This window comes from Syngnathoides biaculeatus, chromosome 9 (genome assembly GCF_019802595.1).
Source record: "Syngnathoides biaculeatus isolate LvHL_M chromosome 9, ASM1980259v1, whole genome shotgun sequence".
Lineage (NCBI taxonomy): Eukaryota > Metazoa > Chordata > Actinopteri > Syngnathiformes > Syngnathidae > Syngnathoides > Syngnathoides biaculeatus.
Genome location: NC_084648.1, coordinates 1,423,357 through 1,540,959, shown reverse-complemented (window position 1 = coordinate 1,540,959; position 117,603 = coordinate 1,423,357). Strand labels below are relative to the sequence as shown.

Here is a 117,603-nt window from a genome sequence, read left to right as displayed (position 1 = left end):
AGGCAGACGTATTCAGAACCGCTCCGCTCAGCTGAGTATATTGAACCAATATTTCTGTCTTTTATGCACTGTATTCCAGCCTCCCTAGTGGTTGTGCCCTTTCTATTTTCATAGTGTATAAAAACACCACTGAATTACAATCCATTCGGTATTGATCACAAATGTGACAGAGGAGCGCATGGCTTGTCTTTTAAGTTTGTTTTCAACTTGCTTTAAATAGCAACGTACAGAATACTGTAATCCTGCGGACAGACATTCATAAATACAAACCGAGGAAATTCATTACATACCATAGGTCAATGCAATTGAGATACAACAGAGAAGATCAAAATTACATGAGGCTCCATCTTCAACAAAATGCCTCTTCTCAATAATTAATGAATGCATAACCAAACATGCATTAGTGATTCATGAATAATTATATGATGGTTCAATCCATTTTATCCACAATGGGTTCTTCATCGAACACAGCTGAAATTGTGGTTTGTTCTGAATTCCCATTTCCATCTCTTTGTGTTGGTGCACAAGGGTTGATGTGGTTTGAGTCAAAGACGAAAAGGAACCCCGAGCACTCGCAGCACAAAGTCAGGAAGAGTTATTTTTGGAGCAGGAGAGCAACAATGACATAATGACACTGAAGCCATCTTGGGAAGACATCCATCACAATGTTAGCTTTACACTTCACAAAGAAGGAAAAAACACTTTACCGTGGTTTGTCTTGTGGGTGTGAGAGCCAGACTGAGTGAGAGGTGATCGCGTGTGTGTGTGTGTGTGTGTGTATGTGTGTTTAGTAACCTTCCAGTGGGTATTTTAAAGCATGAAGCTTTACTGCAATGGGCTGTAATGTTACAGCAGATTGAACCCTTAGAACTTCCCCAAAAGCTGTTCAACCTTCAGTTTGATTCGATTTCAAATCAAGTAAAAGAAATGGCCTGATTTACTAAGATCCCAAATAGCAGGTGCTTCATTGCTTATTGCATATTAAATCTATCAGACTGTGTGTATTATTAGGGGCCAGTGGAGTCATCTCATGGATTTCAAATTGTAACATTGGGGAGAGCACTGTAAATTCAAAAAGAAATTGGCAGTGATGGAACAGGAAGTGATCTTAAAAGAAGCAAAAACAAATTACTGAGTGACAAAAAAGAAATCTATCACGCAGATAAATTTGGGGAAGCCAGCAACTGCATCACAAAGCCATGTTCTGTGTGATTTTTCAAGCGTCCGGTTGGATACCGTGCATGTGCCATTCTGCAAAACATTGCATTTAGACTGTGAGACGCCACACTCTGAAAATTGCTCTGGGAGACCCTAGCCAATTGTCAAAGCGTGCTGAAATGACCCGTATGTGAGCCAATCCAGAGCGTTGTTTGTCTGAATATTTCTTCAACCCCGAGGAATGGAGGGTACTGGACTGTGGCTTTAGCGGACGGACGTACTCTCGCAATGTGAGGTGCCGCATAAACTCTTCTACAACTTGATGACCTTCATTCTCTCAAGCCGCCACTCTGTGGGAGACGGTCAGAAATATGTCAAGTGGACCCTAAATTAATGAGCAGGTCCCCTCAAAATCTTGGTTTACAGTCATCAAGACTCATTTTCTTCATTTGAACTGTCGAAGCACCCAAATGGTGGGACGATGCTCTACCCAAATAGGAATAATTGCCATTTTGGAGTTATTGCAATGTGGACTGAATGGATTTCTTTTATTAACTGAAGATAAAAATGCCCGTTGTGATATTGGAGAAACCACGCAGACATTCTAAATCCATGCATAGATGTCTGTTTCATCGTGTCAACTTACAGGTCCAGTTTAAGATTTGGAGACCTTATCTTGATTTGAAGCCAAACAGCATGAAATGTGATTGAACGATAAGCAATCGATCTGCCATGAGTAAAATTTAAATAAACATTCTATGTGCTATAAATAGGAGTAAGAGTACAAGGCTTGGAATGTTTTGGATTCATGATTTTTTAAACCATTTTATGGATCGAACTTGAAGAGTAAAAGTGATCTGTGTGGACTTCCTCCAATCTCTACGTCCCTTAGAAACAGCCCTGGGTAGTTAACTTTGGCATCCCACCTCTTCTGGTGCTCTTGTTTTTTTTTTCTTTTTTTTTTTGCTGCTTCTCTGCTGTCCTGGCCGGCTCATCCCGCCAGTCATGACACGGTTTCGGACCTTCCTTTTCCGTTGTCCTCTGGTGCCACCACGTACCCGAGCAAGCTCAAACCTAGCAAACAGAGCTATTGATCAAAGAAGCTTGCTGTGAGGACTTCGATCACTTTTGCTAGCTGCGATCAGTTGACGGAGCCTCTGCAAGCGATAGGGGGCTCCCATACTGATCGGTGGGAAACTTACGAGGGCATCTGGATGGAAGAACTTCTTTACTTTTTTCCAGCTGTTTTAACTTTATTGTTTGTGCATATTCTTCTTCTTTAACCAAAACCCGCGTCATTTTCCTCCTAAGGAGATGGACCACGCCAAAGACCAGCTGATCTATAGTCGTCAGTAGGATATTGCAAGTGTTGACGGCATGTGCAAAATGAGTGCCTAATAATTTGATTAGACACAAAATCCCAACTTTGTTCTCTATCACTCTGACTCAATAAACCAGCAACTTTAGCCCCATAACACATGATGTCCTGTCTTCATTTTTGTACGCCTGTTTTTCTTTCTTTCCCCATTATTCATGACAGTTACGGGTCAAATCACACCAAACCAGCAATGCAGGCGTCACCCTTTTGATTAATTTGTTTCTTAGATAAATTACGTTTCTCCAAAATGGATGAATATTCCAAATAACAGAATTCACATTATTCAGAAAAAGGAACACAATTTTTTAAAAGAAATCTGAAGGGTATTATTTTGAACAAATGCAATAATCTTGAATACTTTTTCAACGGTGTTCTTTTTTTTAGTTTGATCATTTCTAAATGTTGATTACCATATATTTTTGCATGGTTATTACCCTCCTGGACAGCAACGTGAGAAGGCGGCGCCATCGCCGCCCCCTCCTGGACAGCAACGTGAGAAGGCGGCGCCATCGCCGCCCCCTCCTGGACAGCAACGTGAGAAGGCAGCGCCATCGCCGCCCCCTCCTGGACAGGAACGTGAGAAGGCGGCGCCATCGCCGCCCCCTCCTGGACAGGAACGTGAGAAGGCGGCGCCATCGCTGCCCCCTCCTGGACAGGAACGTGAGGGCGTGCCCGTCGCCGACAGAGCAGGAGTGTGGAGCGTCCGCGGGCCGGTCGCCACTGCCACTCCAGAGCACGGACGAGAAGCGGCTGTGGAGACGTCGCCACCTTCTGGACAGCAACGTGAGGCGGCATCGGGTCGGTCCCCACTGTCACGTGAGCTTGCAGTGCATCCGTAGAAACAGCAACGTGGGCGTGGCGCGGTGGCGAATCCGTTTCCAGGGCAACGTGAACCTGAGTAGGCGGAGAGTCAGTCGAAACTGACACGTGGGCGTGTCTTGGGAGCGGGTCAGTTCCAACTGCCGCGTGAGCTCTGCTCGGAACCGCCAACACTGCGACGTGCACTTGAGGTGGCGAGTCTGTTCCCACTGTGGCGTGCACTTGGCAAGGGGACGAGTCGGTTTCCACGGCAACGTGAACCTGAGCAGGCTGAGAGTCAGTCGAAACTGACACGTGGGCGTGTCTCGGGAGTGGGTCAGTTCCAACTGCCACGTGAACCTGAGTCAGCAGCGAGTCCGTCGCCGTTGCGACGTCAGCGTAGGTCGGCTGGTTCGCCAATCCTTGCCGGACCTGGGCCGTGAGAGCCGCCAATTCAGCGCTCTGCCTCTCTAACTGCGCCCGCATTTCGCGACAGAACGCCTCGTGGTTTGGCGGCTCCTCCTCCCTCTGGGCTTGAGGCTTCGCCACCAGCTGCGGGTCTGCCGGTCTCACCGTTGCCGGCGAGGAGTGGGAGGACGGTGTCTTCGTTGCCGCGCAGCGAGAGACACCAGGGAGCGCCCGGCCGGGGCGTCTCCTCTGTCCGCCAGGCGGAGGTCCCGGGTAGATGGCCAATCGGGTTCCCTCGTACCGATTAGTGTACTTGGATCTACCGGGCGAAGTCGCTCGGGTGCTGGAAACGCGGGGAGGCGGCGCAAACTGACTGGGGTGAAAGATCGGACGAGCAGATTCATATTCAAATTCGTCGGAGTCGTACTCGGGCAGCCGGTCATACAAATCGTGGTCCTCCTCATATTCCGAAAAGTCAGAGTCCAGAAGAATATGAGGAGCCGGACGGGTCGTGTTCGGGACGTATTCATACCTCGCTGGCGGAGCGTAAGACACGGAAGTGGAGGACATCAGGGAGCCTACCCGGATTGGGCAGGCTTGGTCCTCCGGCAGACGGTCTACCTTGCGTCGGTCCCGGCGACGCCGGGTCTTTCCTGCTGGGTCCTGTGATGGCCAGTTCGTTCTGTCACGTCCCATCGGAACGAGAGGTAGGACCCAAATGCAGGAACTCGGAAGACGCAAGGTAGTTCAAGAAGAGACACGTTTATTATATGCCGAGGTCGGGGATCGAGCAGGCAGTCCGGTGCAGCAGCGGTTGTTGGGGCGTCGGGCGAAGAGAGCAGATGAGTGGGCAGGCAGTAGTCGGTACACGAGGAAACAATCAACGCAGGCAGGAGTGTCAAGGATTCAGGCTTACAGGGTTGGTCGGAGAACGGACGAAGGTCGATACACACAGGTTCAGTCAGGAATACGAGGGTGCTGGAACGGGACATAAAGCTCAACGAACTGGCGCCGGCCAGTCGTCACCGGGTCCTATATATACGGGGGATGATCAGGCCGCATGAGGCACAGGTGTGTGCCTCCCAATCACCACAGCCGCACAGCTCGCGCTGAAGCGGCAGGATCATGACAGTTACGGGTCAAATCACACCAAACCAGCAATGCAGGCGTCACCCTTTTGATTAATTTGTTTCTTAGATAAATTACGTTTCTCCAAAATGGATGAATATTCCAAATAACAGAATACACATTATTCAGAAAAAGGAACACCATTTTTTAAAAGAAATCTGAAGGGTATTATTTTGAACAAATGCAATAATCTTGAATACTTTTTCAACGGTGTTCTTTTTTTTAGTTTGATCATTTCTAAATGTTGATTACCATATATTTTTGCATGGTTATTACATATGTAGTTTTTCAAACGATTGTGATCTGTGGGATTTTTTAAACTTTCTTTACTTTCACAGAATTAGTTGAATCAAGTTGTTCGGCCATTAATGCTTTGAATATATGATTGATGTTGTGTAGAACCAAAAATCTAAATGAAAGGTAGCTTTGACTTTCAACATATATCTGAGATGGCATGCGAAACATGTTGAAGCACAAATAAAGAGGCCCGATGATTACTATACATTGGCCGAGTGCACGTGTTTGCTCAATATTTGTATTGGAAATAATTTTAATCTCTATTATTCATCAGGGATCCTTAAGGCAATTGCCATCTTGCGGTTTCCAGATCAAGTGCTTCTCCTCTGTGGGCAAATCTACCAGCTGTGCATATTTTGTGATTAGATTAATTCAACTCATCTGTATTCAAAGCAACTGTGTATGCGTGCATGTGTGCAGTGATCTGGGCTGCAAACCGACACCATTCTTGTAAAACTAGGACATTTTCAATCGCTGTCCTGTTAATTTTGTGAGTTTCCAATGTCACGAGAATGTTAGCATTGATGCAACGAGTTCAGGAATCTGCAGAAATGAGGCGGGCCTGACTGAATAGGAAAGGGGAACGAAAAGGGACGAGTGAGTGCTGCTTCAAGACGTGGTTGCCTACACTTGCAGAGGTCTGCTCCTCGTCATCAGGTCTACATCCTCACTTTCATGTTTTGAACACATCAGCTCGCAGTGTGGAAAAGAAAAACAAAAATTTTCGATTGTGGTAGAGTGTTAACAAAAACAGTACAGTGAACGTCGTGGTTAGCACTGTTGTGGCTTGCAGCAAGGAGGTGGAGGATGCCAATCACTTTTTGTGTGGAGTTTGCATCCCTCTACTTAAACTTGTGTGTGTTCTCCCCACTTTAGTATGGAAAGCCATTTGAGCATTTACTTGATGTCATCGACAACCACTTGAAGGTCTGTACACTATGTTCTTTGTTCTTTCACTTTTTGTACTCACAAGAATGACAATTTTGGCCGTGACATTTTAACAGTTAACATCGAGGACTTCACAGGTATTACAAGGAGCTTGGTGTCAGCTAGAGTACACTTTTTACTTACTTGAGTATAATATTTGGCTACATTACCCAACTCTGTTACTTGTGAGATACAGTCATTGTATTTGTACATTGAATTGTCTTACGTATGAGGCAAATAAAAGCATAGTAGTACTGTAAATGGAACTTAACTTGGAAATCAAAGACATCAAATATTGGTAGATACTTAACGAGCTTTCCATCCTCACGCTTCCAGGCCCTTTTAACACCTCAACCTCAAAATTTACAATTTTTGCTGATTTTGATGATGAAAAGGTCAGAAAATGTCCTGTGAAAAATTGCTTTTGCCCCTTCCCCAGAAAATTTGGGTTAGTTAATATCTAGCAGTAATTCGCAATTCACTAAGTCACAAGAGTTTAATGATAGTTTAAAATGAAGAAAAACAGAAAATGTAAATTTGATTTTCAAGTGTTCCTAGGAAAAAGCAATGCAATTGAACATGGACAAACTGGTTGACCCTCAGTGGGAGAGCGACTCCATCATCAGGCTCTCCATCCGTCTTCTGCCATATTAGGACATTCATTCACTTATATTTATTTATTTTTTATTTTATAGCCCGCACGATTCATCACTTTAAAGTGCTCGCTTTGCACAATTGTCATTCCACTATAACGGGAACCGCAAACGGGTAACTCTGTTCAAGCTTTACGCAATGTGGAACCTGAACAGACTTGTCTCTTACCTCTTAAATGAAGAGGTTTTTCCATCTTGCACGTCTTTTAAGGAATGGTTCATATAAGTAGAAATGTCTCTTGTTCTATGTTCTGAATGTCTTACCAGGGCAACACCGACTGCCGGAGAAAAATTCCTTGTGTGTTTTTACACACTTGGCCATTAAAGTTGATTCTGATTCTGATTCGACGTTCAGTCTCTGAACACATTACCAAAAGCTCCAGCATAACCACATCCCTCCACCACTATATAAAAACTTGCCTATGTTCATATCGAGCACAATTGTGTGCATCCTTTTTTAACGTATTATTTACTAACACTGTGCACCAACTAAAGAAAATGCATCCATCCATTTCCAAGACCACTTAAACTGCTCAGGGTCATGGATGGCTGGAGCCTATCCAAGCTGACTTTGGGCGAAAGCCGAACTGCACCCTGAACTGGTCGCCAATCAGTCGCAGGGCACATGCGGACACGAACAACCACTCTCACTCACATTCCAAACATCACCAAGTGGGAAAAGTCAACTGAGTGTATCACTGCAGCATTAGTGACACAAAATGAAATGAAAATTATATAATCCATTAAAACTAAGAGCAACGGGTTTGAGTTACTCTTGTGAGGCTGCTCCAGGTTCAACTACTGGTCAATGACATAGTAATTACAGTGGCACTGGAAATAATAATTTTCCCAACGGATTAAAATAATGATTATTCTTTTCCAAAAGAAAAAGACATGCAAACTGCTCTACTGAACCACACCAATCACCTCGGTGAAAATAGGCTCGACTACATTGAGCAATGAAAAACATATTTTAGAAATTCAAAATAGAAACTTTTTCTTTTGATGTATGAACTTTTTGGAGCTTTGTTGAAAGTAGCAAACGCAGGCCAAGTCATAGCTCACTGCTAAGGATTATTGAAAAGAGATGCTCCCATCTTTAAAGTCACTCCTTCTCATCTTTTTTTGCTGTTGTTGTTTTTGCTTCTAGCCTTGATTCTTTGTTTCCATAAACGCAATTGACTGAAAAAACAATCACATTGAGGAGAGGAAAGAATTCAGTGCACAATACAGCCTTTCAAGACAATTTCATGAAATAGTGACACGCTTCTTCACGGAGACAGGAAAGATGCCATCACTATTAATGATGGGAACAGCTTGGGAGGAGAATGCAGGAAAGAGAACATTTACAGTAGTACATACTTTGTCATAAGGATGTGAACAGACGGTAGTTTCATTAAGACCCCTAACATTGTAAAAAGAATCCATTGTGAGCAAACAACATCTGCTTAGATTTTTCTCCCTGCCGGTGTCAAGGGCCATAAGAAGAAATTTCTTTCTTCCCTTCCCTTTCTTGGGGGAGGCAAGCTCATTATAAATTCAATGTGTCTTGATTAAAGGCCCCCGTTTATAAACTGGCCTGTTCAATCAAAATTGCAAGGGTGTTTTTCAACATGTGGGTCGTGTGCTGTTCAGTGGGTGCTATTAGCAGACAAATTAAGAACAACAAAACCGCAGAAGAAGCACAATTGTCCAGTGTATGTTGTGTTTGTGTCAAATCTTACCTCCAGGTTACAAACGGTTGCTTTTGTCTCTCCCACCCATTGATTTGTTCTGATCTTTTTTCTAAAATCTTGTTACTGTGCACAACTTAAAATTCTACCAATGGCTTAGTACATTGCGACATTTCACTCTGTTTTCTATTAACCCTAGAGAACCCAAGACATTTAAATCATCTTTTAAATATGTGACTCCACGGGTTCTCTAGGGTTAATGGAAACAGAAGAGCATCATTTTGTATTTTAACAGTAATGTAACAGATCATGATCTGTGTTTTTCTTTTTGTTTTAATTTATATATATATATTGATGTTGTGTCGTGATTGGCTGACAACCAGTTCGGGGTGTACACTGCCCCTCACTGAAGAAAGGTAGGATAGGCTCCAGTGTCTCTATCTAGTCTGGAGAACCAGTAGAGAAAATGGATGGATGGATGTTATGTCACATTTTCCTGTGTCCCTTTTTCATGTCATGTCTTGTGAGGCGTTTGTCTCCAACTTCTCATTAGGCCTGCTTCTTGTGTCTTGTCCAAGTGTGCCTGGTTGTCACTTTGCTTGTATCAATTGATTAACCTGGTTTCTGTCAATCCCAGTGTTTGTTTTTTCTGACTTTGAAATGTTATTTCTTTATTTTTTTTGACTTTGTTAATTAACTATCTTGGTTATGAAACCTGGCTTCTTTGCCTTTATTGTTTTTTTTTTTTTTTTTTGTGGTAATAACACAGACTCAACTCGTATTGTTTCACTGCATTTTGGTCCATTTTTTGCCACCATCACCACAATTCAAATGCTTGAAACAGGTTCACGTTTAGTCATTTTCATAACTGCTGGTGAAAAAGAATAGGTTTAAACAAATTCATTGGATTTAAGGTTGAGTTTGGAGGGACCAGGTTAGAGTGCCTCACAGTTCTGAGGACCGAGGTTCAAATCCCGGCCCCGCCTGTGTGGAGTTTGCATGCTCTCCCTGTGCCTGGGTGGGTTTTCTCCAAGTACTCGAGTTTCCTCCCGCATCCCAAAAACATGCATGGTAGGTTAATTTACGATTCTAATTGGCCCCCAAATGGTTGTTTGTTTATATGTGCTTTGCAATTGGCTGGCAATGAGTTCAGGTTGTGCCCCACCTCCTGGCTGAAGATATCTGGCAAAGGTTCCAGTTCTCCCGTGACCCTCGTGAGAATAATCGGGTGAGATAATGGATGGAGGGATGAATAAGATCCGGATGTGGTTAATATTTGATTATTTGATGCAAACAATGGGAAATTTAGTATTCAATTAACCTACCCTGCATGTTTTTCGAATATGGAAGAAAGCCGGAGTGCCTGGAGAAAACCTATGCAGGCCTGCAAACTCCACACAGGCGGGGCTGGGATTTGAACTCTAGCCCTCAGAACTATGAGGCAGACGGTCCACCGTGCCGGCTGACGCAAACCAGTGTGATGAAATTTGATAATATAACATCCATCCATCCATTTTTACTGCTTAGCCTCACGAGGGTCGCGGGGAGTGCTGGAGCCTATCCCAGCTGTCAACGGGCAGGAGGCGGAGTAGACCCTGAACTGGAGACCAGCCAATTGCAGAGCACATCAAGAAAAAAATATTGACTCACATGCTCATTAGGTCAATCTATGTGACCTCAAGCAAACGCGTACATGTATGACATTAAGTTGTCTATCCCATCCATTTTCTTAGCCTCTTATCCTGACAAGGGTCGCAGAAGTGCTGGAGCCTATCCCAGCTGTCAACGGGCAGGAGGCAGGGTACACCCTCAACTGGTTGCCAGCCAATCACAGGGCATGTAGAGACAAACAGCCATGCTCACAATCACACGTAGGGGCCATTTAGACTGTCCAGTTATGTTTTTGGAATGTGGGAGGAAACCGGAGTGCCCGGAGGAAACCCATGCAGGCACAGGGAGAACTTGCAAACTCCACATAGGCGGGTCCGGGATTGAACCCGGTACCAACGCTTTACCTGCTGCCCCACCGTGCCGCCCCCTACTATAACATTTGCTAATTAATCTTAGCAAATACAAATGTATCATGTTTTGAAATTTATAGTAAAATACTTAATATTTCAGGAAATGCAATACATAACAACTCACCTGAGAAGCTATTGCTTCAGATGAAACTGTTTTGCAGCTAAGCATGTGTTCTTATCGGTGGCCAAAAATTGACCTTTTGTCCACACGTTAAACTGCATCTACGTTGTGACCATAATTCATTTGTTCTCGATGACATGTCTGGGCCTCTGTAGTTAACACAATAATGTAAAAAAAAAGAAAGAAAAAAAGAAAAAAAAAACAACTAACAGGCAACGACAAAATAAGAAATACAATCCATCAGGTGACCCATTTGTCCGGGTGTTCGGTGTCAGGGAATCAGCTACTTATTGATTTTGTCTGTGCGTGCGTGTGTGTATGTGAATAATTTATGTCATATAAAAAAAAAAAAACATTTTAATGCTATTTTTATGCATGACTAATGGACATGTTCACATCTGTCCTCAGCAATTCCAGGTACAGATTTCTTTCATTTCTAAGCTCAAGAAGCTATGCATCCTCGGTTTTAGACTTTCCTGTGGGAACAGAAACTATGCCATAGTGCAGTTGTAAGGTTTATAGATTACCCTGTGACCTTAGATGTACACCATATTGCAGTTTTGTGTCCGTTATGCCTCAATGAAACATGGGAGAGTCATACTTTGTCTAATTAGATGATGAGATTAGACTTCGTTTGGTCTTACACTTTAATTTGTGTGTTTTTTACTCTGGGGCCCTTGAAATGTTTTGGTGCGTTAACATGTGCTGGATCTGGAGGCATAAGACCTCCTCTTGGGCAGATATAGCTACAATGCTTGACAATGATAAGCTGGCATCTTTGCAAATAAAACCGAGATGTTTATTATTGGTTTTCTCCCTGTTCCAATGTCTTGTTTTCAATATTCCATTATTATTCTCCATAATAATCAGAAATCACCTACTCCTGCCTCGTAGTCCAGAAATACATCTCATAATTTGAACTCTTTGTTTATACTTTGTAACTCTCCAATAGCTATAATTATGATAATGGGCTAAAAGAAGATGATCTCGAGATCTTTCGGGGGTTTCCTTGGTGGTTTGCCATTATCCATCCATCCACTTTCAGAGCCGCTTATCCTCACTAAGGGTCACAGGAGTGCTGGATCCTATCCCAGCTGTCATCAGGCAGGAGGCAGGGTACACCCTGACCTGGTTGCCAGCCAATCGCAGGGCACGTGGAGACGGACAACAGCCACATTCACAATCACACCTAGGGGCAATTTAGAGTCTTCAATAAATGGATGTTTTCGGCATGTGGGAGAAAGCAGAGCACCTGGAAAAATCGTACGCATGCACGGAGACAACTTGCAAACTCCACACAGGTGGGACCAGGATTGACCCCTCCATACAGGGCACTTAACCACGCCTCCTGAAGTTACCTCACTCCACGTGTGCTAACCTCAGACAAACAATTAGCAAAAATATCAGCGCAGCAAGAAAAGAATAGAGCGAAACTGTCCGATTTACCAGCTGATTTCTCACTCGCATTCTTAGCTAACAGTAAAATATCGTTGAAAAGCAGACAGCAGGGCTTCAAGTATTTCAGCGAGCGGTATTTCAATGATATTTACATGCACATCGACGGAGAAACCATTGATATTAGCGCGAGATCTTTCCAGAGTCAGAGGAAGACTATATAACATATATAATATATTATAACCCAAAGACGAATTCGTCATTGACAGTTTCCTATTTTCGTGTTACCTATCACACTTGTGTGCAGAATCTGTATGTGTATCTGTATAGCCGTTTGTGAACCGCCGTATGAAGGAAAAGAAGGCGAGGCTTGATTTACGAGTTGTTTCTCTCGTTTTCTTTGTGTAACGTCATGCGCTCCCCTCAATAATTATTCTTGAATTAGTGCTGAACCTCCGTAAGTCCCGACCGAGTACGACAATCACTACTTTAGTGTCCTCACACATCCTTCCTTCAGTCTTGGTGTCTCGGTGCACGTCGAAGGCTTTTAGGACTGCTAGTCCGGTTTAGCTTAGCTCACCCCCAACAAAGAGACACGTTTGTGGAGTCAGATCATCGCAAAATATCGCTCAACACAGATCAAGTGTGTCAATCATTCACACGTACCTATGTTATGCAAGCGAAGAACTGCTAATTCATTTATATGAGACATGTATTGAAAATCAAATATACGGCATACCTTCGTGCAAACAAAGTCCGGTTTAGTTTAACTCGGGAGCGCCGAACAGAGACACGTTTGTGCAGTCAGATCATCGCAAAATATCGCTCAACACAGATCAAGTGTGTCAATCATTCACACGTAGCTATGTTATGCAAGCGAAGAACTTCTAATTCATTTATATGAGACATGTATTGAAAATCAAATATAGGGCTTACATTCGTGAAAACATATCTGTTCCGGTTGATGGATTCAGTTGATCATGCGGTCTTTTTTTTTTTTTTTCTTTTGGAAAGGGTACGAATTGAACTCCACCAACTAACCTTTCAGGATACCTGTCGTCATTATTATAAAGTCCGTGACTACACCTCTTAACCATATCTATTTTTAAAGAACCAAAATACGTGATAAAACGCCAATAGAAGCTATACTGGACCATCCAGCGTTGTCTGAGGGAACTGCGGGTCCAAAAAGGGGCGTGGTTTATGCAGATCTCTGGCCTCTGATTGATCAGCGACGCGGATTACGCAATTTCTACGGAGGGGTCAATTGAATCCTGGTCCTCGGAACTGTGAGGGCAATGCTTTACAGCTGTTCCAACGTGCCACCCATTTACCATTGGCATGATTATTGTAACTCAACTGTGCATTGACGTTCCCACTTTGAGACTTTGAGAGGCTTTGCACTTATGGTTTGTTCTTTCCCATGCCATGTTGTTTGTCCCGTTTGTTCGTGATGCACGACTTCACTGTTCAGTTTCTGATGCACTCTTTCCTGACCTCTTCTCTTGATCTGATTGCCTGGATGTTATTGGCAACTCCAGGGCCGCTTCTTCACTCAGTCATTTAAAGCTCAAGTGTCGTCGAACGGATGATTTTTGGTATATTATTAATGAAAAACCCACAGCCAATATGGTCCCATCTGTTTTTTCACCACAAAACATGATTTTGACGGATACAGCTTTTTGTAACTCCCGCCATGAAAATCCTCTCGAGGGATTTGTTTTCGAGAAGAAGCAGGAAGTGACATACAGGACAGAGGAGCCCCCTAATGGACTCGTTTGTTTCCATTAGTTTTACCTCCGGGAAGGTAGCTCGTTGTTCCTTCGTGTTAGCCAAAATGCCGGCTCATTGCATTGCTGGACATTGCTTGAACACTCGGGAGAATGAAATTACCCTTCATAAGTTTGAAAGAGACCCTGTTCGTTGTGAAAAATGGATTTCACAGGTGAAGAGGACGAGAGCTTCGTGGGTTCCAAATAACAGGTAGCTGTGTATACAGCTCAAAAAAAATGAAAATTAGTGTGGGGCGGACGACGTAATCGGTCGCTCTCATAAGGTAACAAAAGATCCGCGTATAAAATGTGTCGATGTGCACATCGCCCAGCCAACAATGTCTCGATAGTGTTCATCGAGTACTGCGGTGACTTTGAACCTACCCCTAAAAGCAACATAGCTAGGCTCCACCTCATCCTTATATGCCACCACTGGCACCGAAACCCAGCCACACCAGCTGAGGCGCTGCATTTGGCGGTCACAGCTTCTGCGAAGGCTGCGCGTCGGGCTTTGCGACGGCGGCGGCTCTGAAGAACCCATCCGAGAATGCGTTACTCAGTCGCATGCGCGCATAAATCGCCCCGGCTTGACTCTGACTATAGCAGCACCGCTCGGCTCTGTCATAAGCCGCACCGGCCGGCTGCGATGAGCCGGAATGGCTCATCTCTGCCGCGGGAGTGGATCGGTCGGGATCTGGTCTGGCCGTGATCGGATAACATCTGAATATGGCTCAAAACAATAGTGTAATATTGCCCTGAGGGCTCGAAACAATAGTGTAAAATTGCCCCGGTTACTTCATTCGGTTGTGTGGTGTTGTCCTTTTTGAAAAGAACTTCGGTGTCAGAAGAGGCGTCGGAAAAATGCGAATATCTCTGTTGTTCGGCTTCCATAGTAGCAGGCACTGCGCGTTTTCAATGGAGGAAGAGACGATGACGTCAAGGACAGATGACGCGACTAATATGGCAACCACTTGGATGTCGAGGGACACTCAATTGCGCAACTTTGTGCATGGATGACGCTCTCTCCCCTCACTTTTTTTTTCCGTATAGACATTGAAGTGAATACTTTTATATGTATTATTCATTACAATATCTATTTTAGAATGTTTATAGGGATGACACCCAGGCTTTAAGCAAACAATGTACATGTAAGCCCCACTGCATGTGCTGTTGGTTTTTGGGCAGTTAAAAATGTAAATGTTTGTAAGTGTGTGTTGACTGCTACATAATTATTATCAGCATGTTTAAAACTGGACAAGGACAGGAGAAGAAGCACGCAAAACAAGAATCGTGAACCTGGTTGTACCACTGAAGGGTGGTGGGATTCATTAAATGGATTATAGAAGTCCGCTAAAAAAAACTTTTCTCTGCAGCTCCATTTTCAATGAAGAGAATCATTAAAAAATTGAAATTAAGCAGAGGGAGTATTTCAAACTCCCGCTGCACAGCAAAACTGTTCCAGCACAAAAGGCATACAGAGTTACCATTCTGCAAGGCCATGCACCTGAAAAGGAGAGGTTAAAAAAAGAAGGAAAAAATGAGATGTAGCAAAGGAGAGAACATTACACAGTTGTGCTCAAATGTCTCATTACCCGGGCAGGATATGTCAGATGTGCACAGTTCTTTAAAGAAAATTTGAAGGATCAGGTGGAATGCCTTTAATTGTATTTTTAATTTTTAAATTTAATTCAAATTAAACGATCAGGCATGGCAGCACGATGGCGCAGCTGTTAAGCATTGGCTGGAAACCAGTTCAGGGTGCCCCCCACCTCCTGCCTGTTGACAGCTGGGCTACAGCACACCTGTGACCCTTGTAAGGATAAGTGGCTAAGAAAATGCATGGATGGCTAAATAAATAAATAAGAAGAATACAGATAGAAATGTGTTGCCTGGTGCCAGTAATGTGCGAAATAGATGAAAAGAATACTTTGACAAGTTGATGATTGAAGAAAATGAGAGAGAAGGAAGAGTATAAGAGGCAAATGTGAAGGACCAGGAAGTGACAATTATTAGTAAGGGGGAAGTTAGAAAGGCACTGAACAGAATGAAAAATGGAAAGACAGTTGGCTGTGGAGATTTTGACCAACTTATTCAACAGAATACTAGGAGGAGAGAAGATGCCAGAACAAAGGCGGAAAAGTGTGCTACTCCCCATTTATAAGAACAAAGGCGATGTGCAGAGCTCTGGGAACTATAGAGAAATAAAGTTGATGAGCCACACAATGAAGTTATGGGAAAGAGTAGTGGAGGCTAGACTCAGGACAGAAGTAAGCATCTGGAAGCAACAGTATGGTTTCATGCCTAGAAAGAGTACCAATGATGCATTATTTGCCTTGAGGATGCTAATTGAAAAGTACAGAGAAGGTCAGAAGGAGCTACATTGCGTCTTTGTGGATCTAGAGAAAGCCTATGACAGAGTACCAAGAGAGGAACTGTGGTCATGCATGCGTAAGTCTGGTGTGGCAGAGAAGTATGTTAAAATAGTACAGGACATGTATGATGGCAGCAGAACAATGGTGAGGTGTGCCTTAGGTGTGACAGAGGAATTTAAGGTGGAGGTGGGACTGCATCAGGGATTAGCTCTGAATACCTTCCTCTTTGCTGTGGTAATGGATAGGCTGACAGATGAGGTTGGACTAGAATCCCCTTGGACCATTGCAGATGATATCACAATATGCAGTGAAAGCAGGGAGAAAGTGGAGGAACAATTAAAAAGATGGAGGCATGCACTGGAAAGGAGAGGAATGAAGATTAGTCAAAGTAAAACAGAGTATATGTGCGTGAATGAGGTGGTGGGGAGTGGGGAGTGGGGAGTGAGGCTCCAGGCAGAAGAGATGGTGAGGGTGGACTGCATGAAATACTTTGGGGTCAATAATCCAGAGCAATGGTGAGTGTGGTAAGGAAGTGAAGAAACGGGTCCAAGCAGGTTATAACAGCTGGCAGAAGGTGTCTCGTGTGTTATGTGACAGAAGAGTCTCCGCTAGGATTAAGGCCAAGTTTATGAAACAGTGGTGGGGCCGGGCATGATGTATGAATTAGAGACGGTGGCACTGAAGGAACAACAGGGAACAGAACTGGAAGTGGCAGAAATGAAGATGCTGGTAGTGAGCTGGTTGGATAGGATTAGAAATGAGCTCATTAGAGGAAAGCCAAAGTCAATGTTTTGGAGACAAGGGAAGAGAGAGCAGACTTCAATGGTTTGGACAATTCCAAAGGCAAGAGAGTGAGTACATTGTTACAGTGGTGCTGAAGATGAAGCTGTCGAGTATATTGGTAGAAGGGTGCTGAGAATGGAGCTGGCAGGCAAAAGAGCGAGAGGAAGACCAAAGAAAAGGTTTATGGATGTGGTGAGGGAAGACATGAGGGCAGTTGGTATTAGAGAGGAAGGTGAAGGAGATAGGCTTAGATGGAAAAAGATGATACGCTGTGGCGATCCCTAACAGGACAAGCCAAAAAGAAAAGCAAAAGACTCCTGGCCTACATGAAGACACACACTAAACTAATAAATACTGTAACTGTCATGGTCCTGCCGGTCACAGCCCTGGCTGTGCAGGTCCCCTACCCACCTGGGTTGATTAGGAGGTGCACACCTACGCCTCATCGTTGATAATTAACCCCAGTATATATCAAAACCAGCAGACGGTCTGTCTTTGCGAGATCGTTGCCATCCATGCCTCGTTCCCCCACTTCCTCGTTTCCTGATCCTGAACCCTTGTGTACCGACCGCCGCCTGTCCTCCGACCAACCCCGTAAGCTTGGCATCCTTGAGAATGCTGCTCTCTCCGACTGATCTCCGGTGTACCGATCCCTGCTTGCCCGCTGACCTGCCTTCTACAACTGACGTCCTGGTTACCGGTGCTCCAGTTGACTGTCTGCCTGATCCCCGACCTTGGAACAAATAAACGCTTTTCCCAAACTGCCTCTGCATCTCCGGAGTCCTGCATTTGCGTACTCTCCCGCATCGATGGGTCGTGACAGTAACAATGTAAATGTTTATCAGACACTCAAAAAGAGTAATCCCTCATATATTGTTGAAGCTTACAGTTTTACGACAATTCCACTGAACTGGTTTGCGTCCACAAGAAATAAAACATTCTGTATAAATCCACCTCACAATTCCATGAAAATATTATCAAGTATATTGCACATTGATCTACAATTTACTTATTGTTTCATTTAATTTCATTTCACTTATTTACTAAGATTATGTATATGGCCGACAAGGCTGGTAGCCTGTGCTGGACTCCATGAGGATATATTTGACCTTTTGTGACACAGAGTTCTGGAACTTCTCTAATACGTTTACTTTCTACTGCATAGTACTGTCTAAATCCATCAAACATCATACTGACTGGAGGAACAATGCGCACAACCAAATTCACGCATATAATCCTTTTCAGCCATTTAAAACAATAACAAGATACTTCTAAGGGCTTCTAACTCAGTAAAGTCATCAATTCTGAATTGGAAGAATCTAAATTACCCCAGTAAAACCCCCATTGATTTTTATGATACTGTTTGAATAAATCACAATTTTTTATCACTACCAAGAGAACCTATTGAAATTGTTTCATTTTGTCTTTATAGTGCCTTATTTTTAATTCAACGTTTTCTGTAATGCAATCTGTTGGTCATTCTGTTCCTCAGTAAGTAAGTACAGTACTGCATATGTATGTCATTGTGATACACCAACGCTCCTCTTCAATGATCACTGTTTTTACAAGCCTTGCGGTTTTTTTTTTTCTCATTAATGTAAAGGAGTCGATCCGCTTGTGCATAAATACACAGGCACTGGTCCATAGCTCATCTTACCACAACTCAATGCCTGTAAAATGAAAATTGGTAGGAACTGTAAAGTCTTGCTTTTGTCACTAATTGGAAAAAGTTGAGCTGCAGGACAATGATGACAGTCCCAGTGGTGAAGTGGGAAGCTAAGATCCAAACAATGGCACGTTCCCACTGGGACCACCAGTTTATTGTTGTTGTTCTTAGTGGACTCAATACTGTATGTGATGGGTCACCAACCTTTTTGAAAGTGAGAGCTTGTTCTGGGTTACAGATTAATGCAAAAGGGTAACAGTTTGATGCACACATTTGAGATAACAAATTGGCTCAAATTACCTTTCAGCACACAATAATATGTCATTACAGTCTGCGATTGGCTGGCAACCAGTTCAGGGTGTACACTGCCTCCTGCCTGTTGACAGCTGGGATTGGCTCCAGCACTTTCGTGACCCTCGTGAGGGTAAGCAGCTAAGAAAATGGATGGATTTCATTTCAGTATATGCATCTAGACTACAGCTCAAAAATGTAACTAGAATGCATTAGAAAGTGTGTTCAAATTTTTTTATCAAAGACTATGATTACTATTTTATTATCAACAAGTGTTCTGCAATTGTTTCAAGTTTGCAAAGATTACTTCAACTACATTCTGAGGAAACCACAATGTCCCGTCACTGCTTACCTAAATATAGAACAGGCCCATGGGGAACGTGGTCCTTCTGGGTTACTTCGTGCCAGCAGGTACCATGTTGGCGCTTGGTACGTTTTACGTTGAACAGGCTTGGTTCATGTCTTTCCTGTTTCTGGGTAGTTCTTCTTTCCGTGCTTTAAGTACTTTGTCAAATTCCTTTTATTCATTCTTGTATGACTTGCCAATTACCTTTGTCCCTTACTCCTGTCGTACAGTACTTGTGTATTATCAAGTAATTGATGTAGGTTTAACTTCAGATGAATTTTGTCACTTTTATTGTTGTCAGAGGTCCCACTTGATTGTATTGTATTAAGTTACAGTCAAATCATGTAAAATTCATATTATTTTTCATTTTCTTGGTTACACCCCTAACTAAACGGGCAAATGTAATAAAACTGTGATATGTACGGTGGCATGGCACATGAAAAAGTATTTGCCTTTTAGTCACTGCTGCATTTTGTATGTTTTAATCATCTGTTTTCCATACCACTTATCCTCACTAGGGTTGCAGGCTTGCTGTAGTCTATCCCAGCTAACTTCGGGCAAGGGCAGGGTACACCCTGAACTGGTCACCAGCGAAGGGCAGGGTACAAACAAGCCGTCGCACTCACAGTCCTACCTAGGGGCAATTTAGAGTTCCTAATTAACCTACCGTGCATGTTTTTCGGAAGGTGGGAGGAAACCCGAGTGCCCGGAGAAAACTCATGCAGATAGGGGGAGAACATGCAAACTCCACACAGGTGGAGGCAGCCTTTGAACCACAGTCCTCAGAAATGTGAGGCAGAGGTAAAAACAGTCATCCACCATGCCACCCTTTTTGCCCAGTTATGCAACTTAAATATTTCATCTCATCACACCAATTTCAGCAGCACACAAAGACAACCAAAGCCCTCAAAATCTAAGTGAAATATGATTGCCACCATCCCCACTGAACAAGTTGTTGTGTTTCCGTTTGCTTGGTAGAAATGACAGAACGTAGCATTTGGGTTTGACAAAGCATGTAAGTTTCGTCCGTCCAACTATTTCTTCAAAACTCTCGACGATCGTTATAATTGTTTTGGGGTTTTGGTTCTTTTGAGGGCAAATCTGAGATGTAGTTTCTTGCCACAAAACTCTCCCATAGATCCTATTTCCCCCAGTCTCTCTCTTTTTTTTAATGGTTGAATGACCAATTAGATATCGCAATTTCAGGCTATTGTTCAGAGGCGATTCTGAACAACTCCTCCTGGGAAGGTTCACCACCCTTTCTATTTTTAAATACACTATTATAGGAGACTAACACATTAATTCTACTTTGAGACTGAGACAGACAGTCATACCGATCCTCTGCCCAAACGTATTTAAAATACAGTACAGTTCAAATGTAATGGTTGAGATAAGTTCATTTCTTTCCAATGTTCTTGGATGGAGGGAAGACGCTACTCCTCATATTCTTTCAGTCCTCCACACCACAAGGTAATGGCAGTTCTGGAGAATGTAGTGAGGATGCGTAGAGGCAGGTGGGCTTTCCTCATCTTTTCCAGGACATTCATCTTGATATCGTCACAGTGTTCACTGACCAGGTGAGGTTGTTTGTGATGTGCTACTCTCAGAAGTTTTTGCTACCGACCACATCCCCAGCCAAGCTGCCGATGAGAAAACTGGCACGTCTGGGCTAGTTCTTCCTGAAGCTTGAAGCAATTATCTCCAAACCCAAACTTCTCATGTTCAAAATATGTGTAATACAAAGGGAAAAAAAAGAAAATGTAATTAGAATTGTTTTCACTCTTTTACGGTTAGCTAATGCCATGTTTTGTGACTGATTTCCCAATGAAAGCAAAGCTATGGGTTTTTTTCATTTGTTTTGCATAAATGTTTGTCCAACGGTAGCTCGCTCTTAAACAACAACATGCAACATGTAATGTAATTCCCACTTCCCGTCATTTTAATATTGTATAAAATTGACAATAAAAAAATAATTATAACTCTTGAGTTACCTTAAGCACGGGAGTTCAACCAGTACTTGAATTTTTATTTTTGAAGTCTTTATTTGTTACATGTTACTTGTCAATTATTTTTTTGTAAAATAAAGTCACATTCCACACCATTTTCTTGTTTCATCTTTATCTTATTTTACATTTGCTTATTAAATCTATTTAGTTTATTTCACACTGTAACACATTCAACCGGGGATCTTTGCATCTCTAGGACTAAACAATTGAAAAAATATTGATAGGAGCCCAGCAACATACTTGTGGTAGTCCTCGCTATTGCTTTGGAACATGGAAATGGATCTTTGTTGCCTCTTTCTGGTCACACAAGGTATTATAATGTTGGCTTGAAAATATACTGCACAGCTTTAGACACCAAACTGCATCACTATGCTTGGTTGGCATAATTGAGATGAAGAACACATGTAAAAAAAAGAAAACATGGTCAATTTCTTTATTGAAACCTTTATAAAAGTCATTGTGTTCGATCAGTACTATAAATGCAATGCAGCTCTGGGAGTGCTGTTTACATCATACATACATACAATTCATTGTCAGATGGATATATCATTATCCATGTATATTTTTAATCTCAGGTTCCACATTCCATCTCCAAGAGGGTGCTGGGCTCGAGTTACACAACATTCCATAAAACATGATGTGGTATACAGAATAATCTAGCATCAGTGATAAGCAACAAGAGTGCATTGGCACCATAGTGTGTCATGAGAAAAATGATCAAGTGTGCTGTCGGAAATGATCAGTGGTGTGACAATAAAGGACAAGCGAAAATAACATCGCTTATAATTCCAATTGTACCAAATCAGTCTATTATTAAAATAAACAACCAGTTCAGGGTGTAGTTACGCTCAATGTTAGCTGGTATAGGCCCTGCCACTCCTGCAACCTTTGTGAGGATAAGTGACTTGGTCATGGACTATAACTGTCTGTAAACTTCTGACTCTGAAGTAATGAGAAATAGTCTAGAAAAATTTCTTTCATTATTCTGGTATTTAGCAAATACATAAACTGTTGCTATGTACCTTCTGCAATCTAGTGGGAGGGTATTCAACTGTATCACAGGTGAATATATGGCACTGGCATAGATATTTGGGAAAAATACATGTTACACATCATTAATAAATCATTTTGAGACCAATTTAGCAACATTGGACAATTTCCCGCTGCACCTCTGATCATCTGTCGCAGAAACCTGAATGGGAATCACTGGTATATACAGCTGCACCCCAAATCCTATCTTACTGTCAAATTCAGTTTGTGTAACACTAAAAAGTGCATGAAGTGCATTTTTATGGATTCTTCTTCATGTATGAATCCAGGACATAAGTCTGTGCCATGTTACAAAATAAAAATAACAATAAAAATAAGTCATACAAGTCCTGTCCAGCAAGTTCTTGATCCATCCTCCTTTGGGCAGGTACCCAGGTAATCATCCAGTTGTGCCAGGTTGTTGTTTCAGAAAAGATAGACGTTGCACAATCCAGGAAGTAGGAAAGTAGGACAAAGTGGGAAGGGCAGGTTGAGGCTGGAAACTAATCCACAGTCCTACGCCTTTTGTCCAACACACGGTGCACGGCACACAACCTCCAGTCGCCACTAAAGAGCAGCTCCTGGTGGACGCAGCATCCAACACAGCAACATGCGTGAGATTGTTCACCTTCAGGCCGGGCAATGTGGGAACCAGATTGGTGCAAAGGTACGCTCATGATACTTTGATTAGCAACCTGTCTTCTGTTGCTTGGCAGTCTGTGGACATGATTATGAAAAATAGTAAGTGTCTTGCACTGTTTGCAAACAGATGTGACTGATTTTCTTTTATGACTATCTTTTTGCCGTAGGTGTATATGCTGTTTCTTAGTCTTTCATGTGTTTTACATGGGTTTCTAAACCACTGGGAGCTGGTGAAAAAGAATATTGTAGTTTTCTCAAGAGGTTGTGTGGTTGTTTAAAACTATAAAAAGATGTGTTTAAAACTAATTGATCGCCATGTCTGCTGATTGAGACATAGTTCAATTCGATTTCCTGAAGCACTGGACAGGTTGTTCTGAAGATTTTGAAGATATCACGCTCGGTTGTATCAATGGACCCTACCTGTTTAAATCAGATTTTGTAACGTTTGTATAATCCTCGGTTAAACTTGCAACACACGCCACGCATCTTGTGTGTTACACCGGTGTGTTTGGATTCTTTTGCTGGGCGTAATTGTTCTATGATGGTAAATGTGATAAGGCCTAGTTCATACATTCAAATCTCAAAATTTTTTTTTTTTTTGTATCTGTGACATACCCCTCAAAGTAAAGATCAATCACAAATTAGTCATTTCACTGTTTTGGTGGTACTGCGTGTGGTGTTATTGGAAAATGTCCACACAGAAGACCACACAACAATTCTGTTCTACTGCCACTCACAAAATCTCGCATGACACAGATGAGCTCACAAAAACGAAGCTGGGAAGCCACTTCTGGTTATGCCCCGATCTTTGCCAAGTGTTGCAAGTTGTTGTTGTTGACTGTTTGGGATCAATTTGCTTCAAATTGGGAAGAGAAAAAAACAGATGGGAAATTCCTTTGTCCATTGGTTAGTGCGTTGGTCTCACAGTTCTGAGGAACCGGGTTCAATCTCGGCCCCGCCTGTGTGGAGTTTGCATGTTCTCCCTGTGCCTGTGTGGGTTATCTCTGGGTCCTCGGGTTTCCTGCCACATTCCAAAATCATGCATTAGTTGGAGGCTCAAAATTTCCCTTAGATGGGATTGAGAGTGCAGATGGTTGTTTGTTTCTATGTGCCCTGCGATTGGCCGGCAACCAGTTCAGGGTATACTGGACCTCCTCCCTGAAGATAGTCGAGATAGGCTCCAGTACTCACTCCTGTGACCTTTATGAGGATATGCGGCTCAGACAATTGATGGATGTTCACTTCAAAAAGAAGCTAGGTTGGCACACTCCCAATTTTCCACTGGTCCAGGTGTGCAGGGTGTGGCAAAATATGAGTCCTTTTGCCTTCTGTACAACTTTAGCAACAAAAGCACTTTGCCATGAAATTTGCCTCAGTTGACTAGGAATAAAAGAACATACAGTGTTTTGCGATTGACACTGAGGACTCTATTCGTAAAAACATTGCAATGCGTGGTTTTCACTTATAGAATTGAAGCCAGTAAGATCCGCAAGCAATCAAAAAGTGAATGTGTTTGCTGTATAGGTCTGGCAAAGCTTCTCCGTGGAGGAAAGAAATAGCTATACATACAATTGTGAAAATTGTTCAAATAGTTTGACCCATAGAAAATTTAGGTGCTGAGTACAAAATGTTTCTAATATCTTATAGTAAATGTCAGTTTAGTGCAACTTATTTTTGTGATCTACTCTTCAATGTCATCTTGATTCTTTCATTTCAAGTTAATGTACAACTACATTCTAGGCAAAATCATAAACTATGTTGTTCAAAAGCTTCGGTGCCAAACATTGGACCGCATTGGTAACGTGTACAGTATGTTTCCTGCGTACTGTGAATTGCTTTGTCTGTCACAGTTTTGGGAGGTGATCAGTGACGAGCATGGTATCGACCCTACCGGTACCTACCACGGTGATGATAAGCTCCAACTGGAAAGAATCAATGTCTACTATAACGAGGCTACAGGTTCGGACACCTTGAACACAACTGTAATGACTTGCATTTGTTTTAATGGAATAAAAATCCAAGTTTTAGTTGAACAATTTGATATCCAGGAGGAAAATATGTCCCAAGGGCGATCTTGGTGGATTTGGAGCCAGGCACAATGGACTCTGTCCGGTCAGGCCCATTTGGCAGGATCTTTAGACCTGACAACTTTGTCTTCGGTAAGCTACACCTTTTCATGCTCCTTCTTCATGATTGCAAATAATATAAGAAAAGACATGACTGGTTGAAATTCAACTGTAGTCTAGAAGATCATAATTAGGTCTTTCTTTCCAGGCCAGAGTGGAGCGGGAAACAATTGGGCCAAGGGTCACTACACAGAAGGAGCCGAGTTGGTGGACTCGGTTTTGGATGTCGTGAGGAAGGAGGCCGAAGGCTGTGACTGCTTACAGGGGTTCCAGCTTACTCATTCTTTGGGTGGTGGCACCGGCTCTGGGATGGGAACTCTGCTCATCAGCAAGATCCGCGAGGAATACCCTGACCGCATCATGAACACCTTTAGTGTGGTGCCCTCTCCTAAGGTACAACTCATGTCACACACACCTTTTTGAAGGGTCAGTTCAGAATTGTAGGACAGTTTGATCACCAATATTTTTGAAAGTATGACCATGTATTTTAGTCACACATGAACACACATCCATTTAGTTGAAGCAATAATGATTTGATCCCCCAGTGATTTTGCATGTTTAGCCACTGACAAAGACATGAATGGTCATTATTTTAATGTCAGAAGTATGTTAACAGGGAGGGACTGAATAGCAAAACAAAATCTAGATTTAGGTGAAGAGACTGGTGAGATCACTCTGTGACCTTCATGTGATTCTTCTTTAGCTACTCCTTGATTTCTTTGGCTGTGTGCTTTGGCTCATCATCCTGCTTGGAGCCCCATCAATAACCCATTTTTTTCTGGCTGAAAGGAAGAAGTTGTCACCCAGGAAGTCACAGTACATGGCTCCAACCATAGTTGTCTTGATACGGTGAAGTTGACCTGTACTCTTTGCAGATCAACACCTCCAAAGCATAATGCTTAAACCTCCATTCTTAACAGTGGGTTTGGTGTTCTTAAGGTCATGCTCTCCATTCTTCTTCCTCCAAACATGGCGAGTCAAATTCAGTAAGATGAGGAAAATTTGGTTTCAGATATTTTTCTTTTGTTTCCTTTTTAATTCATTGGTTGAATTTGGAGTTACTGACGGTGTCGTGGTACAGACAGCTGACTTTGGACCTTGGTGTGGGCAGCATGGGATCAGTTCCTGCTCAGTGACATTGTTGATATCTTCCCACTGTTCACTGGCAACCAGTTCAGGGTGTACCCTGCCTCCAGCCCAATGACAGCTAGGATAGGCTCCAGCACTCCTGTGACCCTCGTGAGGATAAATGGCTCAGGAAGTGCATGGTTGATTTTGGAAAACCAAACCAATGCTAGGAAAGTTCTTTTCCTTGTCTGAAAAAAAAATCTGAAAGTGGGACATAACTTTATCATTTGAAAATGTGCTGCTCATTTCTTTTATTCACGTTAATCATTTTTTGATGTTCCACAGTACATATCCATGGATTTTTCATACCGTGAATCCTGACTCAGGTCTCAGCCGTGCTAGATTCCATTCCAGCAGACTCAAAGGGAGAGGCGGGGTGCACCCTAAACTGGTAGCCAGCCAATCACAGGGCGCTTAGAGACAAACAGACACACCTATGATCACTCCTCGGGGCAATTTAGAGTCTTCAATCACCCTACCGTGCATGTTTTGGGGATGTGGGAAAAAAGTCATGCAGCCACGGGGAGAATATGTAAACTTTTTAAAAGGTCTGTGATAAAAGAAAATGCTTTAAAACTTGCAAAGAAGACTTGTTAAGATATTAATATAGTAAAAGCTGTCTCGGAATTTATTGTATCTTTTACACTTAGTATGTAAGTTGATGATCAAGGAGGAGGGACAATAGCCAAAAAAAAGGCTAATATTTAGGAATTCCTTTTACCAAAGCTACAGTTACAATGTGTCTCAGAATACTTAATATTTACACAACAAGAGCATTTTTTTTTAATTTGGTGTATTTTACAGAGGGGAATTGGTGTGGGGACAGAAAATGTGCTCTGAATTTGGAATGACTCATTTGTGAAGTTATATACTGAGATGAGTGAAATTCTGCTTTTTAATTGGAATATTTTGTCTGCAGGTGTCTGACACAGTAGTGGAGCCCTACAATGCTACACTGTCGGTCCACCAGCTTGTCGAGAACACCGATGAGACCTACTGCATTGATAACGAAGCCTTGTATGACATCTGCTTCCGTACCCTCAAGCTGACCACGCCCACTTACGGAGATCTCAATCACCTGGTTTCTGCCACCATGAGTGGTGTGACAACCTGCTTGCGTTTTCCTGGTCAGCTGAATGCAGACCTACGCAAACTAGCTGTCAACATGGTCCCCTTCCCCCGTTTGCACTTCTTCATGCCGGGGTTTGCCCCGCTCACGAGCAGGGGGAGCACACAGTACAGAGCCCTCACCGTGCCTGAACTAACCCTGCAGATGTTTGATGCCAAAAATATGATGGCTGCTTGTGACCCCCGCCACGGACGTTACCTGACCGTGGCTGCCATATTTCGCGGCCGCATGTCCATGAAGGAAGTTGATGAGCAGATGCTGAACGTGCAAAACAAAAACAGCAGCTACTTTGTCGAGTGGATCCCCAACAACGTCAAAACAGCGGTATGCGACATCCCACCCCGGGGCCTTAAGATGTCTTCCACCTTCATTGGCAACAGCACTGCCATCCAGGAGCTGTTCAAGCGCATCTCTGACCAGTTCACTGCTATGTTCCGCCGCAAGGCTTTCCTCCACTGGTACACAGGAGAGGGGATGGATGAGATGGAGTTCACTGAGGCGGAGAGTAACATGAACGACTTGGTGTCAGAGTACCAGCAGTACCAGGATGCTACTGCTGAGGAGGGAGATTTTGAAGAGGAAGCAGAAGAGGAGGAGGAAGGTGCCTAAAACCTATGCAGTTCAATGTCTCTATGCACTTACTAACCACTCACTGGGTCTGCATTAGCTGTTCTATCATTCCCGCCTATATATATTTTTCAGGTAAAGGTGTGTTAGCTTTAATATGCCTGTGACCACATGGAGGTCTGTTTTCATCTTTCTGCAAAAGTAGATTAGGGTTAGGGTTCTGTTCACAACTACACAATTCTGCATCTGGCCCAAATGTAATATGTTGTGTTTGAATTAAGTTGTTTAATTTGGTACTTTAGTTCAATAAATGTATTGTAAACATATCAATGGTGTTTTCAAAGTTTTAATAAAGTAATTCACTGCCATGGATGTTTGTATATCTCTATCCAGCTGTTTACTGGATATTGTGAATTACTGTATATTTATCAAGTATGATTTTCAATGGGAAGCAGTGTGGAAGACGGACACACCAAGTTAGTTTGTGAAATTCAGGTTTGTAAACCATTGTAATGACTAACTGAGAAATCAGCAAAGCTTTTGAGTTGAAGGTAAAAATTAGGGGTTGAACCTCTGCATGTCACACCAATTGGGTTGGAACATGGGATGTTGGACAAGTTCAGCTACCTGACCCTCAAGCAGGGTATGCATATATATTTTACAGTATTAACACACTGTGTGGGATAGTTTGTAGAAAGCGTGTGTTGCAATCATGAGATAAGATGAACCTGTTCATTTTTGCCTATGCACCAAAAAAGAGATTAGACTACCCACCCTTTTTGGAATCCTTGGAGGGTGTTCAAGAGCACTCCGTGACTGGGGACTCCCTCGTTTTACTTAAGGACCTAAATGCTCACATGGGAAATGTGAAACCTGAGAGGTGCATGATTAGGAGGAACGCTTCCATTGCGAAGGTGGCTGACTGGCGCTTTGGCTGTCGTGGCATTAATCCCTAAACCTGTTAGTGGATACCAGCCGTAAAGGATGCTGCCGAGCTAATAGTGTCCAATAAAACTGTTTTTTTCCCCCTGTCCTACCCTCTTGGGGGCTTCAGAGGAAGTTTTCACATCAGCATGGTGCTTTGGTGCCATTGTGAACACGAGAGGTTATCACGCAGACAGTCAACAGCATAGAAAATGATGGTAAGGATGGACATAGAAGAGGATGGGACAGAAGTTGTTGGTGAGGCTTTGATGATGTGCAGCCAATGACCTCACGAGATAAATCCACACATGCTTTCATTGGTCCATGTTGCGCTGGGGACCAATTACGCACCTTGTATCAATGCGTCTTTCCACAATATGCCAATATGGCTGTATTTTTCCAAAGTTTTTGGGGTTGTTTTTTTTTGGGGGGGGGAGCACTGGAGCCACAAAAACTGAAGCACGAAGTAGCGAGGGAACCCTGTATCTCTGAATTGAAAGACATGGGAAGTGGTTCCCCTTTTGAAGATGCATGGAGGATGTGTTCTAACTACAGGGGATCACACTTCTGGAGGGTTCATGGAAGCTCGCCCAACTAGTTTATATGTGCTCCGTAGTCTTGGAGAAGGCATTCAACCTTTTCCCCGAGGGGAGTCCTTTGGTGGGTGCTCCAGAAGTACAGGTATAAGACTTTGGTTAACATTGCCAGCAGCAACCCATGTAAAATTCCAATGATGGTTGGATGCTGCTCAGTCTGCCCTTTGTCATCGATTGTGATTACATTTATGGACTCAAGAGTTAAGGAGGTCTAGTTGTGTTAATTCAGGGTTACAGTCTGGATTTTACGTATGAATGGGTTTTTATGGCATTAGTGATCTTGAACTCTCACTGAAGGAATTAGCAGCTTAGTGTGAAACAGCTGGAATGGAAACCAGCACATCCAAATCTGAAGCGATGGTGGTCAGTTTGAAAAGGATTGAGTTTCCGATCTATGAAGAGTCACTGCCCCAAGTGAATGTTTTCCGGTATCTGAGGGTCTTCTTCATGGATGAATGAAGAATGAAGTGGAAGACCAACAGATGGATTGGTGCAGTATCTTTGGTGATGTAGACATTGCGATGGTACATCGTGGAGAAGGAAAAACGATTTTATGTCCATGTAATTTGCAGTGGTGTATAATTGCCCAGTACCCCTATGAGAGAGCTAATATTTTTTTCCTCTCGTGTCACTACATGAAGTATACTAAATAAAGGAAATGTAATAATATTGTAATATATGTGTAATTATGCATCTCTAAAATGATCATTCTTATCTTTTTAATGTCGACATTTTTTAAACTGTTCTCATAGGATTGTCATTAGTGTATGCATTACATCATTCAAAATAATAAAATGGGGATTTGGATTTAGTCTAGTGCTGTTTCTTTAGCAGCCATTTTTTTCAGAAGAGCGAATCTTTATCGTGAATAAACTGGACCAAATCAGTTAATGAAATGCTTCATTCCTTTGCTATGCTGCCGCCTGCCGAGTTTCCTGGGAGCAGATATGGAAGTATTGAACCATTCTGTCACTCACTTCTGAATATTTTGTGAATACCCAATGAGAAGCAAGTGTGCAGGTGAGGGCAGGACTGATTTGCAATCCACCAGCGTTGCCACTCATTTCAGCGAGTGACCAGCAGCAGCGGCTGGCAGGGGGTGGGAACTTAAGTGAACTGAGAGATTCATTCAGTGAACTGGTGTACTGAGAAACTAAAAAGTGATTCGTTCATTTGTGATCCGCTGAGGAGTCATGTACTAGTTCAATGAGTGATTCGTTTGACAACTGGAAGTCCTGACGTCCTCGCAGTAATATCGTTCACTTTCAACCGTTTCTTCAAGCTAACAGCTAATTTTGAGACATTAACAGTGAGGTAAGTAAGCAGGAATGCCGGGTGATAGATACTGGTGCCAGCGATTTTGTTCACCGGAACGCAGAAAAGTCACGCCGGCATCAGAAGACCCCTAGAATCTTCGGTAGCTGAACTCACTGAACGCTTGGTCACGACTCACAACCGAAGGCGGGTGGGTGTTCGAGATTTTCTTTAGGGAAAGAAAGGTAGGTGATCATTTTGCCAAAAGTTTTTTTTTTGGGGGGGGGGTTTTAATGTCCCTGCCTTGCCTACTTTACAATACAGTACATCACAACAATTGATATAGCGCTTCAGTGAATGTGTTGTGTGAACATGAACCTCAGGGATGGATCATTAACGGAATGAGGAAGCACTTAAGTTATTTTATGAAAAAGAATTAACGATTCAGAGAACAAATCTTTCAAACGAGTCTTTTTCAAGAACTGATTTGAGTGATTCAGTGCACTCCAAAGAACTGCTGTCCCCATCATAATTTAGTGAACATCAATTTTTTTGATATATACATGCAGACAGACAGTGACACAACACTGACATCAAGCAGGAAGTGTTCAGTCACACGCAGACAGCGCTGATTGTGCAGACTTCCACTACTCTTTCTCTCTGTCTTTGTGTACGCCATCAGAGTTCACCTGCTGAAGTTCTCAGACACATGGGCCCAGTTCCACTAAGGCAGCATGGGCTCGAGACTCAGGTAAGTTAATCACGTTACTCTTCCATCTGACAATTTATGATGTGAAAACTTCTGTGGTTGTGTGTGTGTGTGTTTTTTTTTTTCACTTCCTCTCATATCTGAAAGTTTCCTGCAACGGGTAGCTACGTACATTGCACTCAACAAGTGACCCTAACTTTGAAACGAACAAAAAGGAAAAACGAAACTGTTTGTCACAGGCAACCATCCATCATCCTTGCCTGAGAAGTGTATTCGTAAGGACATAGTGTATTTGGTGTGATGGGTCCTCTCTTGTCTTTGTTTTCACAGACAAAACCCTGATAGAGCATTCAATGTATTCTTTGAGGCAACATGTCCTATAGCCAGAGACAGAGGTAAGTCCCTTTTGGCGATCTTGCACCAAGGTCTGCCAGTGTTTCAGTTTCCATTATATAACAGAGCAACTTTATCCAATCTGCAAACAAATTTACAAGTGGAATGGTTCTGCCACAGAAATTGCTCATTAGATACATCTGCTATATATACAATTAAGATTACAGTTTTTACATACTGTATTTACAGTATGCACTGGTGAGAGTAATACAAAGTGATCTAAGATGAACAACTGCTTTACACAGTTGATACAAACACAAACCACTGTAACAAAGGGTACTTCCTGTTCTCTGGTTTGAAAACCACCCGTCCTGTTGCTTTGAACCAGAAGGAAACACAAATGTGATCTGTCTGCAGGCATGACCCTAAACAAACATTTTATTAACAGGCCGCATTAATTTATGATAGCGAGCATTTATTGTCGTTGTTGTGGTTTTGAAAATATTAAAGGTGACAGGGCAGCATGGTGACAGCTGTAAAGCCTTGGCCTCACAGTTCTGAGGTTCAGGGTTCAATCCCGGTCCGCCTGTGTGGAGTTCGCATGTTCTCCACGTGCCCGTGTGGGTTTTCTCCAGGCACGCCGGTTTCCTCCCACTTCCCAAAAACATGCAACATTAATTGGACACTCTAAATTGCCCCAAGGTGTTATTGTGAGTGTCGCCATTTGTCTCTATGTGCCCTGTGATTGGCTGGCAACCCGTTCAGGGTGTACCCTGCCTCCTGCTGGGATAGTCTCCAGCACTCCTGCGACTTTTGTGAGGATAAGCGGCTCAGAAAATGGATGGTTGGATGATGGATTAGTGCCATGATATTTTTGTAGCGTAATATGGCTTGGTTTAATAAAGGATGGAGAACAGTATTATTCAGGTATTCCTGTGCTACAGATCCTGGTGTAGGTCTTCAGTTTCCAGATGACTTCAGAGATAAGGTAGACGCTTGTTTGCATCTGCTTGACATACCTCCCTGCATGCCATTATATACTGTCAATTTTAAATGATGCTTTGATCACTAAAAGCAATGACCTGCCTTGTAGGAATCTTGTCAAACATTATCTACATTCTGCTTCCCATATGACATACAAAGGTGAGGTTTTCATCATTATTTTGCCAAAAAGGGTGCAAACAAAAACTATCCTGCATGTGCCTGGTAAATGTGATTTGTTTTGCCCATACAGTACCTCATACAATAAAGCCACCTTCTTTATCATCTTTTGTCTTACACTTACCAGACTACATGATACTAAAAGCAGAAGTTGTAGCTTATCACAGCATGATTGAGCAAACATGACTGCATTTTTGTTGTGTTCTAGTTTTTAGTTCAAACTAGCGGTGGACTACACTCTATTTCCGACAACCTCTTTTATTCAGGGTGAGCGTAGGAGGGACCGTGCAGCACTTTACTTTTGTTCTGACTGATCTTGAGGGATTTCAACGCTTTGGCTTCTGTCGCCTCACCAACAGTGCTCGAACGTGCCTTTGCATCCTCAGGTTTGAATATTTCAGGGCAAAGGCTCACGCCTAATTAAATCCCTCCTGGAGTATGATACAATGATTGTTTTTACAGTTATCTTCCATGGTTTGAGGTCTTTTATAAATTCCTCAATACTCTAGCTGACTACATTGCAAAGGGGCAGGTGAGTTTTTCATGAAGTCTAGTATTTTCCAAATAAACATGATTACACTGAACACTTTTGTGTGCTTAACAGACCAATGAGATGAAAATGGTACTTGCTACATTGTACAGGCAGCACATACCACTGACAGCTGATTCCATCACACTGCAGATGGTAAATCTCAAATTATATACATCACACTTATAAACATGATCTAAAAATATTTGCTTATTTTATTATCATGGTTTGTGTGTGCGTGCGTGTGTCAGTGTGTGTGCATGTATTTGTAGGAGTCTGTTGTGTGTACCATGTGTGTCTACATGTGTTCGTACGTGCGTTTGTGTCTACACATACACACAAGGTTGCTTCCATCATCATAAATCTAAACCCTTCAGTGAATAAGTTGTGACCCCATGACAATTTCTGACCGCACACTGCTGTATGAATAATTAATTAGTTAGTTAACTAATTAACTAACACTTAACACAGCAGTAAAATTCTATTCTGAATCTTCTTTTCCTTTCAGCTTGTCCCGTTAGGGGTTGCCACAGCGTGTCATCTTTTTATATCTAAGCCTATCTCGAGCATCTTCCTCTCTAACACTCACTGTCCTCATGTCTTCCCTCACAACATCCATCAACCTTCTTTGAGTTGCAGTCTTCCTCTCACTTTTTGACTGAAATGTGTCAAAACCATCAAAGTCTGCTCACTCTAAACTTGTCTCCAAAACATCCAACTTTGGCTGTCCCTCTAATGATCTCATTTGTAATCCTATCCAACCTGTTCACTCAAAGCAAGAACCTCAGCATCTTGATTTATGCTACCTCCAGTTCTGTTTCCTGTTGTTTCTTCAGTGCCACCGTCTCTAATCCGTACATCATGGCCGGCCTCACCACTGTTTTGTAAACTTTGCCCTTCGTCCTAGCAGAGAGTCTTCTGTCACATAGAACACCAGACACCTTTCACCAGCTGTTCCACCCTCTTTGGAACCGTTTCTTCACTTCCTTACCACACTCACCATTGCTCTGTATTGTTGACCCCAAGTATTTGAACCTAACCACCCTCGCTATCTCTTCTCCCTGTAGCCTCACACTCCCCCCTCCACCCTTCTCATTCACGCAGATATATTCTGTTTTACTTTGGCTAATCTTCATTCCTCTCCTTTCCAATGCGTGCCTCCATCTTTCTAATTGTTCCTCCACCTGCTCTCTGCTTTCACTGCATATCACAATATCATCTGCGAACATGATAGTCCAAGGGGATTCCAGTCTAACCTCATCTGTCAGCCTATCCATTACCACTGCAAACAGGAAGGGGCTCAGAGCTGATCCCTGATGCAGTCCCACCTTCACCTTAAATTCTTCTGTTAGGCCTACGCCACACCTCACCACTGTTCTACTGCCCTCATACATGTCCTGTACTATTCTAACATATTTCTCTGCCACACCAGACTTACCCATGCAGTACCACAGTTCCTCTCTTGGTACTCAGTCATAGGACTCGATTCCATTCTGGAGTTGCCTACGGTGAGAGGCGGCAAGCAGATATGGGTGTATTTATTGGACCCCGGCTCAGCACCTGTATGTAGGGGTTCACCCCAGTGGATGATACGGTAGCCTCCTTCCACCTATATGTTGTTTGTGCCTCTGCACCAAACAAGAGTTCAGACTACCGTCCCTTTTTGGAGTTCCCATGGTGAGCGCCCTCCAGCACTTCCTCTAAGGTTCTGCTGGGTAACTTCAATGCTCACATGAGAAATGACAGTGGGACCTGTAAGGGCATGATTGGGGAAACCCCCAATCAGAACCTGACTGGTGTTCTGTTACTAGAGTTCCGTGCTCATCGCAGACTGTCCATAATAAATACCATATTCCAGTATAAGGATGTCCATATGTGCACTTGGAACCCAAGTTAAATTATTGACTTTATAATAGTGTCATTGAACTTCCGACCACATGTCTTGGAGACTCAGGTGAAGAGATAGGATTAGCCAGGTAGGATCGCCATCTGGTGGTGACTTGGCTCCGATGGTGGAGGAAGATGCTGGTTCAACATGGCAGGCCTAATTGTATTGTGAGGCCCGCTGAATACGCCTGGCAGAATCCCTTGTCAGAAAGAATTTTAACTCCCACCTCCGAAAGAACTTTGCTCATGTTCCGGGGAATGCGGGGGACATTGAGTTGTTCATTGCCTCCATCAATGAGGTGGTACACCAGAGCAGTGGCCGTAAGGTGGTCATTGTCTGTTATGATGGGAATCCTCAAACCGGTTGGTGGACACCAATGGTGAGGGATGTCGTTAAGCTAAAGAAGGAGCCCTATGGGGAATTTTTGGCCTTTGGAAACCCGTGAGGCAGCTGATGGGTACCAAATGGCCAGGCAGAATGCAGATTTGGTTGTCACTGAAGCAAAGAGTCGGGCATGGCAGGAATTCAGTGAGGTCATAGAGAAAGACTTCCAGATGTATTTGAAGAAATTCTGGTCCACTATCTGCTATCTCAAGAGGGAGAACCAGTGCACTGTCAACACTGTGTGTAGTGAGGATGGGGCACTGCTGACCTTGACTTGGGACGTTGTGAGTCAGTGGGGAGAATACTTCCAAGACCACCTCAATTCCACTGATACGCCTTCCTCAGAGCCTGGGTTTCCTGAGGCGGAAACCAGAGTACCTGGAACAAACCCACACAGGCAGAGGGAGAACCTGCAAATACAACAGAGGGAAGGCCACTTTCAAACCCTAGTTCTTCAGAACTGTGAGGCAGATGTTTTTACCAGAATCACTCCCGAAGTACATTTACAAGTACATTTACAAGTACATTTTAATTTTGAGCTAGAGGCTAGCTGTACCCTGAATGTGTACATTGTACTGAGCAGCATAGGGAATGTTGCAACAGGTTCCATTTTTGGTTTCAAGGGGACTGCACAGTAATGTTGAGATCATTTTTTTTTTTTTTTTTTTTTTTTTAGACTACTTTGACAGAGCTGGTCTTTCTCTAACCAGCAATCCTCATGTGTTATGACCATTGTGGTGTTTCAATGTACCTGTAACGTCAAACTGCACATGTTTACCTTGATCATTCCTTGATTATTACCCAAAATAATGTGGATTCTTTCTGATAAGGTTCCATACTTCATTGCTCCTGATCCTAGAGGTCTCCCATCCATTCCTGAAAATGTGAGTATCTGAGTTTAAATGTAGCGTCTCAAAGTTTCTTGCTAACAGCATGACTGTATTTGGATTTACATGTGTGTAAATACCAGAGGAACTTGACAGAATTGATCGTGGCGGTAGATGTGACGAACCTTCTGCATCTCTATGCCAGCATGCTGTTTGAGAGACGCATTTTAATATTTGCTCACAAACTCAGCACTGTATGTACTGTATTCATTTCATTAGATTGCATTACATTTCATGTAATCTTTCCACATACACATATTGTGTGGTAATGTGTTTTTTGTAGCTCACATCTTGTGTACACGCACTTGAGGCTTTGTTGTACCCGATGCACTGGCAACACATCTTCATCCCAGTCCTGCCACCTCACCTTCTGGACTATTGTTGGTAAATCTGGCAGTTTGTCGTCTGCATTTCTACGAGTATATGTCACATATGTTCATACCTCTTACAGTGCACCCATGCCATACCTTATTGGGGTACACAGCAGCTTAGCTGAGGTAAGAAACTACATAAAAGTAAACTCACAATAATACTAACAAATCAATGAACACCCAACCTTAATCACAGTGTGGATTTGGCAGAAGGTGAGGAGTCAAGGGATGGAGGAAGTTGTCATTTTGAATGTGGATACAAACACATTGGAAACTCCCTTCAATGACCTGAAGAAGATACCTTCAGATGTGGTACCAGAGCATGTGTGTGTGCATACGTGTGTAATACAGTGTGTATTTTGGAAAAAATATGCACCCTACCTTGCTAGTGTAGTGGTTTACACAGGTGTCCTTCAGATGGTGGGGGGGTCATCTCTGTCATTGACTGACAACCAGTCCGGAGGGTACCTGTAGTCTGACAAAATCATCTGTCAAAGGTTTTAGTCTTTCCTGTGACCATGAACACGGCTATGGGTGTATACTGCCATCCAAAAGTCTTTGAACCGTGAGGCCAAAACTCTTGAGCTTAATATGCAAACATTTATTTAAGATAAAAGATCAACGGTTCAGCTTTTATTTGCTGGTACAAGAAGATGCCATTGTTTGTAAGGAAACCCATCCATCCATCCATGCATCCAATTTTTAAGCCGCTTACACTTACAAGGGTCGCGGGAGTGCTGGAGCCCATCCCAGATATCTACAGATAGGAGACGGAGTACACCCTGAATTGTTTTCCAGCGAATCGCAAATAACCACTCGTACTCACGATCACAAATAAGGGCAATTTAAGGTCTCCACTGAATGTGTGTTTTTGGGATGTGGGGGTAAACCAGATTCCCCAGGGAAAACCCATGCAGGCACATGGAGAACATGCAAACGCCGCACAGGTGGGGCCAGGATTTGAATCCCGGTCCTCAGAACTGCGAGGCCAGTGCTTCGCAGCTCCCCCAGCATGCCGCCTATTATTCCATCCATCCATCAATTTTCTTAGCTTCTTATCCTCACAAGCATCGTGGGAGTGCTGGTGCCTATCCCAGCTGTCTTCGGGCAGAAGGCAGGGTATACCCTGAGCTGGTTGCCAGTCAATTGCAGGGGACATCAAGACAGACAAGAGTCGCACTCACAATCACACTGTGAGGCAATTTAGAGTGTTCAATTAATGTTGCATATTTTTGGGATGGGAGGAAACTGGAGTGCCCAGAGAAAATCCATGCAGGCACAAGGAGAACATGAAACCCGCCTATTATTATTATTATAACCTGCACAACTCAATTGATTTTGTTTTAAGCTTTTCAAAAGGGTAAGTAAAAATGAACAATTGAAATGATGTGATATGAAGTGTACCCACCCTCCTAGAACTGGTGAGGGGCAGCATTGAAAATTAACCAACCACATTTACATTCTGAACACAACCTCATACCAATTATAAGAGTCTGGGCATATTTATGCAACCCCAACAAACCATCCATCCATTTTTTTAACCATACATCCTCACTTGGGTCATGGGCATGTTGGAACCAATCCCAGCTATCTTCGGGCGAGAGTCGGGTTGCACCCATAACTGATACACGGACAATTGCAGGACACTTACAAACAAACAAATATTCGTTTTCACATTCACACCTAAGGGCAATTTAGTCTTCAACTAACCTACCGTTCATGTTTTGGGGAATTGGAAGGAAAACGGAGTACCGAGAGATAACGCACGGGGAGAAGATCACAACTCCACATGGGTGAGGACAGATTTGAACCCAGGTCATTAGAATTGTGAGGCAAATGTGGTAACCAACCGGCCACCACCTCATCATTTCAGTCATTTATTTTCACTTCCCGTCTCAAATTTTTATTTTACTTTTTTTATTATTCCAATCAGTTGTTCAGGTTATACTGTGGGTCACAGTAAAAAGATTTGAAGTACACAAATACACTTTATCTATTTTTTTATTAGATCACAATTCTCTGGCATTTGAACAATTGGCTATAGCCTTATTATATCCCCTCATATAACCAGTTCTAAATTTAGTGTGTCTCTCCCCAGATGTCTGGGCTGAAGTTGTGTTTGAAGCGTCAGGCGGTGTCTTCTGGTTGTGGGGTCTCACGGGCCTTCCTCAAAGCCCAGTCTGTCCTCTTTGGAGGGTACAATGACGCGCTCCAGATTCTTAAGGTTGGTTTCTCAATAACGTGGCTTGGAATGGACTCAAATGTCTTTGGTATTTGTATCTTTTTTTTTGTTTGTTTTTTCTTTACAGTTCTGACAATGTTCTCATTCGTATTATTTTACTTTCTGCTACTTTAAATAATTGGATCCACATGTTTCTCAAGCTTAAATTCATCATTTTCATGTGCATTTTATATTACTCATATTATATATTTGTTTGTATGCTTGTTTACAGGGGGGTGAAGTATACTTCAATAAGGATCTTTTTTTAGATCACAAGTCGCCCAGTATGAGGCAGTTTCTTCAGAGTGCCATTCATTTACAGTTTTTCAAACAGGTACAAGTCTCAGTTTGCTACTCTCTATTGCACAAAATCCAATTAGACCTGTGATGGATATAATCATTGGAAAAAAAATGGAGGGGTGGGGCTGTGGGGGGACATAAAAAAATAATTACAGACCATTCTACTTATGTGACTTGCTCTGCCTGACATTTCTGAGGATTGTGTTTCAAATCCCGACCCTCCCTGTATGGAGTTTGCATGTTTTCCCCATGCCTGCGTGGCTTTTCTCCGGGCACTCTGGTTTACTCCCAGACCACAAAAACAGTCACGGTAGGTTAAATGAAGACTCTAAATTGGCCTGACAGTGAAGAAAATAAGTATTTCAACACCCTGCTATATTGCGAGTTCTCACTTAAAAATCATGGAGGGGTCTGAAATTTTCATCATAAGTGCATATCCACTGGGAGAGAGATCATCTAAAAAGAAAAATGCAGAAATCACAATGCATGATTTTTTAACGATTTATTTGTGTGATACAGATGCAAATCAGTATTTGAACACCTGTCATTCAGCTAGAATTCTGACCCTCAAAGACCTGTTTGTTCGCCATCAAAAGTCCACCTCCACTCCATGTACTATCCTAAATCAGATGCACTTGCGTGAGGTCGTTAGCTGCATAAAGACACCTGTCCACCTCAAATAATCAGTAAAACTCAAACTTGTAACATGGCCACGAAGCAAAGAGCTGTCCAAAGACACCAGAGACAAAAGTGTACAACGCCACACGGCTAGAAAGGGCTATGGAGAAATTCCCAAGCAGCTTGGTGAAAAAAAGGTCCTCTTTTGGTGCAATCGTTAGAAAATGGAAGAAGCTAAACATGACGGTCAATCTCAATCGGAGTGGAGCCCCATGCAAGATATCAGCTCGTGGGGTCTCAATGATCCGCCCAGGACAACACAACAGGACTTGGTCAATGACCTGAAAAGAGTTGGGACCACCGTTTCCAAGGTGACTGTTGGTAATACACCAAGACGTCATGGTTTGAAATCAAGCATGGCACGGAAGGTTCCCTGCTTAAACCAGCGCATGTCAAGGCCTGTCTTAAGTTTGCCAATGACCATTTGTTTTGTGGTCAGATGAGACCAAAATGGAGGTTTTTGGTCATAATTCCACTAACTGTGTTTGGAGGAAGACGAATGATGAGTTCCATCCCAAGAACACCATCCCTACTGTGAAGCATGGGGGTGGTAGCATCATGCTTTGGGGGTGTTTTTCTACACATGGGATAGGACGACTGCACTGTATTAAGAAGAGGATGACCGCAGCCACATATTGTGACAATTTAGGAACAACCTCTTTCCCTCAGTTAGGGCATTGAAGATGGGTCGTGGCTGGGTCTAAGCACACAGCCAGGGAAACCAATGAGTGACTCTCTCAGAAGCATATCCATGTTCTGGCGTGGCCTTGCCAGTCTCCAGACCTAAACCCAATAGAAAATCTTTGGAGGGAGCTGAAACTCCGTGTTTCTCAGCGACAGCCCAGAAACCTCTCTGATCTAGAGAAGATCTGTGTGGAGGAGTGAGCCAAAATCCCTCCTGCAGTGTGAGTAAACCTGGTGAACAACTACGGGAAACGTTTGACCTCTGTAAGTGAAAACAAAGGCTACTGTACCAAATATTTACATTGGTTTTCTCAGGTGTTCACATACTTATTTGTAGCTGTATCACACATATAAATGGTTAAAATAAACAATCAATTGTGATTTCTGGATTTTTCCTTTTAGATTATCTCTCTCACAGTGGACATGCACCTACGCTGAAAATTTCAGGCCCCTCCGTGATTTCTAAGTGGGAGAACTTGCAATATAGCAGGGTGTTCAAATACTTATTTTCTTCACATTAGGTGTGAATGTGAGTATGTGACTGATTGTTGATTTGTGCCCTGCAATTTCCTAAGAACCAGTTTGGAGAGTACCCCGCCTCTTGCCCGAAGATAACTGGGATAAGCTCCTGCACTCAATGACACTTGTAGGGATAAGCGGATCAAAAAATGGATGGATGAACTTGCTCATTTTTTTAATTATTTCACTGCCGTTGTTACAATATATCATTTTCACTACAATTTATATTTTGTCTTTCTTGGGCAGCACAGTGGACGAGTTGCTAGCACTTCCGAATGAGTAGTTCTTTGACTCGATCATTTTTTCAGTGTGGATATTGTTACCCACCCTCCCACCCCCGTTCTTGCAGGGGTTTTCTGTAGGTACTCTGCCTTCCTTCTCCCACAGTCCGAAGACTAATTCGTATGGTTATTTTTCTAGTCATGCCCAGGGATTGATTGAAGACCAGTCCAGGGTTCTCCAGCTGACCTTAATAAGGACAAGCAATTTCAAAATGAATAGATGCTTGCACATCTCATTTAGTGCTGCAGTATATGGATTATTACTAGTAAAAATGTGTAAAAATCTTCTGTCGGAACACCAATTGGAGTGACCAAATACTGTGATAACATTATCAGTTTTGTAGGCAAGATTTTGCTTTCAGTTGTGTTCTGCTGCTTTCTGTAAGTTACTGCCTGACACACATTGACTTACCATACCTGTTCATTTGGTTGGTTTACTGAGCAGGACAAAGGCCATGCATGTGCCCCATCTGTATCAGTAGATATTGAACATCAATATGGTAATAGAGTGTGTTTTTATTGAGGTGAACAGGTGCAAGGCAACACCAGCTCAGCACCTCGGACAAGTACATGCATGTACTTGAACAATGAACGGGCTTATTTTGTGGAGGGGCAGTCATCATATGAAATTGCTTTGAAGACAGTGCCATCCCCGAAATGATGATATATTAGTATTCATTACTATTTTGTGAAATACTTTCAGTTTATTGATGGACGCGTGGATATTCTGAACACAGGGAATTTACCCCACGACCTCTTTGAAGAGGTGATCCTTGAGTGTGAAACAACAGGTATAGTATATACTGTGTGTTACAGTGGAGAGCCATTGTGGAGGGTGGACTGTCACCTACGGTATCTCTTTGTTTGTCTTTTTTTGCAGGAAAGAGTAAAGTTTATCAACAGGCAGTTGATAATTTAAAGAAGGTAAGTTGTAATGATCCAAAAGAAAAAAATGTTGCCCTATTGTTGTGGAATTCAGAATCCCACTGTACTGTACCTTTGACAGAAAGGGAGAGGGGCCCTGATCTTCAACATAAAGTCCAAAACAAATAATATATGGGTGAGTGGAAGCTGCGGAGTGTTTACTGAAAGGAGTGTCTGCTTTAGTGGAATAACTGTGTTTACTCTGTTTTTAACCAGGCAAAAGGCATCGCAAGTTCAGGTTTGAAAAGCAGGTTGAAACATAAGGTGAGAGTTAGCAGAATGACTGCGGTGATACTTGCCTGATACATTTGTGGCTCCACCAACAAGTGTATTCTGGGTGTACTTGTGTGCAAGACAGGCCTACAATCAAACACAGGGCTTTCAAAGAGGTGGATCTGTGTCGTACCATTGTGCTCAGTCTGACTGCCTGCAAAATCGTCTACCAATTACCCAACACTTTGGAATGGTAAAAAAAAAAAAAAAAACCACATAAAATCACCAGCAAAATCTACTCTGTCTGTGGTAAGCTGTTTAAGCATTTATTCAAATTCCTCGATATCCATCTTAAAGGGACATACTTTGCCAAACCCATTTTTTCCATAATTTGGGATGTAATTTGATCTTCATGGTGCCACAGTAAATGTGAAGTATGAATTAAGTCATCCCTGCATTTCTAAATTCTAGATGTTTTTCTGTCAAGAGGACTGAAATCAGATCAATAGAATTTCTCAAGCTTATCTACATCACCAGCAAAGATCTTAAGTTGGATATGAGTGATATTGAATAAATGCTCAGTCTTTCCATACTTGCCAGTCGCTTGAAAAATAAACAATATCCAATGCTTTCTTCTAATGTCTTGTATAACTTTTGTTTTGCTTTGCAATTTCATCACTACTTTTCTGTCCATCACTGTTAATTTTTTTTTTTTTTTCGGGGTTGGTGATTTATTTATTATTTTTTTTACTCACACATTGCACATTAGCCACGTCCTCGTCGGCCTGGTTACAAACATGGCGTCGCCCGGGGCAAGGGAACCACGGCAGCTGGAGATGCACGGAATGGGTGAGAGACATATAACAGTGGCCAAGTATCGAGACTTGTTACCTGTTTGCCAATTCACTGACCGTTTAAACTTACCATGACATGTTGGACATGGAGTTTTGCTTACAACTTTGTGTTAACAGTTTGGCTGGAGCCCTGATGACATTTCACTTCACTCTTTTTCATTTTCACCTCGTGAAAGTGTAATGTGGTACATTAAATGTATGTGTATATTTGTGTGTGTCCTTCTATATGAAGGCTGATGGCTGGTCAAGTGGTCACGCCTGACTCTGAGGTTCAAAAGGGTGAAGAGGAAGATGAGGAAGAGTCATTTGTGTGTGATTCAGAGGAAATGGATCTTCTCAGCGAAATCTTTGACACACTCGGCAGCCGCAGTTCACACGACTGTGGCCTCCTTTATGGCACACGCAGCCTGGATCTGTTTGGACCTGACACTAATGACTATATTACAAAGGTAAATACACATATACATGAATAAATATACATAATACTGCAGAAACTATTAAGTATGGAGTTTAGCATATTGTACACTCAGTATGATGTGGTCCACCGCTGCTTAGTTATTAACAATTTGATAAATGAATCTCTTTTACGGTGTTTTTTGTAGTTATTGTAATTTTTTAGATCTGTTCTTTTTTTGGTCTTTGTCAAAAGTCTATCAATGTTTCAATTCTGTTATGTCTACCATTTTAGGGTGTATTATTTTTGTTTCTCATCTTTATCAGAATGAATAAAAAAAAATCTAATTTCTGGTGCACAAAATCACAGTTTTTATTTTTGGAGGTGGAATTTTCACCAAGTTTTCATCCTTTAGCCCGTTACATTGGTATCGTACTCAGTTGTGCTGGTGTACCAACTATAAATATGCTGAACTACTACTGTTGTTTTTTTAGCTTCGTCCGGTCAACTCCAGCCAGGAGAGCCTCCCTCTGTCCACGAATGGCAGTGGCAGCCTTCACAGCTGGAATCCAGATCAGTCAGAGGAGGTGCCAACACTGACTGAGAACTCAAATTATCTGAATCTTGACCCAAACAAGGCTGTCAGCTATGCATCAGCATGTGCAAGAGAGCACGAGATGATAAGAGGCATTGGAGATAAACCGGAGGAAAAGAAGGTAGCAATAAAGGGGCAGCATGCAGTAGGAATCCAAAACATAAATTGTTCAAAGGAAGCGAAGTTTGAGGCAGAAAACCCAAAGAATGAGCCAGAAAAAACAGTGACTTTTAAACAATATCCCGTGGAGGAAACACCTGAGCGGAATGAGGACGAAGGGTTGAAAAAGACGGAAGATGGTGCCAATCTGAGTAGGAATGAGAAACCTGATGAAAATAGAACACCTGAAGTACATGTAGATCCAACAGAGGAGGGAAGTGGAAAGCTAAGAGATGAAAGTGAAGAACTGGGCCTCCAGTCTCATGTATCCAGTGAAGGGGTCCTGAAGAAGACCAAGAATAAGGACTTGGTGGAGACTAACGGACCAGGAAACAGCAGTGACATTGCTCAAATATATCAGTCGTTTGATTCAACGACCCATTCAGATGTTAACAGCACCATCAATCATGCGCGAGGAGGCCCAACTCCTGTCAAGGTGTCAGAACTTAAAAAGAGGTTTGAAGCTCAATGGAGCGCCCACACTGACTGACTGGGGGAGTCGATGCGCTTCTTCTCAACGCCCCCAAAAAAATTACGTCACTGTATCTTTGGTAGAAGGGTGCTGAGGATGGCGCTCCCAGGCAAAAAAGCGAGAGGTCGACCAGAGATAAGGTTGATGGATGTTTTGAGGGAGGACATGAGGACTGTAGGTGTTAGAGAAGAAGATGCATCAGATAGGCTTGGATGGAAAGAGAGGACACGCTTTGGCGAACCCTAACGGGACGAGCCGAAAGGAAAAGAAGAAGAAGAAGTGTATCTTTTAACAAAGATTGAAACTTGGCTAAGAGAGGAAGCAGTGCTGTGCATATGTCCTTTATTTATATACACACACATTATTTACTTACAAAAGTGAGCATTGTAAAAGTGCATCATAGTGTCCAGTATCCTTCATTAGTGTAATACACGTTCAGATATTTAAATACAAAAAACAATGCAAAGTGCAGTAAAATCTAACAAACCTCTGTTCAAATATTATATTCAGTTCCAGTTCCTCCTGTGGTAAACTGAGGGCAACTCGATGGACTTTCGCATGGAGCAAAATTTCTACAGTGAAATGACATTTTCCTTTTTTCATGCAGCAAAAACTGGTAACAGAGTTTAGTCCATCATGTCAATAAAAAGGTGGCGAATAAAGATGTGTACGGTGTGTCAGAAAATTTGAGGCGCAAAGCCTAAGCATGCATCATCACCAGGAATGAGTGGGAATATTCATCCAAACAGCTGAAAGCGGTCAGTGGTGGAGTTCAATGTAATGTGCTGTAATCATATGAGGCGTTCTTCTTTGGGCAAGGGGAGAGGAAGGCCATACTTTTCAGATCCAGCTGCTCCAGCCTGTTTCCTCTCCTCTGCGCTGGGACGGTAGGTTCCCTCCATTCTCCTCTTCTTCTTTATGACACACAGCAACAGCAGCAGAGTCAAGCAAAGCAGCAAAACCAATGTGGAGATGAGTGTCGAAATGGTAGGCGGGAAGAATGCCTGTGTCGTCATTGTGATGGACAGCTGTCGAAAAGGGTGTGAAAAAGTTAGGGGTGGCGGGGGGGGGGGGGGAACATCAGTGGAAAAGGATTTTTAAACTCATATACATTTAGTTAACTTTTATCCAAGCATGGCAAATAAGAAAATATTTTCATCAGTGCATTTGAACAAAGGTTTCTTGAATTCTCATGTGCTTTGTTTAATTACATATTTGTAACAATTTTTAAAAAATCTGGGAGCTCAAGTTATCACAATGTGTAATAGTCTTTTGTTTTACTTTTTCTTTGGCTTTTTGTGTTTTTTAAATTTACACCTGGCAAAGTGTAAGTATAATTGTGACTGAAAGGAAATTAGTGCAACTATGGGGGTAATGATTCATCCACCGCTTCAATGTATGGATTTCTATTTCGACATTCAATGTATGCACTGATAAGGAAAAGTTCTCCTATCTCATTGTACAGTAGTATAATGACAAATAAATGGCATTCATTTCAAAAGATTCGTTCAGTTCCTTTTCATTCATTCCGCTAATGAGACGTCTTCTTCGGGTGTGACTCGTTGAACATGCGTGCAGAAAGGTCAGCTACCGACCATCCTTCCGCATCCCCTGACAATCCAACTAGGCTCTCTCCACCCGACCTGACTTTTCTGCATTCTGGTGGAAAGCATGCCGACACCGGCCTCTGCCACCCAGGGTTCCGACTTACTCACTTTACTGCTATTGTCATCTGATAAGTGAAAAGTGCCTTTGAGTGTTGAGAAGCGCTATATACAAACCAAATTCCAATGAAGTTGGGATGTTGTGTTAAAAATAAAAACAGAATACAATGATTTGCAAATCACGGTCAACCTGTATTTAATAGAATACACTACAAATTCATCCATTCATTCACTACAAAGACAAGATATTTCTACATCACGTTCAAAAAAAGCTGGGACAGGTGGCAAAAAAGAATGAGGAAGTTGAGGAATGCCCATCAAATACATATTTGGAACAAAAAGCTAGTTGCGAACAGGTGGGTGCCATATAAAAGGAGCTTCCCTGAATTGTTAAGTCATTCACAAGCAAAGATGGGGTGAGGTTTGCCTCTTTGTGAACAAGTGTGTGGAAAAAATAGTCTAATAGTTTAATGACAATGTTCCTCAATGTAACGTATTTTTCGCACTATTTGGCGCACCTTCAATGAATGGCCTCTTTTCAAACTTTTATCATATATAAGGCGCATAGAATAGAGCCTAGAGTAGAGGCTGGGGTTACATTATCCATCCATTAGATGGAGCTGCACGAAAGAGAATGTCAACAAAACAGACAGGTCAGTCAAACTTCATTACTAGATTACAAACCAGCGTTCTCACAACTCTGTTCACTCCCAAAATGAATAAACAGTTTTATTATTTTCCCCGAGGTAAAGTCAGTGACATAGTATTGTAGTAGTAGTGGTAATATAGTCGTCCTTTTGGGGTCTTTACACAAACACACAAATGGAAATGAAATGGTATGCGTCGCTCAGTCATATATCCCAGCATACACCGCCCCCTACTCCTTCTACAGGGCAAAATGGAGTCAGCGACTGCTTACCGAAATCAAAGCATGTAAACAGCAAGCCTGAAAACCAACATTCATTGCCCGTGACCTTCAATCTCTCAGGTGGTACTGCATCAAAAAACAACATCAATGTGAAAATGTTATCACTACATGGGCTCAGGAACACTTCAGAAAACCAATGTGAGCAAATACAGTTCGGCACTACAACAACAACAACTTCGAACTCTGCAATGCAAACCAAAAGCCATTTATCAACAACATGCACAAAAGCCGCCGGTTTCTGTGAGTTCGAGTTCATCTAAGATGGACTGCTGAGAAATGGAAAAGTGTTCTGTGGTCTGAAAAGTCCACCTTTCACATTATTTTTGTAGTTGTGGACGCAGTGTTCTCCGGACCAAAGAGGGGGAAAAAAACATCCGGACTGTTATGGACGTAAAGTGGAAAAACCAACATTGGTGATGATATGGGTCAGTGTTAGTAGCGATGGGATGGGTAATTTACACATCTGTGAAGGTACAATTAATGCTGAAAGGTACAAACAGGTTTTAGAGAAACACGTGCTGCTATCTAGGCAACGTTTTTTTTCATGGACGCGCCTGCTCCTGTCAGCGAGACAACGGCAAACCATATTCTGCGTGTGTTATCATAGTATGGCTTCATAGTAAAAGAGAGTGAGCACTAGACTGGTCAGCCTGCAGTCCAGAGCTGTTTCCCATTAAAAATGTGTGGAGCATCATGAAGCGTAAAATATTACAATGGAGACCCCGAACTGTTGAACAGCAGAAGCTGTACATCAAGCAAGAAAAGGAAAGAATTCCAACTACAAAGCTTCAACTATTAGTGTCCTCAGCACCCAAATGTTTATTGAATGTTAAAAGAACAGGTGATGTAACAGTGGTAAACATGACCCTATCCCAGCTTTTTTGGAACGTGTTGTAGACATCAAATTCCAAGTTAATGATTATTTTCAAAAAAAACAAAGTTTATCAGGTTGAACATGAAATATCTTGTCTTTGTTGTGCATTTGATTAAATTTTGGGTTAATCATTGTATTCTCTTTTTATTTAACACAACGTTTCAAGTTAATTGGAATTGGGGTTGTAAATTCGTGTGCTTGTTTTTATGTGCTTGACTGACTCAACATTAGCTGATAGCTTGAAGAAATGGCTGCTCGCGAAGGCTATGCCTGTGAGGATGTCTGGGCTTGCGGTCAAAAGCTAAGTAGGTTCACTGCGGGGTAGGTAGTTCCTTGTGCAAACGGATCACTCATCATACGAGTATATCGCATCTTAGGGGATCACAAGCAAATGAATCACTCTTCAGCTCCCTAGTGCACCAGTACAGCATTTCACTGAACGAATCACTTCGGTTCCTCAGTACAACAGTTCAATTACTCAGCTCTACTTAAGCCCCTCCCCTGAAAAAAAAAATAGAATCACTCAATTCAACTTAATTCCCTCCATTGCCTGCACGGCACTGCCTGACGCTGCCTCATTGCGCATTCGCAGAAGTGAGTGAGAACGATGGCGAATCGGAAATCACATTGCAGTACGGTTGATTAAACTCCCACCCCGAACTGCATGCTGGCTGCTCATTGGTTATTTGCCAAATAGTCAGAAGAACGCTTCAAAAGTATCATTTCCACTCCCAGGCAGATCACTTGTCTCATGGTAACGGAGGAAATTGTTTCAGAAACATATTCAGTCCAGTTTTTTCACTAAAAAGAACAGTTCTTCCTCTCAAATCATTCACAAAAGAGACAACACTACTCTGTAAGCCAGTTTTTACTAGGGGAATGTTGGAAGATTAGTTGTGAATATTTAAAGTTTGGGGATCACAGTTTGGGGTTCAGCCAGTTGACAATTAATATAGACAAATTACAAAATGTATCATGGGTGGCAGAATAGTGTTTTGGGCATTCCCAACTGAGCTTGGTCCCCAACCCCTGTGAATAGAGACCGTTCACTCTGTTTACAGTTGAGCTATGATGCTGGTCTCCAGTCCAAACTTTGGAAATGTTTCTTCAGTTATTTTACCATGGACAAAACAGAAACTGCAGACAAGAATTGTAGATGTCTACTTCGTCTTTTCTATTCGGCCAGTCCCATTAGGGGTCGCCACAGCGCGTCAACTTTTTCCATCTTAGCCTATCTCCTGCATCTTCCTCTCTAGCCCCAACTGCCCTCATGTCTTTCCTCACAACCTCCATCAACCTCTTTGGTCTTCCTCTCGCTCTTTTGCCTGACAGCTTCATCCTCAGCACCCTTCTACCAATATACTCACTCTCTCGCCGCAAATAAATCGTTTAAAAAAAATCATACATTGTGTTTTCTGGATTCTTCTTTTTAGATTATCTCTCTCACAGTGGACATGCACCTACAATGAAAATTTCAGATCCCTTCATGATTTCTAAGTGGCAGAACTTGCAATATAGCAGGGTGTTCAAATACTTATTTTCTTCACTGCATGTATGAAAAATTGGGGTAAATGTCGACTGATGGGGATGGGAAACATTATAAATTAGCATTTTTTAACCTGATATTCACATGCAATTATTCCGATTGTGAAAAGTATATACAGTATTTGGAAATGACTGATCCTATTCTCAACAGTTTTGGTGTACTTCATATGATTTTCTGATTCCAAATGGAGCCCTTGCACTATTTGAGTTTGGGAACGAGTCAAAGCATGTCAGAAAAAGGGCAAAAAAGGTTTACCACTTTTCCTAAATCCAAGGTGATATCCGTTTATATCTTGTTAAGGTTATGTTTTGCTTTCATGGATCAGGAATTCAGAGACTATCGATCTACATTGAAAGCCTGAACTTCAAAGATTTGGACTTTACAAAATCATATTTAAAAAATAGCTCACAACTTTCACATCCTTTCCATTGTGTGCGCAATGCGCTTATTGCTAATTATGTTTTACTTAATTGTCGAGTTCAGTGTCACCGTTAGGCAATTAATTATCTGGCTAATCGAGCTTTACGCTTGACCACTGCTGGATGCTGAATGGATCTTCATTTGCTCATAAAGAAATTATATCATATCAATAATGTGTATCCTCTATCTCTGAAATGGTGGCGACTCCCCTGTATGCAATCTTTTCGCCCAAATATAAGGCGTAAAATCAAGTCCGAAATAAAACTACTCCAGCACATACACAATACTTGAAAAAAATGTACTTAAGAAGTATTTGAACTTTGTTACTTCCCACGACTGCAAGACTGTATGTTGATAGACAATTTGCTGTACTGCTGACTGTCAGATCAGGACGCGGTTCCGCGCCTGTGCGGGCCAGGCAGGAATGCAGCCCGTCCTGCTGCACCTGTTCCCCCTCAGCTGACTGCTCCGAGCCGCCACGAGCAGTCAGCTGAGGGACCGACTAACTCGGACTCTTAGCGCCAGGCGACAGATTGAAAACATTCCTTGAAAGAAAATTACCTGTCCGAAAGCTGGGAGCCTGCCCATATCGTTCGTCGCTTGTAGAAGTCTCAGTTTGAAGATGATCCGTGAAAATTCAGCGGAGGAACGGAGTGCCCGCAACACAAGCGAAACTATTTTGGGTCTCGCACTACCTGGCCGCATGGAAATGAGTAGATCACGTGAAGAACATCGGCCAATCAGAAGCGTCTCACATTCTCGCTAGGTGACGTTAGATCCTCGCTCGTTTGTTTTGTCTCCTTCTACGTTTCGTTATGAAAAGTAACACGCGCATGCAGACACCATACCAGCTGTCTGGGGGGGGGGGGGGGGGGGGAGAGAGAGAGAGACAAATAATAATTTGCATTATTTAATTTTTAAACGGGCTTCATTTAGCCCTACCCACCCCCCAAAAAAACTTTTTCTAAAAAGCATCTAGCAAATAATTTTATTTCCTTAAACCCAATATTTGTTTAGTTTTGTGAGGCGTGTGGTTGCTCTCCCAGAACGTTACGGTTTATAAATGTCGTCCAGGAGGACTACTCACCGCCCCACATTCCCAAAAAAAAACTGCGTGTCAGATCCATGAAGACTCATAACCAGTGGTGTCAAATTCAGGGCCCGGGGGTCAGATTTGGCCCGCCTTATCATGACTCAATTTCCATGATTTTGTCCCAAATCTGTGCCTTTTTTAAAATAAATTGTCACAGTTAAGAAACAAAATTATTTACATAATAAGGGAATACCCATCCATTCATTATCCATTATGACTATCCAGAGTCAGATAGTTAATACAGTATTTCAAACTAGAGTTACAGATATCTATATTTCAGTTGCATGCTCGTAACTCACCTAGCAGATATCTACACCAGAATTGTTGAGGTATGTCATGATAAAAGCATGAATGGCAAAAGTTGTTGTTGTTTTTCTTGTTGTTGTTGTTTGTCCAAGGCAAAATGATATTGCAGAACTCTAAAATGACAATAAGAACAGGAATAATTTAGTTGCATGCAAAGGGGAAGGGGGCAAGTGGTGTCCCCCAGAGGGGGCTGACTTGGGGGGTGGGCAAATATTTTTAAATGATTTATTTCAGAGTACAATTGTTTAGTTCAGAAGACACAAACACACACATAGTACTGTTAATAATCTGAAAACCTCATCACGGCATGGCAATTTAGAAACATTGAGCAACAGACCCACATTTCGGAACATCCAGTAAAAATGACTCGACTACATTGAGCATGACTGCCTTAGTCTACAAGTTTTGAGGGTGAAGGTTCAAATCTCAGCTCTGACTTTCCGGCATGCAATTTGCATGTCCACCCCGTCCCTGCATGTTTGAATTTTTACTCCTGGTATTCTGGCTTCCTATTTAATGCATGTACTCAAGTGTCAAATAATTATTAAATTTGATCATTTCACCTTTTAGACAGAACCACTAGCAGGTTTTAGCAGGCTGTGACTGCTCAGAATGTCTGCCTGCTTTTCTATAAAAGGAATTGATCTGAGATTTGAATTGATACAGTATTTTAGCTTGTATAGTCTTACAAAAACAAGCTTTATGTCATATCATCTTTCGCATCCTACATTTATATAAATGCTTTAAATCCCTAAGATAAAATAATGAATTCATAGTTGGCCTTCTCAGGTGGTAGTTGGCACCTCTGGGGTTCCATGCATTTTACAGGCATGGCGGAGGGGGTGTCTACAATGGGGTGTGCTGGGTGAGGGTAAGAGGGGGGTTGCTGATCCAGTCCCCTTGCTCCTTCACTTGGGGCCTGGTCAGGGTCCTTCTATTGGGCTGGGGGAACACCTTTCAGTCTGAGGATTTGGATGCCGGCCCCCTGATTGATCCCCCCCGGGTGATGAGTGCGCGCTGCATCCAGGTGGGCGCCCACCCTTCCTCAGTGTACCTCCGTAGGCCAGTTGACTAATATGCATATTATATGATGCTTGCTCGCTGATAAATTCCACAAGACACTCTAAAAGGATTCCACCATACCACTCGTCACTACCACTGTCTTGCTCATTTCCACATCCAGGCCTACCCTGCCATTTTCTGTCCTCTCTTCCTCTCCTACTGGTTGCATGTCCTCACTAACACAACACACACACACACACACAAATAAGAACACCATTTGACTTTGTAATGTTACTTGTGTTCAAATATATACAGTCAAACTCTTGCTCTTGTTCTGTTAAATAAATAAATGATTTTTTTTTCTTTTACACAGAATTTCTGTAAGCTTTTGTACTTTATAACGTGATAATTGTCAACTTCCTCCCGCATTAGCAAGGCACGTTGCTTTCACTGAAAACTAAACTGTCCACAGGTGTGAACACAAACGTACAAGGGTGTTGGGCTCTTTGTGCCTTGTTATTAACTGGCCACCAGTCCAGGTCATAGCCCGTCCCTTGCCTGAAGTCAACAGGGAAAAGTTGTGGATGAGGACAAACATGAAAGAAAATGGATAGATGGATGATAAGTTCATATGTGAATTAAAAAGCTATTTTGTGATTTAGTCTGCGGTACAGTTCTGTGGACCAGGGTTCAAATCCCAGACCCTCCTTTGTGGAGTTTTGTGTTCACCCCATGCCTGCGTGAGTTTTTTCCAGCCATTCCGGTTCCCTCCCACATCCCAAAAAACAATGGGAGGTCAAGACTCTAAATTGCCCCTAATTGTGATTGTGAGTGTTGTGATTGCTACATATGTGCCCTGCGATTGGTTGGCAACCAGTTCAGAGTGTATCCGGCCTCCTGCCCAAAGATAGCTGGGATGGGTCCAACACTTGTGAGGATAGGCAGCTTAGATAAGGGATGGATGGATGTATAATTTTGATATAAATCATACAAATTCAATGACTAGTTTTCTATTTACATTGAGGTCGCATGTCAGCGTGATTCTAAACCTTCCCTCATCTGTATCATCAGAATTTCTGTCCCTGCTGTTATTAAACCAGTCTGTCTCTTTGACTTCCAGCAAACATTAATCTTAACCCGAACACCAAATCTAACGTTAACCTTGTGATGAAACAGTTACATAAACGAAACTGTTTATATAAGTCTTTTCTCAATTAATTGGAGTATAGTAATACCCAGTATATCCCTCTGGGAGCACGTGTATGAATTGCTAGTTGGCTGTGCTCTGGCAATTATGAGAGGCCAGTCTAAGACAAAAATGTCAGGGCAGATTGTTTGGCCCGGTCCACTCCTGCCCCTGTCCCGCTGTATTTTGCAGCTTTTTGACAGACTGGGTCAAGATTTTAACATTTTTTTAAATCAGCGGAGAGTTGCAATTTGGTTGATGAGCCACCACTTGAATGGCAATGCTGTTTTTGTTTTTTGTTGGTGTTAATTTTTTTTTTTAATCCATGCAAAGCAATTTTCATGTTATTTTCAAATTGAAACAGAAGGTTCATTAAATGATTAAAAATGTTGTTTAACATCTATGTGAAAAGGTACATTATATAGTTTTTCTGAAAAAATATTCAATATTATTGCTATGCTAGAATTAGTATTAAAATAGTTTTCATTTGAAAAAACAATGAATGAATTCCTTCATTTGAATAATGATAATCTAAAACCCTAATTGGTAAAAAAATAAATAAATACAGAGTTTTGTGAAATCGCTCGATGGCCATGTCGCTTTGCCCAACACAAGATTGTCATCAAAGAAAATTCCATGTTGTTGAAACTCCTAAAAATGTTTGTCAGGGATTACACAACTTTAACCTTGTGTCCTTGTTGATGTTTAAACGATACAACATATTGACTCACAAGCTAAGAAAATCGACAATGGCTTAAGTTTCTGTACTCCACTAAATAATATTAAAGGTGTTCCTTGGATCTGTAGCTCTCATATATATACAAAGTCACACGAAAAAAGCAGGCAATTTCAGTTCACCTCAGAGGCCTATTTTTGGGGGGTGGGAAAAGTACCTGGAGAAAACCCACGGAAACATGCAAACTCAACACATACAGCACATGTCCTCACCCAATTCATTCAACAAAACTAATGTGAAGCAGAATCAAATTTTATATTTAATTGTGTATTGTTGTCGACATTTGTCTCTTCATTTAACCTCTTCGTGAAAACGAAAGTGAGGAAAACAAGCTGATGATGATTGTGAAATGTTTATCTTTTGTAAACATTTGCCAATCACAGTAGTTTGTCAACTGCTGCTGGGAAATACTGTTGCGTTACTTATGTGGACCCTTTGGGAGGAGATTGGATGAGAGGAGCATAAAAGGGCAGCATTGCCTTGCTGGACTCTACATTGACAGCAGCTCAGAATCGAGGAGACCATGGGTGCAACTCCTCTGTGGCTGCTGGCCTCCCTGGCCATTGCCTATTTGTCTTCTGCGGCTGATGGTACTCCATTGTAAGTAGACTTGTAACTCAACTCTAACTGGGATCTCCTTCTACGATCCAACCTAATTCCCGACCGACCGACCGACCGACCGATCTATCTATCTATCTATCTATCTATCTATCTATCTATCTATCTATCTATCTATCTATCTATCTATCTATCTATCTATCTATCTATCTATCTATCTATCTATCTATATCTATCTATCTATCTATCTAATCTATCTATCTATCTATCTATCTATCTATCTATCTATCTATCTATCTATCTATCTATCTATCTATCTAGCCTTCTGTCTGTCTGTCTACCTACCTTCATGACTATTTGGTATTTATAATTGATTAATGATATTTAAGAAGTGTAAACTTTGATGTAGCCCACTCGCATAATGATTAGCAGCCCCGTTTGTTTGCAGTTCCACAAGTCAAGGAAATTTGGTCAAATTTGGCCAGACAGTCATTATTTGTTTCATTACATCAAACACGGCAAACAGTGCAGTGCTGAAACGTTGATCTGAACAAATGTTGGATTTTAGACCTTCCAATAAATGGCTGACTCATTATTTGCAGAGTACATGCGGGAGGAGGTTCGAGTGAGGTTATCTTTACCACGAAATGATGGGGTGTTCAGAACAAGGTCGTGAGATTTTCAAAATGATAAGAAAGCAAAGAAAATGAAGGTGTGGGGGGGTGGGCATGCATTTCTTTATTGAGAAATTCTGTTGCAGTGAAAAGAATAAAATAGGACCTGGAAATCTGTCCTAAGTTCTAAGTTCTAAGACGTTGTATCTCATATTTAGTGTGATTTTAGAATTATCTTTGTGAAAGTGTAGCGCCTCTCTAGAATAAAATACTTCGACGAGGTAGCCACCTGAGTTCTTTCCTCACTCCAAAGTAGGAAACTAAGAAATTAACTCAATGGTAATTACGCTATCAGTCTGTTACAACTTTACTCTTTACTTGTGCATTTAATTCTCTATCAAAAAGTCTCTAAACAAATTGTGTTTCCCTTATGAGTATGACCCTGACGTTAACTAATGTAGATGACCCAGCTATCATATGAACACCCCACTACTAACTGTCTTGCAGATAGTCAAATAATGCACCTGGTTATGTAAAAAAAAAAGTGTGAACATTTAATAACAAAATAAAGGTTAGAAAAGCAAATCTCTTTACTGAGCAAACAGTCATTCAGTAAATAAATTGAACAAAACAGGTACACACTGCACACATGAGCTAGGCTAACCTAAGCTAAACGCCCAAACAAAAATGAATCCTGCCAGCAAAGCAAACGAAATTCAAACGCCAATGTCACTGCGGTGCTTTCCCAGGCAGGAGTGAAGAAAGGTGAAGGTGTTTTTTTCTCTGTCCAGCGTCCTCACAGTCCTCGTCCTTGTCTTCACCCTCGTGGTCCAACACACAGGCCTTGCTAGCTAGCGTTAGCTGGTTGCTAGCGCCCAAGCCAAGTCCCATGCATGCACTTAGCCCCTGTGGTAGCGGTTAACTCCACCACGTTACGGCCTGATTTGAGTAGTCCACTCAAACGACACACTATCTCAGTTGAACTTTCAACAGTCCTTGTCGAACACGTTGATCAACTTTTAATAAATGTCCACCATTAACTTTCTTTTTCCTTTCTTTGTCCTTTTTCTCAACCACCTCCCCCGGTCACACTGTTAAGCTTCTCTCTCTCTCTCTCTCTCTCTCTCTCTCTCTCTCTCTCAAAACCCAGGTTACCACGATCAATCAACAAACAAAATAATTTCCTTTTCGCAAATGAATCAAACACATTTAAATACAAATCCCTCCAAAAGAAAAAAAAATCAGCACACACAGTTTAACAGATATTCCACCACATTGCAAAAAGAAAGCCTATAATCTAATTGCTACTCTATTATACTGAACTTTTACCTGTACCAACTTTTAAGCGGGTTACAAAAGCACAAATTTGAATACAACTCTGTTACTGAGCTTTATTACATTGCACATGAGTACGCACCTCTGTTGTGACCAAGAGTGTAGGACTACATATCCTTCGCTACCAATGATTGTCCCTCTAATGTCTTGCAGGAAAGTTATGTCTGCCCCTAACCTGTTGCGAATAGGGACAACAGAAAACATCTTCGTGGAGTGTCAAGACTGCACTGGGAATGACATAAAGGTGGACATCAATGTGATGAACCATCCAACCAAAACCAAAAGGCTTGGCTTTACATCCGTGACCCTTACTAGTGATAACAACTTCCAGGGTTTGGGACAAATTACGGTAAAATACAGAGACTACAGGTGCATTTTTGATGTCACTGAGTGCTTTAATGCAACATACAGTATCTGTCTTTGCTACATTGTGCTCCTCATACACTAGATACCAGTAACAGACTTCAGTACAGATCCCAACATGAAGCAGTATGTGTACCTGCAAGCTCAATTCCCTGACCGGTTGTTGGAGAAGGTTGTACTAGTGTCCTTCCAGTCTGGATACATTTTCATCCAGACAGACAAGAATCTTTACACCCCTGACAGCATGGGTGCGTAAAACTTGGACATATGGCTCAAAACAGACAATTCGGAGTGCCTTAACACTGTTTGGGTGTCTTTCAGTGAACTACAGGATGTTTGGAGTGACACCTAGCATGGAACCCGTCGAGAGAGATCACCAAAACCAAGCCGATGCCGCCGCCATAATTATTGAGATGATGGTTAGCATTTTAATCTCAAATGTTCCCAGCAGCTGAACAGCCTCCCTCTACAGTAGTATGGAAGACGCAATCATATATTTATGAAAATGATCATGAAGTGGGGCCATTGGTAAGTAGAGTGACCTGAAGTGGAATGGATCCATTCTCCATACTGTTTATCCAGTTCAGTGTCACCTGGTAGCTGCAGTCTGCCGTATCTGATTGTGTGTGAAAGGCGGAGCACACCCAGGGTGGTGGCTGAAGTGGTTGCTGGACATTTACACACACAAGTCACATTTTCACTTTTCATTTTCTGACGTGGTACAGTATAGCGTTATCTTGACCCCTGTGGGTTACAGGCATGGCAGATCATGGAGGCTCTCCCAAAATCAAAAAAAAACCTGAACAATGAATCAGTAAAGATATTTTCGATAAAATAATTCATGTATAAAATAACAAAGAAGCGAACTTCCAATACTGAAACTGAAAAAAAAAACTAGTATAACTGGTTAGTTTGATCTATGTTCATGCAATGTGTGTGTGCCTCCGTCACAAAAAAAACATTTTAGAGCAGTATTAAATAAAACGAACAGCCATTTGCAATAACAACTTCAGTCCTCCATCTTACCATTTTATTTAGTGTAACATTTAGCTGATTCCACAAAATTGAGACGTTATACTGTGTAATGTGTTTCTATTCCAAACACATATGTGTACTGTAGGCTTTTGGATGGAGCAAGCTGAAAGCAGACTTGAGGTTGGTAGTATTTGGAAAATTCAACCGATATATATTGTGTCTTGACTAGCTTATGAGCTGGTCTGGTGATTGAACCATAGTGTGCGAATAATGTGCAGTAAAATTTTATGATCAGACTGGGGCAAAGTAGTATCACGACTTTTCTTAGGTAACAGATACACAATCATACTTGGCACTAACGTTTTTATTTTTTTTTTTTTTGCATCCTCTGCATGAGACTTTTAACTGATCTTTATTTAAATTTATTATGTTCAATTTCAACAAGTCTGATATTAGGGGTGGGGGGCATTGCAGAGATTGATAAATTCCAACGTGTCATGGCAATGTGTGGTTCTAGTTCTATTGTTGTATAGAAATAAAAGCTACAGTTTCCCAATTCCCCCTGCTGGCCTTCTGCCAGCAACTCTGGTCAGGGGCCCTATCCCAGAGATTCCCAGCAATGACACGTTCATGTTGCATTGTCCAAAGCAGTGGCGTTGCTTGGTCATCGCGATGGGCCAATGTCAGCCATCTCTGGTGGCCTCCTCCCTAGGGAAATGGCTGGGTTACCTGCCCTGTTTGTGGCATCCCTCCGTCCAGTCAATCAATCTTACAGCTCGTGAACAATCTATTTTGGAGTGGCTCAACTAAATGATTAATAGGAAACTCGTGAGGCTTGTAATAACATTTGGTCAATCTTCTTTATTCGTAGACACCTGAGAACATCATTTTACCTCTTGAGTCCGTCTTTCTGAAGTCAGGGATCTACTCTGGAAGCTTTAAACTTGCTGAGGTTGTCAGGTGAATTATTTAAATTCCTTTTGTTTTATTTATTAGAAATAAGAGGAAATGTAATGCTTTTGTTGTAACTTCTACATGCACGGCTAATCCTATTTACATTTTTGAAAAACTCCTTGATCATATTTTTGGCGAGAATATATTAAATTAAAGTGTATGTTGGAGATCGTGTTGGTAAATTCCTACTCTTTACAGACATTTTGAAAAGATTATTTGAATTTGTGTGTGCAGTCCTGGACTGTGGAAAGTCGTCGCCAAGTTCCAAAGTCACCCGCAGCAGAGCTACTATGCAGAGTTCGAGGTCAAAGAGTATGGTGAGGACCTACTACACTGTGAATTATTTCACAGAAAAAGTCAGTCACTATACATTTGTGTCTAATTTGCAAAAATTAGTGACTTTCATTACTTTCAGTGCTCCCCAGTTTTGAAGTCAAAGTGATACCTTTGATCCCCTTCTTCTATAAGGACAGTCCAGAATTCACAGTCGACATCAGAGCCACGTATGTGAAAGTTCTGTTTGAAGGAATCAAGAAATGGATACGCTTTGGTGCAGAGAAGAGTGTCTGTGTTATACATTCCTTGATCATCAGTGTGTACTTGTCTTTCTTCCTGCGTGATTTAGGTATCTTTTTGGAAAAGAAGTAGATGGGACGGCTTTTGTGGTGTTTGGGTTTCTAAAGGATGGCAAGAAGAGCAGCTTCCCTGAATCTCTTCAGCGAGTACCTGTAAGTACATATTACAGTTTAACAAAAAAAAAACTTTTACTGCATCTCGTTTAATTAGTATGGCATCTACAAGACTGTATACTAGAATGTACAGAGATACTATACTGATTAATTTTCTTAGATAGATCAAATCAACTATTCAACTTTTTTTTTTTAAATGTGATTTTGTACATATAAAAATGATCAGCCAGAAGATACTAAAATAATACCTTTTTCATAGATAGAGTTAATTCTTCTATATTGTATACATTTTGGCAACTGGTTTTAAAAATTAAACAAAATATTAAACCTAAACCTCTTCACATAAAATGTACATAGCACATAAAGCATAATAAAATAGCTCCAGTTTAAAGGCTGCGGAATACACGAATGCACGAGAACAGACGTTGACCAATGTTTTCTTTTTTTATCTATTATTATTATCATGTCTGTTTTGGACTATTAGATCGAGGAAGGCAAAGGAATCGTCACACTCAAGAGAGCGCAGATCACACAAACGGTCCCAAATGTTGATGATTTGGTGGGAAGTCAGATATTTGTGTCGGTCAGTGTAATGACATTGAGCGGTAAGAATGTGTTCAGAATGATTTGTCATGCGAGAACCACACCAACACAACCGCAAAATATATTGGATGTGCATTTTGCATTTACAGGGAGTGAAATGGTAGAGTCGGAGTTGAGAGGTATCCAGATTGTCTCTTCTCCATACACCATCCAATTCAAGAAGACCCCCAAATATTTCAAACCGGGAATGTCCTTTGATGTTACGGTAACGTGCATATACACTTACAATGAAACAAAAGTATGTAAAGAGGATTCAGAATAAGTTTGTTGCTTTCTAAAAGATAAAAAAAAAGAAGTCTGTCATAATAATGCCACCTCGCTATCTCCAACCTGCATTGCCACTTTATTCCATTGGTAAAGTATCCTGAAAACCGCTCATGTTGTGTAACACTAGCAGCAGTGGTTCTATTAGGCATTGTGTGAAGTGATTGCACACTTAAACCATAGAACAATGTTGAATATTGAATCAGAAATGTTTGCAGCTGCTGAAAAAGTAAATTGTACACAAAAGTAAGAATACACCGTGGGATTCACTTCTTGCAACTATTGACAAAACAGCAATAACACTTTATCTTTCAATAGATTACAACACCCAAAATCCATTCATTCACAGAGCCATTTAATTAGATCCCGTACCAGTCATATTTCTAAAAATGTGACTTTAATAATAAAATTAAGATCTGTTCTGCCACGGTGGCGCAGCTATAAAGTACTGTCCTCACAGTTCTGAGGACTAGGGTTTGATCCCGGCCCTCCCTGTGTAGAATTCTCCCCATGCCTTCTCCAGGCACTCCGGTTTCCTCCCACATCCCAAAAACATGCATTGATTGGACACTCTAAATTGCCTCTCGGTGTGATTGTGAAGTGCGACTGTTGTCTGTCTCCATGTGCCCTGCGACTGGCTAACAACCAGTTCAGGATGTACCCCGCCTCGAGCCCGATGACAGCTGGGGTAGGCTCCAGCACTCCCGCGACCCTTGTGAGGATGAGCGGCTAAGAAAAAGGATGGATGGATTAAGATCTGTTTTGTATTACAGAACAATACAATTTTACAAGTAGTTGTCCGTAATCTTGATGCAGTCCCACTCATACTGGTTTCCATTCCATTTTGAGGTAGTGACTGATATTGTGACCTGCTGTGCTGTTAAATAGCCAGGGAATTGCATTATATCCCACAATTCTTTTCAGATTTGAAATTCATGTGGGATTATTTTTTTTTCTTCCAACAGTGAATATATGCATATTTGCCCTATGATGATAATATAGAATGAAAAATAGTTGCATGTTTGCTGGTCAAGCAGTTCTTTGTGTTTTCTGTGGCAGCTTGAGGTTGTAAATCCTGATGAAACTCCAGCAGGAGGTGTGCGTGTGATGGTGAACCCAGGTGAGGTGCACGGCTTCACCGCAGAAAACGGCATTGCCAAACTCACTGTCAATACACTTGCAAGGGACACAAGGCTGACTATCACTGTAAGTCTCTCTCAAGGTGCAAGTGAAAGTAACTCAGGACTACAATGTGCATGTCATCTATTCTTAATGAGCCCATGTCGTGTGTTTTAAATTTCGTGTACTTTTTCAACTTGAACAAGATTTATACTCTGATTTACTCTGTTGCTCAACTACAGGCACATACCAAAGATCCTAAAATTCCCCAAGAAAGGCAAGCAAAAGCTACAATGGAAGCCCTCCCTTATAATACCAAAAGCAAAAACTACATCCACATAGGTAATAGGACACTTTCATCATCCCGTGTACTTCATTGCAGAAGTTATTTCAGTATGACATCTTAAAAGTGTGACTTTTTCAGGGGTGGACACAGCTGAACTGGATTTGGGGGACAACCTAAAAATCAACCTTAATCTAAACAAACCACCAACTCGAGATACTGACATCACGTACTTGGTGAGAGTTGTTACATACCAGGCTTTGTCTGTGTTTGATCGTTTTTGTTTTTTTTTTGGTTTTGTTTTGTTTTGTTTTTTCAGATAAACACTGACATTTGTCCCTTCAGGTCATTGGCAGGGGACAAATAGTGGAATATGGCCGTCACAGGACAATAGGGCAAGTATTGATCTCTCTCATCATTCCCGTCACCAAAGCCATGCTGCCATCATTCCGTATCGTAGCTTATTACCGTCCAGATGACAACGAGGTGGTGTCAGACTCTGTTTGGGTGGATGTCAAGGCCTCCTGCATGGGCACGGTAAATTGAGACTAAAGCTATTAAAGAGTCATCCAAACTCTGGAAGATGTAATTGGAGAATAAATGAGTAACTCAATGATATGATGCATCAAAACACAGCTCCATGTATTTTATTTATTCCCCTCTTTTATTTAGCTTAAACTGGAATCCACAAGACAAGCACCATCTTATGAGCCTCGCAAGATGTTTGGACTAAAGGTCACTGGGAACCCAGAAGCCACTGTAGGCCTGGTGGCAGTTGACAAAGGTGTTTTTGTTCTCAACAAGAAGTATCGTATGACCCAGAAAAAGGTAAGCATTTTTTGACATCTTTGCTTGGTGCATGATATGATAACACAACTGCTGTACAATGTAGAAAATGGTCCAGCTTCAGATTTTATTAAGTGATTTGTTGGTAAATTTTGAGGCACTATGTAATTTGACTGATTATTGGTTTGAAAGATATGGGAAACTGTAGAGAAGGACGACACAGGCTGCACACCGGGCGGGGGGAAGGATGCTATGAATGTATTCTACGACGCTGGACTGGTGTTTGAGACCAACTCTGGGCAGGGAACTCCTTACAGACAAGGTGACATTTTATTTCTTTTAACAGGTCTTTTATTTCATCTTATTAGATAGTTCAGAGGTGGTCCAGTGACTGAATGGTTAGGACGTGCCCGGCAGTACTGGGCAGCTGGGTTCTTATACTGTACATTCCATGGCAGCAGCGATGCGTTATTGTCTATTTAAGATAACGTAAGCATTTTTAGTGGATGGGACACCTAAAACACCCATCCTCTACCACTCTTTTTTTGTGCACATGTATGCCAACTGATGACGATTCCTATAGTTTAAAATATAGTGCAAGATTGATCTTGACATTTTTAGGTCAAGTGAATTTTGTGGGATTCCTGTGGGATGGGACTGAATTTCATGGGATTGGGTAGGAGCAGGAGTGAGACAGATCAAAGAAAAAATACAAGAATTTTGAGGATACCGTTGAGTCTTGAGGAAGCTGTCTTGGGTTAAACTTGTCTCATTGACATTTGGATTGTTTTTTGGGTTTGTGGTTTTTTTTTTTTGTGATAAATTATTGAATACATTCTCCCAGTTGATTGATTAATTGCAGTTGCGCATGAGTTTTCTTATAGATCTCATCTGTATGGATATCATTTTCATGACATAAACTGTGCTATATTTCTAGAGCTAAAATGCCCATCACCCAGCAGGAGGAAACGAGCTTCGACTCTGTTACAGGTTACTACAACCTTAGGTATGGATATCACTACACTCAGTTCTCGTCAGTGTATGCCAAACAATTGAAAAAAAAAAACAATGCCATAAAATATCATTGTATAATGATTGTGGCCTCTGTATTATTCATCATATCATCATCATCATCATCATCATCGCGTGTACATTTCCTCTGTTTTCAGCTGGTAAATATGAAGGGGTGCAGAAGGAATGTTGTCTGGATGGCATGGAAGAAATTCCTCTGTCATACACTTGTGAAACACGCAGCGAGTATATTACTGATGGACCGGCATGTGTCGAGGCCTTCCTGTATTGCTGCAAGGAGCTGGAAGGCCAGAGATCTGAAATGAAGCATGACACCCTTCAAATAGCTCGAAGTACGAGATGGACACATGAGGATCTAACCACGGCTAACTCACATCAATGTCGCTCATGACTCTTTTTGAATCTCTTTTCAAGGTGAGAAGAGTCAGCACATTTACATGGATAATATCGAAATTGTCACCCGCACCAATTTCCCCGAAAGCTGGCTTTGGTCTGACTTCAAATTGCCTGGATGCCCTCGACAAACACCTAACTGGTAAGGAAACTAGTCTACAACATGTGAGCACACCCTTACCACTTACTGTGCTGGGTGCTATTGGTCAATAGACGGGCACATTTATTGAAACCCAATACTGGAGTTGTATGTATATGCGTTAAGCATTGTGTGATGCTAACGCCCATATATTATACAATAGAGCTGTAACAGTTGTACTCTGACACTTTTCGTTTTGTTTTGTTTTGTTAAAGTGAGTTTTTAGGTCGTCTCCTTGCATGAGATGACACAGAGTGGCAAAAAACTGAAATATGTTACTGTTTACATTCAAAGTAGCACAGAAGCTAAGAGATGTGAATAATTGTCAAAATGCAGTATTTATACAGTAAGCAGTTTCTCATAACAGTGCGGGGCAATTCTATACATAAACATACTTCTACCTTGGTGCAAAATGAGCTGATGTTTTCTTTGTTTCAGTGAAACCACGACACATTTGAATTATGTTCCCATGCAAGACTCCATAACAACGTGGGAGTTCCTGGGTATTAGCCTCTCCAAAACACATGGTGAGGTTCCGCTCACTCCATTCTCTCCTTAAAGCCAAAAACAAGCTACAAAATGCCCTGCTTGGTCTGAATACTCCTTCCCATTGAACTTTTTTTTTTTTAAACGTTTGTCATCTTGTAGGTATCTGTGTTAGTGAACCATTAGAGGTGATTGTAAGAAAGGATTTCTTCATTGATCTCAAACTTCCTTATTCGGCTGTGCGTGGAGAGCAGATTGAAATCAAGGCAATCCTCCACAACTACAGCCCGGATATAATCACAGTAAGTTTGCGTGTGTGTGTGTGTGTGTGTGTGTGTGTGTGTGTGTGTGTGTGTGTGTGTGTGTGTGTGTGTGTGTGTGTGTGTGTGTGTTGTGTGTGTGTGTGTGTGTGTGTGTGTGTGTGTGTGTGTGTGTGTGTGTGTGTGTGAGTGAGTGTGTGTGTTTACCATTTTAGAAGATGAACCCATCTTGCAAATGATAGAGATTCAGTTCTCGGGTGCAACGCTTTCCACAATTTAAGTAGTGCATTCTCCATCTTTGATCTCAAGGTGCGTGTGGATCTCTTTGAGACGGCAGATGTGTGCAGTGCAGCCTCCAAGCGCACAAAGTACACTCAGGAGGTTGAAATGGGGGCCGAAACTACACTGGCTGTACCCTATGTCATCATTCCCATGAAGAAAGGAAAGTTTGGTATCGAGGTCAAAGCAGCTGTGAGAGGTTCCCATCTCGCCGATGGAATAATGAAGGAGCTATTTGTGGTGGTAAATGAACATTTAAGAGTGGTAACTGAAATGTGGAGTCAAAAAAATAAAATAATCACTATTATTTGGTGCTTTAAGACGCTTGTGAGAAAAAAAAGAAAGGGTTTTCTTCACAGACACTTTATAGTTCCTGTAAAGACAAAAGCAATACTCTTGTAAATTTTAACACAGCACAGAGAAGAGTGTTGTTAACTACCCTGTGAAATACACTTACACGTTTCCAGCAACACTGTACAGTATATATTTCACAGTTCACACTCTAGGGCACATTCATAGCCAGATGCTTCCCGGGTGGGCAGATGTGGGATATTGGGCTGTGCCTGGCAAACTGGGTAGCAGCGGAATAGGTCCCACCACCTTTTTTTGACTTTCTTATCGCCTGACCTTCCCTTGTCTTCATTGCATCAGACACACACACTCATTATGTGGGGCCGAATGGAGGAGGGCGGGGTTCTCGTTACCTCAAAGCATTCTAAAGTCGCCACGCCAGCCCAAAATGTTGATCCTGATGCTGGCTGTCACATTTGACTTTTCTTTTTCAATTTACCCCTCCCCACTATTCCACCTTCTTCACCTCACTCAAGCTGAGAATGAGGTACTCTAAAGCACCCATGTCAGTAGAGGGAAAATTCAGTTTCTCATAGTTCTTATATGGTGGTGGAGGGGTGCTACTCAAAAAGGATCCACGTAGTGGTGTTTTAGCGAGGGCCAAAAAAGCTATAAAACTGAAATGCTAAGATTTAATTTAACGTTACAGCTCCACAATTAAATACCGGATAGTTTTGTCTTTGCTCAATTATAGTAATTATCTTCCCACACGTATAATGTTAGATAAGAATATATTGTATTTATAAACAAATCTATGAATTCACTTATTACCTTTATGCCACACCCTGCACACCTGCACCAGGGGCATATGGGTAATGTGGCAACCTAGCTTCTTTTTTAAGTGAACATCACTCCATCCATTTTCTTTTCCACTTATCCTCACAAGGGTCGCGGGGAGTGCTGGAGCCTATCCCAGCTGTCAACAGGCAGAAAGCAGGGTACATCCTGAACTGGTTGCCAGCCAATCGCAGGGCACATAGAGACAAACAGCCGCACTCACAATCACACCTAGGGGCAATTTAGAGTGTCCACTTAATGCATGTTGATGTGGAAATGTGGGAGGAAACCCAAGTGCCCAGAAAAAACCCACGTAGGCACGGGGGGAACATGCAAACTCCACACAGGCGGGTCCGGGATCGAACCCAGGACCTCAGAACTGTGAGGCCAACGGTTTACCAGCTGCCCTACCGTGCAGCCTGTCTTTGCACCATTATAGTAATTATCTTCCCACATGGATAATGTAAGATAAGAATATACTGTATTTAGAAACAAATCCATGAATTCACTTAAGACTATCTTTCATGAAAATCAACAATGGGAAGAAGATGTTTGGGAGGAAAGAAATGTTTATCACTCATCCAAACATATTATAACACATAAATATGCTGTATGTTTAAAATGTAGACCTATTTTTTGTCTTAAACCTTTCTTTTTCTGCTTTTGCTTTTCTAGCCTGAAGGCGTCCTGGTTAAGTCTCCTCAGATAATAAACCTTGACCCTGCTAAAAAAGGAATAAGTGAGTTTCCACATTCAACAACACAGTCAGGAAAAGAGGAGCTGAATTTGTATTTTCGGGGGTCCAGTGTCTTGACGCTGAGGCAGCACCCTCAAGGATATCCCTATAGTACCCTTTAAACAGGGTACATATTACCACATACTTATGGTACATATTTACAATATGTACCATAAAGGTTCCAATGTATTATGTTATATGAATACCTTGTTCATATTGTACCTTATGGGGACATACTGTAAGGGACCCAATACGTACCGCATTTAAGGTGTACAATTGGGGTACCCTTGAGGAGGCTGCCCCATTCACAAGCTACTGGACTTTCAAAGATAAAGCGTAGCACCTGTTTTCTGACAGTGTATACTCTGTGGCAATAAGATTGTAAATGTATCATGTTTTAGTCATTTTGCACTTAATCCTCCAATTTCTGTGTGTACATTTTAGATGGCAAACAAGAGGTCATTATCAACAGTCAAATTCCCACAAAAGATGTGGTGCCAGGCACAGAATCTGTCACGCAGATCTCTGTGATAGGTGAGATATATTGATGTATCCAGCCATCTATACTTTTATACATGGACATAAATGTGTGCTGACAACAGTTGTACTACATGGTCTGTGCTGATGGTTTTGTGTGTGTGTGTTTTCTGTGTGCATACAGGCAGAGAACAAGTGAGTGTACTGGTGGAGAATGCAATTGCTGGCACATCTATGGGTAGTCTGATCTATCAGCCTTCAGGTTGTGGAGAGCAGAACATGATCCACATGACCCTGCCTGTAATTGCAACCACATATTTAGACAAAACTAACCAGTGGGAAACTGTGGGCTTTCAGAAACGTAATGAAGCCCTGCAACACATAAAGACTGGTAGGCTCACGTTGTATTCTTTATGGAGCAAGCATTACAGTAAACTTTAAAAATAATAAGTAAAACAATTACACTGTACACTGAGGATTCATGATGTTCAGAAAGCCTGTTTTGTGCACAGGCTACAAAAATCAGCTTGCTTACCGGAAGAAAGATGGCTCTTTTTCTGTATGGACCAATAGAGACAGCAGCAGCTGGTGAGTGAAAGAAATAAAAAATTATTTAAAAAAAAGATGTATCTGTATTTGTTTTGGCCGGAGTGAGGATAAGCTGCACAGAGGAGGGCTGGATGACTTTACCATGTGCAAATACATGTAACTAAAGTGGTGCGCTGTCGCCTCTTTCAGGCTGACAGCCTACGTTGCCAAAGTGTTCGCCATGTCCAACATGATTGTGGCAGTGGAAAAAGATGTGATCTGTGATGCTGTCAAGTATCTTATTCTGCGTGCACAGCAACCTGACGGCATGTTTAGAGAAGTAGGCAAGGTGGCTCACGGCGAGATGATTGTAAGTGCAATCACTATTACTTTTTATTTATTTATTTATTTTATTGCTGTGAGTTGATCTTTTCGCTAATGATCCCGATTAAGGTGTTGCTTCATCTAAGTTTTGCGTGCGTGTGCGTGCGTGTGCGTGTGTGTGTGTGTGTGTGTGTGTGTGTGTGTGTGGTGTGTGTGTGTGTGTGTGTGGTGTGTGTGTGTGTGTGTGTGTGTGTGTGTTGTGTGTGTGTGTGTGTGTGGTGTGTGTGTGTGTAGGGTGATGTGCGCGGTGGAGACTCGGACGCCTCCATGACCGCCTTCAATCTCATTGCAATGCAGGAGTCAAGCGCACTCTGCGCTGAGACTGTTAATGTGAGTACACCTGCTTCTACTTGCAAACATCTTTTACAGACTTGCTTCAGAAACTGAATCCAAAAGAGTGAGCTCCATTTACAATTTCAAATAATATTCATTCAGTCACAGCCTGGTTGTAAGCCACAATTGTAGCCACAACTGCCCCCAGGGCAGTCTGACAGAAGCGTGCCTGCCATTCTGAGGCTACAGCCTTCCCCACCACTACCACCAAACATCCAAACACATTCATTTGTAGGCTATGTAAGTTAAGTGGCTTGCCCAGGAACAGAGACGGCACATGCTAGGGTGGAGATACAAACCCGTGACCCTCTGGTTTCAAGCCATGCTCTTACGCTCAGCACCACGCTACCGACAATAAGTGTTATCTGTCTCTTGGTAAAAGCACACATTACAGGTGCTGCACAAACCTGTAATTCACTTAGATGCCTTTTTCTGTTCTGATCTTCTGCCCTAGTCTTTTAACTCCAATTATAGCACCGTCATACTCCTTCTTATGTTCTCCTCTCCCTCTCTCCAGAGTTTGGAAGACAGCAAAGCCAAAGCTATCGATTACCTGGAAAAACGTCTGCCCAGCCTTACCAACCCTTATGCTGTAGCAATCACATCATATGCTTTAGCGAATAAGAATAAGCTCAACAAGGAGATCCTCTTCAAGTTTGCTTCCCCAGGTGAATTCTAACAATAGCATTCATTTTACCTTTTTGGCACGCTATATTCACGAGTAAAGGAAATAAATAAATAAATGAAAATACAGAAGAAACTGACACACTTCCGAAAAGGTGGATTAACTATGATGAAAACATTGATTGATTTGCTTTATTGTATTTTATCTAATTATATTTTCTAAACTATCATATGCATTGAAAATAAAATACTTAAATTGCATATCCCCTTTGTAGAGTTTAGCCACTGGCCTGTGCCGAAGGGACATATTTACACACTGGAGGCTACAGCCTACGCTCTACTGGCTTTGGTCAGGGTTGGGGTAGGTGAATTTGATTCATTTGGGCTACAGAAAATATTTTATGGCAGCAAGCTGTTTGAAATTCACAATGTCATCACAGAGACATCAAAATCAATGTAAAACTCTACGCTTTGAGATTGAACAAAATATTCAACCTGTACTATCCTGTACTGAAAACCACTTTTGATATTTGCACATGTGGATCCAGTTCAAACTTTATTTTTGAATGTAATCATGAAGGCCTATGAGGACGCCAGACCTGTGGTGCGATGGTTCAACAAACAGAGGAAGGTGGGCGGAGGCTATGGATCAACTCAGGTGAGAGAAGATTTTGCAACAATATTAATGTCATCTGGGATACACTTAATCTTCTTTCCCCTTTTTGTTCCTCTGTCTAGGCTACAATCATGGTATATCAAGCAATATCAGAGTACTGGACTAATGCCAAAGAGCCAGAGTATGATCTGAAAGTGGACATCGATGTGCCGGGCAGAGAAAGAGCTCTCAAATTTAGCTTCAACAAGCAAAACCACCATGCCACAAGAACAGCTGATGTGAGAGGGCCTCATATCCCCTTCATTTACTCTTCTTGCTGCTCTCCCTTTTTGTTACTGTATTTGTATGAGCCTACCCTATGTTTTCTATTTTAACTCACAGATGAAGAGTATTAACCAGGATGTGAAAGTGACGGCTGAAGGTACTGGAGAAGCAACATTTACAGTAAGTCGATTACTCATGCTCAACTTAGCTGTGGTTAACTTAACTAAATACAGTTGTACAGTAAGACCAAACATTACTCGTACCCTCACCATTTTTCTTCTGTTTTGTAAAAGGGAGTTTTTCAATTATGAATGGGTATCTTCTGGATGGAAATAACACAAAAGTGCCAAAAGCCTGATATATGTTACTGACCTGAAAAAATGTTTATGTATTTACATTCAGATTACCCCAGAAGTTGAGCGGTATGAATAATTTCAAAATGTAGCACATCCATCCATTTTCTGAGACACTTATCCTCACAAGGGTCGCGGGAGTGTTATCTTCGGGGAGGAGGAGGAGTTCACGCGAAACTGGTTGCCAGTCAATTGCAGGGCATATACATATACATATGTACACAACTACTCACGCTCACAATTAGATCTATGAGTAATTTAGACTCTACTCTCAACCAAGCATGTTTTGGGGATGTGGGAGGAAGCCCTATATATATTCTTACATGACTTACAGCTTCGGCTGTTCAACAGTCCGGGGTCTCCTTTGTCATATTATTTCAATGGGAGACTGGTATGGACTCCAGGCAGGCCAGTCTAGTACCCGCACTCTTTTACTACAAAGCCAAGCTGTTGTAAAACATGCAGATTGTAGTTTGGCATTCTCTTGTTGAAATATGCAGGGGCATAAATGAAAAAAAGTTTTTTTGATTGACTGACAGCCATGTTGACCAATCCTGGCCTTTTCTGAAATGTGTCACTGCCCCCACTGCTTGTTTTCCAGTTCCTGCATGGGTTTCCTCCAGGCACTCCGGTTTCCACCCACATTCTAAAAATGTACATTAATTGGAGACTTTAAATTGCCCTTAGGTGTGAATGTGAATGATTGTTTGTTCATATGTACACTGTGATTGGATGGCAACCAGTTCAGGTGTACTCCGCCCCTTGCCCAAAGTAAACTAGGATTGGCTCCAGTTTACTTGCCAGTCCACCGGGGATATGTGGGATAGAAAACTGATGGATGAATTCAAGCATTGGGCCAATATATGAAAAAATATTTGAGAATTGTGAATGTCTATCCCTTCAACGTCAGCGGAATCATATCTTTTGCTGGTTTGTATCTGACAGATGGTGTCGCTGTATTATGCCCTGCCTTCCGAAAAAGAAAGCGACTGTCAGAACTTTGACTTATCGGTGGAGCTTATTCCAGGTAATTGTCAAAGTTTTTCCTTTTTCTACTTTAATACAATATTTGATACTGTACTCATCTGCCTGGCCATTTTTTTTGCCTGAAATCATGAATATGCTCATCTGATGCATATTTCTAGAAAAATCGACTTCAGAAGAGAAGATCTACAAGCTCAAAATAGAGGTTATGTAAGTACTATAAGAAAAAGAAAACTAGCAACTGGAGCATTGGGACTTTGCTCCTTGTCCCCTCCTCTTAGTCCCGTTGAAAATGTAAAAAAATGAAATTATAATCTTTTTTTGTTTGTTATGGTTGGACTGAATTGAAAATAATGTGGCTTCTGAGCAGGTATAAGAACAAGGAGCATGATGCATCCATGTCAATCTTGGACATTGGCTTGTTGACTGGCTTCCGTCCTGACGAGAGAGACCTGGGCTTGGTAGGAGCCTCATAGACAAAACTTACAATGTTAACATAGCTGGGGACAGTGGATGATTGCGTGTTTCCATGTAGCTCTCCAAAGGACATGCCGCCACCATTTCAAAATTCGAGATGAACACTGCCTTGTCAGAGAAAGGTTCTCTCATCATCTACCTGGACAAAGTAAGACCTGTGAAGAGTTTGTTTTCAAAACGAGACGTAGGCATTTTTTTTTTCAGATTTACGAAACTCGCGCCAAAATTATCCAGCTCCGAATGGATAATTTTGGCGCGAGTTTCGTAAATCTGAAAAAAATGCCTATGTCTCGTTTTGAAAACAAACTCTTCATGTCTTCTTCACCTTCTCTCTGACACTTGTTTCCCTTTTGATCATCTTCTATCTAGAACTGTCTCACTTTTGCTTCACATTGCCTCCACAGGTCTCCCATAAGCGTCCTGAGGAAATTAGCTTCAAGATCATACAAACCCTGAATGTGGGCATCTTACAACCAGCTGCAGTGTCCGTCTATGAATATTATGATCGTAAGCAACAAGGACACTTCTGCCTCAGACTGTGGGTTTTCTGGTGCCGAAATACAGTCGATAATATTGGGCTATACATCTTTATACATAAATGAACTAAACAAAATATATGGACGTCTGACTATCTCCAAGGTTTTCAAGAGAAGGATTTTTATTTATAGTCATACAGTGACATTTTTGACAGTATTAGTTTAGGTTGTCAGGTTTTTCTGCGCCACACTCAAACGAGCATGCTTTTGTCTGGCTTGTTTTGTGCACTAATTTGTCTATTCAAATCTGCTTTAGTAATTAAATAAGTGTCTTAGTACATACAAAGCAACTGTCTTACAGCATATTTGACAGATAATCTGATACTGTACATTTCTGTTGGATCAACAAAAACGGCTTGTCTATTTGCAGAGAGGCATTGTGTGAAATTCTACCATCCAGAAAGGAGAGCTGGTCAGCTGCTGAAACTATGCACAAAGAACGAATGTACCTGTGCTGAAGGTAAGGCAGGTGGCAACTTCCAGTTGACTCAGTCTCAAGTGAATTCTATGAGAAACACATTTAGGGGGTTCCATGTCTTTATAGAGTGCAGTTTGATACTGCATTCTGATCATGTTGTTGAATGAAACATACTTTGATGGCTTCTTCATGAGCTACACGAACCACTGTAAATACCAACAGTGACTTCTTAAACATTTGTATTCTCCAAGTATTGTTTAAATTCCCGCCAATATACAGTATCTCCAGCATATTATGTGTCACTATGCTGCGGCAAGATCCTTCTGAACTCGATAAAAAGAAACCCTAACTTCTAACACCAACACAATATTACACCCACCTGAACATTCTATTCTTCCTCCCACCCAGAGAACTGTAGTCTTCAAAAGAAGGGTAAAATCGACAATGATTTGCGTGCAGAAAAGTCTTGTGAGAGTACCCCAACCAGCAAGATAGACTTTGGTAAGAGAATGTGCAGTATATGGATTTCATTTGTCTTAGAAGTAAGAAAATAATGTGTAACTTATTTATCCTCAGTGTATGGCATAAAACTGGAACAATTTCATGATGGTGTGTCAACTGACATCTATACAGCAAAGGTGACGCACGTTATCAAAGAAGGTGGGATTTAATTTTATATTTTTCACGGTATATTGATGCCCTCAAATTCATACTTGTTGCATAAACATTATCTTTCTTCTCCCATTTTGCCATTACAGGAAATACGGATACGGGTCCCCTAGGCAAACTGCGCGCATTCCTCAGTTATCCTCACTGCAGGGAAACTTTAGGACTGGACTTAGGCAAATCCTACTTAATCATGGGCTCATCGAAAGATATCCACAAAGATGACGAGAAACAAACGTGAGTCTTTGGGGGTGTATGTGTACACAAGACCTGAGTTGATGGTCTTCTACTGCATCAAGGCTGGCTTTGAAGGGTGTTTGTATCATACATGAAACATGAATTTGTATTCGCCCTCTTCTTCTCAGGTTCCACTACATACTTGGAGAGAGAACCTGGATCGAATACTGGCCTAAACCGGGAGAGTGTCAAACCCCAGAGCACAGATCGACTTGCTTGGGCATGGAACAGCTGATGAGAAAATATTTAGAACCATCTCCATGTCAGCAATAATTCAAGTTAAGCACAAACCTGTAGAACAGAAAAATGTTTTCAATAATGACATCATGTAAAACTCCTCCTTCCTTGTCAAAATAGGTTACTCCTGGCCTATTAAAATAAAATGGCAACTAATCTCTCTGCCTGTTTTCTTTTGCAATAATGACTTCAAATTGGTCAGTGAAGAATGATGTTTCAGAGTGGAAGATGGTTTTTAAAACTAAACATCCATCCATTATCCAAGCCACTTATCCTCACAAGGGTCACGAGAGAGCCGGGTCCTATCCCAGGTACCTTCGGACCAAAAAGCAGACTACACCCCGAACTGGTCACGAATCAGCTATCGGGCAGATATCAAGACCATCACTGAGCAGGCATCAATTTCACGCTGCCCGCACCAAAGTCAGATGTGTGTACCTCTACATCATCAGTGACTCTTCTAAAACTAAACATACAATTTAAAAAATACATTGATTATAGTACATGTACTACACTATAGTATGTACTAGAGGACATTTTCGGGACATCTCTTTTAACTGGTCCCAGAGGTTTTAGTTTGGATCAGAGAAAGCCACTCCAACTGATGCTTATTTGGTATTTATTTTGCCACAGCAATCATCAAATCTTCTTATATCACTGGAGATGACCAACACGTCACCATGAGAAACTAAAGAAAAGACAAGTATCCCTTTCGTCAGTAAAATAAACGCATAGGAACCCAAAATACACAATAAAATAAATACAATTACCACGACCAAATATTCAGGAGTGATTAGTCGATTTTGAGAGAATATCACGTGCAAGAGACTTTTCTCTTTATCCATGCAGTCTCATGCTAGCCTTTTCTCTTCTCTCAAGGGAGCACATGCAATTCCCCACTCTGCTCAAGCAACCTAGAAGCCTTTGGATCATTGATTGTCCCAACAGTAAGTGGATGATTGTTTTTCAACTGACACAGCTTCATACAACATGGTACTTAAGGATGAGTCATCCAGCCCTCCTGTGGCTTGTGCTTGAACAGAACTCAAAACACTCCTAACAGTTCTGATTTGGGGTCCCCAAACACCACCTCTCTGACTAGCATCTGGAACATTCATTTGGAAGTCACATTGGTTTTTAGCTAAATAGGTAGAGAGCCTGTCTTTGTCTTGTTCTGAAAGAAACTTTTCAAACTCGTTTTTAGCTCCAACAAAATTAGTACCTTGATCGGATTTCATCAGTCTCACAGCTCCTCGGATGGAAATAAAACATCTCAGCCACTTTATGAATGGGTCCATGGAAACCTCTTCCTCTATCTCAATGTGAATGGCCCTAGAACTCCAACAGGTCAACAAAACACCATAACAGTTATATTCCTTTCTATGTTGTTTGGTGTAAAAAGGCCCAAAACAGTCTAGACCATTCTCCCTCATTTTTCACAGTTCATTGGGATAAGAACCACCTTTCAAAATTGAAAAACAGCAAAGTATTTTCCAAGGGTTGGGGGTGAACGCGAAGCACTGAAAACAAAAAAAGGGAATCCTGTATACGTGAAAGGGGGTGAGGAATCTACTCTATCTGCTGGTATCTCTGCCATACGTTGTTCTTCTGGTATTGGTGGTGTTCCAGATTTGTCCACTTGTGGACGATCTTCCTGAATTGGAGTAGAATGACCTTTCCTGCAAACATTACAGTTAGCTCTTTGACGACAGTTTTGGGATATGTGTCCAACTGTGGTGCAGCTGAAACATGTTTTCAGTGACAAATTTCTTTTCTTCGAGTGGCATTGTTCCAAATGAAATGACTTTCCTTAAAGCAAATGCATTCAAAATGCTTTATGCTCCAAAGGATTTGTGTCATGATCCTGCCGCTCCAGCCTGGGCTGTGTGGGTGCCTGCGCCTCATGCGGGCTGATTATCCCCAGTATATATATAGAACCCCGATGACGACTGGTTCTCCGCCAGATCGTTGAGCTCCATGCCCCGTTCGAGCACTCCCGTATCCCTGATCGTCAACCCGTGTGTACCGACCTCCGCCTGTTCTCCGACCGACCCCGTAAGCCTGACTCGTTTGACACTTCTGCCTTCCTTGATTGTTCTCCCGTGTACCGACTTCTGCCTGCCCGCTGACCTGCTCTCTACACCCGACGTCCCAACTACCGCTGCTGCACCTGACTGCCTGCCCGATCCTCGACCATCGAATAATAAACGTTTTTCCCGAATTACCTCTGCGTCTCCCGTGTCCTCCTGCATTTGGGTCCTACCTCCGTTCCGATAGGTCGTGACAATTGACCCCTCTGTAGAAATTGCGTAAGCCGCGTCGCTGACCAATCAGAGGCCAGAGATTTGCCGAAACCACGCCCCTTGTTGTCGTCCGCCATAACCTCTGACAAAGTCGCATGGTTCAGTAGAGCTGAAATACTTGAAGCCCTGCTGTCTGCTCTTCAACGATATTTCACTATTCGGTAAGAATCCGAGTGTGAAAAATCAGCTGGTAAATCGGACAATTTCGCTCTCGACTTTTCTTCCTGCGACGCCATTTTGTCTGTTTGTCTGAGGTTAGCAACAGTGGGGGGACGTGACTTCAGGAGTTGTGGTTAAGTGCCCTGTACGGAGGGGTCAATTGGTTGTAGTGTGGTTGCTCAGCATTCCTTTAAAAGGTTTGGGGATTTTTGGTCCCTTTTGTTGTGGTTAGGATTTTCATTTTGACACGTTTTTGTTCTTTGTCTGGTTTCATGCAAACAGAGAGGTGACTGGGTTGCATGCTATTCGCACTTCCACAGAAAAAACAAAGTCCGCAAACTCAGCATAACCTGGATATTCCGTTCCTCCACCCAACATTTTAGTCACGTCTTTTCCATCAAGTTCTAGCCCAGTCAAGAAGTTCACAATCATCTCAGACTTTGCAAATAGAACATAGCATTTTTACAAGAAATAAGGACATCACTGGACTCTCTTAATCTGAGTGATTCCTTTGACCCAGTCTTTGGCCAGTTATTAGTTTTCCTCTGAATGCTCTCTGCACTACTAAACGATGTCTATAACACCAGAGCCTCCCAAACCTGTGTGCAGGCTTCCTCATCCCAATGATAAAATGTTCCCTCTATTACACTAAGAGCTTCTCCACTTGTGTATTTTTTTCAGATGGAACAGTCTATGTTCTGAATTTACACCACTTGTTTCAACAAGAGCCTTAAAACACTCTTTGAACTTCAGCAGATTTCCAGAGAATACAAACGGCTCTGGAACTGGAAGCCTTGTTGCTGTGAGGGATTTCTTTTGCGCTTCAACTTCAGTATCTTTTGCTGCTATCTCACAGTCACTCGTTTGGGGCACTTGAACGCTTTTTGACATCTGAGGGTTGTAGGAGGAAAGGGAGGTACATCTGAACTCAGAAGGACTTGGGGGCACAACCCACTGGACTGCTGCACTGAGAACTGATTTAACAAATTGACTTCTATTTCACTCCCTCTAATTTCAGCATTCGCCTTTGATTCCACTTCATCACGTGGATGCTGGCGTATGTGGACTTGAACGCGTACTGGGGCCCAAAGTTGCACCGATATTACTTCGCACCTGCACTGACTGGCCTCCTTTCTGCGATGGATGACATCTCTTTCTTAACAATCCACAAGTGGCACAGAAAGGATTTTTTTTTATTTTTTACTTTAACTGCTCCCAAAGGTTTTCGTTTGGATGAGAGAAAATTGATGCCTTGTTTGGTATTTATTTTGTCACAGCAATCAGCAAATTCTCTTAAATCACAGGACATGACCAAGTCACTGTGAAAAAACAAAGAAACGAGAAATATACCCTTTCACCATTAACACAAATACATATGAAACCAAAATGGTGACTATAAAATACATTTACCGTGTGTGCCATAGTGATTAGTCGGATGTGAGAGAATTTCCCGTGCAAGAGACTTTTCTCCTTATTCATCCGGTCTCATGCTAGCCCAATGACATAGAATAAAAACTGGACTGCGCACTCTGCATCCATCATTGGTTCCACCATGGTCAACAGGCTCTGACTTCTGGTCAGGGCAAAAAGTATGGTTAAGCATATACTCATTATTATGAAAGACAATACAATAAATAAATAATAATTAATTATGAAGGTTAAGCTGAAACACACTTACTGGTGAAAAGTTACTTCTTTGCGATCGCCTCCACGGTTTTGACAGCCAACAGCGCAACTAAAAAGCTAAACCTAACATATTCCAATTAAATACGATATTATGTTTCGCAATGTACAATTGTAAGGATGACAAACGACGTCAACTTTCACGTGAAATAGCAGATAAAGCAATGTTTTTGCCATGACCGGGAGTTGACCATGTGAAAGGGGCCTGTGCGCAGTCCGGTTTTTATTCTGCGTCATTGGTTACACTTTTAGAACTTTAATACAATATTCACAAATAAAACATTTTCATAGACAGTTACAGTCTTCTTCCCTTTTTAGTATTGCATTTGGTGTGAGTTGTTTATACAGGATTGTGTGTGTGTGTGTGTGTGTGTGTGTGTGTGTGTGTGTGTGTGTGTGTGTGTGTTGTGTGTGTGTGTGTGTTTCTGAACAGGGAAGGCAGCATAGAATGTTTTACCATGAAGAATTAGCACTTTTTTGTAAAACAAAAGTCTTTAGTGTACTAATTTGAATCATTACTTCAACTTTAACCACAGTCTTTTTTTTTTTTTTTTTAACACACGTAGGAAGGAAGGACCAGGAAGTGGAAATGATTACTAAGGGGGAAGTCAGAAAGGCATTACAAAGGATGAAAAATGGGAAGGCAGTTGGTCCTGATGACATACCGGCAGAGGTATGGAAGCAATTTGGAGAGATGGCTGTGGAGTTTTTGACCAACTTATTCAACAGAATACTAGCGGGCGAAAAGATGCCTGAAGAATGGAGGAAAAGTGTTCTAGTTCCCATTTTTAAGAACAAAGGGGATGTTCAGAGCTATGGGAACTATAGAGGAATAAAGTTGATGAGCCACACAATGAAGTTATGGGAAAGAGTAGTGGAGGCTAGACTCAGGACAGAAGTAAGTATCTGCGAGCAACAGTATGGTTTCATGCCTAGAAAGAGTACCACAGATGCATTATTTGCCTTGAGGATGCTCGTGGAAAAGTACAGAGAAGGTCAGAAGGAGCTACATTGTGTCTTTGTGGATCTAGAGAAAGCCTATGACAGAGTACCAAGAGAGGAACTGTGGTACTGCATGCGTAAGTCTGGTGTGGCAGAGAAGTATGTTAAAATAGTACAGGACATGTATGATGGCAGCAGAACAATGGTGAGGTGTGCCTTAGGTGTGACAGAGGAATTTAAGGTGGAGGTGGGACTGCATCAGGGATCAGCTCTGAGCCCCTTCCTGTTTGCAGTGGTAATGGATAGGCTGACAGATGAGGTTAGACTGGAATCCCCTTGGACCATGATGTTCGCAGATGATATTGTGATATGCAGTGAAAGCAGGGAGCATGCAGAGGAACAATTGGAAAGGTGGAGACATGCACTGGAAAGGAGAGGAATGAAGATTAGCCGAAGTAAAACAGAATATATGTGCGTGAATGAGAAAAGTAGAGGGGGAAGAGTGAGGCTACAGGGAGAAGAGATAGCGAGGGTGGATGACTTCAAATACTTGGGGTCAACAATACAGAGCAATGGAGAGTGTGGTCAGGAAGTGAAGAAACGGGTCCAAGCAGGTTGGAACAGCTGGCGAAAGGTGTCTGGTGTGTTATGTGACAGAAGAGTGTCTGCTAGGATGAAGGGCAAAGTTTACAAAACAGTGGTGAGGCCGGCCATGATGTACGGATTAGAGACAGTGGCACTGAAGAAACAACAGGAATCTGAACTGGAGGTGGCAGAAATGAAGATGTGAGGTTCTCGCTCGGAGTGACCAGGTTGGATAGGATTAGAAATGAGCTCATTAGAGGGACAGCCAAAGCTGGATGTTTTGGAGACAAGATTCGAGAGAGCAGACTTCGATGGTTTGGACATGTTCAGAGGCGAGAGAGTGAGTATATTGGTAGAAGGATGCTGAGGATGGAGCTCCAGGCAAAAGAGCGAGAGGAAGACCAAAGAGAAGGTTTATGGATGTGGTGAGGGAAGACATGAGGGCAGTTGGGGTTAGAGAGGAAGATGCAGGAGATAGGCTAAGATAGCAAAAGATGACACGCTGTGGCGACCCCTAACGGGACAAGCCGAAAGGAAAAGAAGAAGAAGTGTTTAAATTGTTTGGGGCCATTTGCCACCTCAAAACTCAAAGTCCTTTTAATTCTTGGCGAATGTAATACAAAACCTCGAAATTGCCCGTCGGTCTGAATTGGAGTCAATGTGCTCTGCGACTGGGTGTCGACCAATTCAGGGTGAGCCCAGCGTCTCACACAGATTCAGCAGGGATTGGCTCCAGCACGCCCGAGACCCCAGTGAGTAAGCAGCTCAGGAAATCGATGCATGGATGAATGAATGGAATGCATTAGGACACAGTATAACGATTGTTCAACAAATGACCAGTAGACGGCAGTAGCGTTTCCAGCAAGTGCGAGGAGAAGAAGTGACGTCCTCGTACTTCCGCACGGAGCTCAATCGCATCGTCCTAGGAAATGTGTGCATCTTTTTAGGCTGGGGGGCATTTGGGAGGGACGTTACAATCACTTAATTAATAAGATCACACGCTGCGTCTAGGTTTTTGTGTGAGGGACCACCGTGGTGAAGGTACAAGTACATGGGGCTGTACTTAACAACGCGAGTCCTTTCCGAAAGCTATCCGATACCTGCCTTGCTTTTCGCTCTGAGGGTGTGACAGGTTTTCGTTGGATGCAGTTTTACAGCTTTGATTAAACTTGGCTGTTCGTACCATGGAGTAGCGCTTTTTGACTGCTCCATTATTGACTCCCGCTTTAGCAGATTTATTGAAAAGTGCCGCGTTGGCGTTTGACGAACCGCCTTCAAGCTGCACTGATTCGTTTATTTGCTCGTGAAGCGGATGTTTGCCAAGCACTGATTGGTTAAACGTGGTGCGTTTCCGTCCAGACATAACGCCTTCAAGTTTTTGTGTGAACTTTCAGTGAAGGCATAATGGTTGACATGTTTCCTTCTGTCAGTGTCTGAAATAATTTGAAGGTAAAAAAAATCGGCGTTTTCATGACGACTCATATTTTAGGATTTACATTTGGAGCACTAATCCTTTTTTTTTTTTTTTAATCATTTTACAACATGGTGCACTGCGTGTCACCGCCCTCCCTGACCATTTGCCAAAGAGTCCAAACTGCTTGCTTTAATCTGTTCACTCATTTTCAAATTGAAGCTGTATGTGAAATCAAACACACTGCAAAAAGAGTTGCGCACATACATTTGAAGCCAGAAGTTTGCATACACTGAAGAAAAACATGTTTAATTTTTGTCTCACTTTCTGAAGTTAAATGAAATTAACCTCGCCTATTTCAGGTTAGTTAGCTCAACAAAATTATTTAATTTTGTTAAATGCCACAATAATGAGAGAAAATTTTTGAGAGAATTTCATATTTCCTTTGAGGTCAAAAGTTTACATACACAAAAAGTACTAAATCTTTAAAGAACATGGAGAACTTGAGATGATGAGGTCATGGCTTTGAGAGCTCACAATAGGTTAACTGATGACAACATGTGAGTTAATTGACATTGCACCTGGGGATGTATTCAAGGCCACACTTGAAACACTTTGCTTCCTTGTATTAAATCATGGGTAAAATCAAGGAAAGGGCAGGAAATCGGAGAAAGAATTACGGTGGCCACAAGTCTGGCTCATCCCTGGGTGCAATTTTCACATGCTTGAAAGTGTCACGTTCATCTGTTCAATTATATGCAAGTGTACATTTCATGCCAATGTGCAGCCATTACACTGCTCAGGAAGGAAACCGACTCTGTGTCCCAGAGATTAACTTTTTTTTTTTCCAAAATGTGCGAATCAACCCCGGACAAAAGCTAGAGACCTTGTGCAGATGCTGGATGAAGCTGGCAAGATAAGAAATTGTCATTATCCACAGTGAAACAAGTCCTGTACCAACATAAGATGAAAGGCCACTCACTGAGAATGAAGCCATTACTCCTAAAGATACATGAAAAAAAATCAGATTACAGTTTACAAAAACACACCAAGACAAATATCTTAACTTCTGGAGAAATGTCCTCTGGTCTCATGAAACTAAAGTAGAGCTATTTGGCTATAATGACCAATGTTACATCTGGAGGAAAAAGGGAGAAGCTTGTAGACCCGAGAACACCGTACCAACTGTGAAGCATGGAGGTTGCAGGATAATGTTGTGGGGCTTTTTGGTATCATTAAAACTACTCTTAAAAAGTACAATTTATTCAAAATGTTGCTTGAGTAAATGTAGTGGGTTCCTACATTTAATGCTGTTCAACTGTGACTTTCTACTTCTTACTACGACTTCTACTCGTGATCTGCAATTGTCCACCACACTCCCTCTGAGAGGCCAAGGCACGCAGAACAGGAACAGCACATCCAACTCCTCAACAAGGCACGCATGACACAACTTATCAATTATTATTATTATTATCAAGTACCGCTCGTTATTGATTTTGGTCCATGCGCTGTTGCTGCCATAATTCTACAGAATGTAATAATCTCACTTGGCGATATCGACTCAAAAGTGTCGCCATGCAGGGGAAACACTTTTTAGCAGACTTCATGAATAAGCAATCGCCTTTGTCAGTGGAAATTGGAAATCTATTACGCTTCATACATGCTCAGAAATCGTGTCAACACTCAAGCGGCTTTCTGACTCAACGAGGTTTCACGTCATATGCCAGATGTAACTGCACAATCGTGTGTGTTCTCCGATCTGGAATGGAAGATCATCTATCTCGTTTGGGTTCTATCTTGGTTCAGCTGTGAGTGAGGAATATGACCAGGCTAGTGGGATGCTGTGCTTGTAGGCCCAGTGCCAGCTGACAAAAACATGTTTGTGTTTCAGGTAAGTTTTGTTTTTCCCTGTTCCCATTTACATTCTTCTTCCACTTCCTCCTCCTCCTCCTCCTTTTGGCTTGTCCGGTTAGGGGTCGCCACTGCGTGTCATCATTTTCCATCTAAGCCTATCTCGTGCATTTTCCTCTATAACACCCACTGTCCTCATGTCCTCTCTCACAACATTCATCAACCTTTTCTTTGGTCTTCCTCTCGGTCTTTTGCCTGGCAGCTCCATCCTCAGCACCCTTCCACCAATATACTCCCACTCTCGCCTCTCAACATTTGCAAACCATCGAAGTCTGCTCTCTCTAACATTGTCTCGAAAACATCCGACTTTGGTTGTCCCTCTAATGAGCTCATTTCTAATCCTATCCAACCTGGTCACTCCGAGCGAGAACCTCAACATCTTCATTTCTGCCACCTCCATTTCTGCTTCCTGTTATTTCTTCAGTGCCACCGTCTTTAATTCGTACATCATGGCCGGCCTCACCACCGTTTTATGAACTTTGCCCTTCATCCTGGCGGATACTCTTCTGTCACATAGAACACCGGACACCTTCCGCCAGCTGTTCCACCCTTCTTGGACCCATTTCTTCACTTCCTCACCACACTCATCATTGCTCTGTATTGTTGACCCCAAGTACAGTGAAGAAAACAACTGTTTGAACACCCTGCTTAGAAGTCATGGAGGGGTGAAATTTTCATCGTAGGTGCATTACCACTGTGAGAGAGATAATCTAAAAAGAAAATCCCGAAATTAAAATGGATGATTAATGATTTATTTGTGTGCTACAACTGCAAATAAGTATTTGAATACCTGTCTATCAGCTAGAATTCTGACCCTCAAAGACCTGTTAGTCTGCCTTTTAATAGTCCACTTCCACTCCATGTATTATTCTGAATCAGATGCACCTGTGTGATACATACAATCAGTAAGGCTCTAACTTGTAACATGGTCACAAAGCAAAGAGCTGTCCAAAGACACCAGAGACAAAATTGTACAACTCCACGTAGTTGGAGAGGGCTACGGGGAAATTGACAAGCAGCTTGGTGAAAAAAGGTCCTCTGTTGGTGCAATCGTTAGAAAATGGAAGAAGCTAAACATGACGGTCAATCTCAATCGGAGTGGAGCCCCATGCAAGATATCACCTCGTGGGGTCTTAATGATCCTTAGAAAGGTGAGGAATCAGCCCAGGACTACACGACAGGGCTTGGTCAATGACCTGAAAAGAGCTGGGACCACCATTTCGAAGGTGATCGTTGGTAATACACTAAGACGTAATGGTTTGAAATCATGCATGGCTCGGAAGGTTCCCCTGCTTAAACCAGCACATGTCAAGGCCCGTCTTAAGTTTGCCGATGACCATTTGGATGATACAGGGGAGTAATGGGAGAAGGTTTTGTGGTCAGATGAGACAAAAATTCAACTTTTTGGTCATAATTCCACTAACTGTGTTTGGAGGAAGACGAATGATGAGTTCCATCCCAAGAATACCATCCCAACTGTGAAGCATGGGGGTGGTAGCATCATGCTTTGGGGGTGTTTTTCTGCATGTGGGACAGGACGACTGCATTGTATTAAGGAGAGGATGACTGCGGCCATGTATTGAGAGATTTTGGGGAACAACCTCTTTCCCTCAGTCAGCGCATTGAAGATGGGTCGTGGCTGAGTCTTTTAACATGACAATGACCCAAAGCACACAGCCAGGAAAACCAAGGAGTGGCTCCATAAGAATCATATCAAGGTTCTCGAGGCCTAAAGCCAATAGAACATTTTTTGGAGAAAGCTAAAACGCCGTGTTTCCCAGCGACAGCCCAGAAAGCTGTCTGATCTAGAGAAGATCTGTGTGGAGGAGTGGGCCAAAATCCCTCCTGCAATGTGTGCAAACCTGGTGAACAACTATAGGAAACGTTCGATCTCTGTAATTGCAAACAAAGGCTACTGTACCAAATATTAACATTGGTTTTCTCAGGTGCTCAAATACTTATTTGCAGCTGCATCACACAAATAAATGGTTAAGAAAATCATATATTGTGATTTCTGGATTTTTCTTTTTAGATTATCTCTCTCACAGTGGACATGCACCTACGATGAAAATTTCAGACCCCTCCATGATTTCAAAGTGGGAGAACTTGCAATATAGCAGGGTGTTCAAATACTTATTTTTTTCACTCTGTTTGAAGTCATCCACCCTCACTATGTCTTCTCCCTGGAACTTCACTCTTCCCCCTCCACCCCTCTCATTCGGGCACATATATTCTGTTTCACTTCAGCTAATCTTCATTCCTCTCTTTTGTAGTGCGTGCCTCCATCTTTCTAATTGTTCATCCACCTGCTCCCTGCTTTGACTGCAGATCCCAATATCATCTGCAAACATTATGGTCCAAACGCTATGGTCCAGTCTAACCTCATCTGTCAGCCTATCCATTACTACTGTAAACGGGAAGGAGCTCAGAGCGCATCCCTGATGCAGTCCCAACACCACCTTAAATTCTTCTGTCACACCTAAGGCATACCTCACCATTGTTCTGCTGGCCTCATACATGTCCTGTACTATTCTAACATATTTATCCGCCACACCAGACTTAAGCATGCAGTGCCACAGTTCCTCTCTTGGTACTCTGTCATAGGCTTTCTCTAGATCCACAAAGACACAATGCAGCTCCTTCTGACCTTCTCTGTACTTTTCCACGAGCATCCTTAAGGCAAATAATGCATCTGTGGTACTCTTTCTAGGCATGAAACCATACTGTTGCCCGCAGATACTTACTTCCGTCCTGAGTCTAGCCTCCACTACTCTTTCCCATAACTTCATTGTGTGGCTCATCAACATTATTCCTCTATAGTTGTCACAGGTCTGAAAATCGCTTTTGTTTTTAAAAATGGGTACTAGCACACTTTTCCGCCATTCTTCTGGCATCTTCTCTCCTGCTAGTATTCTATTGATTAAGTTGGTCAAAATCTCCAGAGCCACCTCTCCAAATTGCTTCTATACCTCCACTGGTATATCATCAGGACCAACTGTCTTTCCATTTTTCATCCTTTGTAGTGCCTTTCTGACTTCCCCCTTAGTAATCGTTGCCACTTCCTGGTCATTCATGCTTGCCTCTTCTACTCTTCCTTCTCTCTCATTTTCTTCATTCATTAACTTCTCAAAGTATTCTTTCCATCTACTTAGCACACTACTGGCACCAGTCAACATATTTCCATCCTTAATTTTAAGGATCTCTATCCCATCTCTATCCCTCTGTCTGGCCAACCTGTAGAGATCCTTTTCTCCTTCTTTTGTGTCGAACCTGGTGTACATGTCATCATATGCCTCTTGTTTAGTGTTAGCCTACTTTTGCCCTTCGTCGCATCTCAATGTATTCCTTTCACCCCTTCTCAGTCCTCTCCGTGTCCCACTTCTACGCTAATCTCTATCCTTGGACGACTTTCTGTCCTGGGATGACTTCCTGTATTTTGGGGTTTCCCCCACCAAGTCTCCTTCTCCCCTTACCTACCAGAAGACACCCCAAATAATCTCCTGCCTGCCTCTCTGAATACCTTCGCAGTAGTATTTCAGTCTTCTGGGAGCGCTTCCTGTCCATCTAGAGCCTATCTCACCTCTTTCCGAAAGGCCATACAACATTCTTCCTTTCTCAACTTCCACCACCTGATTCTCTGCTCTACCTTTGTCTTCTTAATCTTCCTACCCACCATCAGAGTCATCCTACACACCACCATCCTATGCTGTCTAGCTACACTCTCCCCTACCACTACTTTACAGTCAGTAACCTCCTTCAGATTATATCGTCTGCACAAAATATAATCTACCTGCGTGGTTCTACCTCCGCTCTTGTAGGTCACTCTATGTTCCCGTGTCTTCTAGAAATAAGTGCTCACTCCTGCCATTTCCATCCTTTTTGCAAAGTCCACCACCATCTGTCCCTCAAAGTTCCTTTGCTGGATGCCGTACTTACCCATCACTTCTTCATCGCCCCTCTTTCCTTCGCCCACATGTCAATTGAAATCTTCATCAATCACAAATCTCTCTCTGTCTGGGATGCTCAAAACTACTTCGTATAGTTCCTTCCAGAATTTCTATTTAATTTCTAGATGATATCCTACCTCTGGGGCATAGCCGCTAATCACATTATACATAATGCCCTCAATTTCAAATTTAAGCCTCATCACTCAATCTGATACTCTTTTCACCTCCAAGACATTCTTAGCCAGCCCTTCCTTTAAATTAACCCCTACTTCATTTCTCTTCCCATCTACTCCATGGTAAAATAATTTGAACCCTGCTCCTAAACTTTCCACTTGCTCTCTTGGATGCACGATATATCAACCTTTCTCCTAATCATCCTGTCAACTAACTCCTGAGCTTTTCCTGTCATAGTCCCAACATTCAAAGTCCCTACACACAGTTGTAGGGTCCGTGCATTTCTCTTCTTCTCCTGCCGACTAAGCCGCTTTCCTCCTATTCAATGTCTTCGAACCACATTATCTGAATTTCTACCTATGCCTTGCAGATTAACAGTGGCAGGGGAGGGCGTAGTTAGCCCGGGCCACGACCCATCCATTATGGAATTCGTTTGATGAACGCTCATATATGTTTGGCACAGTTTTATGCCGGATGCCCTTCCTGACGAAACCCTCTGCATTTATCCGGGCTTGGGACCGGCCTACAGGTTGCACAGGGTTGTGCCCCCCATCAGGCTGCAGATAGTCAAATAATCGTAATCAAATAGTCAGCACATCAGGTACACAATTTACATACTACTTAGTCCATGTTAAAGTTAAAGTCAAATAAAAGCAATCAAATAAACCAAGTCAGCATTTACATTCATCATGTTTTACAAATGGTTTCCAGCCTCTCTCTTTCTCTGTGTGGGGTTGTGCCTCCTCTCAGGCTGATGCTCCGAACCCAGACCTCATTCCAGAGTGATGCTGTAGGAGTGACTGTCGTCCTTATAACATGCACCTACTCTGGTCAGCTTTTCATCAGAATTGGTTACTATGTCAATTATGAATACACTGACCCAGAACTCCGGGAAAACCCACCTCTGAAACCCGACTACTCCAAGGTAAGAAATGACTGCTGGGCTTGTTTTAATAGTTCCAATTTTTTTGTCACGCCATAAGGACCATTTATCTCATGTACATCGGTATCTCTATTTACGAAATTAATTTGTTCCGGAAGTCATTCCGTAGTGTCAATTTTTCATAAGTTGAAGCGCTTTATAAGTGTCAATAGCCTAATCAGTTCCATCGGTTGTCTGTGCACCTTAAACATACTCGTCCACTCTGATGTCACATGATTATCATTGCAGCTGTGTATTACATTAATTAAATTTGACTTAAATTGCTGTGTGCCCCGTCGACATGATGAGACAGTTGAGGGGTCAAAGTCTGATATTGGACCTGCATTTCACCCTTATAGGTGCACAGGAATACTTTGGCCTCCAACCCAAAGGAACCCTCGCTTCCAAATCAACTGGGAAGGTCTAGCAGAGAAGATGGAGAATAACGAGAACCTGGACCCATATCCGTACATCAGCAGGATGCTCCCTCTGGCCTGTCTACCAGGAAAGATGCCACCTCTTGGACTTATAACTGTCAATTCCCTGGACTGCATTTAAATGGTCATATTAGTTCTACGGACAAGCACTTCTCACTTGTATACACCCCAACACAGCATCACTGCAGGACCCAGAAGAGGAAAAAAAAAAAAACAGACATAGTGGTACAACACAAACATGACTGATTTAATATACAGTACATAATCTTTGACCTGTTAGCAGTCTTCTACCCGAGGTGGTCAATATCTAAGTCATCGGTTGCAGTTTTGAGGACTCTCTTTGCTTCTTAAAAATTCAATTGTCCTCATACTTGTGTACACTTGCAGAAGCAATTTAAAGCTTTGCGTGGTTAGAAAGGGTTGCTCACAAAAAGGTTTGGCGTTTTTGTAAATTTGTACCATTATAAATGCCATAGAAAAAACCTCTGAAACGTTATGGGTTACTTTCAGGCGTGTGTCCCATCTCCCTTGTTTGCTTTAGCAGAAAAAATGTGACCTCAGTAAAGATTGGACAAATTAATACACAATTTCCTTTTAACTTGAAAATCAAATTTCATGATATTCCACATGTGCAACTCCATAGAGATGACAATTATTCTAAAGCGCAGTCAATCTTGTACATAATCCCTGTCACAATTTTTGAATGTTTTGAGGACATTTTTGTAATAAAAATTGAAAAGGTTTTTTTTACTCGAGGCTCTGTGGGTGCTAGAATAAGACAATAAAAGTGGTCTGCTGATAACTACTGAGCCTGGAAAGAAGTGCAGTGCACAAACGACGAGAGTAACCTCTCTTTCCCCTCCCCTGCCTCCTGGCTTTTTTTTTTATATTTCATTCATAAAATGCAGCATCACTTGCCACTCCATTTTCACTCTAGCCTAAAGTTGCTAAGCAACAGCAGAAAAAAATGAGTCAGGGAGAGGGAAATACGCTATCTATTAAATGAAAGGACAACATTGTTGGTAGAAAGTCACTGGATAGTCACGTAAAATGTATGTATTTCATGGTGTGCACCACAGTGCTCACTTGATAAGTGATTCATAAATGCAGTTACATACAGCTTTTTTAGAATATCTAAGCCATTTTATACCCATTTGACTTTAGTTCAGGCGGAACAGTGGAGCAGCTGTTGAGCGTTGGGCTCACAGGTCTGGGAATCGGGGTTCAAATCCCAGCCTCGCCTTTCTGGAGTTTGCATATTCTCCCCGTGCCTGCGTGGGTTTTCTCTGGGCACTCCAGTTTCCTCCCATATCCCCAAAGCATGCATTAATTGGAGCCTCTAATTGGTGTGGTGTGATTGTGAGTGCGACTGTCTGTTTCCATGTGCGCTGTGATTGGCTGGCAACCAGATCAGAGTGTACCCCGCCTCCTGCCCGATGACAGCTATGATAGGCTCCAGCACTCCGGCAACCCTCGTGAGGGTAAGCAGCTAAGAAAATGGATGGATGGATGGATGGATGGATGGATGATTTTCAGTCAGCTTGTGGACGCTCCTGCCTGTTTTCTTTTTATATTGGCGGAAAATGCACCAGTGTTCTAATCTTCACTTTTTGCAGATTTGTTTTTTTTCCCCTAAATCGAGCGGTAATTGTATACTAAAATATGTAGTCTTCACTATTTCCAGAAACTTTAAAATGAAGAGATACATCTATAAGACCAGGGGCCACCAATATTGGGCCCACAGCACCAGGCAGCCCACAAGGACCATGAGTAGCTCACCAAAGTTGTATTATTAATGAAATTAATAATAAATATTAATGGTTGCAGATATTTATAAGAAGTGTTTGATGATACTAAGCCATTCTCTACCTCATTAAACCATTGTTTATACTTATTTCGAGGAATCGACATAATTGATCTCCTCACGTCATAATTATTGACAAGAACGTTCCATCGTAGGTTGATATCAGATTTTTTTTTCAGTGTCATGCCGAAAAAAGTGAGTATTTTTCTCTGTCGCTGAATGTGCGGAGCTGCATATGCTTTCGTAGACCGCACGTTGTGTGAACCTATTCAAGGTTAAATATAGATGGGGCTTGTGCTTTTTGGGCACGTTCGCCCTGTGGACCAACACGGGTAAACATGCAGTGGCTGATGAGACGCTTTCGTTTCATTTCGGTGCGTGCTTGTTGCTGCCGTTTGTATCTCCCTCCCGCGTCCGTCTGCCATGCCGCCTCCCTCCAAACTGACCAGACCGCGCCGCGCGTGCGTTCCATTCTGACCAACATTTCTAAAAATAGCTCGTGGTTGACGTCACTCAGCGAAACGCGTATGAGTCGTTTAGCGGCGGTAAAGGAGAGGGAGGGGGGGGGGTGGTGACTGCTGAGGAGACTGGGGCGCCCGTGTGTTTCGGAGAGTGCGCGACCATCAGACGTCAAACCACAGCCTCCCACTCGCAAACATTGTCTCGGTCCTGCCACGCCAGGTTAGCGGCGGAGGAAAATATCGGTGACGTTAGCCCCATCCAGCCCACCACCCCACCTTAGTTGAGCAGGCGGTGGGATACTGCCGTTGGGTTGCCGAGGGCCAATCACAGCGCGGCGTCGGATGTCGCTGTAGTTTGTTGGCCAATGGGGATCCGAGAACCCGCTGTCAATCCGGTGGGATTGCGTTGAGTGGGCGGGGCGATCTCTGGTCTGTAGTTCCGTCATCCCGCTCATCTGCGGGGCGACAGGGGGCCAATGTTGATTTGGGCGAATTGCCTTCCATATAGGATGTCATTAGGTTTTAAAAAGCCTCAGTTTGCTAGCGCGAAGGCTTTCGACAGAGAATACCGCATCCCCGCCCGAGGAGTTACTGTGATTTTGGGGAGGCTGGGGTGAAGGTGGGGAAGCCGAGGGGCCTCCATCGGAGGGGGCTGAAAGGAGCCATAGGCGAAGACTGGCCAACAGCGCCCAGTAGCGACCCGGGATCTGAGCGGCATCAACAGCGGACATCCTGTTCAAGAGGAACACCGTTTTTGGATTTAGGAGCTCTTTTGTCGTCAGAACCGAGCTTCGATCTGCTTGGCGATCTGCTTGCTGTGAGCGACTGACCGTCCGTTGACAGCTCGTCATCATGGGCAACGCGCCCACGGCCAGGAAGGGCAGTGAGATGGAAAGCGGTGAGTAGAGCAAAGCGGCACGCTTCACACCTGAGCATCACCTGGCCCACCGACGCCAGCCTCCTCGCATCCGCCTCAGAGGCCTTAACGATTTATTCCACACCGGACTCGGCTGTACGTGTAATCCAAATCGGAAGCTCCACGCTGTCGGTAACACAGACTGCCAACATTCGTTCAGTCTCATCCATACATTATGTAAATCGTGTGTCGTCTGTTTAATGCGTGGTTTGAGGTTTTACAACTTCATTATATCAGCCCAAACTATCATTTTTCCACCTGTCGTCAAGTTAAATGAGGTGACACCCCCATCCGCAGCAGCTCTGGATGATGCACAGCAGTTTAAGTGTCAGCCACAATCGTAAACAACCTTCTGAATTACAGGTGTCAATCTAAGTCAAGGCTCCAAGGCCAAGTCGAGCCAACCACATTATTTTCTGTGGTCTCATATAGCAAATTGTGTGTCAACTTTTTTTTTTTTTTTGGCCTTCTTTTTTAATAACATTGAGTTATTACAAGCATTGTTTTCTTCCCAAAACCCTTTCGGTTTTGATTGATGATTTTCATTGACTTCTGATTTGAAAATTACTTTAATAATAATAATGCCTTTGGCTACTATTGCGTTTCACAACAAACTCAAAGATGCTTTACAATTGTACGCAATATTCATTCTTTTCTCAGTCACACCCTGCTGGCGGTAAGCTACTGGTGTACCCACCGCTGCCCTGGGTCAGATCAGAAAGACATGTGACTGCAATTCTGTGCCTACAGCCCCTCCGAGGACCACCTAACATCCAACCCCATTCATTCGTAGGCAATATGGTTTAAAAGTAGCTTGCACGGAGGCACAACGATGATATGTACTCAGATGAGGATAAAAAAAAAACCGCAACCCTCCGGCTACGGGGTGTACCCTTACCCTCTGCCCCATGCAATCACATGCCATGAAGAGGTAATACTCACATTACTTGATTTTAAAAAGTAACTAGGTTAGATTACAAGTAACTGTTACTTACATTCAGTAGATGCCTCCAACACTAGCAAGCAAGTTTCTTTCGGCTTGTCCCTTTCGGGGTCGCCACAGCGTGTCATCTCAGATGAACGCATATATATGTTTGGCCCAATTTTTACGCCGGATGCCCTTCCTGACGCAACCCTTCTCAGGGAAGAGATGCCTCCAACACTGACTCAGCATAAAAATGACAACAGGTTTTGCCAATACTTTATTGGAAGTGCATTTTGAAAAATAAAAACCCTTTTTGACTCAAAATAAATACCTGTTTTTATATTTAAAAGATGATAATGATAGTCTTTTCAGCAACACACCTTTATTTCGATCAAGTGGATTGCATATTGTGACCCCCGCATCACCTCCCTTGCTTGCTCTTGTCAACATATTTGGTCACAGTTGTCAACATTTATTTACACGCACAAATCAATGTTTGCTGAAGCTTTAGTGCATGATTTTGACAAAATGCTCGTATGCATACACACATACGTTAGTGCTTACACTAGCTTGGTAGGCTACATCATGCTTTATTGACTGCTTATGTGCCGTGTTAAAAGTATGGAAACAGACCTCAACCAATCCTTGAATTGACAGCCCAAAACATGCTCTCCTGAGCACCGGTGACGACCACCATACATTTTTCCTCATTTTATCTGTTCATTTCCAATAAACGCGATCCATTGTTGTTTTCGTTGCACGGGTAACAATGCATCAGGTCTTGTTGACTGATGACATGTTTTGTGGTCGGGCTTCTCCGTTTGATTTGTCAGGTTAGTCCAGTGCTAATTAGACGAGATATTGTGGTGTTGTAATAAATTTCGTGTCTTGCCAGTATCTTATTTAAATAGGGCAAGATTTTAAGGCAGTAGGCTGACATAGTGCTATTGGGAAAGACCAAATTTGTTTTGTAGTCTGATCAAGGCATGACATAAATTACTTGTTTTCATTAAAAAAAAAAAAAAGTACATTGCTTTTTTACACACCAAGGAATATGGAAAGAATCGAAAACATTTGGCAAACAAACATCTCAATCCTACCTTATCAAGGTTACTGCTAGTTTGTCGTTGTGATCATTGTTTTTGTTTTCAGGCCATCCACAAACATGGAATGTGCTGGCATACTTCCCCCGCCCCCACTAGCTTTGTGGTGGCGGCTTCACACATCTCAAGGCGGCATGTTCTGTCTACGTACTTATTGTTCATACTGTATCTGCGAGTGGGACTTTTGTCTGTAAACCTGAATATAACCGTGCAATGTTTCTGTAAAATTGACCTTGTGTTTCCGAAGCCATGTAACAGTTTATTGACAGCACAGTTACCACGAACATCAATATTTTCATCTTTTGCGGCATAAACACAAAATAGTGACAGGTTGAAACCGTGAGCCTCTCCCCTTCCTCCAGTGATTCCTTCCTCCACCATTGAGTGCCTCCCTAATTGATTGACTGAATCCATTACTTGTGCATAACTAATACAGTAATATAATGAGGCAATTGTGCATTTAACTTGGTTAAAAATTTGGCCCAAGCCTCCAGTTTTGGCCAGGTACTCTGGCAATCTCCCACGTTCCCAAAACATGGTTCATAGGTTACTTGAGGACTATTAATTGTCCAGCGGTTGTTCGTCTAGTACCCTGTCGGATTGCCTAGGGGTCAGGGTGATCCCTCCTACTTACCCACAACCCTTATAAGCATTCCAGTTAATTAGGCTGCAACTAATGATTATTTTAATAATGAGCTAATATGTTGATTATTTTTTTCAATTAATTGAATCAGATTTGTAATATTTCCATGCCTTTATTCAAAAGCAGGACATTATTTCAAATGAGCAGCACAGAAAATGCATAAACATTAATTGATTCCCATTCAGTGACTGCTGTTTGTTTGTTGTAGACTTTACACCAATTTAATCGGTGAGATCGGCATTGGCTGATCACGACCATTTTATGCTGATTAGTTGATCGGCTTGATTATCGCAAAAGTAATTTACTCTGCGTCGGCATCATGCCCAGTATACGTGAATACAATCGTGAGGTTTTTTTGTTGCGCATTCTTGCTTGTCTTTTGATGTACAACTGTAAATATTTTACCGCCAATAAAGTTATTTATAAAAAAAACGTTAGCTGCATGGACGAGACAGCTGAGAGACAACACGTAATGCACGAATCCGAGTACTGTACAAGACTCTTGCTCTTTCACTATATCTATTTCACTAATCTATTTCACAATCTCAGATTACTGCAATTAAATTGACAGGAACAATTAGAAAAATGGAGGTACGCACTGGAAAGGAGAGGAATGAAGATTAGCCGAAGTAAAAAAGAATATATGTGTGTGAATGAGAGGGGTGGAGGAGGAAGAGTGAAGGTCCAGGGAGAAGAGATAGCAAGGATGGAAGACTTCAAATACTTGAGGTCAGCAATACAGAGCAATGGTGAGTGTGGTAAGGAAGTGAAGAAATGGGTCCAAGCAGGATGGAACAGTTGGTGGAAGGTGTCCGGTGTGTTATGTGACAGAAGAGTCTCTGCTAGGATGAAGGGCAAAGTTTACAAAACAGTGGTGAGGCCGGCCATGATGTACGGATTAGAGACGGTGGCTCTGAAGAAACAACAGGAAGCAGAACTGGAGGTAGAAGAAATGAAGACTTTGAGGGTCTCGCTCGGAGTGAGCAGGTTGGATAGGATTAGAAATGAGCTCATTAGAGGGACAGCCAAAGTTGGATGTTTTGGAGACAAGGTTCGAGAGAGCAGACTTCGATGGTTTGGACATGTTCAGAAGCGTGAGAGTGAGTATATTGGTAGAAGGGTGCTGAGGATGGAGCTGCCAGGCAAAAGAGCGAGAGGAAGACCAAAGAAAAGGTTGATGGATGTTGTGAGGGAGGACATGAGGGCAGTTGGGGTTAGAGAGGAAGATGCAGAAGATAGGCTAAGATGGCAAAAGATGACACGCTGTGGCGACCCCTAACGGGATAAGCCGAAAGAAAAAGATGACTGCAATTAAATCCTGTATTCCAATATCGTTTATTTTTTATGATCATTGGGCTCTATCTTGTCAATGCAAATGTGACCGAATACACGTTACCACGGCGACTACAACATGAGTGGATTGCGTCGACTGTATTATAAAAAGAAAATGGGAAGAATAGGTTTTGGTGGTCGTCGGTGCTCAGGACAGGAGTGGACCTCCGTGTAAAGGCAAGCTTGAGGTATGTTCACATAATTTTAATCGGATACTGCTCGCATGCTGGCAACCAAATGTTATGTAGCCTAGCAAGCTTGTGCTGGTGCTACTTGTGGTGTGTAAACATGCTCCCGTTCTAATGAACACATGATCAGACCAGAGCAGCAGATTCTAACCTTTCTGGAGCTAAGGCACCTACTGGTTCTTTACAATTGAAAAATCTCACGGCATACCAACAAACAAAAATGTCATAAAAAGTAGATAACGTACATTCATCACTGTATGTACTTACGGCCATCCAGTAGAAGACAATTACTTTTACTGTCACTATACCTCACTGGCATAAATAGCTGAACAATGATACCTTATGTATTCCATCCATCCATTTTCTTCACCGCGTATCCTCACGAGGGTCCGGGGAGTGCTGGAGCCTATTTCAGCTGTCGACGGGCAGGAGGCAGGGTACACCCTGAACTGGTTGCCAGCCAATTGCAGGGCACATAGAGACAAACAGCCACACTCACAATCACACCTAGGGGCAATTTAGAGTGTCCAATTAATGTTGCATGTTTTTGGGATGTGGGAGGAAACCGGAGTGCCTGGAGAAAACCCACGCAGGCACAGGGTGAACATGCAAACTCCACAGAGGCAGGTGTGGGATTGAACCCGGGACCTCGGAACTGCTAATACTTTACCAGCTGCCCCACTGTGCCACCCATTATTCATTGTAAATATATATTTTTTCTCAATTTTGTACTTATGTATATCCAGTAAATGAACAGTTCTTTTAAATAGACTCAAACGCTCTGTTTTGTGATTGGATCTTTTTCTTTTATTAAACTCGTTGATTGGGCCCAAAAATCATGATCGTGTAAAGCAGGGTTGGCATGACTTTTTTACTACAAGACCTAATTTTCAAGCAGCCAGCCTCTTGCGATTGACTGGGGGGTAGATGACGTCTTTTTTGTTGACAATGACCACTAATGAAATACAATGACCAAGCCACAAAGATCTACCCACTACAAAAATGCCAAACATATTTATTTCAAAGGATATTGAGGATTCCTTATGTATAAATGTATGTTTGTGTGCCTTGCATAACCGCGCGAGCCAATATTGCACAACACAACATACTTAAGTATGAACATTTTTTTGTAACTATCTGAGTTCACGTTGATGATCACTAAACACCATACGAATGAAAATGCACACCTGGGCTGTGTCACTCACGTCAGTGGATTCGTCCAACTGCAGTGAGAAACACTCACAATCTCCGATGTCCTTCCACACATCAGCCATGGCTTCACAGCGCCGTGTCACTGTATTCCTTTACAGCTGCAGAGATTTTACTGAAGATAATATTTCTGCCTCATTTTTAAAAGGTCGGAACAACAAGTCAGCTATGCCTCTTTATGTGTGATGTGACGAACCCGGAAACGATGCTTTGGTGGCGGCTTTCGCTGTTGTACGATATTGTGTGAAAAGTGACTGGTGTGCAGCGAGTTGGGATTTTAGTTCGTTCACTTTTCTCATTCTCATCTTGCTTTTTGGGGGAATGTCGGTGTCATATTTTCCATAAACAGTTCAATATACGTTACGCATTTCACTACACTGGCAGATGAGGCAAACGCACTTAAAAAATGACATTGTGGAAAAAAAAGCCCGCCTCATATTCCGTCTTCTTTACTGCAGCATCCATACTCATGTTTGTTAAGATTTCTTAATTGGGGGGTTAAAATAGGAGGGAACTCACTGACTAGGGTGTTTTCCTGTACTGTCGTTGTTTGCACATGGGCGGTGAGCTCAAGGTCAGAAAAATACAGCTGTCTTTTTTTTTTGGTTTGTTTTTTCTCGTGGCACGCTGTCGCGATCGACCAAAACTGCCTAGCGATCGACGCATTGAGGACCCCTGGTGTAAAGCATAGTTTGTTCCATAACAGCCATTGGAAATTAGACAAAAATATTTTGTTTTCCAAGGTAAAAGAAAATGTTTGTAATTCTTTTTTGATTCAACCAAATGCTAATCAGTCTGCTTTATTATAATAACAAATTATTTGCACTTTAATTAATCTAATGAATATTTACTGTTTTATTATTTTAATAACTATAATTATTGAGATTTACTCTTGAGGGACTGAAATTTTTACAAGTTGTAGTATTTTAGGTTAAACAAGGTCGCTAAGCATTGAATTGATCATCAACATTTTTTTGCTTAGTTTAGTGACCGATCTAGCAATGAATAGTTGGAGCTCTAGTGTTAATACCACTCTAATTAAGACACGATAGGTATAAATTTCTGTTTTAATCCCCCCTCCCCACCCAAAAAATTAATGCGTAGTTGGTGTTGTCTTCTCCAGTAAAGGAGTTCCTTGCTAAAGCCAAAGAGGACTTCCTGAAGAAGTGGGAGAGCCCTGAACAGGTGACACAAACCACATTACAGTAGTGTAGACCTACAAGTCATGACGTACTTTTATTTCACTTTCTTTGGGTCCAAACATTTCTAATGCTTATCAAATAACTCAGTGGAATATTCTGAAACCTTTGCTTTAATGTAGTTCAGAGTAATGTAAAAAACGACAGATTTCCATAACAAGAACCAAAATGAAGTCAAGGGGCTCTATAAAGGCCCAAATTGTTCAAATGTCCATTTTTGTATTTGTTGAATGGCTGTAAATGACATAAGAAAGTCATTATAGACCAAGACGTTGCATGTCAAATGTTCAGTATTTTCCTTGTGTTTTACTTGAGATAATATTCATATCCCTTAACTGATTGGACAGTTTTGAGGAAACAGTTTTTGTACCCTTATAAAATATGCTGGAAACTTCTAGCACAATCTGTATCATTCTAATCAACCATAAATTCAGAACATTGCATAGGACAGTCTTGATGTAAAAGTATGACTAATTTTTGTGGAAGTGGCTGTACAGTAGAACTTTGTTTGAAATGTAAAGAACTAGTAAAAATAGAAAATATAATCTACATCTTTTGTCATTCCTATTTTAGAATATTAACATTCAACAAATTTAAAATAACTCATAAACTCATGAACTGCTCAGACACGATTTGGCCAATGTATGATTAATATTAATCTTGTAGAGACAAGAATATCTGAGGATCTAATAAGAATCTAATCTAATCTGAAACTTAATTGTGTGCATTTGTAGATCTTTAACTGCTCTAAGGGTGTTTAGGACTAACAGTAAAAAGATATGTACAGCGCAAATGCAATTAGAAAAAGACAAATAATTGATTCCCTTAAACTTTGAAAGTGACAAAAGTTTAAAAAAGAAAAAAGTTATGAATATACAATACAATAATAATTCTCATACATCTGAATGGTTAAAAAAAATTAAGTCGTATAAAAACAGTTGTGTATAGTTACCAAAGTTCTACATGATTTAAAATTGTGGCATGAGGAACATTTGAAATTTTTCGAGTAACGTATGTTACTCACTACTAAAAGGGAATTCCTTATCAGATAGATGAGAACTTGAAAGTTCCCTTGACAAACCCCAGCACCTGAGATGCCTTCATCGAAGAACGACGAGGTGAACTGACGCTTTTGTGCTTCGTCCGTTCAGAACACCGCTTGCCTGGACCACTTTGAGAGGTTGAAAACTCTCGGAACGGGCTCGTTTGGTCGCGTTATGCTGGTGAGGCACAGAGAAACAGGACAGCATTACGCCATGAAGATCCTCAACAAGCAGAAGGTCAGTCAGGCCGGGCCACTGTGCCGATTGTGTTCACACTAAATTGCTAAATTTGGTGTTTATTTGTTTATTTAAAAGGATCCCCATTAGTGTTTGCCGCAGCAGTTTGCTAATCTTCCCGGGGTGCACCAAAATCAACAACACGCATCATAAATTAGTGCAATAAGTAATACGTCGATTCAGTAGTTACTCAAAATACATGGAAAAGTTGAACAAAAGTAAACAACATGAACACAAAATATATTCATTTTTATTTTGAGAAGCTATAAATACAACACTGACAGAAATGTATTTTGATCCCCAACTGACCCCTCTAAAAATGAAATGGCCTCAAATGGATAATAATAAACTCAAACAGAAGCAATTAAAGAGTAAATAAAGCAATAACTTCACAGTTACCTAGGTCTGTAAGTGCACTATTTAGAGTTTCTTTTTCAATAAAATCTTACCTTATCATCAATATCAAGTGATATTTCATTTCCTATTGAAGTAGCTCTATACAGCAGTTATTTATTCATGTTTTAAAAGTTGATTCTTGGAAAAAGCTCTTGTAATATCACCGCCGAGTGCCTTCCTGGGATTGTAGTTATGGACAGTTTTTAATGTACTGCATGTTTTTCAATGTGGTGTTTTCTTTTAATTGCTTTTAATTACTAACCTGCTCTTTGATTGCAGCGAAAATGACAACAATGTTTCAAAATAAGGGTATTGGAACTGTACGCCCTATTCCGTCATTTGTGTTCGTATTTGACATCAAAACATTCATCCTGGATTTGAGTCAGAAGCGATTTGCGGCCAAGATTGAGAAACGGGTCGCTTCACCTACTCATCACGTAACTTTCTTTAAAAGGTTTTGTTGCAATTCACTCATTTTCATGTCAGTAAAATTTGGGTGTGGTTTGTGAAGACCGCATTTATACAAGTTGGAGGTGTGGCCAACATGAAAAGAGCTGTGCATCAATGAAAAACAACAAATTGTGAAGCTGCGAAAAGATCGGGAAAACCGTTCAGCGTCATTGCACAAATATTGGCAGAAGCCAATACAACCCATTTGGTTGACCAAGAAAAACACCAATAGAAATCTTTCAAAAGCTGTGGGGAAAAAAACAAGTTTCAGTGGCATCACCAACAACCTGCAGAGGGCGTGAACATGAGCAAAGGTTCAAATACTACACTGAAAAATGTAAAATACTGAATTCTAGGGCCAGGCTGTTCTCTTTCAAAAAGTACCCTAAAAAATTCTGGGGAAAGGTTTTATGGACTGAAGAGAGTAAACTCTACCAAGAAAGAACTCTACTTACGAGTTGGAAAGTAAAAAAAAGTGAAGAAAAAAAACCCACACCTGTTCGACTATGAGGCCATTTTAATTTCTCACTTTTTCCTAACTTTAGGTGGTGAAGCTCAAGCAGATTGAGCACACTCTTAACGAAAAGAGAATTCTTCAAGCTGTTAACTTTCCTTTTCTCGTACGGTTAGAGTATTCATTCAAGGTAAGGCAATCTTGATTTGTACAAATGGTTGTCTGCTTGTAATTTGATGCAATGTGGCAATAACGGACGTGTTTGACGCTGCAGTTACCTGTTCCCCAGCTGGACATTCACCTCTTAAAGCTTTATCCATTTAAGCTTTTTAGATGAACCTTAAAAGCCCCAGGATTGGATACTGTGATGTCTCACATAAACCTATTAACAGCAGGCTGGCACAATGTCTGGTTTTTATACTTTCCTGACATTTTATAGAATTAACTGATGCAATGATGCACTTTTTATAGTGCAAAGATCATCTGCAGTTGAATCAATCCAGGCCAATACGCAGCCATATTTCTTTGATACTGGAATACTGTTCTGCACACCCTTTTCATTTTAGCTGTTTTTGTCGAGAGTGGCCTCTAGTGGCACATTTTGGAAATGAGACTATAAGGACGCTCCTCAATGAAAGATGCTAGTCAGTATTTTGACAGCATTAAACATAAACATTCTGGATTTTTATTACTAATCATTGTGAATGTTCAATACTGCCAAGCCCATTAAAGAATATTCATGAAAATGTGAAGGAAGAGTCAAAGTCTTCAGCTCTCATTTGTTCCACACAGAAACAGCTTTTCATTTTAGCCAAAACATGTATTGATGTTTTTTAAATATCTGTACAGTATTTGTATTAATCATTTCATCTCACTTAGCCTTATGTTTTTAACTTTTCCACCTTGGGTATTGGATTTAAATGTGAGCTCCAAAATGATGCATGTTTAGGCAGAGCATCTCTCACTCTCCCTCCTCTTACAGGACAACACCAACCTCTACATGGTGATGGAATATGTGCCGGGCGGAGAGATGTTCTCCCATCTACGGAGAATTGGCAGATTTAGGTTTGTATGAAGTTCATGAAGCATTTTGAGGGAGCGTGTGGACAAATGTGGAAATAACGTTCTGGCACGTTTATACTCAACTGTGCAACGTGTTTCCCGGTGCACGTCTGCCTACTTTTCCAGTGAACCCCATGCTCGGTTCTACGCTGCTCAAATTGTTCTGACCTTCGAATACCTGCATGCTTTGGACCTGATCTATAGAGATCTGAAACCTGAAAACCTTCTCATAGACCAACAGGGCTACATACAGGTAAATGTATACCCTACACGTAAGGTACAATAAGCACAATCCCACATAATGGGTAATGGCTACATAGTAGCTTGGTGTTCAATTAGAAGATTGCCCACTGAGTAAATCAATTTCAGCGAATTAAGAGGATAGATAGATCGATAGACTGACAGACACCCCACTCCTCTTACACAGAGTAAAACCATTGGTCTTTTCCCCTCACAGGTGACAGATTTTGGCTTTGCCAAACGCGTTAAGGGCAGGACTTGGACACTGTGTGGGACGCCAGAATATCTTGCCCCTGAAATCATACTCAGCAAGGTAAATCCGTGTTCTCCTCACTGGAAAAAAAGAACCTATAAGATTTACCCAATAAATTTAGTGCAGCCACTTTGATTGGGTACATTTAATCCACATATCTGGGCTGCAGAATACCGTAATTCCATATCATGTGGGGGTACTTGTAACCCCCACATGAGTGCTTTGTGTTCCTCAACAGTTGTATTCACTCAAAGGTTATTTGTTTCACTGATGTAAGTCTTTCAAAGCAATTGCAGTGTCAAAACACTGCAAGAACAACTCAACTTGTTCACCATCGTGATGGCTACACAAGCAACATTTGCAATTTCCCCTTACAATTTCATAAACGCGGCCAAAAAATCATTGTTTTTAATACAGTCACGTTTTTATGAAATAAAATTTGCATACTGTATATCCTCTTAACCTTGCCCGACCCACTCATAATGCAAGCAGGAACAAATAATCGGTAACAATCATTTAGCTAACCCTGTATCACCATCGAGTACTAAGTACTGTGTCGTTCCCATCCTCCCAAATCTTGCCAACAGTGACAACAGCGATAATAACAGTCTCAAAGTCCCTTTTAAAACATTTTGTTGGAACAGATGGTAATCCATAAAAACATTCACATTCCCAACGTTACGCTTAGGAAAAGGCTGGCTTTTTGCTGGCGAGTCAATCCTTTTCATTGCAGGGCATGTCGTCGTTATGGGTTCCCAAAGAGGGCTGCTTATAACTGCAAAACCACAGACAGTGACTGTAAAATCGTCCCGGGTACAGTACATTAAAATCATCGTTCGGTAGCTGTCTTGGTTTTGAAGTGATGGTTTGACTCACATTTGGTACAGTAAAGTAAACAACATGCAAAATAGAAAACTGCTTATCTTTTGGAAAAGATTTAGTGATGTTTAAAATTAGACTTGGCGTGAATTATCCCCAAAAGTGAAAGATTGCCAAATAAAGTAATATATGAGAAAGTGTTAAGATATTGGTGGCAAGGTGGACAACCGCTTCAGAGTTCTGGGGGCCCCAGTTCAAATCCCGCCACGCCTGTATGGAAATTGCATGTTTTACCCGTGCCTAAGTGGGTTTTCTCCGGCCACTACGGTGTTCCCCCACATCCCAAAAACGTGCATTAATTGTTGACTCTAAATTGCCCTTAGGTGTGATTGTGAAGCTTCGTTGATGCCGTAGTGGTATACACACGTGACTTTGGTGGATCAATTCCCACTCAGTGATAGTGTTGCCCGCCTTTCACTCGAAGTTAGCTGGGATAAGCTCCAGTGACCCTTTTGAGGATAAGTGGCTTGGAAAATGGAATGGAATGTGTGATTGTGTGTGCGAGTTTTTGTTTCTATGTGCCCCGTGATTGGCTGGCAAACACTTCAGGGTGTACCCCACCTCCCGAAGACAGCTGGGATAGGCTCCAGCACTTCCACAAGCAATTTAGAGTGTCCAATTAACGCATGTGTTTGGGATGTGGGAGGAAACCAGAGTGCCCGGAGAAAACCCACGCAGGCACGCAGAGAACATGCAATGTCTGGTCCTCAGAACTGTGAGGCCAACACTCTAAGCAGTTGCTCCACCGCACCGCCAAGATGTGATTCAATTAGCTTAAAGTGAATAACATTTAATGTATGGTGGCATAACCGTTACTTGCAGTAGATGCACCAAGCTTGTGACACATTGACTTCACCAGACTTGCATTCTTCATTTGGAATTCTTTTCCAGACCTTTACTCCTCAGGGTTTCTCCCATAAAGCCCAAGTGACATGCCTATAAACGTTCTTGAGTAGATATTGTAATGAAAAATACATATAACATTATTCACTTCAATGTCCATACGAAAAAATAAATATGAGCGGAAAGCATGCTATCCATGCGCAAAGTTATGGAAGTCTCACTCGACATCCAAGTGGTAGCCATATTGCCTGCAATGTCTTCAGCAGACGTCACACTGGGACATTCGCGTTTGAAAACAGGTAGTGGCACCTGCTATGGGAGAGGAATGACAGAGATTTGGGGATTTTTCCGACGCCCCACCTGACACAGAAGTTCCTTTCGAAGAAGAGAACATCACACAACCGAGTGAAGTTACCGGGGCAATATTACCCTATTGTTTCGAGCCATGTTTATATGATATGCGGATCACTTCTAACTAACAACAGACTCCCTGTCAGTATATATGACAGTATGTAGCGTACTCAGACACGAGCGACGACAAAACCGTAAAGCAGCCTGGCTTGGCGCCGCAATGAGCCACCCTAGCACCGAAGCTGTGATCGGCGGACGAGGCGCTGACGCGCACATCGACACATTTAGCACCCCTGACTTACGTATGCGGATCTTTTGTTAAGTTCTGAGAGGATTACGTCCCCGTCTCCCCCACTATTATTTTTTTAGTAGATCTATACACACCTACCTTTCAATTGGAACCCACAAAGCTCTCGTCCTTTGCACCTGTGCAATCCATTTTTCACGACAAACCGGGTCTTTTGGAAACATATGAAGAGTAAATCGATCCTCCCGAGTGTGCGAACAATATCCAGCAATACAACGAGCCGGCATTTTGGCTGACACAAAGGAACAAAGAGCGACCTTTGGCAGGTAAAACCGGCATGAACACACGAGGCCCCCTGACTGGGCTCCTGCTGATATCGTCACTTCCTGCTTCTTCTCCAAAACAAATCCCTCGAGAGGATTTTCATGGCGGGAGTTACAAAAAGCCATATACGTCAAAATCTTGTTTTGTGGTGAACAAAAAACGGATGGGTCAATTCCAGCTGCCTTTTTTAAAATTCAAAACATCCTAAAAATCGTGCTTTTTCATGTCAGTAGAACCTTAAGTCTACTTCTCAGGTAGTAAAATGCATGCTCTATTGGATTAAGGTCTGTCGATTGACTTGGCCAGCCTAAGGCCTTCCACTTTTTCCCTCTGATAATGTCCTTTGTTGTTTTGGCAGTATATTTTGGGTTATTGTCTTGTTATATGGTGAAACTTCTCCTGATTACAGACACCCACAGTTGAAAAATATATGGGTGTGGTCAGTCATGCCCGCAGATATAAAGTTACAGGTGTGGTCCACCAGTCATGCCCGCAGATATAAAGTTGCGGGTGTGTGTTCTGTTTATAATTATTAGTGTACCCCTTTAAGAGTGGATGGGTGCGGTGTCAGGTAAACTAGGAAGTAGAAGTAGGCTAAGCAGCAGCTCGTTGTTAAAGAGCGTGTGCTTCCGTGTTAAAAAAAAAAGACGTCAGGCTGTGGTTCACTGTGCTGGATCGGTTTTCATGTGTGCTGAGTGTGCGCCAAGTGCGCAGTGGTGCAGCTTAGAGGGAACATTGGTCAAGACTACACAAAATAAGTGACATCTTTCAATATCTATGTATTTCTACTCCTAACAAATTTTACGCTTGTGATTTTTCGTGCTCGACTGTGTAGATTTGCGAGTGCATACGCGCCCGTCAAATCACAGTGACTGCGATTAGTTTGGATGCATTTCTCTGTTTATTGCCAGACAAAATTACTTCATAAAAAAGGTAAAGTACCGTCATTATTTTACCCATATTTCTCTTTGTTTGGAGAGGTGTCGTAAATGTTTGAGGACGTATTAACAATACAAGGATTTGTGCTTCTAACAAGCGTCTCCAAGACTCCACTATGCCTGTTTATGAGATGTCTCAAAACAGTGTTCTCATCCTAATTAGGGATATAACAAGGCAGTGGACTGGTGGGCGTTAGGTGTACTGGTCTATGAGATGGCAGCTGGGTACCCTCCTTTCTTCGCTGACCAGCCTATTCAGATCTACGAGAAGATTGTATCAGGGAAGGTATGATTTGCTCTCTTGAGCGACACTTATACTGTATACTGTATTCAAAACTTTCAGCTGAAAAAACAGGCAATAAGAAAAAAAACTCATATTATTAAATGTGCCAGTGGGGGCTTCAGGCAAGGTGAGAAGAGCTGCTTTCAGTTAGGTTTAACCACAGTTTAGAATTATACTAGCAACAGTGATGTTGCTTTGTATTGCGTTAATTAAAAATCTGCACCATTTTGAGTTACAAGCGTCACTGTATCCAAGGAACGCATCAGATTGTAGTTATTTCAACACACCTATAATAATTAGGATTGAGTCAACAATGATTCTTAGCAAGGAATCATTTACAGTGAAGAAAATAAACAGCCGGCTATATTGCAAATTCTCCCACTCAGAAATCATGGAGGGGTCTGACATTTTCATCGTAGGTGCATGTCCACTGTGAGTGAGATAATCTAAAAAGAAAAATCCAGAAATTAAAATGGACAATTTATTTGTGTGCTACAGCTGCAAATAAGTATTTGAACCCGTGTCTATCAGCTAGAATGCTGACCCTCAAAGACCTGTTAGTCCAACTCCACTCCATATATTATCAATCAGATCCAACTGTGTGAGGTCATTAGCTGCATAAAGACACCTGTCAATCCCGTACAATCAGTAAGACTCAAACTTGTAAGATGGCCAAGACCAAAGAGCTGTCCAAACACACCAGAGACAAAATTGTACAACTCCTCATGGCGGGAAAGGGCTACAGAGAAATTGCCAAGCAGCTTGGTGAAAAAAGGTCCACTGTTGGTTGGAGCAATCATTAGAAAATGGAAGAAGCTAAACATGACGGTCAATCTCAATCGGAGTGGAGCCCCATGCATGATATCACCTCGTAAGGTCTCAGTGATCCTTAGAAAGGTCTACAGACTAGAGACTAGAAGACTACACAGGCAGGACTTGGTCAATGACCTGAAAAGAGCTGGGAACACCATTTCAAAGGTGACTGTTGGTAATTCACTAAGACGTCATGGTTTGAAATCATGCATGGCACGGAACGACTCCCCTGCTTAAACCAGCACATGTCAAGGCCCGTCTTATAAGATGAGACCAAAATTTAACTTTTTGGTCATAATTTCACTAACCGTGTTTGGAGGAAGACGAATGATGAGTTCCATCTCAAGAACACCATCCCTACTGTGAAGCATGGGGGTGATAGCATCATGCTTTGGGGGTGTTTTTCTGCACATGGAACAGGACTGCCTGTCCCATGTGGAGACAGGAGAGGATGACCGCGGCCATGTATTGTGAGATTTTGGGGAACAACCTCTTTCCCTCAGTCAGAGCATTGAAGATGGGTCGTGGCTGGGTCTTTCAACATGACAATGACCCGAAGCACACAGCCAGGAAAACCAAGGAGTGGCTCCGCAAGAAGCATATCAAGGTTCTAGCGTGGCCTAGCCAGTCTCCAGACCAAAACCCAATAGAAAATCTTTGGAGGGAGCTGAAACTCCGTGTTTCTCAGGGACAGCCCAGAAACCCGTCTGATCTAGAAAAGAGCTGTGTGGATGCAAACCTGTGTGTGCAAACCTGGTGAACAACGTTTGACCTCTGTAATTGCAAACAAAGGCTACTGTACAAAATATTAACATTGGTTTTCTCAGGTTTTCAAATACTTATTTGCAACTGTATCACACAAATAAATTGTTAAAAAAAAATCATACAATGTGATTTCTGGATTTTTCTTTTTAGATTATCCCTCTCACAGTGGGCATCCACCTACGATGGAAATTTCCGACCCCTCCATGATTTCTAAGTGCAATATAGCAGCGTGTTCAAACACTTATTTTCTTCACCGTATAGCTGATGAGTTGAAAAAGCAGCTGGCCATCTGTCCAATAGCATTTTACCTAAAAGTAACTTTTTGACAGAAACTCCCGCAATAGACGGGCAAAACTCACTGGATTGGTCCATAAAGTACTTGGTGGCAGGAAGGGTGTGTTTTTTGGCCCTGTGTTCAGGCATTGGACACAGCAGTTATTGTTACCTCCAGTGTGAGAACAATTTCATTGTCTTTAAGCGATGGGCACTTGCTTGTTTTCAACACTGTGGGGTCCGCTTCTGCAAGTAAAACCAAGTAGCAGGCCGCCACAAACACTCAGTGACGGAAGAGGAGATGGCCGGACGCTGACAGGAACATTCCGGTGACATCCATCCCGCCGGTTGTCCAACTCATGACCAAGTCGAGTCATTACAACTTGACAAGTGGTATGGTAACGATGGTTTGTGAAAAAATGCGCCTTCTCCGACCCCTTCTTGATATGCAAGAAACCACCAAGAGAAAATAAACCATCAGAGACACGAGGTGTGGTGTCAATCATTAATCACGATCATGCGGGCACACTCCCTCGGCCTCGCAAAATATGAAACTTCAGACCGATAATATTTAGCATTATAATGATACTTCATTATGAATGAGTTGCCTTTCATTGGTAAAAGGGTAATAGGTAAGCACAAGACTACAAGGTTTACCCACAATGAGTGTGTGTGCAAGTACATGACAAATTAAACCTCAAAAGTCGATTCGTTGTTTTTCCTCAGGCGCAGTGGTTGTAGGCACAAGAAGAAGTCAGAGACGGACGAGTCTTTCATATTTATCATATACCACTATCAAGCTATAATGATTGTTTTAACAAATACTTGATGACAAATAACTTTTTTTTAAATTGCAAATTTCCTTTCATTTGTAAGGACAAAAATACAATATTTATCTTGAATGCAGGCAGCACAATGACTCAGCTGGTAAAGTGTTGGCCTTACAGTTCTGAGGACCCGGGTTCAATCCCGGCCCCTCCTTTGTGGAGTTTGCATGTCTTCCCGTGCCTGCGTGGATTTTCTCCGGGCACTCCGGTTTCCTCCCATATCCCCAAAACATGCAACATTAGTGGGACACTCTAAACTGCTCCTAGGTGTGATTGTGAGTGCGACTGTTGTCTGTCTCCATGTGCTCTGCGATTGGCTGGCAACCAGTTCAGGGTGTACCGCGCCTCCTGCCTTTTGACAGCTGGGATAGGCTCCAGCACTCCCCGCGACCCTCGTGATGATAAACGGCAAAGAAAATGGATGGATGAATGGATGGATGGATCTTCTACGCAGGATAGCATTTAATCACCATCTTGTGTCTCCTAATTTGCATTTTGCATCTGAGGAATACAACTGTGGGTGAAGATCAGTGTTGGTCATCTGTAAAATTGAGAAAGACTGAGAATAATTGAGAAAAACAAGCAGCTTTGTTCTCTGCCGTAGGTGCGCTTCCCATCTCACTTCAGCTCCGACCTGAAGGATCTCCTGAGGAACTTGCTACAGGTGAAACATTCCTGCTATTTTAATGATAACTTCCTTGTTTTCCCCTCAATGAATCATAATGGAGGAAACGTATTGTTTTTATTCTCAGGTTGATCTGACTAAACGCTATGGGAACCTCAAGAACGGGGTCAATGACATTAAGGGACACAAGTGGTTTTCAACTACTGACTGGATTGCCATTTACCAGAAAAAAGTGTGTATGTTTTCCTTGTGTGTTTGCGTGCAGACGCAAGCCAATTGTCTTTTTTGTCCTTCAACAGGTGGAAGCTCCATTCGTCCCCAAGTTTAAGGGGCCAGGCGACACCAGCAACTTTGACGACTATGAGGAGGAGGAGATCCGCATTTCTTTCAATGAGAAATGTGCCAAGGAGTTTGCAGAGTTCTAGAGTTGGCGCTTGAGTGGATGAGGGAGGGAGTCGATAAGGAAGCTGGGGGAGTCAGAGCGAAGCTGGTCAAGTGGGAGATGTCAGGAGGAGCGTACCATCTCCCGTCACAATCACAAGCACCAGCTGCAAAAAGAGGGGAAAGGGATCAAGCAAGGAGACTGACAACCAGCAGTGTCGCCTTTTTCAGTTCTACTTTCTTCATGATTCTGTCTCATTTATGGATCCCTTTATAACGAAGGCGTGCTTCAGATTCTCGGGTTGGGCAACCACTCTTGTTTAGAGTCGCCTCTTCACTGTTTACTCCCTGCTGGTATGGTTTCATCCTTCACGTTTGAAGTCCAAGAGAGGCAAATTCATTTGTTCGAGTCAACTGTTCCATCTCTTTGTCAAATGTGAAGACTACTGGAACTGGACCAGAGAAAGTCTGCACTGATTTTTTTTTTTTTTTTTAATTTCCACTGATAATTGGTTGGCTTGCGCTTCCTCTGGTGAGCAACAGAAGTTTTAAAGCAGACACACATATACGTTCAGCTTGAAAGGCTTCAGTTTTGCAACTTTTATTTTTTTGTCACGTACAGTAACTCCATCCTCCAATGTTGTAGAGAGTATACGTCAAGTCACCAATGTGATTTGACGATTGACAGACAGATTTCACTCTTGATGACTCTGTGTGTGTGTGTGTGTGTGTGTGTGTGTGTGTGTGTGTGTGTGTGTGTGTGTGTGTGTGTGTGTGTGGTGTGTGTGTGTGTCAGTATTTATTATCATTGCAATTTGACAACTTTGTCCATCTCCACGACACCAACTTCTAAATGTTTAAATGTGTCTCCGGTGATAATATCATGTGACGCTAACTAACACAAAGACGTGGACAAAGGAAAGGGCAAGCACGGTTTCAGAGGTGTGAAGGAACACATAATGTTACATAATGGTATCTCAGGTTTGAACATATCACTAAATGGGGACATTGGATGTGTGTATCCAATGGAGAAATGGAAATGTTAATTTCTGGGCAGAATTCAAAGGAACTAAAGGGAATTTTTAGATATGTGATTAGTGTCTTCCACATTTTTGCCCTTCCATTTGGTTTTGTGACTGAACAAAAGCCTGTGCTGTCTGCGCTCAGATCTCACCTACTCTGCATGTTTTTTGTCCTGAAAGAGACCATCTGAGGCAGACTACCTCAAACTGTTTCTGGATAACCAGAACCACTTTGATCTGTCATTGATGCTGGTCTTATTTGTGTCCTTTTAAAAAAATTGAAAAACGAAAAAAAAAAAAACTATGTTTAAATATCCCAGTAATCACCTCATTCCTCTTGACACTTTAAATGTTGAAGTACATTATTCATTTGGCAAACTTAGCCCATCACATTTTTTTTTGTGTGTTTTATTCCATATGGTGGTGATGTGAAAAACGATAACTGACCTGGAAAAGAGAGCGCATCTGCAGTGAGTTCTTGGAGTGGCTAACATGGTTCTTAGTACACTGCATACTCTTTATCTTACATGATACATGTGGTCAATATCATCCTTTAGATGTGATGACAAGTGCTTTGACATCTCAGTGGTGACTCAAATGTGATGGCCCCAGTTTCAGCGCAGGATATTTTGATACAAAACATTGATTTCAGAACTCCCGCATAAACCAAACTGCACTCATTTAGTACACTACTTTTTGTCTATTTTTTTTTTTTTTTTTTGCAGGCTCCATATCCAAGCTAAAACACAAGAACAATACAACAAAGGTGAAGGCTTTTGAATTTTAAAGACCAACCATAGAACCTTTGAGAATGCCATGATACAGCTAAAGAGGTTCATCCTAATGAAATGTAACATAAGTGATGCGCATTTAACACTCCGATAAAACACCAAATGGTCACCTATCAAGCAGTTTTTTCTCTTATAAAGTGAGGTGAAATTGTTTATTAATCAATCTCTTTGAAGTCTAATTCACATTGTCACATTAGATGGATGATTATTATTATTTGATAGTTTGTATAACTTGTCACATCTTCACAATTGTCGGTATCCCATCCACGTCCGATTCAATGTTGACGACTGTAACATTATGAATCCAATGAAAATGGAGGTTATGATACAACGGTTTGATGGGTCTCATCGATGTTTTTCTAGTGATACTTCCTTTCGAAGGAGGCACAATGCTGGTATATTTTGTCGCACTTTTAGGGAAATGAGAGATCCCAGCGTGAACCATGTTAACACCACCCCGCCACACATACAATGGAGCATAAAACACACACACACAAAGGGAAGTCACGGCAGCACTGACATAAAAACCTGAGTGTAATATTTTGCAACATGAAAATCATTCCAATAAAGTTTTACTTGTAAAATTATCCTGAAGTTGCCTTTCTTTCCCTTAGTTGGATGTGTTGCTTCTTCAGTGTTTACTTACCTTTTTAGAGGTACTTATACTTTACATCTACTACTAAATGCTACTTTCTGATTTTGTTTTACATTCACTCCACAGATTAGAAAACAAACATTTAAAGTCTACTCTTTGCTTTGAAAAAAAAATGTTGCATGTTGTCTATTTCAACGTCAGTGGATGATGACAACCCAAAAATGAGGTTCGAAAATAATCGAGGGGAAAAATCAAACTGTCTAAATTTTGATTAAGATCGTGGAGAAGGAAGGAGCATTACCAACAATAGATTCTGAAAGGCAAGATATTCCCAATTGATTGCCTTATTTATAACAATGTGTTGTAAAAATACCAAGCTTTTGCCATTCAGAAAATTCTACATCTACTCTGAAAAAAAAATGTTACATGGAGAGTTTCATCTTGAAAGAAATTGTTGTTCTAATTGTTTAAACTGTCAGGATGACCTGCCATGAAAATATTATCAAAATGATCTGTTTGAACAACAAATCATCCCTCTCTGGCCTCATTTTGCGCCTCTAATTTTATTTCCCAACAGATCACAGAATGACAATAGCCAATCAGAGACTATAGACAGGGGAGGTGTGACCCAAGAGTGTCTCGATATTTGCCCGATTAGTAATAGCAAATCCGGCCCCGACCAATTTACGGCCACAGGTCCGGTCGGCCGCCTCACCAATGGCGGGGCGGACTATGATCCACTCTGACTCCATGTCCCCAAGAACATGAGCAAAGTTCTGCCAGAGGTGGAAGTTGAAACCCCTTCTGACTTTCTTCGGACCCAATTCACCACCGGGTGGTGATCGGTTGACAGCTCCGCCCCTCTCTTCGCCTGAGTGTCCAAGACGTGTGGCTGCAAGTCCAATGACACGACCACAAAGTTGATCATCGAACTGTTGCCAAGTGCACATGAGGACGACCTTGTGCTTGAACGTGGTGTCCGCTATGGACGATGAGCACAGAAGTCCAGTAACAGAACATCACTTCGGTTCTGCTCGGGGTGGGCTGGGGGGGTTTCTTTCCAATCACACCTTTCAAAGACTGACTGTCATTGCTCACGAGACCATTGAAGTCCCCTAGCAGAACGATGGAGTCCCCAGTGGGAGCGTTCTCCAGTACTCCAAGGACTCCAAAAAAGGCTGCTTACTCTGAACTGCTATTTGGTGCATAGGCACAAACAACAGTCAGGAGGGAGGGAAAAGTATCCTCTCGTCCACCGGGATGCACCCCAACATACAGGCGCTGAGCCGTGGGGCAATAAGTCTACTCACACATGCTCGGTGCCTCTCACTGTGGACAAGTCCAGAGTGGAAAAGAGTTCAACATCTCTCGAGAGGACCGGCGCCAGAGCCCAAACCATAAAAACACCTGTATTTGTCATGTTGTTAATTATATTTATATTGATACTACAACCTATTTTTAGTGACAATTTGTATTTGCTTTTACATTGGTTAATGTTTACACATTCTCAATTGTTCCATAGTCTCAATTCATTACCATTGTGGGGGGAAAAGGCGTTTATTGGATTAAATAATAAAAAGTATCTTTGTGTGAGTCTTCTCTTTAGAAGGTATGTTTTACAAATTGGGACTTTGGTATATATTCATCCAGGTTATTTGAATGATTTTTAATTTAAAAAAAAGGGTTTACAAACATTCAAACAGCACAGTAGGGTTCAACAATGAACTGCTTTTTTCGTGCCAATAAAAAGTGTTTTCCCCAATTGTTTAGTATTAGTATTATTTACTGCAATGACTCCACAAAGTTCAAACACAAAATACCGAAAACCCAACAAAGATGCCAATTGAGAAAAAAAAAAAAAAAAAACTCATAAACATTGTGCAAAAGTGTAAACATACAGTCAAATGTGAATAACAGAAAAGTGACATCAACTTAACTCTTACAGTTGATCTGTCAGTCAACCCATCAGGGCCTGAAAGCCTTGGTGGGCTGACTTCAGTTGAGCCTGTAACTCTTTGTGGGACCTCTGAGTGGCCTCCTTGGACCCAGAGAAGAAATTAGAGCACGCCATCTCATTGTCGCCGAGGCCGTGTGCTGTTGCTGGAGCAAAAGGCAGGCTGAGACAGGAGGATTTGAGCATCCCTGGTCTGGCATTCTTACTTCCACCCTCACTGATGTGCCAACCACAGGAAAGATAACGTCATGATGGCGTCAGGTCAATAAGGAACAGTGTCTGGTCCCTATTAAAGCCTTGGTTTGCAGACATGGCAGGAGATGGTGAAGGCCTGAGGGTCCAGGCAGCTTTCGCTCTCCTCCAAGCTCGCTCCAAAATACATAAATACTTCACCAGCTGTGGTTGTTGATAAATGATTAGGATATCAAAACAATATACAGAATCAGAATCCCTAGTCCAGATATCAATCACTGATACATTGTGAGACATTTCACGGGGTTTTTACAATAAACTCCTGGTAACACTGCTTTGTCTCTTTTATCGTGTTTTTTTTTTTTTTTTCATTTTCTAAGGTGCTTATATGTCTTGTTCTTGCCACTGAAACGCTAAAATATTGTGAAGACACGAACATTACATTCCGCTGGGAACATATATTACAATACTTTCAGACATTGCTGTAAATTCAAATTATTTATTCAACTGCGTCAGGGGATTTTGGTTGACATCACACACTATATACATGCAATAACTATATATATGTTTTCAAATAAATGATTTTATTCCTTGTGGTGCTGATGAGTCACACAAGGAAAATAAGAAAAGAAGAAGTAGAATAATCACAAGGAAGTTCACATTTGTAGTTAATGCATTTGATAAACCACGATGTAAAGGCTAACTTAGCTTCGAACTGACCAAGTTGTCACTCTTTATCGCACACAGCTCACTATCGAAGTTTCCTGAAAACAAAGTGCACATGAACGTAACGCGAGAGTTAAGTAAGACACTCATTCAATCAACTCCGGGTAACCGAAACAACAATTATTTTACATCCAGATTGATTTGGTTTTATTGATTCAAATTTTGGCAGGTTTTTTTAAAAACACTCTTGTGTAAGGTGTGTCAAACTTACCAGACGTTTTGGGGGCTTTTGTGGTAAATCTTAAATTTCCGAGTGTGTACTTTTTTTTATTTTAAGGAATTGCATATGTGCTTCGACTTCAACCACTTTTTTTCCACATGGCATTTGTACTTTACTTCTATACTTTGGTACACAGTGTGTGTACCTCTGGCCCTTGTGATGGTGTTGCTGCCCTTAGGTGGGTCACCGTCTTGATGCTAGACAGTCCAGTCCGAGTGCCCCCCCTACCCCCACCACCACCACGCGGCGCACACGCAGCCCACCGCGCGTAGCGTGCGTCAGTCTTTGTGCATCCCCCGTGGACTGAACACGATGACACGCTGAACAAAGAACGCGGCCGTGATGCGCCAAAAGCGAGATTATTCCACCTTAAATGGCGTCGCGAGCGCCATCTTCGGTCCACCTTAAGCGCACATTGTGGGCAACCGACGCAGAAGTACCGAGCGGGCTTCCGTAGCGGCTCTCCAGCCGGGGAGTCGCACTCCGCCGAAGCAGCTTGAACACAGCAGCGCCACTTGAGGAAAAACAAATACTGTACACGCGTTCTTTGGCCGAAGCCCGCCGAGAGCAGAACATGTCCGGACCCAACAAGTACCAAGAGTGGATACTGGAAACCATCGATTCCCTCCGCTCGCGGAAAGCGCGCCCGGATCTGGAGAGGATTTGTCGAATGGTCCGGAGACGACACGGGTCAGACCCGGACCGAACAAGGGCAGAACTGGAAAAACTGATCCAAGAGCAGACTGTGCTTAAAGTTAGCTACAAGGGCTCCATCTCGTACCGGAACGCGGCCAAGGTGCAGAGGAAAAGCCGAAAGAAGAGTGAAGAGCCTCAGAACAACAACAACGGCGACAGTGCGCTCAGCTTCACCGACCAGGAGGACGACGCGGAGCCCAGCCCGTCTCAGCAGCAGACAGCGACCAGCAAGCAGCAGCAGCAGCACCACTCCCCCACCGACCCGCCGAGCGGAAACGGCAGCATCTGGGGCGAGGGGACGGCGGCGGCGGCGGCCCGCCTCGGAGGGCAGCAGAAAGCAAGTGCATCCACGGGAGCACGGGCGGTCCGTCCCGGCCACGGCGATGCCTCCGGAGATGACACGCACGGCCAAACTTACGCAGGAGACGCCGGCACACGCG

At 42.1% G+C, this 117,603-nt stretch overlaps 6 protein-coding genes across 10 annotated transcripts in view; all 6 read left to right on the top strand.

Annotated features, from left to right (window-relative positions):
- The first annotated feature begins 22,763 nt into the window (after nucleotides 1-22,763).
- Nucleotides 22,764-28,179, top strand: LOC133506308 (tubulin beta-4B chain-like). The gene is made up of 5 exons (XM_061830322.1): nucleotides 22,764-22,889; nucleotides 24,715-24,823; nucleotides 24,913-25,023; nucleotides 25,139-25,383; nucleotides 27,038-28,179. Exons 1-5 carry the CDS (start codon nucleotides 22,833-22,835, stop codon nucleotides 27,854-27,856), a joined length of 1,341 nt encoding a protein of 446 aa, XP_061686306.1. The 5' UTR covers nucleotides 22,764-22,832; the 3' UTR covers nucleotides 27,857-28,179.
- Nucleotides 28,180-31,214: 3,035 nt separating this feature from the next.
- dennd1c (DENN domain containing 1C) lies at nucleotides 31,215-45,923 on the top strand. 3 transcript variants are annotated; one of them, XM_061831006.1, is made up of 22 exons: nucleotides 31,215-31,339; nucleotides 31,628-31,692; nucleotides 32,575-32,618; nucleotides 32,724-32,773; nucleotides 33,058-33,177; nucleotides 33,254-33,323; nucleotides 33,396-33,476; nucleotides 36,423-36,476; nucleotides 36,563-36,673; nucleotides 36,763-36,863; nucleotides 36,931-36,976; nucleotides 37,061-37,162; nucleotides 38,949-39,074; nucleotides 39,304-39,405; nucleotides 42,237-42,324; nucleotides 42,414-42,457; nucleotides 42,540-42,593; nucleotides 42,674-42,721; nucleotides 42,816-42,923; nucleotides 43,440-43,519; nucleotides 43,757-43,973; nucleotides 44,413-45,923. In XM_061831006.1, exons 1-22 carry the CDS (start codon nucleotides 31,323-31,325, stop codon nucleotides 45,160-45,162), a joined length of 2,478 nt encoding a protein of 825 aa, XP_061686990.1. In that variant the 5' UTR covers nucleotides 31,215-31,322; the 3' UTR covers nucleotides 45,163-45,923. The 3 variants fall into 3 exon arrangements, with proteins under 3 accessions (XP_061686990.1, XP_061686989.1, XP_061686991.1); XM_061831005.1 differs by having other exon boundaries at nucleotides 37,061-37,174; XM_061831007.1 differs by lacking the exon at nucleotides 42,816-42,923 and having other exon boundaries at nucleotides 37,061-37,174.
- Nucleotides 45,924-55,406: 9,483 nt separating this feature from the next.
- Nucleotides 55,407-75,170, top strand: LOC133506263 (complement C3-like). Its single transcript, XM_061830231.1, has 43 exons — nucleotides 55,407-55,499; nucleotides 57,560-57,755; nucleotides 57,855-58,017; nucleotides 58,091-58,188; nucleotides 59,616-59,704; nucleotides 59,933-60,015; nucleotides 60,114-60,201; nucleotides 60,324-60,426; nucleotides 60,872-60,992; nucleotides 61,080-61,195; nucleotides 62,314-62,460; nucleotides 62,616-62,715; nucleotides 62,798-62,892; nucleotides 63,002-63,193; nucleotides 63,329-63,484; nucleotides 63,635-63,764; nucleotides 64,380-64,448; nucleotides 64,612-64,806; nucleotides 64,889-65,009; nucleotides 65,445-65,533; nucleotides 65,655-65,794; nucleotides 66,062-66,274; nucleotides 67,835-67,898; nucleotides 68,340-68,429; nucleotides 68,557-68,763; nucleotides 68,885-68,960; nucleotides 69,111-69,270; nucleotides 69,519-69,614; nucleotides 70,135-70,285; nucleotides 70,517-70,602; nucleotides 70,822-70,899; nucleotides 70,980-71,135; nucleotides 71,239-71,301; nucleotides 72,420-72,501; nucleotides 72,620-72,668; nucleotides 72,829-72,919; nucleotides 72,994-73,083; nucleotides 73,340-73,442; nucleotides 73,842-73,931; nucleotides 74,298-74,390; nucleotides 74,466-74,549; nucleotides 74,648-74,792; nucleotides 74,921-75,170. The coding sequence occupies exons 1-43, from the start codon at nucleotides 55,423-55,425 to the stop codon at nucleotides 75,063-75,065; spliced, it is 4,980 nt and encodes a 1,659-aa protein (XP_061686215.1). The 5' UTR covers nucleotides 55,407-55,422; the 3' UTR covers nucleotides 75,066-75,170.
- Nucleotides 75,171-83,988: 8,818 nt separating this feature from the next.
- Nucleotides 83,989-90,124, top strand: asf1bb (anti-silencing function 1Bb histone chaperone). Its single transcript, XM_061829324.1, is given in 5 exon segments — nucleotides 83,989-84,003; nucleotides 88,895-88,926; nucleotides 88,928-89,069; nucleotides 89,426-89,455; nucleotides 89,457-90,124. Coding segments are annotated over 5 exon segments (387 nt in total). The 3' UTR covers nucleotides 89,625-90,124.
- Nucleotides 90,125-92,201: 2,077 nt separating this feature from the next.
- prkacab (protein kinase, cAMP-dependent, catalytic, alpha, genome duplicate b) lies at nucleotides 92,202-113,340 on the top strand. Its single transcript, XM_061830469.1, has 11 exons — nucleotides 92,202-92,666; nucleotides 99,208-99,269; nucleotides 100,435-100,563; nucleotides 101,955-102,053; nucleotides 102,846-102,928; nucleotides 103,052-103,178; nucleotides 103,383-103,478; nucleotides 107,164-107,286; nucleotides 110,566-110,625; nucleotides 110,714-110,818; nucleotides 110,886-113,340. Exons 1-11 carry the CDS (start codon nucleotides 92,621-92,623, stop codon nucleotides 111,009-111,011), a joined length of 1,056 nt encoding a protein of 351 aa, XP_061686453.1. The 5' UTR covers nucleotides 92,202-92,620; the 3' UTR covers nucleotides 111,012-113,340.
- A 3,021-nt stretch (nucleotides 113,341-116,361) lies between these two features.
- The window catches only part of samd1b (sterile alpha motif domain containing 1b), a 20,336-nt gene continuing 19,094 nt past the window's right edge, over nucleotides 116,362-117,603 (top strand). For all 3 annotated transcript variants that reach the window (XR_009796548.1, XM_061830937.1, XM_061830936.1), the window contains exon 1: nucleotides 116,362-117,603. This exon is cut by the window's right edge and continues 350 nt beyond it. Coding sequence is in view for 2 of the 3 variants with exons in the window: in XM_061830937.1 (XP_061686921.1) it covers nucleotides 117,042-117,603 (562 nt within the window). In the remaining variant the exon portion in view is untranslated.

Excerpts from the sequence above, each read along its gene's own strand:
- LOC133506308 (XM_061830322.1), top strand. The coding sequence starts at position 22,833 with ATGCGTGAGATTGTTCACCTTCAGGCCGGGCAATGTGGGAACCAGATT. Across the intron at positions 22,890-24,714 it reads GGAACCAGATTGGTGCAAAG|TTTTGGGAGGTGATCAGTGA; the intron begins GTACGCTCATGA and ends TGTCTGTCACAG. Across the intron at positions 25,384-27,037 it reads GTGTGGTGCCCTCTCCTAAG|GTGTCTGACACAGTAGTGGA; the intron begins GTACAACTCATG and ends TTTTGTCTGCAG.
- LOC133506263 (XM_061830231.1), top strand. The coding sequence starts at position 55,423 with ATGGGTGCAACTCCTCTGTGGCTGCTGGCCTCCCTGGCCATTGCCTAT. Across the intron at positions 63,765-64,379 it reads GGGAACTCCTTACAGACAAG|AGCTAAAATGCCCATCACCC; the intron begins GTGACATTTTAT and ends CTATATTTCTAG. Across the intron at positions 74,793-74,920 it reads AAAGATGACGAGAAACAAAC|GTTCCACTACATACTTGGAG; the intron begins GTGAGTCTTTGG and ends TCTTCTTCTCAG.
- dennd1c (XM_061831005.1), top strand. Across the intron at positions 42,722-42,815 it reads AAAGCAGGTTGAAACATAAG|GCCTACAATCAAACACAGGG; the intron begins GTGAGAGTTAGC and ends TGTGCAAGACAG. Across the intron at positions 43,974-44,412 it reads CTAATGACTATATTACAAAG|CTTCGTCCGGTCAACTCCAG; the intron begins GTAAATACACAT and ends TTGTTTTTTTAG.
- prkacab (XM_061830469.1), top strand. The coding sequence starts at position 92,621 with ATGGGCAACGCGCCCACGGCCAGGAAGGGCAGTGAGATGGAAAGCG. Across the intron at positions 102,054-102,845 it reads GGTTAGAGTATTCATTCAAG|GACAACACCAACCTCTACAT; the intron begins GTAAGGCAATCT and ends CTCCTCTTACAG. Across the intron at positions 103,479-107,163 it reads CTGAAATCATACTCAGCAAG|GGATATAACAAGGCAGTGGA; the intron begins GTAAATCCGTGT and ends CATCCTAATTAG.